This window comes from Gorilla gorilla, chromosome 19, assembly GCF_029281585.2.
Source record: "Gorilla gorilla gorilla isolate KB3781 chromosome 19, NHGRI_mGorGor1-v2.1_pri, whole genome shotgun sequence".
In the NCBI taxonomy this organism is placed as follows: domain Eukaryota; kingdom Metazoa; phylum Chordata; class Mammalia; order Primates; family Hominidae; genus Gorilla; species Gorilla gorilla.
Window position 1 is genome coordinate 7,693,468 of NC_073243.2, and position 144,179 is coordinate 7,837,646.

Genomic DNA, 144,179 nt, shown 5'->3' on the forward strand with positions numbered 1-144,179 from the left:
ATGGAAATATCTACACCGCTATGTGTATGAACATGGAAATATCTACACCGCTATCTGTATGAACCTGGAAATATCTACACCGCTATGTGTATGAACATGCAAATATCTACACAACTATCTGTATATCAATGGAAATATCCCCACTGATATCTCTATCAACATGGAAATAACTACACAGCTATCTGTAAAAACATGGGAATATCTACACCGCCACCTGTATGAACATGGAAATATCTACACTGCCATCTGTACGAACATGGAAATATCTACACCGCCATCTGTATGAACGTGTGAATGTCTACACCGCCATCTCTATGAACATGGAAATATCTACACCGCCATCTGTATGAACATGGAAATATCTTCACCGCCATCTCTATGAACATGGAAATATATACACCGCCATCGGTATGAACATGGAAATATCTAAACCGCCCTCTATATAAACATGGAAATATCTACACCACCATCTCTATAAACATGTAAATATCTACACCAGCATCTGTATGGACATGGAAATATCTACACCGCTAACTGTATGAACATGGAAATATCTACACCGCTATCTGTATGAACATGGAAATATCTACACCGTTATCTGTATGAACATGGAAATATCTACACCGCAATCTGTATGAACATGGAAATATCTACACCTCTATCTGTATGAACATGGAAATATCTACACCGCTATCTGTATGAACATGCAAATATCTACACAGCTATATGTATATCAATGGAAATATCTACATTGCTATCTCTATAAACATTGAAATAACTGCACTGCTATCTGTATAAACATGGAAATATCTACACCGCCACCTGTACGAACATGGAAATATCTACACTGCCATCCGTACGAACATGGAAATATCTACACCGCCATCTGTATGAACATGTAAATATCTACACAGCTATCTGTATATCAATGGAAATATCTACACTGCTATCTCTATAAACATGGAAATAACTACACTGCTATCTGTATGAACATGGAAATATCTACACCACCACCTGTATGAACATGGAAATATCTACACTGCCATCCGTACGAACATGGAAATTTCTACACCGCCATCTGTATGAACATGTAAATATCTACACCGCCATCTGTATGAACATGGAAATATCTACACCGCTAACTGTATGAACATGGAAATATCTACACCGCTATCTGTATGAACATGGAAATATCTACACCGCTATTTGTAAAACATGGAAATATCTACACCGCTATCTGTATGAACATGGAAATATCTACACCGCTATCTGTATGAACATGGAAATATCTACACCGTTATCTGTATGAACATGCAAATATCTACACAGCTATCTGCATATCAATGGAAATATCTGCACCGCTATCTCTATAAACATGGAAATATCTACATTGCTATCTGTATAAACATGGAAATAGCTACACCGCCATCTCTATGAACATGGAAATATCCACACCGCCATCTGTATGAACATAGAAATATCCACACCGCCATTTGTATGAACATGGAAATATCTACACCGCCATCTGTATGAACATGGAAATATCTACACCATTAACAGTATGAACATGGAAATATCTACACCGCTATCTGTATGAACATGCAAATATCTACACAGCTATCTGTATATCAATGTAAATATCTACACTGTTATCTCTATTAACATGGAAATAACTACACTGCTATCTGTATAAACATGGAAATATCTACATCGCCATCTCTATGAACATGGAAATATCTACACCGCCATTTGTATGAACATGGAAATATCTACATCGCCATCTCTATGAACATGGAAATATCTACACCGCCATCTGTACGAACATGGACATATCTACACCGCCATCTGTATTAAGATGGAAATATCTACACCGCTATCTGTATAAACATGGAAATATCTGCCCAACTATCTGTATAAACATGGAAATATCCTCACTGCTATCTGTATAAACATGGAAATATCTCCACCGCCATCTGGGTAAACATGAAAATATCTACACCGCCATCTCTAAAAACATGGAAATATCTACACTGCCATCTGTATGAACATGGAAATATCTACACCGCCATCTCTATAAACGTGGAAATATCTACAACACTATCTGTATGAACTTGGAATTATCTACACTGCTATCTGTATAAAATTGAAATTATCTACACCACTATCTCTATAAACATGGAAATATCTTCACCGCTATCTGTATAAACATGGAAATATCTACAACGCCGTCTCTATAAACTTGGAAATAACTACACCACTATCTCTATAAACATGGAAATTTCTAGACCACCATCTCTATAAACATGGAAATATCTACACCACCATCTGTATAAACATGGAAATATCTATACCGCTATCTGCATAAACATGGAAATATCTACACCGTCATCTCTTTGAACATGGAAATATCTACACCGCCATCTGTACGAACATGGAAATATCTACAATGCCATCTGTATGAACACGTAAATATCTACACCGCCATCTGTATGAACATGGAAATATCGTCACCGCTAACTGTATGAACATGGAAATATCTACACCGCTATCTGTATGAACATGGAAAAATCTACACCGTTATCTGTATGAACATGGAAATATCTACACCGCAATCTGTATGAACATGGAAATATCTACACCTCTATCTGTATGAACATGGAAATATCTACACCGCTATCTGTATGAACATGCTAATATCTACACAGCTATATGTATATCAATGGAAATATCTACACTGCTATCTCTATAAACATGGAAATAACTACACCGCCACCTGTATGAACATGGAAATATCTACACTGTCATCCGTACGAACATGGAAATATCTACACCGCCATCTGTATGAACATGTAAATATCTACACTGCCATCTGTATGAACATGGAAATATCTACACCGCTAACTGTATGAACATGGAAATATCTAAACTGCTATCTGTATGAACATGGAAATATCTACACCGCTATCTGTAAAACATGGAAATATCTACACCGCTATCTGTATGAACATGGAAATATCTACACCGCTATCTGTATGAACATGGAAATATCTACACCGCTATCTGTATGAACATGCAAATACCTACACAGCTATCTGTATATCAATGGAAATATCTACAGCGCTATCTCTATAAACATGGAAATATCTACATTGCTATCTGTATAAACATGGAAATATCAACACTGCCATCTCTATGAACATGGAAATAACTACACCGCCATTTGTATGAACACGGAAATATCTACACCGCCATCTGTATGAACATAGAAATATCTACACCGCCATTTGTATGAACATGGAAATATCTACACCGCCATGTGTATGAACATGGAAATATCTACACAGCCATCTTTATGAACATGGAAATATCTTCACCGCCATCTGTATGAACACGGATATATCTACACCGTCATCTGGATGAACGTGGAAATATCTACACCGCCATCTGCATGAACAAGGAAATATCTACACAGCTATCTGCATATACATGGAAATATCCACACAGATTTCTCTTTAAATATGGAAATAAGTACAGCGCTATCTGTATAAACTTCGAAATATCTACACCGCCATCTGTATGAACATGGAAATATCTACACCGCCATCTGTACGATCATAGACATATCTACACCGCCATCTGTATTAAGATGGAAATATCTACACCGCTATCTGTATAAACATGGAAATCTCTGCCTAACTATCTGTATAAACATGGAAATATCCGCACCGCTATCTGTATAAACATGGAAATATCTACACCGCTATCTGCATAAACATGGAAATATCCACACCGCTATCTGTGTAAACATGGAAATGTCTACACCGCTATCTGTGTAAACATGGAAATATCTACACCGCCATCTGTGTAAACATGAAAATATCTACACCGCCATCTCTAAAAACATGGAAATATCTACACCGCCATCTGTATGAACATGGAAATATCTACACCACCATCTCTATAAACGTGGAAATATCTACACCGCTATCTGTATGAACTTGGAAATATCTACACTGCTATCAGTATAAAATTGAAATTATCTACACAACTATCTCTATAAACATGGAAATATCTACACTGCTATCTGTATAAACATGGAAATATCTACACCGCTATCTGTATAAACATGGAAATACCTTCACCGCTATCTGTATAAACATGGAAATATCTACAACGCTGTCTCTATAAACTAGGAAATAACTACACCACTATCTCTATAAACATGGAAATATCTAGACCGCCATCTCTATAAACATGGAAATATCTACACCGCTATCTGTATGAACATGGAAATATCTACACCGCTATCTGTAAAACATGGAAATATCTACACCGCTATCTGTATGAACATGGAAATATCTACACCGCAATCTGTATGAACATGGAAATATCTACACCTCTATCTGTATGAACATGGAAATATCTACACCGCTATCTGTATGAACATGCAAATATCTACACAGCTATATGTATATCAATGGAAATATCTACATTGCTATCTCTATAAACATTGAAATAACTGCACTGCTATCTGTATAAACATGGAAATATCTACACCGCCACATGTACGAACATGGAAATATCTACACTGCCATCCGTACGAACATGGAAATATCTACACCGCCATCTGTATGAACATGTAAATATCTACACAGCTATCTGTATATCAATGGAAATATCTACACTGCTATCTCTATAAACATGGAAATAACTACACAGCTATCTGTATGAACATGGAAATATCTACACCGCCACCTGTATGAACATGGAAATATCTACACTGCCATCCGTACGAACATGGAAATATCTACACCGCCATCTGTATGAACATGTAAATATCTACACCGCCATCTGTATGAACATGGAAATATCTACACCGCTACCTGTATGAACATGGAAATATCTACACCGCTATCTGTATGAACATGGAAATATCTACACCGCTATCTGTAAAACATGGAAATATCTACACCGCTATCTGTATGAACATGGAAATATCTACACCGCTATCTGTATGAACATGGAAAAATCTACACCGTTATCTGTATGAACATGGAAATATCTACACCGCCATCTGTATGAACATGGAAATATCTACACCGCTATCTGTATGAACATGGAAATATCTACACCGCTATCTGTACGAACATGGAAATATCTACACCGCTATCTGTATGAACATGCTAATATCTACACAGCTATATGTATATCAATGGAAATATCTACACTGCTATCTCTATAAACATGGAAATAACTACACCGCCACCTGTATGAACATGGAAATATCTACACTGTCATCCGTACGAACATGGAAATATCTACACTGCCATCTGTATGAACATGTAAATATCTACACTGCCATCTGTATGAACATGGAAATATCTACACCGCTAACTGTATGAACATGGAAATATCTAAACTGCTATCTGTATGAACATGGAAATATCTACACCGCTATCTGTAAAACACGGAAATATCTACACCGCTATCTGTATGAACATGGAAATATCTACACCGCTATCTGTATGACCATGGAAATATCTACACCGCTATCTGTATGAACATGCAAATACCTACACAGCTATCTGTATATCAATGGAAATATCTACAGCGCTATCTCTATAAACATGGAAATATCTACATTGCTATCTGTATAAACATGGAAATATCAACACCGCCACCTCTATGAACATGGAAATAACTACACCGCCATTTGTATGAACACGGAAATATCTACACCGCCATCTGTATGAACATAGAAATATCTACACCGCCATTTGTATGAACATGGAAATATCTACACCGCCATCTGTATGAACATGGAAATATCTTCACCGCCATCTGTATGAACATGGATATATCTACACCGGCATCTGGATGAACATGGAAATATCTACACCGCTATCTACATGAACATGGAAATATCTACACCGCTAACTGTATGAACATGGAAATATCTACACCGCTATCTGTGTGAACATGGAAATATCTACACCGCTATCTGTATGAACATGGAAATATCTACACCGTTATCTGTATGAACATGGAAATATCTACACCGCTATGTGTATGAACATGGAAATATCTACACCGCTATCAGTATTAACATGGAAATATCTACACCGCTATCTGCAGGAACATGCAAATATCTACACAGCTATCTGTATATCAATGGAAATATCTACACTGCTATCTCTATAAACATGGAAATAACTACACTGCTATCTGTATAAACATGGAAATATCTACACCGCCATCTCTATGAACATGGAAATATCTACACCGCCAATTGTATGAACATGGAAATATCTACACCGCCATCTCTATGAACATGGAAATATCTACACCGCCATGTGTATGAACATGGAAATATCTAAACAGCCATCTTTATGAACATGGAAATATCTTCACCGCCATCTGTATGAACACGGATATATCTACACCGTCATCTGGATGAACGTGGAAATACCTACACCGCCATCTGCATGAACAAGGAAATATCTACACAGCTATCTGCATATACATGGAAATATCCACACAGATTTCTCTTTAAATATGGAAATAAGTACAGCGCTATCTGTATAAACTTCGAAATATCTACACCGCCATCTGTATGAACATGGAAATATCTACACCGCCATCTGTACGATCATAGACATATCTACACCGCCATCTGTATTAAGATGGAAATATCTACACCGCTATCTGTATAAACATGGAAATCTCTGCCTAACTATCTGTATAAACATGGAAATATCCGCACCGCTATCGGTATAAACATGGAAATATCTACACCGCTATCTGCATAAACATGGAAATATCCACACCGCTATCTGTGTAAACATGGAAATGTCTACACCGCTATCTGTGTAAACAAGGAAATATCTACACCGCCATCTGTGTAAACATGTAAATATCTACACCGCCATCTCTAAAAACATGGAAATATCTACACCGCCATCTGTATGAACATGTAAATATCTACACCGCCATCCCTATGAACATGGAAATATCTACACCGCTATCTGTATGAACATGGAAGTATCTACACCGCTATCTGTATATCAATGGAAATATCTACACCGTTATCTGTATGAACATGCAAATATCTACACAGCTATCTGTATATCAATGGAAATATCTACACCGCTATCTCTATAAACATGGAAATATCTACATTGCTATCTGTATAAACATGGAAATATCTACACCGCCATCTCTATGAACATGGAAATATCTACACCGCCATTTGTATGAACACGGAAATACCTACACCGCCATCTGTATGAACATAGAAATATCTACACCGCCATTTGTATGAACATGGAAATATCTACACTGCCATCTGTATGAACATGGAAATATCTTCACCGCCATCTGTATGAACATGGATATATCTACACCGGCATCTGGATGAACATGGAAATATCTACACCGCTAACTGTATGAACATGGAAATATCTACACCGCAATCTGTGTGAACATGGAAATATCTACAACGCTATCTGTATGAACATGGAAATATCTACAACGTTATCTGTATGAACATGGAAATATCTACACCGCTATGTGTATGAACATGGAAATATCTACACCGCTATCTGTATGAACCTGGAAATATCTACACCGCTATGTGTATGAACATGCAAATATCTACACAACTATCTGTATATCAATGGAAATATCCACACTGATATCTCAATCAACATGGAAATAACTACACAGCTATTTGTAAAAACATGGGAATATCTACACCGCCACCTGTATGAACATGGAAATATCTACACTGCCATCTGTACGAACATGGAAATATCTACACCGCCATCTGTATGAACATGTAAATATCTACACAGCTATCTGTATATCAATGGAAATATCTACACTGCTATCTCTATAAACATGGAAATATCTACACTGCTATCTGTATGAACATGGAAATATCTACACCGCCACCTGTATGAACATGGAAATATCTACACTGCCATCCGTACGAACATGGAAATATCTACACCGCCATCTGTATGAACATGTAAATATCTACACCACCATCTGTATGAACATGGAAATATCTACACCGCTAACTGTATGAACATGGAAATATCTACACCGCTATCTGTATGAACATGGAAATATCTACACCGCTATCTGTAAAACATGGAAATATCTACACCGCTATCTGTATGAACATGGAAATATCTACACCGCTATCTGTATGAACATGGAAATATCTACACCGTTATCTGTATGAACATTCAAATATCTACACAGCTATCTGCATATCAATGGAAATATCTGCACCGCTATCTCTATAAACATGGAAATATCTACATTGCTATCTGTATAAACATGGAAATAGCTACACCGCCATCTCTATGAACATGGAAATATCTACACCGCCATCTGTATGAACATAGAAATATCCACACCGCCATTTGTATGAACATGGAAATATCTACACCGCCATCTGTATGAACATGGAAATATCTACACCATTAACAGTATGAACATGGAAATATCTACACCGCTATCTGTATGAACATGCAAATATCTACACAGCTATCTGTATATCAATGTAAATATCTACACTGCTATCTCTATTAACATGGAAATAACTACACTGCTATCTGTATAAACATGGAAATATCTACATCGCCATCTCTATGAACATGGAAATATCTACACCGCCATTTGTATGAACATGGAAATATCTACATCACCATCTCTATGAACATGGAAATATCTACACCGCCATCTGTACGAACATGGACATATCTACACCGCCATCTGTATTAAGATGGAAATATCTACACCGCTATCTGTATAAACATGGAAATATCTGCCCAACTATCTGTATAAACATGGAAATATCCTCACTGCTATCTGTATAAACATGGAAATATCTCCACCGCCATCTGGGTAAACATGAAAATATCTACACCGCCATCTCTAAAAACATGGAAATATCTACACCGCCATCTGTATGAACATGGAAATATCTACACCGCCATCTCTATAAACGTGGAAATATCTACAACGCTATCTGTATGAACTTGGAATTATCTACACTGCTATCTGTATAAAATTGAAATTATCTACACCACTATCTCTATAAACATGGAAATATCTTCACCGCTATCTGTATAAACATGGAAATATCTACAACGCCGTCTCTATAAACTTGGAAATAACTACACCACTATCTCTATAAACATGGAAATTTCTAGACCACCATCTCTATAAACATGGAAATATCTACACCACCATCTGTATAAACATGGAAATATCTATACCGCTATCTGCATAAACATGGAAATATCTACACCGTCATCTCTTTGAACATGGAAATATCTACACCGCCATCTGTACGAACATGGAAATATCTACAATGCCATCTGTATGAACACGTAAATATCTACACCGCCATCTGTATGAACATGGAAATATCGTCACCGCTAACTGTATGAACATGGAAATATCTACACCGCTATCTGTATGAACATGGAAAAATCTACACCGTTATCTGTATGAACATGGAAATATCTACACCGCAATCTGTATGAACATGGAAATATCTACACCTCTATCTGTATGAACATGGAAATATCTACACCGCTATCTGTATGAACATGCTAATATCTACACAGCTATATGTATATCAATGGAAATATCTACACTGCTATCTCTATAAACATGGAAATAACTACACCGCCACCTGTATGAACATGGAAATATCTACACTGTCATCCGTACGAACATGGAAATATCTACACCGCCATCTGTATGAACATGTAAATATCTACACTGCCATCTGTATGAACATGGAAATATCTACACCGCTAACTGTATGAACATGGAAATATCTAAACTGCTATCTGTATGAACATGGAAATATCTACACCGCTATCTGTAAAACATGGAAATATCTACACCGCTATCTGTATGAACATGGAAATATCTACACCGCTATCTGTATGAACATGGAAATACCTACACCGCTATCTGTATGAACATGCAAATACCTACACAGCTATCTGTATATCAATGGAAATATCTACAGCGCTATCTCTATAAACATGGAAATATCTACATTGCTATCTGTATAAACATGGAAATATCAACACCGCCATCTCTATGAACATGGAAATAACTACACCGCCATTTGTATGAACACGGAAATATCTACACCGCCATCTGTATGAACATAGAAATATCTACACCGCCATTTGTATGAACATGGAAATATCTACACCGCCATGTGTATGAACATGGAAATATCTACACAGCCATCTTTATGAACATGGAAATATCTTCACCGCCATCTGTATGAACACGGATATATCTACACCGTCATCTGGATGAACGTGGAAATATCTACACCGCCATCTGCATGAACAAGGAAATATCTACACAGCTATCTGCATATACATGGAAATATCCACACAGATTTCTCTTTAAATATGGAAATAAGTACAGCGCTATCTGTATAAACTTCGAAATATCTACACCGCCATCTGTATGAACATGGAAATATCTACACCGCCATCTGTACGATCATAGACATATCTACACCGCCATCTGTATTAAGATGGAAATATCTACACCGCTATCTGTATAAACATGGAAATCTCTGCCTAACTATCTGTATAAACATGGAAATATCCGCACCGCTATCTGTATAAACATGGAAATATCTACACCGCTATCTGCATAAACATGGAAATATCCACACCGCTATCTGTGTAAACATGGAAATGTCTACACCGCTATCTGTGTAAACATGGAAATATCTACACCGCCATCTGTGTAAACATGAAAATATCTACACCACCATCTCTAAAAACATGGAAATATCTACACCGCCATCTGTATGAACATGTAAATATCTACACCGCCATCCCTATGAACATGGAAATATCTACACCGCTATCTGTATGAACATGGAAATATCTACACCGCTATCTGTATGAACATGGAAATATCTACACCGCTATCTGTAAAACATGGAAATATCTACACCGCTATCTGTATGAACATGGAAATATCTATACCGCTATCTGTATATCAATGGAAATATCTACACCGCTATCTCTATAAACATGGAAATATCTACATTGCTATCTGTATAAACATGGAAATATCTACACCGCCATCTCTATGAACATGGAAATATCTACACCGCCATTTGTATGAACACGGAAATACCTACACCGCCATCTGTATGAACATAGAAATATCTACACCGCCATTTGTATGAACATGGAAATATCTACACTGCCATCTGTATGAACATGGAAATATCTTCACCGCCATCTGTATGAACATGGATATATCTACACCGGCATCTGGATGAACATGGAAATATCTACACCGCTAACTGTATGAACATGGAAATATCTACACCGCAATCTGTGTGAACATGGAAATATCTACAACGCTATCTGTATGAACATGGAAATATCTACAACGTTATCTGTATGAACATGGAAATATCTACACCGCTATGTGTATGAACATGGAAATATCTACACCGCTATCTGTATGAACCTGGAAATATCTACACCGCTATGTGTATGAAGATGCAAATATCTACACAACTATCTGTATATCAATGGAAATATCCCCACTGATATCTCTATCAACATGGAAATAACTACACAGCTATCTGTAAAAACATGGGAATATCTACACCGCCACCTGTATGAACATGGAAATATCTACACTGCCATCTGTACGAACATGGAAATATCTACACCGCCATCTGTATGAACGTGTGAATGTCTACACCGCCATCTCTATGAACATGGAAATATCTACACCGCCATCTGTATGATTATGGAAATATCTTCACCGCCATCTCTATGAACATGGAAATATATACACCGCCATCAGTATGAACATGGAAATATCTAAACCGCCCTCTATATAAACATGGAAATATCTACACCACCATCTCTATAAACATGTAAATATCTACACCAGCATCTGTATGGACATGGAAATATCTACACCGCTAACTGTATGAACATAGAAATATCTACACCGCTAACTGTATGAACATGGAAATATCTACACCGTTATCTGTATGAACATGGAAATATCTACACCGCAATCTGTATGAACATGGAAATATCTACACCTCTATCTGTATGAACATGGAAATATCTACACAGCTATCTGTATGAACATGCAAATATCTACACAGCTATATGTATATCAATGGAAATATCTACATTGCTATCTCTATAAACATTGAAGTAACTGCACTGCTATCTGTATAAACATGGAAATATCTACACCGCCACCTGTACGAACATGGAAATATCTACACTGCCATCCGTACAAACATGGAAATATCTACACCGCCATCTGTATGAACATGTAAATATCTACACAGCTATCTGTATATCAATGGAAATATCTACACTGCTATCTCTATAAACATGGAAATAACTACACTGTTATCTGTATGAACATGGAAATATCTACACCGCCACCTGTATGAACATGGAAATATCTACACTGCCATCCGTACGAACATGGAAATATCTACACCGCCATCTGTATGAACATGTAAATATCTACACCGCCATCTGTATGAACATGGAAATATCTACACCGCTAACTGTATGAACATGGAAATTTCTACACCGCTATCTGTATGAACATGGAAATATCTACACCGCTATCTGTAAAACATGGAAATATCTACACCGCTATCTGTATGAACATGGAAATATCTACACCGCTATCTGTATGAACATGGAAATATCTACACCGTTATCTGTATGGACATGCAAATATCTACACAGCTATCTGCATATCAATGGAAATATCTGCACCGCTATCTCTATAAACATGGAAATATCTACATTGCTATCTGTATAAACATGGAAATAGCTACACCGCCATCTCTATGAACATGGAAATATCTACACCGCCATCTGTATGAACATAGAAATATCCACACCGCCATTTGTATGAACATGGAAATATCTACACCGCCATCTGTATGAACATGGAAATATCTACACCATTAACAGTATGAACATGGAAATATCTACACAGCTATCTGTATGAACATGCAAATATCTACACAGCTATCTGTATATCAATGTAAATATCTACACTGCTATCTCTATTAACATGGAAATAACTACACTGCTATCTGTATAAACATGGAAATATCTACATCGCCATCTCTATGAACATGGAAATATCTACACCGCCATTTGTATGAACATGGAAATATCTACATCGCCATCTCTATGAACATGGAAATATCTACACCGCCATCTGTACGAACATGGACATATCTACACCGCCATCTGTATTAAGATGGAAATATCTACACCGCTATCTGTATAAACATGGAAATATCTGCCCAACTATCTGTATAAACATGGAAATATCCTCACTGCTATCTGTATAAACATGGAAATATCTCCACCGCCATCTGGGTAAACATGAAAATATCTACACCGCCATCTCTAAAAACATGGAAATATCTACACTGCCATCTGTATGAACATGGAAATATCTACACCGCCATCTCTATAAACGTGGAAATATCTACAACGCTATCTGTATGAACTTGGAATTATCTACACTGCTATCTGTATAAAATTGAAATTATCTACACCACTATCTCTATAAACATGGAAATATCTTCACCGCTATCTGTATAAACATGGAAATATCTACAACGCCGTCTCTATAAACTTGGAAATAACTACACCACTATCTCTATAAACATGGAAATTTCTAGACCACCATCTCTATAAACATGGAAATATCTACACCACCATCTGTATAAACATGGAAATATCTATACCGCTATCTGCATAAACATGGAAATATCTACACCGTCATCTCTTTGAACATGGAAATATCTACACCGCCATCTGTACGAACATGGAAATATCTACAATGCCATCTGTATGAACACGTAAATATCTACACCGCCATCTGTATGAACATGGAAATATCGTCACCGCTAACTGTATGAACATGGAAATATCTACACCGCTATCTGTATGAACATGGAAAAATCTACACCGTTATCTGTATGAACATGGAAATATCTACACCGCAATCTGTATGAACATGGAAATATCTACACCTCTATCTGTATGAACATGGAAATATCTACACCGCTATCTGTATGAACATGCTAATATCTACACAGCTATATGTATATCAATGGAAATATCTACACTGCTATCTCTATAAACATGGAAATAACTACACCGCCACCTGTATGAACATGGAAATATCTACACTGTCATCCGTACGAACATGGAAATATCTACACCGCCATCTGTATGAACATGTAAATATCTACACTGCCATCTGTATGAACATGGAAATATCTACACCGCTAACTGTATGAACATGGAAATATCTAAACTGCTATCTGTATGAACATGGAAATATCTACACCGCTATCTGTAAAACATGGAAATATCTACACCGCTATCTGTATGAACATGGAAATATCTACACCGCTATCTGTATGAACATGGAAATATCTACACCGCTATCTGTATGAACATGCAAATACCTACACAGCTATCTGTATATCAATGGAAATATCTACAGCGCTATCTCTATAAACATGGAAATATCTACATTGCTATCTGTATAAACATGGAAATATCAACACCGCCATCTCTATGAACATGGAAATAACTACACCGCCATTTGTATGAACACGGAAATATCTACACCGCCATCTGTATGAACATAGAAATATCTACACCGCCATTTGTATGAACATGGAAATATCTACACCGCCATGTGTATGAACATGGAAATATCTACACAGCCATCTTTATGAACATGGAAATATCTTCACCGCCATCTGTATGAACACGGATATATCTACACCGTCATCTGGATGAACGTGGAAATATCTACACCGCCATCTGCATGAACAAGGAAATATCTACACAGCTATCTGCATATACATGGAAATATCCACACAGATTTCTCTTTAAATATGGAAATAAGTACAGCGCTATCTGTATAAACTTCGAAATATCTACACCGCCATCTGTATGAACATGGAAATATCTACACCGCCATCTGTACGATCATAGACATATCTACACCGCCATCTGTATTAAGATGGAAATATCTACACCGCTATCTGTATAAACATGGAAATCTCTGCCTAACTATCTGTATAAACATGGAAATATCCGCACCGCTTTCTGTATAAACATGGAAATATCTACACCGCTATCTGCATAAACATGGAAATATCCACACCGCTATCTGTGTAAACATGGAAATGTCTACACCGCTATCTGTGTAAACATGGAAATATCTACACCGCCATCTGTGTAAACATGAAAATATCTACACCGCCATCTCTAAAAACATGGAAATATCTACACCGCCATCTGTATGAACATGTAAATATCTACACCGCCATCCCTATGAACATGGAAATATCTACACCGCTATCTGTATGAACATGGAAATATCTACACCGCCATCTGTATGAACATGGAAATATCTACACCGCTATCTGTAAATCATGGAAATATCTTCACCGCAATCTGTATGAACATGGAAATATCTATACCGCTATCTGTATGAACATGGAAATATCTACACCGCTATCTGTAAAACATGGAAATATCTACACCGCTATCTGTATGAACATGGAAATATCTACACCGCTATCTGTATGAACATGGAAATATCTACACCGTTATCTGTATGAACATGCAAATATCTACACAGCTATCTGCATATCAATGGAAATATCTGCACCGCTATCTCTATAAACATGGAAATATCTACATTGCTATCTGTATAAACATGGAAATAGCTACACCGCAATCTCTATGAACATGGAAATATCTACACCGCCATCTGTATGAACATAGAAATATCCACAACGCCATTTGTATGAACATGGAAATATCTACACCGCCATCTGTATGAACATGGAAATATCTACACCATTAACAGTATGAACATGGAAATATCTACACCGCTATCTGTATGAACATGCAAATATCTACACAGCTATCTGTATATCAATGTAAATATCTACACTGCTATCTCTATTAACATGGAAATAACTAAACTGCTATCTGTATAAACATGGAAATATCTACATCGCCATCTCTATGAACATGGAAATATCTACACCGCCATTTGTATGAACATGGAAATATCTACATCGCCATCTCTATGAACATGGAAATATCTACACCGCCATCTGTACGAACATGGACATATCTACACCGCCATCTGTATTAAGATGGAAATATCTACACCGCTATCTGTATAAACATGGAAATATCTGCCCAACTATCTGTATAAACATGGAAATATCCTCACTGCTATCTGTATAAACATGGAAATATCTCCACCGCCATCTGGGTAAACATGAAAATATCTACACCGCCATCTCTAAAAACATGGAAATATCTACACCGCCATCTGTATGAACATGGAAATATCTACACCGCCAGCTCTATAAACGTGGAAATATCTACAACGCTATCTGTATGAACTTGGAATTATCTACACTGCTATCTGTATAAAATTGAAATTATCTACACCACTATCTCTATAAACATGGAAATATCTTCACCGCTATCTGTATAAACATGGAAATATCTACAACGCCGTCTCTATAAACTTGGAAATTACTACACCACTATCTCTATAAACATGGAAATTTCTAGACTACCATCTCTATAAACATGGAAATATCTACACCACCATCTGTATAAACATGGAAATATCTATACCGCTATCTGCATAAACATGGAAATATCTACACCGTCATCTCTTTGAACATGGAAATATCTACACCGCCATCTGTACGAACATGGAAATATCTACAATGCCATCTGTATGAACACGTAAATATCTACACCGCCATCTGTATGAACATGGAAATATTGTCACCGCTAACTGTATGAACATGGAAATATCTACACCGCTATCTGTATGAACATGGAAAAATCTACACCGTTATCTGTATGAACATGGAAATATCTACACGGCAATCTGTATGAACATGGAAATATCTACACCTCTATCTGTATGAACATGGAAATATCTACACCGCTATCTGTATGAACATGCTAATATCTACACAGCTATATGTATATCAATGGAAATATCTACACTGCTATCTCTATAAACATGGAAATAACTACACCGCCACCTGTATGAACATGGAAATATCTACACTGTCATCCGTACGAACATGGAAATAACTACACCGCCATCTGTATGAACATGTAAATATCTACACTGCCATCTGTATGAACATGGAAATATCTACACCGCTAACTGTATGAACATGGAAATATCTAAACTGCTATCTGTATGAACATGGAAATATCTACACCGCTATCTGTAAAACATGGAAATATCTACACCGCTATCTGTATGAACATGGAAATATCTACACCGCTATCTGTATGAACATGGAAATATCTACACCGCTATCTGTATGAACATGCAAATACCTACACAGCTATCTGTATATCAATGGAAATATCTACAGCGCTATCTCTATAAACATGGAAATATCTACATTGCTATCTGTATAAACATGGAAATATCAACACCGCCATCTCTATGAACATGGAAATAACTACACCGCCATTTGTATGAACACGGAAATATCTACACCGCCATCTGTATGAACATAGAAATATCTACACCGCCATTTGTATGAACATGGAAATATCTACACCGCCATGTGTATGAACATGGAAATATCTACACAGCCATCTTTATGAACATGGAAATATCTTCACCCCCATCTGTATGAACACGGATATATCTACACCGTCATCTGGATGAACGTGGAAATATCTACACCGCCATCTGCATGAACAAGGAAATATCTACACAGCTATCTGCATATACATGGAAATATCCACACAGATTTCTCTTTAAATATGGAAATAAGTACAGCGCTATCTGTATAAACTTCGAAATATCTACACCGCCATCTGTATGAACATGGAAATATCTACACCGCCATCTGTACGATCATAGACATATCTACACCGCCATCTGTATTAAGATGGAAATATCTACACCGCTATCTGTATAAACATGGAAATCTCTGCCTAACTATCTGTATAAACATGGAAATATCCGCACCGCTATCTGTATAAACATGGAAATATCTACACCGCTATCTGCATAAACATGGAAATATCCACACCGCCATCTGTGTAAACATGGAAATGTCTACACCGCTATCTGTGTAAACATGGAAATATCTACACCGCCATCTGTGTAAACATGAAAATATCTACACCACCATCTCTAAAAACATGGAAATATCTACACCGCCATCTGTATGAACATGTAAATATCTACACCGCCATCCCTATGAACATGGAAATATCTACACCGCTATCTGTATGAACATGGAAATATCTACACCGCTATCTGTATGAACATGGAAATATCTACACCGCTATCTGTAAAACATGGAAATATCTACACCGCTATCTGTATGAACATGGAAATATCTATACCGCTATCTGTATGAACATGGAAATATCTACACCGCTATCTGTATGAACATGCAAATATCTACACAGCTATCTGTATATCAATGGAAATATCTACACCGCTATCTCTATAAACATGGAAATATCTACATTGCTATCTGTATAAACATGGAAATATCTACACCGCCATCTCTATGAACATGGAAATATCTACACCGCCATTTGTATGAACACGGAAATACCTACACCGCCATCTGTATGAACATAGAAATATCTACACCGCCATTTGTATGAACATGGAAATATCTACACTGCCATCTGTATGAACATGGAAATATCTTCACCGCCATCTGTATGAACATGGATATATCTACACCGGCATCTGGAGGAACATGGAAATATCTACACCGCTAACTGTATGAACATGCAAATATCTACACCGCAATCTGTGTGAACATGGAAATATCTACAACGCTATCTGTATGAACATGGAAATATCTACAACGTTATCTGTATGAACATGGAAATATCTACACCGCTATGTGTATGAACATGGAAATATCTACACCGCTATCTGTATGAACCTGGAAATATCTACACCGCTATGTGTATGAAGATGCAAATATCTACACAACTATCTGTATATCAATGGAAATATCCCCACTGATATCTCTATCAACATGGAAATAACTACACAGCTATCTGTAAAAACATGGGAATATCTACACCGCCACCTGTATGAACATGGAAATATCTACACTGCCATCTGTACGAACTTGGAAATATCTACACCGCCATCTGTATGAACGTGTGAATGTCTACACCGCCATCTCTATGAACATGGAAATATCTACACCGCCATCTGTATGATTATGGAAATATCTTCACCGCCATCTCTATGAACATGGAAATATATACACCGCCATCGGTATGAACATGGAAATATCTAAACCGCCCTCTATATAAACATGGAAATATCTACACCACCATCTCTATAAACATGTAAATATCTACACCAGCATCTGTATGGACATGGAAATATCTACACCGCTAACTGTATGAACATGGAAATATCTACACCGCTATCTGTATGAACATGGAAATATCTACACCGTTATCTGTATGAACATGGAAATATCTACACCGCAATCTGTATGAACATGGAAATATCTACACCTCTATCTGTATGAACATGGAAATATCTACACCGCTATCTGTATGAACATGCAAATATCTACACAGCTATATGTATATCAATGGAAATATCTACATTGCTATCTCTATAAACATTGAAATAACTGCACTGCTATCTGTATAAACATGGAAATATCTACACCGCCACCTGTACGAACATGGAAATATCTACACTGCCATCCGTACGAACATGGAAATATCTACACCGCCATCTGTATGAACATGTAAATATCTACACAGCTATCTGTATATCAATGGAAATATCTACACTGCTATCTCTATAAACATGGAAATAACTACACTGTTATCTGTATGAACATGGAAATATCTACACCGCCACCTGTATGAACATGGAAATATCTACACTGCCATCCGTACGAACATGGAAATATCTACACCGCCATCTGTATGAACATGTAAATATCTACACCGCCATCTGTATGAACATGGAAATATCTACACCGCTAACTGTATGAACATGGAAATATCTACACCGCTATCTGTATGAACATGGAAATATCTACACCGCTATCTGTAAAACATGGAAATATCTACACCGCTATCTGTATGAACATGGAAATATCTACACCGCTATCTGTATGAACATGGAAATATGTACACCGTTATCTGTATGGACATGCAAATATCTTCACAGCTATCTGCATATAAATGGAAATATCTGCACCGCTATCTCTATAAACATGGAAATATCTACATTGCTATCTGTATAAACATGGAAATAGCTACACCGCCAACTCTATGAACATGGAAATATCTACACCGCCATCTGTATGAACATAGAAATATCCACACCGCCATTTGTATGAACATGGAAATATCTACACCGCCATCTGTATGAACATGGAAATATCTACACCATTAACAGTATGAACATGGAAATATCTACACCGCTATCTGTATGAACATGCAAATATCTACACAGCTATCTGTATATCAATGTAAATATCTACACTGCTATCTCTATTAACATGGAAATAACTACACTGCTATCTGTATAAACATGGAAATATCTACATCGCCATCTCTATGAACATGGAAATATCTACACCGCCATTTGTATGAACATGGAAATATCTACATCGCCATCTCTATGAACATGGAAATATCTACACCGCCATCTGTACGAACATGGACATATCTACACCGCCATCTGTATTAAGATGGAAATATCTACACCGCTATCTGTATAAACATGGAAATATCTGCCCAACTATCTGTATAAACATGGAAATATCCTCACTGCTATCTGTATAAACATGGAAATATCTCCACCGCCATCTGTGTAAACATGAAAATATCTACACCGCCATCTCTAAAAACATGGAAATATCTACACCGCCATCTGTATGAACATGGAAATATCTACACCGCTATCTGTATGAACATGCTAATATCTACACAGCTATATGTATATCAATGGAAATATCTACACTGCTATCTCTATAAACATGGAAATAACTACACCGCCACCTGTATGAACATGGAAATATCTACACTGTCATCCGTACGAACATGGAAATATCTACACCGCCATCTGTATGAACATGTAAATATCTACACTGCCATCTGTATGAACATGGAAATATCTACACCGCTAACTGTATGAACATGGAAATATCTAAACTGCTATCTGTATGAACATGGAAATATCTACACCGCTATCTGTAAAACATGGAAATATCTACACCGCTATCTGTATGAACATGGAAATATCTACACCGCTATCTGTATGAACATGGAAATATCTACACCGCTATCTGTATGAACATGCAAATACCTACACAGCTATCTGTATATCAATGGAAATATCTACAGCGCTATCTCTATAAACATGGAAATATCTACATTGCTATCTGTATAAACATGGAAATATCAACACCGCCATCTCTATGAACATGGAAATAACTACACCGCCATTTGTATGAACACGGAAATATCTACACCGCCATCTGTATGAACATAGAAATATCTACACCGCCATTTGTATGAACATGGAAATATCTACACCGCCATGTGTATGAACATGGAAATATCTACACAGCCATCTTTATGAACATGGAAATATCTTCACCGCCATCTGTATGAACACGGATATATCTACACCGTCATCTGGATGAACGTGGAAATATCTACACCGCCATCTGCATGAACAAGGAAATATCTACACAGCTATCTGCATATACATGGAAATATCCACACAGATTTCTCTTTAAATATGGAAATAAGTACAGCGCTATCTGTATAAACTTCGAAATACCTACACCGCCATCTGTATGAACATGGAAATATCTACACCGCCATCTGTACGATCATAGACATATCTACACCGCCATCTGTATTAAGATGGAAATATCTACACCGCTATCTGTATAAACATGGAAATCTCTGCCTAACTATCTGTATAAACATGGAAATATCCGCACCGCTATCTGTATAAACATGGAAATATCTACATCGCTATCTGCATAAACATGGAAATATCCACACCGCTATCTGTGTAAACATGGAAATGTCTACACCGCTATCTGTGTAAACATGGAAATATCTACACCGCCATCTGTGTAAACATGAAAATATCTACACCGCCATCTCTAAAAACATGGAAATATCTACACCGCCATCTGTATGAACATGTAAATATCTACACCGCCATCCCTATGAACATGGAAATATCTACACCGCTATCTGTATGAACATGGAAATATCTACACCGCTATCTGTATGAACATGGAAATATCTACACCGCTATCTGTAAAACATGGAAATATCTACACCGCTATCTGTATGAACATGGAAATATCTCTACCGCTATCTGTATGAACATGGAAATATCTACACCGCTATCTGTATGAACATGCAAATATCTACACAGCTATCTGTATATCAATGGAAATATCTACACCGCTATCTCTATAAACATGGAAATATCTACATTGCTATCTGTATAAACATGGAAATATCTACACCGCCATCTCTATGAACATGGAAATATCTACACCGCCATTTGTATGAACACGGAAATACCTACACCGCCATCTGTATGAACATAGAAATATCTACACCGCCATTTGTATGAACATGGAAATATCTACACTGCCATCTGTATGAACATGGAAATATCTTCACCGCCATCTGTGTGAACATGGATATATCTACACCGGCATCTGGATGAACATGGAAATATCTACACCGCTAACTGTATGAACATGGAAATATCTACACCGCAATCTGTGTGAACATGGAAATATCTACAACGCTATCTGTATGAACATGGAAATATCTACAACGTTATCTGTATGAACATGGAAATATCTACACCGCTATGTGTATGAACATGGAAATATCTACACCGCTATCTGTATGAACCTGGAAATATCTACACCGCTATGTGTATGAAGATGCAAATATCTACACAACTATCTGTATATCAATGGAAATATCCCCACTGATATCTCTATCAACATGGAAATAACTACACAGCTATCTGTAAAAACATGGGAATATCTACACCGCCACCTGTATGAACATGGAAATATCTACACTGCCATCTGTACGAACATGGAAATATCTACACCGCCATCTGTATGAACGTGTGAATGTCTACACCGCCATCTCTATGAACATGGAAATATCTACACCGCCATCTGTATGATTATGGAAATATCTTCACCGCCATCTCTATGAACATGGAAATATATACACCGCCATCGGTATGAACATGGAAATATCTAAACCGCCCTCTATATAAACATGGAAATATCTACACCACCATCTCTATAAACATGTAAATATCTACACCAGCATCTGTATGGACATGGAAATATCTACACCGCTAACTGTATGAACATGGAAATATCTACACCGCTATCTGTATTAACATGGAAATATCTACACCGTTATCTGTATGAACATGGAAATATCTACACCGCAATCTGTATGAACATGGAAATATCTACACCTCTATCTGTATGAACATGGAAATATCTACACCGCTATCTGTATGAACATGCAAATATCTACACAGCTATATGTATATCAATGGAAATATCTACATTGCTATCTCTATAAACATTGAAATAACTGCACTGCTATCTGTATAAACATGGAAATATCTACACCGCCACCTGTACGAACATGGAAATATCTACACTGCCATCCGTACGAACATGGAAATATCTACACCGCCATCTGTATGAACATGTAAATATCTACACAGCTATCTGTATATCAATGGAAATATCTACACTGCTATCTCTATAAACATGGAAATAACTACACTGTTATCTGTATGAACATGGAAATATCTACACCGCCACCTGTATGAACATGGAAATATCTACACTGCCATCCGTACGAACATGGGAATATCTACACCGCCATCTGTATGAACATGTAAATATCTACACCGCCATCTGTATGAACATGGAAATATCTACACCGCTAACTGTATGAACATGGAAATATCTACACCGCTATCTGTATGAACATGGAAATATCTACACCGCTATCTGTAAAACATGGAAATATCTACACCGCTATCTGTATGAACATGGAAATATCTACACCGCTATCTGTATGAACATGGAAATATCTACACCGTTATCTGTATGAACATGCAAATATCTACACAGCTATCTGCATATCAATGGAAATATCTGCACCGCTATCTCTATAAACATGGAAATATCTACATTGCTATCTGTATAAACATGGAAATAGCTACACCGCCATCTCTATGAACATGGAAATATCTACACCGCCATCTGTATGAACATAGAAATATCCACACCGCCATTTGTATGAACATGGAAATATCTACACCGCCATCTGTATGAACATGGAAATATCTACACCATTAACAGTATGAACATGGAAATATCTACACCGCTATCTGTATGAACATGCAAATATCTACACAGCTATCTGTATATCAATGTAAATATCTACACTGCTATCTCTATTAACATGGAAATAACTACACTGCTATCTGTATAAACATGGAAATATCTACATCGCCATCTCTATGAACATGGAAATATCTACACCGCCATTTGTATGAACATGGAAATATCTACATCGCCATCTCTATGAACATGGAAATATCTACACCGCCATCTGTACGAACATGGACATATCTACACCGCCATCTGTATTAAGATGGAAATATCTACACCGCTATCTGTATAAACATGGAAATATCTGCCCAACTATCTGTATAAACATGGAAATATCCTCACTGCTATCTGTATAAACATGGAAATATCTCCACCGCCATCTGGGTAAACATGAAAATATCTACACCGCCATCTCTAAAAACATGGAAATATCTACACCGCCATCTGTATGAACATGGAAATATCTACACCGCCATCTCTATAAACGTGGAAATATCTACAACGCTATCTGTATGAACTTGGAATTATCTACACTGCTATCTGTATAAAATTGAAATTATCTACACCACTATCTCTATAAACATGGAAATATCTTCACCGCTATCTGTATAAACATGGAAATATCTACAACGCCGTCTCTATAAACTTGGAAATAACTACACCACTATCTCTATAAACATGGAAATTTCTAGACCACCATCTCTATAAACATGGAAATATCTACACCACCATCTGTATAAACATGGAAATATCTATACCGCTATCTGCATAAACATGGAAATATCTACACCGTCATCTCTTTGAACATGGAAATATCTACACCGCCATCTGTACGAACATGGAAATATCTACAATGCCATCTGTATGAACACGTAAATATCTACACCGCCATCTGTATGAACATGGAAATATCGTCACCGCTAACTGTATGAACATGGAAATATCTACACCGCTATCTGTATGAACATGGAAAAATCTACACCGCAATCTGTATGAACATGGAAATATCTACACCTCTATCTGTATGAACATGGAAATATCTACACCGCTATCTGTATGAACATGCTAATATCTACACAGCTATATGTATATCACTGGAAATATCTACATTGCTATCTCTATAAACATTGAAATAACTGCACTGCTATCTGTATAAACATGGAAATATCTACACCGCCACCTGTACGAACATGGAAATATCTACACTGCCATCCGTACGAACATGGAAATATCTACACCGCCATCTGTATGAACATGTAAATATCTACACAGCTATCTGTATATCAATGGAAATACCTACACTGCTATCTCTATAAACATGGAAATAACTACACTGCTATCTTTATGAACATGGAAATATCTACACCGCCACCTGTATGAACATGGAAATATCTACACTGCCATCCGTACGAACATGGAAATATCTACACCGCCATCTGTATGAACATGTAAATATCTACACCGCCATCTGTATGAACATGGAAATATCTACACCGCTAACTGTATGAACATGGAAATATCTACACCGCTATCTGTATGAACATGGAAATATCTACACCGCTATCTGTAAAACATGGAAATATCTACACCGCTATCTGTATGAACATGGAAATATTTACACCGCTATCTGTATGAACATGGAAATATCTACACCGTTATCTGTATGAACATGCAAATATCTACACAGCTATCTGCATATCAATGGAAATATCTGCACCGCTATCTCTATAAACATGGAAATATCTACATTGCTACCTGTATAAACATGGAAATAGCTACACCGCCATCTCTATGAACATGGAAATATCTACACCGCCATCTGTATGAACATAGAAATATCCACACCTCCATTTGTATGAACATGGAAATATCTACACCGCCATCTGTATGAACATGGAAATATCTACACCATTAACAGTATGAACATGGAAATATCTACACCGCTATCTGTATGAACATGCAAATATCTACACAGCTATCTGTATATCAATGTAAGTATCTACACTGTTATCTCTATTAACATGGAAATAACTACACTGCTATCTGTATAAACATGGAAATATCTACACCACCATCTGTATAAACATGGAAATATCTATACCGCTATCTGCATAAACATGGAAATATCCACACCGTCATCTCTTTGAACATGGAAATATCTACACCGCCATCTGTACGAACATGGAAATATCTACAATGCCATCTGTATGAACACGTAAATATCTACACCGCCATCTGTATGAACATGGAAATATCGTCACCGCTAACTGTATGAACATGGAAATATCTACACCGCTATCTGTATGAACATGGAAAAATCTACACCGTTATCTGTATGAACATGGAAATATCTACACCGCAATCTGTATGAACATGGAAATATCTACACCTCTATCTGTATGAACATGGAAATATCTACACCGCTATCTGTATGAACATGCTAATATCTACACAGCTATATGTATATCAATGGAAATATCTACACTGCTATCTCTATAAACATGGAAATAACTACACCGCCACCTGTATGAACATGGAAATATCTACACTGTCATCCGTACGAACATGGAAATATCTACACCGCCATCTGTATGAACATGTAAATATCTACACTGCCATCTGTATGAACATGGAAATATCTACACCGCTAACTGTATGAACATGGAAATATCTAAACTGCTATCTGTAAAACATGGAAATATCTACACCGCTATCTGTATGAACATGCAAATACCTACACAGCTATCTGTATATCAATGGAAATATCTACAGCGCTATCTCTATAAACATGGAAATATCTACATTGCTATCTGTATAAACATGGAAATATCAACACCGCCATCTCTATGAACATGGAAATAACTACACCGCCATTTGTATGAACACGGAAATATCTACACCGCCATCTGTATGAACATAGAAATATCTACACCGACATTTGTATGAACATGGAAATATCTACACCGCCATCTGTATGAACATGGAAATATCTTCACCGCCATCTGTATGAACATGGATATATCTACACCGGCATCTGGATGAACATGGAAATATCTACACCGCTATCTACATGAACATGGATATATCTACACCGCTAACTATATGAACATGGAAATATCTACACCGCTATCTGTGTGAACATGGAAATATCTACACCGCTATCTGTATGAACATGGAAATATCTACACCGTTATCTCTATGAACATGGAAATATCTACACCGCTATGTGTATGAACATGGAAATATCTACACCGCTATCGGTATTAACATGGAAATATATACACCGCTATCTGCAGGAACATGCAAATATCTACACAGCTATCTGTATATCAATGGAAATATCTACACTGCTATCTCTATAAACATGGAAATAACTACACTGCTATCTGTATAAACATGGAAATATCTACACCACCATCTCTATGAACATGGAAATATCTACACCGCCAATTGTATGAACATGGAAATATCTACACCGCCATCTCTATGAACATGGAAATATCTACACCGCCATGTGTATGAACATGGAAATATCTACACAGCCATCTTTATGAACATGGAAATATCTTCACCGCCATCTGTATGAACACGGATATATCTACACCGTCATCTGGATGAACGTGGAAATATCTACACCGCCATCTGCATGAACAAGGAAATATCTACACAGCTATCTGCATATACATGGAAATATCCACACAGATTTCTCTTTAAATATGGAAATAAGTACAGCGCTATCTGTATAAACTTTGAAATATCTACACCGCCATCTGTATGAACATGGAAATATCTACACCGCCATCTGTACGATCATAGACATATCTACACCGCCATCTGTATTAAGATGGAAATATCTACACCGCTATCTGTATAAACATGGAAATCTCTGCCTAACTATCTGTATAAACATGGAAATATCCGCACCGCTATCTGTATAAACATGGAAATATCTACACCGCTATCTGCATAAACATGGAAATATCCACACCGCTATCTGTGTAAACATGGAAATGTCTACACCGCCATCTGTGTAAACATGGAAATATCTACACCGCCATCTGTGTAAACATGAAAATATCTACACCGCCATCTCTAAAAACATGGAAATATCTACACCGCCATCTGTATGAACATGTAAATATCTACACCGCCATCCCTATGAACATGGAAATATCTACACCGCTATCTGTATGAACATGGAAATATCTACACCGCTATCTGTATGAACATGGAAATATCTACACCGCTATCTGTATAAACATGGAAATATCTACACCGCTAACTGTATGAACATGGAAATATCTATACCGCTATCTGTATGAACATGGAAATATCTACACCGCTATCTGTATGAACATGCAAATATCTACACAGCTATCTGTATATCAATGGAAATATCTACACCGCTATCTCTATAAACATGGAAATATCTACATTGCTATCTGTATAAACATGGAAATATCTACACCGCCATCTCTATGAACATGGAAATATCTACACCGCCATTTGTATGAACACGGAAATACCTACACCGCCATCTGTATGAACATAGAAATATCTACACCGCCATTTGTATGAACATGGAAATATCTACACTGCCATCTGTATGAACATGGAAATAACTTCACCGCCATCTGTATGAACATGGATATATCTACACCGGCATCTGGATGAACATGGAAATATCTACACCGCTAACTGTATGAACATGGAAATATCTACACCGTAATCTGTGTGAACATGGAAATATCTACAACGATATCTGTATGAACATGGAAATATCTACAACGTTATCTGTATGAACATGGAAATATCTACACCGCTATGTGTATGAACATGGAAATATCTACACCGCTATCTGTATGAACCTGGAAATATCTACACCGCTATGTGTATGAACATGCAAATATCTACACAACTATCTGTATATCAATGGAAATATCCCCACTGATATCTCTATCAACATGGAAATAACTACACAGCTATCTGTAAAAACATGGGAATATCTACACCACCACCTGTATGAACATGGAAATATCTACACTGCCATCTGTACGAACATGGAAATATCTACACCGCCATCTGTATGAACGTGTGAATGTCTACACCGCCATTTCTATGAACATGGAAATATCTACACCTCCATCTGTATGAACATGGAAATATCTTCACCGCCATCTCTATGAACATGGATATATATACACCGCCATCGGTATGAACATGGAAATATCTAAACCGCCCTCTATATAAACATGGAAATATCTACACCACCATCTCTATAAACATGTAAATATCTACACCAGCATCTGTATGGACATGGAAATATCTACACCGCTAACTGTATGAACATGGAAATATCTAAACTGCTATCTGTATGAACATGGAAATATCTACACCGCTATCTGTAAAACATGGAAATATCTACACCGCTATCTGTATGAACATGGAAATATCTACACCGCTATCTGTATGAACATGGAAATATCTACACCGCTATCTGTATGACCATGCAAATACCTACACAGCTATCTGTATATCAATGGAAATATCTACAGCGCTATCTCTATAAACATGGAAATATCTACATTGCTATCTGTATAAACATGGAAATATCAACACCGCCATCTCTATGAACATGGAAATAACTACACCTCCATTTGTATGAACACGGAAATATCTACACCGCCATCTGTATGAACATAGAAATATCTACACCGCCATTTGTAAGAAGATGGAAATATCTGCACCGCCATCTGTATGAACATGGAAATATCTTCACCGCCATCTGTATGAACATGGATATATCTACACCGGCATCTGGATGAACATGGAAATATCTACACCGCTATCTACATGAACATGGAAATATCTACACCGCTAACTGTATGAACATGGAAATATCTACACCGCTATCTGTGTGAACATGGAAATATCTACACCGCTATCTGTATGAACATGGAAATATCTACACCGTTATCTGTATGAACATGGAAATATCTACACCGCTATGTGTATGAACATGGAAATATCTACACCGCTATCAGTATTAACATGGAAATATCTACACCGCTATCTGCAGGAACATGCAAATATCTACACAGCTATCTGTATATCAATGGAAATATCTACACTGCTATCTCTATAAACATGGAAATAACTACACTGCTATCTGTATAAACATGGAAATATCTACACCGCCATCTCTATGAACATGGAAATATCTACACCGCCAATTGTATGAACATGTAAATATCTACACCGCCATCTCTATGAACATGGAAATATCTACACCGCCATGTGTATGAACATGGAAATATCTACACAGCCATCTTTATGAACATGGAAATATCTTCACCGCCATCTGTATGAACACGGATATATCTACACCGTCATCTGGATGAACGTGGAAATATCTACACCGCCATCTGCATGAACAAGGAAATATCTACACAGCTATCTGCATATACATGGAAATATCCACACAGATTTCTCTTTAAATATGGAAATAAGTACAGCGCTATCTGTATAAACTTCGAAATATCTACACCGCCATCTGTATGAACATGGAAATATCTACACCGCCATCTGTACGATCATAGACATATCTACACCGCCATCTGTATTAAGATGGAAATATCTACACCGCTATCTGTATAAACATGGAAATCTCTGCCTAACTATCTGTATAAACATGGAAATATCCGCACCGCTATCTGTATAAACATGGAAATATCTACACCGCTATCTGCATAAACATGGAAATATCCACACCGCTATCTGTGTAAACATGGAAATGTCTACACCGCTATCTGTGTAAACATGGAAATATCTACACAGCCATCTGTGTAAACATGAAAATATCTACACCGCCATCTCTAAAAACATGGAAATATCTACACCGCCATCTGTATGAACATGTAAATATCTACACCGCCATCCCTATGAACATGGAAATATCTACACCGCTATCTGTATGAACATGGAAATATCTACACCGCTATCTGTATGAACATGGAAATATCTACACCGCTATCTGTAAAACATGGAAATATCTACACCGCTATCTGTATGAATATGGAAATATCTATACCGATATCTGTATGAACATGAAAATATCTACACCGCTATCTGTATGAACATGCAAATATCTACACAGCTATCTGTATATCAATGGAAATATCTACACCGCCATCTCTATGAACATGGAATTATATACACCGCCATCGGTATGAACATGGAAATATCTAAACCGCCCTCTATATAAACATGGAAATATCCACACCACCATCTCTATAAACATGTAAATATCTACACCAGCATCTGTATGGACATGGAAATATCTACACCGCTAACTGTATGAACATGGAAATATCTAAACTGCTATCTGTATGAACATGGAAATATCTACACCGCTATCTGTAAAACATGGAAATATCTACACCGCTATCTGTATGAACATGGAAATATCTACACCGCTATCTGTATGAACATGGAAATATCTACACCGCTATCTGTATGAACATGCAAATACCTACACAGCTATCTGTATATCAATGGAAATATCTACAGCGCTATCTCTATAAACATGGAAATATCTACATTGCTATCTGTATAAACATGGAAATATCAACACCGCCATCTCTATGAACATGGAAATAACTACACCTCCATTTGTATGAACACGGAAATATCTACACCGCCATCTGTATGAACATAGAAATATCTACACCGCCATTTGTATGAACATGGAAATATCTACACCGCCATCTGTATGAACATGGAAATATCTTCACCGCCATCTGTATGAACATGGATATATCTACACCGGCATCTGGATGAACATGGAAATATCTACACCGCTATCTACATGAACATGGAAATATCTACACCGCTAACTGTATGAACATGGAAATATCTACACCGCTATCTGTGTGAACATGGAAATATCTACACCGCTATCTGTATGAACATGGAAATATCTACACCGTTATCTGTATGAACATGGAAATATCTACACCGCTATGTGTATGAACATGGAAATATCTACACCGCTATCAGTATTAACATGGAAATATCTACACCGCTATCTGCAGGAACATGCAAATATCTACACAGCTATCTGTATATCAATGGAAATATCTACACTGCTATCTCTATAAACATGGAAATAACTACACTGCTATCTGTATAAACATGGAAATATCTACACCGCCATCTCTATGAACATGGAAATATCTACACCGCCAATTGTATGAACATGGAAATATCTACACCGCCATCTCTATGAACATGGAAATATCTACACCGCCATGTGTATGAACATGGAAATATCTACACAGCCATCTTTATGAACATGGAAATATCTTCACCGCCATCTGTATGAACACGGATATATCTACACCGTCATCTGGATGAACGAGGAAATATCTACACCACCATCTGCATGAACAAGGAAATATCTACACAGCTATCTGCATATACATGGAAATATCCACACAGATTTCTCTTTAAATATGGAAATAAGTACAGCGCTATCTGTATAAACTTCGAAATATCTACACCGCCATCTGTATGAACATGGAAATATCTACACCGCCATCTGTACGATCATAGACATATCTACACCGCCATCTGTATTAAGATGGAAATATCTACACCGCTATCTGTATAAACATGGAAATCTCTGCCTAACTATCTGTATAAACATGGAAATATCCGCACCGCTATCTGTATAAACATGGAAATATCTACACCGCTATCTGCATAAACATGGAAATATCCACACCGCTATCTGTGTAAACATGGAAATGTCTACACCGCTATCTGTGTAAACATGGAAATATCTACACAGCCATCTGTGTAAACATGAAAATATCTACACCGCCATCTCTAAAAACATGGAAATATCTACACCGCCATCTGTATGAACATGTAAATATCTACAAGGCCATCCCTATGAACATGGAAATATCTACACCGCTATCTGTATGAACATGGAAATATCTACACCGCTATCTGTATGAACATGGAAATATCTACACCGCTATCTGTAAAACATGGAAATATCTACACCGCTATCTGTATGAATATGGAAATATCTATACCGATATCTGTATGAACATGAAAATATCTACACCGCTATCTGTATGAACATGCAAATATCTACACAGCTATCTGTATATCAATGGAAATATCTACACCGCTATCTCTATAAACATGGAAATATCTACATTGCTATCTGTATAAACATGGAAATATCTACACCGCCATCTCTATGAACATGGAAATATCTACACCGCCATTTGTATGAACACGGAAATACCTACACCGCCATCTGTATGAACATGGATATATCTACACCGGCATCTGGATGAACATGGAAATATCTACACCGCTAACTGTATGAACATGGAAATATCTACACCGCAATCTGTGTGAACATGGAAATATCTACAACGCTATCTGTATGAACATGGAAATATCTACAACGTTATCTGTATGAACATGGAAATATCTACACCGCTATGTGTATGAACATGGAAATATCTACACAGCTATCTGTATGAACCTGGAAATATCTACACCGCTATGTGTATGAACATGCAAATATCTACACAACTATCTGTATATCAATGGAAATATCCCCACTGATATCTCTATCAACATGGAAATAACTACACAGCTATCTGTAAAAACATGGGAATATCTACACCGCCACCTGTATGAACATGGAAATATCTACACTGCCATCTGTACGAACATGGAAATATCTACACCGCCATCTGTATGAACGTGTGAATGTCTACACCGCCATCTCTATGAACATGGAAATATCTACACCGCCATCTGTATGAACATGGAAATATCTTCACCGCCATCTCTATGAACATGGAAATATATACACCGCCATCGGTATGAACATGGAAATATCTAAACCGCCCTCTATATAAACATGGAAATATCTACACCACCATCTCTATAAACATGTAAATATCTACACCAGCATCTGTATGGACATGGAAATATCTACACCGCTAACTGTATGAACATGGAAATATCTACACCGCTATCTGTATGAACATGGAAATATCTACACCGTTATCTGTATGAACATGGAAATATCTACACCGCTATCTGTATGAACATGCAAATATCTACACAGCTATATGTATATCAATGGAAATATCTACATTGCTATCTCTATAAACATTGAAATAACTGCACTGCTATCTGTATAAACATGGAAATATCTACACCGCCACCTGTACGAACATGGAAATATCTACACTGCCATCCGTACGAACATGGAAATATCTACACCGCCATCTGTATGAACATGTAAATATCTACACAGCTATCTGTATATCAATGGAAATATCTACACTGCTATCTCTATAAACATGGAAATAATTACACTGCTATCTGTATGAACATGGAAATATCTACACCACCACCTGTATGAACATGGAAATATCTACACTGCCATCCGTACGAACATGGAAATATCTACACCGCCATCTGTATGAACATGTAAATATCTACACCGCCATCTGTATGAATATGGAAATATCTACACCGCTAACTGTATGAACATGGAAATATCTACACCGCTATCTGTATGAACATGGAAATATCTACACCGCTATCTGTAAAACATGGAAATATCTACACCGCTATCTGTATGAACATGGAAATATCTACACCGCTATCTGTATGAACATGGAAATATCTACACCGTTATCTGTATGAACATGCAAATATCTACACAGCTATCTGCATATCAATGGAAATATCTGCACCGCTATCTCTATAAACATGGAAATATCTACATTGCTATCTGTATAAACATGGAAATAGCTACACCGCCATCTCTATGAACATGGAAATATCCACACCGCCATCTGTATGAACATAGAAATATCCACACCGCCATTTGTATGAACATGGAAATATCTACACCGCCATCTGTATGAACATGGAAATATCTACACCATTAACAGTATGAACATGGAAATATCTACATCGCTATCTGTATGAACATGCAAATATCTACACAGCTATCTGTATATCAATGTAAATATCTACACTGCTATCACTATTAACATGGAAATAACTACACTGCTATCTGTATAAACATGGAAATATCTACATCGCCAACTCTATGAACATGGAAATATCTACACCGCCATTTGTATGAACATGGAAATATCTACATCGCCATCTCTATGAACATGGAAATATCTACACCGCCATCTGTACGAACATGGACATATCTACACCGCCATCTGTATTAAGATGGAAATATCTACACCGCTATCTGTATAAACATGGAAATATCTGCCCAACTATCTGTATAAACATGGAAATATCCTCACTGCTATCTGTATAAACATGGAAATATCTCCACCGCCATCTGGGTAAACATGAAAATATCTACACCGCCATCTCTAAAAACATGGAAATATCTACACTGCCATCTGTATGAACATGGAAATATCTACACCGCCATCTCTATAAACGTGGAAATATCTACAACGCTATCTGTATGAACTTGGAATTATCTACACTGCTATCTGAATAAAATTGAAATTATCTACACCACTATCTCTATAAACATGGAAATATCTTCACCGCTATCTGTATAAACATGGAAATATCTACAACGCCGTCTCTATAAACTTGGAAATAACTACACCACTATCTCTATAAACATGGAAATTTCTAGACCACCATCTCTATAAACATGGAAATATCTACACCACCATCTGTATAAACATGGAAATATCTATACCGCTATCTGCATAAACATGGAAATATCTACACCGTCATCTCTTTGAACATGGAAATATCTACACCGCCATCTGTACGAACATGGAAATATCTACAATGCCATCTGTATGAACACGTAAATATCTACACCGCCATCTGTATGAACATGGAAATATCGTCACCGCTAACTGTATGAACATGGAAATATCTACACCGCTATCTGTATGAACATGGAAAAATCTACACCGTTATCTGTATGAACATGGAAATATCTACACCGCAATCTGTATGAACATGGAAATATCTACACCTCTATCTGTATGAACATGGAAATATCTACACCGCTATCTGTATGAACATGCTAATATCTACACAGCTATATGTATATCAATGGAAATATCTACACTGCTATCTCTATAAACATGGAAATAACTACACCGCCACCTGTATGAACATGGAAATATCTACACTGTCATCCGTACGAACATGGAAATATCTACACCGCCATCTGTATGAACATGTAAATATCTACACTGCCATCTGTATGAACATGGAAATATCTACACCGCTAACTGTATGAACATGGAAATATCTAAACTGATATCTGTATGAACATGGAAATATCTACACCGCTATCTGTAAAACATGGAAATATCTACACCGCTATCTGTATGAACATGGAAATATCTACACCGCTATCTGTATGAACATGGAAATATCTACACCGCTATCTGTATGAACATGCAAATATCTACACAGCTATCTGTATATCAATGGAAATATCTACAGCGCTATCTCTATAAACATGGAAATATCTACATTGCTATCTGTATAAACATGGAAATATCAACACCGCCATCTCTATGAACATGGAAATAACTACACCGCCATTTGTATGAACACGGAAATATCTACACCGCCATCTGTATTAACATAGAAATATCTACACCGCCATTTGTATGAACATGGAAATATCTACACCGCCATGTGTATGAACATGGAAATATCTACACAGCCATCTTTATGAACATGGAAATATCTTCACCGCCATCTGTATGAACACGGATATATCTACACCGTCATCTGGATGAACGTGGAAATATCTACACCGCCATCTGCATGAACAAGGAAATATCTACACAGCTATCTGCATATACATGGAAATATCCACACAGATTTCTCTTTAAATATGGAAATAAGTACAGCGCTATCTGTATAAACTTCGAAATATATACACCGCCATCTGTATGAACATGGAAATATCTACACCGCCATCTGTACGATCATAGACATATCTACACCGCCATCTGTATTAAGATGGAAATATCTACACCGCTATCTGTATAAACATGGAAATCTCTGCCTAACTATCTGTATAAACATGGAAATATCCGCACCGCTATCTGTATAAACATGGAAATATCTACACCGCTATCTGCATAAACATGGAAATATCCACACCGCTATCTGTGTAAACATGGAAATGTCTACACCGCTATCTGTGTAAACATGGAAATATCTAAACCGCCATCTGTGTAAACATGAAAATATCTACACCGCCATCTCTAAAAACATGGAAATATCTACACCGCCATCTGTATGAACATGGAAATATCTACACCACCATCTCTATAAACGTGGAAATATCTACACCGCTATCTGTATGAACTTGGAAATATCTACACTGCTATCAGTATAAAATTGAAATTATCTACACAACTATCTCTATAAACATGGAAATATCTACACTGCTATCTGTATAAACATGGAAATATCTGCACCGCTATCTGTATAAACATGGAAATACCTTCACCGCTATCTGTATAAACATGGAAATATCTACAACGCTGTCTCTATAAACTAGGAAATAACTACACCACTATCTCTATAAACATGGAAATATCTAGACCGCCATCTCTATAAACATGGAAATATCTACACCGCTATCTGTATGAACATGGAAATATCTACACCGCTATCTGTAAAACATGGAAATATCTACACCGCTATCTGTATGAACATGGAAATATCTACACCGCAATCTGTATGAACATGGAAATATCTACACCTCTATCTGTATGAACATGGAAATATCTACACCGCTATCTGTATGAACATGCAAATATCTACACAGCTATATGTATATCAATGGAAATATCTACATTGCTATCTCTATAAACATTGAAATAACTGCACTGCTATCTGTATAAACATGGAAATATCTACACCGCCACCTGTACGAACATGGAAATATCTACACTGCCATCCGTACGAACATGGAAATATCTACACCGCCATCTGTATGAACATGTAAATATCTACACAGCTATCTGTATATCAATGGAAATATCTACACTGCTATCTCTATAAACATGGAAATAACTACACTGCTATCTGTATGAACATGGAAATATCTACACCGCCACCTGTATGAACATGGAAATATCTACACTGCCATCCGTACGAACATGGAAATATCTACACCGCCATCTGTATGAACATGTAAATATCTACACCGCCATCTGTATGAACATGGAAATATCTACACCGCTAACTGTATGAACATGGAAATATCTACACCGCTATCTGTATGAACATGGAAATATCTACACCGCTATCTGTAAAACATGGAAATATCTACACCGCTATCTGTATGAACATGGAAATATCTACACCGCTATCTGTATGAACATGGAAAAATCTACAACGTTATCTGTATGAACATGGAAATATCTACACCGCCATCTGTATGAACATGGAAATATCTACACCGCTAACTGTATGAACATGGAAATATCTACACCGCTATCTGTATGAACATGGAAATATCTACACCGCTATCTGTAAAACATGGAAATATCTACACCGCTATCTGTATGAACATGGAAATATCTACACCGCTATCTGTATGAACATGGAAAAATCTACAACGTTATCTGTATGAACATGGAAATATCTACACCGCCATCTGTATGAACATAGAAATATCTACACCGCTATCTGTATGAACATGGAAATATCTACACCGCTATCTGTACGAACATGGAAATATCTACACCGCTATCTGTATGAACATGCTAATATCTACACAGCTATATGTATATCAATGGAAATATCTACACTGCTATCTCTATAAACATGGAAATAACTACACCGCCACCTGTATGAACATGGAAATATCTACACTGTCATCCGTACGAACATGGAAATATCTACACCGCCATCTGTATGAACATGTAAATATCTACACTGCCATCTGTATGAACATGGAAATATCTACACCGCTAACTGTATGAACATGGAAATATCTAAACTGCTATCTGTATGAACATGGAAATATCTACACCGCTATCTGTAAAACATGGAAATATCTACACCGCTATCTGTATGAACATGGAAATATCTACACCGCTATCTGTATGAACATGGAAATATCTACACCGCTATCTGTATGAACATGCAAATACCTACACAGCTATCTGTATATCAATGGAAATATCTACAGCGCTATCTCTATAAACATGGAAATATCTACATTGCTATCTGTATAAACATGGAAATATCAACACCGCCATCTCTATGAACATGGAAATAACTACACCGCCATTTGTATGAACACGGAAATATCTACACCGCCATCTGTATGAACATAGAAATATCTACACCGCCATTTGTATGAACATGGAAATATCTACACCGCCATCTGTATGAACATGGAAATATCTTCACCGCCATCTGTATGAACATGGATATATCTACACCGGCATCTGGATGAACATGGAAATATCTACACCGCTATCTACATGAACATGGAAATATCTACACCGCCATCTGTATGAACATAGAAATATCCACACCGCCATTTGTATGAACATGGAAATATCTACACCGCCATCTGTATGAACATGGAAATATCTACACCATTAACAGTATGAACATGGAAATATCTACACCGCTATCTGTATGAACATGCAAATATCTACACAGCTATCTGTATATCAATGTAAATATCTACACTGCTATCTCTATTAACATGGAAATAACTACACTGCTATCTGTATAAACATGGAAATATCTACATCGCCATCTCTATGAACATGGAAATATCTACACCGCCATTTGTATGAACATGGAAATATCTACATCGCCATCTCTATGAACATGGAAATATCTACACCGCCATCTGTACGAACATGGACATATCTACACCGCCATCTGTATTAAGATGGAAATATCTACACCGCTATCTGTATAAACATGGAAATATCTGCCCAACTATCTGTATAAACATGGAAATATCCTCACTGCTATCTGTATAAACATGGAAATATCTCCACCGCCATCTGGGTAAACATGAAAATATCTACACCGCCATCTCTAAAAACATGGAAATATCTACACCGCCATCTGTATGAACATGGAAATATCTACACCGCCATCTCTATAAACGTGGAAATATCTACAACGCTATCTGTATGAACTTGGAATTATCTACACTGCTATCTGTATAAAATTGAAATTATCTACACCACTATCTCTATAAACATGGAAATATCTTCACCGCTATCTGTATAAACATGGAAATATCTACAACGCCGTCTCTATAAACTTGGAAATAACTACACCACTATCTCTATAAACATGGAAATTTCTAGACCACCATCTCTATAAACATGGAAATATCTACACCACCATCTGTATAAACATGGAAATATCTATACCGCTATCTGCATAAACATGGAAATATCTACACCGTCATCTCTTTGAACATGGAAATATCTACACCGCCATCTGTACGAACATGGAAATATCTACAATGCCATCTGTATGAACACGTAAATATCTACACCGCTATCTGTGTGAACATGGAAATATCTACACCGCTATCTGTATGAACATGGAAATATCTACACCGTTATCTGTATGAACATGGAAATATCTACACCGCTATGTGTATGAACATGGAAATATCTACACCGCTATCAGTATTAACATGGAAATATCTACACCGCTATCTGCAGGAACATGCAAATATCTACACAGCTATCTGTATATCAATGGAAATATCTACACTGCTATCTCTATAAACATGGAAATAACTACACTGGTATCTGTATAAACATGGAAATATCTACACCGCCATCTCTATGAACATGGAAATATCTACACCGCCAATTGTATGAACATGGAAATATCTACACCGCCATCTCTATGAACATGGAAATATCTACACTGCCATGTGTATGAACATGGAAATATCTACACAGCCATCTTTATGAACATGGAAATATCTTCACCGCCATCTGTATGAACACGGATATATCTACACCGTCATCTGGATGAACGTGGAAATATCTACACCGCCATCTGTACGATCATAGACATATCTACACCGCCATCTGTATTAAGATGGAAATATCTACACCGCTATCTGTATAAACATGGAAATCTCTGCCTAACTATCTGTATAAACATGGAAATATCCGCACCGCTATCTGTATAAACATGGAAATATCTACACCGCTATTTGCATAAACATGGAAATATCCACACCGCTATCTGTGTAAACATGGAAATGTCTACACCGCTATCTGTGTAAACATGGAAATATCTACACCGCCATCTGTGTAAACATGTAAATATCTACACCGCCATCTCTAAAAACATGGAAATATCTACACCGCCATCTGTATGAACATGTAAATATCTACACCGCCATCCCTATGAACATGGAAATATCTACACCGCTATCTGTATGAACATGGAAGTATCTACACCGCTATCTGTATGAACATGGAAATATCTACACCGCTATCTGTATGAACATGCAAATATCTACACAGCTATCTGTATATCAATGGAAATATCTACACCGCTATCTCTATAAACATGGAAATATCTACATTGCTATCTGTATAAACATGGAAATATCTACACCGCCATCTCTATGAACATGGAAATATCTACACCGCCATTTGTATGAACACGGAAATACCTACACCGCCATCTGTATGAACATAGAAATATCTACACCGCCATTTGTATGAACATGGAAATATCTACACTGCCATCTGTATGAACATGGAAATATCTTCACCGCCATCTGTATGAACATGGATATATCTACACCGGCATCTGGATGAACATGGAAATATCTACACCGCTAACTGTATGAACATGGAAATATCTACACCGCAATCTGTGTGAACATGGAAATATCTACAACGCTATCTGTATGAACATGGAAATATCTACAACGTTATCTGTATGAACATGGAAATATCTACACCGCTATGTGTATGAACATGGAAATATCTACACCGCTATCTGTATGAACCTGGAAATATCTACACCGCTATGTGTATGAACATGCAAATATCTACACAACTATCTGTATATCAATGGAAATATACACACTGATATCTCTATCAACATGGAAATAAGTACACAGCTATCTGTAAAAACATGGGAATATCTACACCGCCACCTGTATGAACATGGAAATATCTACACTGCCATCTGTACGAACATGGAAATATCTACACCGCCATCTGTATGAACATGTAAATATCTACACAGCTATCTGTATATCAATGGAAATATCTACACTGCTATCTCTATAAACATGGAAATAACTACACTGCTATCTGTATGAACATGGAAATATCTACACCGCCACCTGTATGAACATGGAAATATCTACACTGCCATCCGTACGAACATGGAAATATCTACACCGCCATCTGTATGAACATGTAAATATCTACACCGCCATCTGTATGAACATGGAAATATCTACACCGCTAACTGTATGAACATGGAAATATCTACACCGCTATCTGTATGAACATGGAAATATCTACACCGCTATCTGTAAAACATGGAAATATCTATACCGCTATCTGTATGAACATGGAAATATCTACACCGCTATCTGTATGAACATGGAAATATCTACACCGTTATCTGTATGAACATTCAAATATCTACACAGCTATCTGCATATCAATGGAAATATCTGCACCGCTATCTCTATAAACATGGAAATATCTACATTGCTATCTGTATAAACATGGAAATAGCTACACCGCCATCTCTATGAACATGGAAATATCTACACCGCCATCTGTATGAACATAGAAATATCCACACCGCCATTTGTATGAACATGGAAATATCTACACCGCCATCTTTATGAACATGGAAATATCTACACCATTAACAGTATGAACATGGAAATATCTACACCGCTATCTGTATGAACATGCAAATATCTACACAGCTATCTGTATATCAATGTAAATATCTACACTGCTATCTCTATTAACATGGAAATAACTACACTGCTATCTGTATAAACATGGAAATATCTACATCGCCATCTCTATGAACATGGAAATATCTACACCGCCATTTGTATGAACATGGAAATATCTACATCGCCATCTCTATGAACATGGAAATATCTACACCGCCATCTGTACGAACATGGACATATCTACACCGCCATCTGTATTAAGATGGAAATATCTACACCGCTATCTGTATAAACATGGAAATATCTGCCCAACTATCTGTATAAACATGGAAATATCCTCACTGCTATCTGTATAAACATGGAAATATCTCCACCGCCATCTGGGTAAACATGAAAATATCTACACCGCCATCTCTAAAAACATGGAAATATCTACACCGCCATCTGTATGAACATGGAAATATCTACACCGCCATCTCTATAAACGTGGAAATATCTACAACGCTATCTGTATGAACTTGGAATTATCTACACTGCTATCTGTATAAAATTGAAATTATCTACACCACTATCTCTATAAACATGGAAATATCTTCACCGCTATCTGTATAAACATGGAAATATCTACAACGCCGTCTCTATAAACTTGGAAATAACTACACCACTATCTCTATAAACATGGAAATTTCTAGACCACCATCTCTATAAACATGGAAATATCTACACCACCATCTGTATAAACATGGAAATATCTATACCGCTATCTGCATAAACATGGAAATATCTACACCGTCATCTCTTTGAACATGGAAATATCTACACCGCCATCTGTACGAACATGGAAATATCTACAATGCCATCTGTATGAACACGTAAATATCTACACCGCCATCTGTATGAACATGGAAATATCGTCACCGCTAACTGTATGAACATGGAAATATCTACACCGCTATCTGTATGAACATGGAAAAATCTACACCGTTATCTGTATGAACATGGAAATATCTACACCGCAATCTGTATGAACATGGAAATATCTACACCTCTATCTGTATGAACATGGAAATATCTACACCGCTATCTGTATGAACATGCTAATATCTACACAGCTATATGTATATCAATGGAAATATCTACACTGCTATCTCTATAAACATGGAAATAACTACACCGCCACCTCTATGAACATGGAAATATCTACACTGTCATCCGTACGAACATGGAAATATCTACACCGCCATCTGTATGAACATGTAAATATCTACACTGCCATCTGTATGAACATGGAAATATCTACACCGCTAACTGTATGAACATGGAAATATCTAAACTGCTATCTGTATGAACATGGAAATATCTACACCGCTATCTGTAAAACATGGAAATATCTACACCGCTATCTGTATGAACATGGAAATATCTACACCGCTATCTGTATGAACATGGAAATATCTACACCGCTATCTGTATGAACATGCAAATACCTACACAGCTATCTGTATATCAATGGAAATATCTACAGCACTATCTCTATAAACATGGAAATATCTACATTGCTATCTGTATAAACATGGAAATATCAACACCGCCATCTCTATGAACATGGAAATAACTACACCGCCATTTGTATGAACACGGAAATATCTACACCGCCATCTGTATGAACATAGAAATATCTACACCGCCATTTGTATGAACATGGAAATATCTACACCGCCATGTGTATGAACATGGAAATATCTACACAGCCATCTTTATGAACATGGAAATATCTTCACCGCCATCTGTATGAACACGGATATATCTACACCGTCATCTGGATGAACGTGGAAATATCTACACCGCCATCTGCATGAACAAGGAAATATCTACACAGCTATCTGCATATACATGGAAATATCCACACAGATTTCTCTTTAAATATGGAAATAAGTACAGCACTATCTGTATAAACTTCGAAATATCTACACCGCCATCTGTATGAACATGGAAATATCTACACCGCCATGTGTACGATCATAGACATATCTACACCGCCATCTGTATTAAGATGGAAATATCTACACCGCTATCTGTATAAACATGGAAATCTCTGCCTAACTATCTGTATAAACATGGAAATATCCGCACCACTTTCTGTATAAACATGGAAATATCTACACCGCTATCTGCATAGACATGGAAATATCCACACCGCTATCTGTGTAAACATGGAAATGTCTACACCGCTATCTGTGTAAACATGGAAATATCTACACCGCTATCTGTATGAACATGCAAATATCTACACAGCTATCTGTATATCAATGTAAATATCTACACTGCTATCTCTATTAACATGGAAATAACTACACTGCTATCTGTATAAACATGGAAATATCTACATCGCCATCTCTATGAACATGGAAATATCTACACCGCCATTTGTATGAACATGGAAATATCTACATCGCCATCTCTATGAACATGGAAATATCTACACCGCCATCTGTACGAACATGGACATATCTACACCGCCATCTGTATTAAGATGGAAATATCTACACCGCTATCTGTATAAACATGGAAATATCTGCCCAACTATCTGTATAAACATGGAAATATCCTCACTGCTATCTGTATAAACATGGAAATATCTCCACCGCCATCTGGGTAAACATGAAAATATCTACACCGCCATCTCTAAAAACATGGAAATATCTACACCGCCATCTGTATGAACATGGAAATATCTACACCGCCATCTCTATAAACGTGGAAATATCTACAACGCTATCTGTATGAACTTGGAATTATCTACACTGCTATCTGTATAAAATTGAAATTATCTACACCACTATCTCTATAAACATGGAAATATCTTCACCGCTATCTGTATAAACATGGAAATATCTACAACGCAGTCTCTATAAACTTGGAAATAACTACACCACTATCTCTATAAACATGGAAATTTCTAGACCACCATCTCTATAAACATGGAAATATCTACACCACCATCTGTATAAACATGGAAATATCTATACCGCTATCTGCATAAACATGGAAATATCTACACCGTCATCTCTTTGAACATGGAAATATCTACACCGCCATCTGTACGAACATGGAAATATCTACAATGCCATCTGTATGAACACGTAAATATCTACACCGCCATCTGTATGAACATGGAAATATTGTCACCGCTAACTGTATAAACATGGAAATATCTACACCGCTATCTGTATGAACATGGAAAAATCTACACCGTTATCTGTATGAACATGGAAATATCTACACCGCAATCTGTATGAACAGGGAAATATCTACACCTCTATCTGTATGAACATGGAAATATCTACACCGCTATCTGTATGAACATGCTAATATCTACACAGCTATATGTATATCAATGGAAATATCTACACTGCTATCTCTATAAACATGGAAATAACTACACCGCCACCTGTATGAACATGGAAATATCTACACTGTCATCCGTACGAACATGGAAATATCTACACCGCCATCTGTATGAACATGTAAATATCTACACTGCCATCTGTATGAACATGGAAATATCTACACCGCTAACTGTATGAACATGGAAATATCTAAACTGCTATCTGTATGAACATGGAAATATCTACACCGCTATCTGTAAAACATGGAAATATCTACACCGCTATCTGTATGAACATGGAAATATCTACACCGCTATCTGTATGAACATGGAAATATCTACACCGCTATCTGTATGAACATGCAAATACCTACACAGCTATCTGTATATCAATGGAAATATCTACAGCGCTATCTCTATAAACATGGAAATATCTACATTGCTATCTGTATAAACATGGAAATATCAACACCGCCATCTCTATGAACATGGAAATAACTACACCGCCATTTGTATGAACACGGAAATATCTACACCGCCATCTGTATGAACATAGAAATATCTACACCGCCATTTGTATGAACATGGAAATATCTACACCGCCATGTGTATGAACATGGAAATATCTACACAGCCATCTTTATGAACATGGAAATATCTTCACCGCCATCTGTATGAACACGGATATATCTACAGCGTCATCTGGATGAACGTGGAAATATCTACACCGCCATCTGCATGAACAAGGAAATATCTACACAGCTATCTGCATATACATGGAAATATCCACACAGATTTCTCTTTAAATATGGAAATAAGTACAGCGCTATCTGTATAAACTTCGAAATATCTACACCGCCATCTGTATGAACATGGAAATATCTACACCGCCATCTGTACGATCATAGACATATCTACACCGCCATCTGTATTAAGATGGAAATATCTACACCGCTATCTGTATAAACATGGAAATCTCTGCCTAACTATCTGTATAAACATGGAAATATCCGCACCGCTATCTGTATAAACATGGAAATATCTACACCGCTATCTGCATAAACATGGAAATATCCACACCGCTATCTGTGTAAACATGGAAATGTCTACACCGCTATCTGTGTAAACATGGAAATATCTACACCGCCATCTGTGTAAACATGAAAATATCTACACCGCCATCTCTAAAAACATGGAAATATCTACACCGCCATCTGTATGAACATGGAAATATCTACACCGCTATCTGTATGAACATGGAAATTTCTTCGCCATCTGTATGAACATGGAAATATCTACACCGCTAAATACATGAACATGGAAATGTCTACACCGCTATTGGTATGAACATGGAAATATCTACACCGCTATCTGTATGAACATGGAAATATCTACACCGCTATCTGTATGAACATGGAAATATCTACACCGCTATCTGTATGAACATGGAAATAACTACACCGCCATCTGTATGAACATGTAAATATCTACACCGCCATCTGTATGAACATGGAAATATCTACACCGCTAACTGTATGAACATGGAAATATCTACACCGCTATCTGTATGAACATGGAAATATCTACACCGCTATCTGTATGAACATGGAAATATCTACACCGCTATCTGTATGAACATGGAAATACCTACACCGCTATCTGTATGAACATGGAAATATCTACACTGATATCTCTATGAACATGCAAATATCTACACAGCTATCTGTATATCAATGGAAATATCTACACTACTATCTCTATAAACATGGAAATAACTACACTGCTATCTCTATAAATATGGAAACATCAACACCGCCATCTCTATGAACTTGGAAATATCTACACCGCCATTTTTATGAACATGGAAATATCTACACCGCCAACTCTATGAACATGGAAATATATACACCGCCATTTGTATGAACATGGAAATATCTACACGACCATCTGTATGAACATGGAAATATCTTCACCGCCATCTGTATGAACATGGATATATCTACACCGCCATCTGTATGAACATGGACATATCTACACCTCCATCTGTTTTAAGAAGGAAATATCTACACCGATATCTGTATAAACATGGAAACACCTGCACGACTATCTGTATAAACATGGAAATAACCGCACCGCTATCTGTATAAACATGGAAATATCTACACCGCTATCTGCATAAACATGGAAATATCCACACCGCTATCTGTGTAAACATAGAAATGCCTACACCGCTATCTGTGTAAACATGGAAATATCTACAATGCCGTCTGTTTAAGCATGAAAATATCTACACCACCATCTCTATAAACATGGAAATATCTACACCGCCACCTGTATGAACATGGAAATATCTACACCGCCATCTCTATAAACGTGGAAATATCTACACTGCTATCTGTATTAACTACGAAATATCTACACTGCTATCTGTATAAAATTGGAATTATCTACCCCACTGTGTCTATAAACATGGAAATATCTACCCTGCTATCTGTATAAACATGGAACTATCTGCCCAACTACCTGTATAAACATGGAAATATCCACACCGCTATCTGTATAAACATGGAAATATCTACACCGCTATCTGCATAAACATGGTAATATCCACACCGCTATCTGTGTAAACATGGAAATGTCTACACCGCTATCTGTGTAAACATGGAAATACCTAACCCGCTATCTGTATGAACATGGAAATATGCACACCGCTATCTGTATGAACATGCAAATATCTACACAGCTATCTGTATAAAATTGAAATTATGTACACCACTATCTCTATAAACATGGAAATAACTACACTGCCCTCTGTATAAACATGGAAATATCTACACCGCCATCTCTATGAACATGGAAATATCTAAACCGCTATCTGTATGAACATGGAAATATCTACACTGCCATCTGTATGAACATGGTAATATCTACACCACCATTTGTATGAACATGGAAATATCTACACCGCCATCTGTATGAACATGGATATATCTTCACCTCCATCTGTAGGAAAATGGATATACCTACACCGGCATCTGGATGAACATGGAAATATCTACACCGCTATCTGCATGAACATGGAAATATCTATGCAGTTATCTGCATATACATGGAAATATCTACACAGATTTCTCTATAAATATGGAAATAACTACAGCGCTATCTCTATAAACTTCAAAATATCTACACCGCCATTTGTATGAACATGGAAATATCTACACCGCCATCTGTACGAACATGGACATATCTACACCGCCATCTGTATTAAGATGGAAATATGTACACCGCAATCTGTATAAACATGGAAATATCTGCCCATCAGTATAAACATTTAAATATCCGCACCGCTATCTGTATAAACGTGGAAATATCTACACCGCTATCTGCATAAACATGGAAATATCCACACCTCTATCTGTGTAAACAGGGAAATGTCTACACCGCTATCTGTGTAAACATGGAAATATCTACACCGCCATCTGTGTAAACATGAAAATATCTACACCGCCATCTCTATAAACATGGAAGTATCTACACCGCCATCTGTATGAACATGAAAATATCTACACCGCCATCTCTATAAACGTGGAAATATCTACACCGCTATCTGTATGAACTTGGAAATATCTACACTGGTATCTGTATAAAATTGGAATTATCTACACCACTATCTCTATAAACATGGAAATATCTACACCGCTATCTGTATAAACATGGAAATATCTACACCGCTATCTGTATAAACATGGAAATATCTTCACCGCTATCTGTACAAACATGGAAATATCTACAACGCTGTGTCTATAAGCTTGGAAATAACTACACCACTATCTCTATAAACATGGAAATATCTAGACCGCCATCTCTATAAACATGGAAATACCTACACCACCATCTGAATAAACATGGAAATATCTATACCGCTATCTGCATAAACATGGAAATATGTACACCGCCATCTCTATGAACATGGAAATATCTACACCGCCATCTGTACGAACATGGAAATATCTACACCGCCATCTGTATGAACATGTAAATATCTACACCGCCATCTGTATGAACATGGAAATATCTACTCCACTAACTGTATCAACATGGAAATATCTACACCGCTATCTGTTTGAACATGGAAATATCTACACCGTTAACTGTATGAACACGGAAATACCTACACCGCTATTGGTATGAACATGGAAATATCTACACCACTATCTGTATGAACATGGAAATATCTACACCACTATCTGTATGAACATGGAAATATCTACACCGCCATCTGTATGAACATGGAAATATCTACACCACTATGTGTATGAACATGCAAATAACTACACAGCTATCTGTATATCAATGGAAATATCTACACTGCTATCTCTATAAACATGGAAATAACTACACCGCTATCTGTATAAACAGGGAAATATCTACACCGCCATCTCTATGAACATGGAAATATCTACACCGCCATTTGTATGAACATGGAAATATCTACACCGCCATCTGTATGAACATGGAAATATCTACACCGCCATTTGTATGAACATGGAAATATCTACACCGCCATCTGTATGAACATGGAAATATCTACACCGCTATCTGCATGAACATGGAAATATCTACTCAGCTATCTACATATACATGGAAATATCTACACAGATTTCTCTATAAATATGAAAATATCTACATCGCTATCTGTATAAACATGGAAATATCTACACAGCCACCTGTATGAACTTGGAAATATCTACACTGCCATCCGTACGAACATGGAAATATCTACACCGCCATCTGTATGAACATGTAAATATCTACACCGCCATCTGTATGAACACGGAAATACCTACAACGCTATCTGTATGAACATGGAAATATCTACACCGCTATCTGTATGAACATGCAAATATCTACTAACTAACTGTATAAAATTGAAATTATCTGCACCACTATCTCTATATACATGGAAATATCTACACTGTTATCTGTATAAAAATGGAAATATCTACACCGCTATCTGTATAAACATGGAAATATCTTCACCGCTATCTGTATAAACATGGAAATATCTACAACGCTGTCTCCATAAACTTGGAAATAACTACACCACTATCTCTATAAACATGGAAATATCTAGATCGCCATCTCTATAAACATGGAAATACATACACCACCATCTGTATAAACATGGAAATATCTATACCGCTATCTGCATAAACATGGAAATATCTACACCGCCATCTCTGTGAACATGGAAATAGCTACACCGCCATCAGTACGAGCATGGAAATATCTACACCGCCATCTGTATGAACATGCAAATATCTACACCGCCATCTGTATGAACATGGAAATATCTACACCGCTAACTGTATGAACATGGAAATATCTACACCGCTATCTGTATGAACATGGAAATATCTACACCGTTATGTGTATCAACATGGAAATATCTACACCGCTATCTGTAAGAACATGGAAATATCTACACCGCTATCAGTATGAACATGCACATATCTACACAGATATCTGTATATCAATGGAAATATCTACCCTGCTATCTCTATAAACATGGAAATAACTACACTGCTATCTGTATAAACATGGAAATATCTACACCGCCACCTGTATGAACATGGAAATATCTACACTGCCATCCGTACGAACATGGAAATATCTACACTGCCATCTGTATGAACATGTAATTATCTACACCGCCATCTGTATGAACATGGAAATATCTACACCGCTAACTGTATGAACATGGAAATATCTACACCGCTATCTGTATGAACATGGAAATATCTACACGGCTATCTGTATGAACATGGAAATATCTACACCGCTATCTGTATGAACATGGAAATATCTACACCGCTATCTGTATGAACATGGAAATATCTACACCGCTATCTGTATGAACTTGCAAATATCTACACAGCTATATGTATATCAATGGAAATATCTACACTGCTATCTCTATAAACATGGAAATAACTACACTGCTATCTGTATAAACATGGAAATATCTACACCGCCATCTCTATGAACATGGAAATGTCTACACCGCCATTTGTTTGAATATGGAAATATCTACACCGCCATCTGTATGAACATGGAAATATCTTCACCGCCATCTGTATGAACATGGATATGTATACACCGGTATCTGGATGAACATGGAAATATCTACACAGCTATCTGCATGAACATGGAAATATCTAAACAGCTATCTGAATATACATGGAAATATCTACACAGATTTCTCTATAAATATGGAAATAATTACAGCGCTGTCTCTATAAACTTCGAAATATCTAAACCGCCATCTGTATGAACATGGAAATATCTACACCGGCATCTGTACAAACAAGGACATATCTACACCGCCATCTGTATTAAGATGGATATATCTACACCGCTATCTGTATAAACATGGAAATATCTGCCCAACTATCTGTATAAACATGGAAATATCCGCACCGCTATCTGTATAAACATGGAAATATCCGCACAGCTATCTGTATAAACATGGAAATATCTACACTGCTATCTGCATAAACATGGAAATATCCACACCGCTATCTGTGTAAACATGGAAATGCCTACACCGCTATCTGTGTAAACATGGAAATATCTACACCCCCATCTGTGTAAACATGAAAATATCTACACCGCCATCCCCATAAACATGGAAATATCCACACCACCATCTGTATAAACATGGAAATATCTATACCGCTGTCTGCATAAACATGGAAATATCTACACCGCGATCTCCATGAACATGGAAATATCTACACCGCCATCTGTACGAACTTGGAAATATCTACACCGCCATCTGTATGAACATGTAAATATCTACACCGCCATCTTTATGAACATGGAAATATCTACACGGCTAAATGCATTAACATGGAAATATCTACACCGCTATCTGTATGAACATGGAAATATCTACACCGTTATCTGTATGAACATGGAAATATCTACACCGCTATCTGTATGAACATGGAAATATCTACACCGCTATCTGTATGAACATGGAAATATCTACACCGCTATCTGTATGAACATGCAAATATCTACACAGCTATCTGTATATCAGTGGAAATATCTACCTTGCTATCTCTATAAACATGGAAATATCTACACTGCTATCTGTATGAACATGGAAATATCTACACCGCTATCTGTATGAACATGGAAATATCTACACCGCTATCTGTATATCAATGGAAATATCTACAATGCTATCTCTATAAACATGGAAATAACTACACTGCTATCTGTATAAACATGGAAATATCTTCACTGCCATCTCTATGAACATGGAAATATCTACACCGCCATCTGTATGAACATGGAAATATCTTCACTGCCATCTGTATGAACATGGATATATCTACACCGGCATGTAGATGAACATGGAAGTATCTACACCGCTGTCTGCATGAACATGGAAATATCTACACAGCTTTCTGCATATACATGGAAATATCTACAGAGATTTCTCTATAAATATGGAAATAACTACAGCGCTATCTCTGTAAACTTCGAAATATCTACACCGCCATCTGTATGAACATGGAAATATCTACACCGCCATCTGTACAAACATGGACATATCTACAAATCCTTGTTTATAAAGATGGAAATATCTACACCGCTATCTGTATAAACATGGAAATATCCGCCCAACTATCTGTATAAACATGGAAATATCCACACCGCTATCTGCATAAACATGGAAATATCCAAACCGCTATCTGTGTAAACATGGAAATGTCTACACCGCTATATGTGTAAACGTGGAAATATCTACACCGCTATCTGTATGAACTTGGAAATATCTACACTGCTCTCTGTATAAAACTGAAATTATCTACACCACTATCTCTATAAACATGGAAATATCTACACTGCTATCTGTATATACATGGAAATATGTACACCGCTATCTGTATAAACATGGAAATATCTTCACCGCTATCTGTATAAACATGGAAATATCTACAATGCTGTCTCAATAAACTTGGAAATAACTACAACACTGACTCTGTAAACATTGAAATATCTAGACCGCCATCTCAATAAACATGGAAATATCTACACCACCATCTGTATAAACATGGAAATATCTATACGGCTATCTACATAAACATGGAAATATCTACACCGCCTTCTCTATGAACATGGAAATATCTACACCGCCATCTGTATGAAATTGGAAATATCTATACCGCCATCTGTATGAACATGTAAATATCTACACCGCCATCTGTATGAACATGGAAATATCTACACCGCTAACTGTATGAACATGGAAATATCTACACCGCTATCTGTATGAACATGGAAATATCTACAAAGTTATCTGTATGAACATGGAAATACCTACACCGCTCACTGTATGAACATGGAAATATCTACACCGCTATCTGTACAAACATGGAAATATCTACAACGCTATCTGTATGAATATGCAAATATCTACACAGCTATCTGTATATCAATGCAAATATCTACACTGCTATCTCTATAAACATGGAAATAACTACACTGCTATCTGTATAAACATGGAAATATGTACACCGCCACCTGTATGAACATGGAAATATCCACACTGCCATCCGTAAGAACATGGAAATATCTACACCGCCATCTCTATGTACATGTAAATATCTATACCGCCATTTGTATGAACATGGAAATATCTACACTGCCAACTCTATAAACGTGGAAATATCTACACCGCTATCGGTATGAACTTGGAAATATCTACACTGCTATCTGTAAAAAATTGAAATTATCTACACCCCTATCTCTATAAACATGGATATATCTACACTGTTATCTGTATAAACATGGAAATATCTACACCGCTATCTGTATAAACATGGAAATATCTTCACCGCTATCTGTATAAACATGGAAATATCTACAATGCTGTCTCTATAAACTTGGAAATAACTACACCATTATCTCTATAAACATGGAAATATCTAGACTGCCATCTCTATAAACATGGAAATACCAACAGCACCATCTGTATAAACATGGGATTATCTATACCGCTATCTGCATAAACATGGAAATATCTCCACCGCCATCTCTATGAACATGGAAATATCTACACCGCCATCTGTATCAACATGGAAATATCTACACCGCCATCTCTACGAACATGGAAATATCTACTCCGCTAACTGTATGAACATGGAAATATCTACACCGCTATCTGTATGAACATGGAAATATCTACACCGTCATCTGTATAAATATGGAAATACCTACACCGCTGTCTGTATGAACATGGAAATATCTACACCCCTATCTGTATGAACATGGAAATATCTACACCGTTATCTGTATAAACGTGGAAATACCTACACCGCTATCTGTATGAACATGCACATATCTACACAGCTATCTGTATATCAATGGAAATATCTACCCTGCTATCTCTATAAACATGGAAATAACTACACTGCTATCTGTATAAACATGGAAATATCTACACCGCCACCTGTATGAACATGGAAATATCTACACTGCCATCCGTACGAACATGGAAATATCTACACTGCCATCTGTATGAACATGTAATTATCTACACCGCCATCTGTATGAACATGGAAATATCTACACCGCTAACTGTATGAACATGGAAATATCTACACCGCTATCTCTATGAACATGGAAATATCTACACCGCTATCTGTATGAACATGGAAATATCTACACCGCTATCTGTATGAACATGGAAATATCTACACCGCTATCTGTATGAACATGGAAATATCTACACCGCTATCTGTATGAACTTGCAAATATCTACACAGCTATATGTATATCAATGGAAATATCTACACCGCCATCTCTATGACCATGGAAATATCTACACCGCCATTTGTATGAACATGGAAATATCTACACCGCCATCTGTATGAACATGGAAATATCTTCACCGCCATCTGTATTAACATGGATATATCTACACCGGCATCTGGATGAACATGGAAATATCTACACCGCTATCTTCATGAACATGGAAATATCTACACAGCTATCTGCATATACATGGAAATATCTACACAGATTTCTCTATAAATATGGAAATAACTACAACGCTATCTCTATAAAGTTCGAAATATCTACACCGCCATCTGTTTGAACATGGAAATATCTACAACGCCGTCTGTACGAACATGGGCATATCTACACCGCCATCTGTATTAAGATGGAAATATCTACACCGCTAACTGTATAAACATGGAGATATCTGCCCATCTGTATAAACTTGGAAATATCCGCACAGCTATCTGTATAAACATGGAAATATCTACACTGCTATCTGCATAAACATGGAAATATCCACACCTCTATCTGTGAAAACATGGAAATGTCTACACCGCTATCTGTGTAAAGATGGAAATATCTACACCGCCATCTGTGTAAACATAAAAATATCTACACCGCCATCTCTATAAACTTGGAAATATCTACACCGCTATCGGTATGAACTTGGAAATATCTACACTGCTATCTGTAAAAAATTGAAATTATCTACACACCTATCTCTATAAACATGGAAATATCTACACTCTTATCTGTATAAACATGGAAATATCTACACCGCTATCTGTATAAACATGGAAATATCTTCACCGCTGTCTGTATAAACATGGAAATATCTACAATGCTGTCTCTATAAACTTGGAAATAACTAGACCATTATCTCCATAAACATGGAAATATCTAGACCGCCATCTCTATAAACATGGAAATACCTACAGCACCGTCTGTATAAACATGGGAATATCTGTACCACTACCTGCATAAACATGGAAATATCTCCACTGCCATCTCTATGAACATGGAAATATCTACACCGCCATCTGTACGAACATGGAAATATCTACACCGCCATCTGTATGAACATGTAAATACCTTCACCGCCATCTGTATGAACATGGAAATATCTACACGGTTATCTGTATGAACATGGAAATATCTACACCGCTATCTGTATGAACATGGAAATATCTACACCGCTATCTATACGAACATAGAAATATCTACACCGCTATCTGTATGAACATGGAAATATCTACACAGCTATCTGTATATCAATGGAAATATCTACACTGCTATCTCTATAAACATGGAAATAACTACACTGCTATCTGTATGAACATGGAAATATCTACACCGCCATCTGTATGAACATGTAAATATCTACACCGCCATCTGTATGAACATGGAAATATCTACAACGATAACTGTATGGACATGGAAATAACTACTCCACTAACTGTATGAACATGGAAATATCTACACCGCTATCTGCATGAAAATGGAAATATCTACACCGCTATCTGTATGAACATGGAAATATCTACACCGCTATCTGTATGAACACGGAAATATCTACACCGCTATCTGTATGAACATGCAAATATCTACACAGCTATCTGTATATCAATGGAAATATCTACACGGCTATCTCTATAAACATGGAAATAACTACACTGCTATCTGTATAAACATGGAAATATCTACACCGCCATCTCTATGAACATGGAAATATCTACACCGCCGTTTGTATGACCGTGGAAATATCTACACCGCCATCTCTATGAACATGGAAATATCTACACCGCCATTTGTATGAACATGGATATATCTACACCGCCATCTGTATGAACATGGAAATACCTTCACCGCCATCTGTATGAACATGGATATATGTACACCGGCATCTGGATGAACATGGAAATATCTTCACCGCTATCTGCATGAACATGGAAATATCTACACAGCTATCTGAATATACATGGAAATAGCTACACAGATTTCTCTATAAATATGGAAATAACTACAGCGTTATCTCTATAAACTTCGAAATATCTACACCGCCATCTGTATGAACAAGGAAATATCTACACCGCCATCTGTACGAGCATGGACATGTCTACACCACCGTCTGTATTAAGATGGAAATATCTACACCGCTATCTGTATAAACATGGAAATATCTGCACCACTATCTGTATAAACATGGAAATAACCGCACCGCTATCTGTATGAAGATGGAAATGTCTACACCGCTATCTGCATAAACACAGAAATATCCACACCGCTATCTGTGTAAACATGGAAATGTCTACACCGCTATCTGTGTAAACATGGAAATATCTACACCGAGATCTGTGTAAACATGAAAATATCTACACCGCCATCTCTGTAAACATGGAAATATCTACACCGCCATCTGTATGAACATGGAAATATCTACACCGCCATCTTTATAAACGTGGAAATATCTACACTGCTATCTGTATGAACTTGGAAATATTTACACTGCTATCTGTATAAAATTGAAATTATCTACACCACTATCTCTATAAACATGGAAATATCTAGACTGCCATCTCTATAAACATGGAAATATCTACACCACCATGTGTATAAAAATGGAAATATCTATACCGCTATCTGCATAAACATGGAAATATCTACACCGCCATCTCTATGAACATGGAAATATCTACACCGCCATCTGAAAGAACATGGAAATATTTACACCGCCATCTGTATGAACATGTGAATATCTAAACCGCCATCTGTATGAACATGGAAATATCTACACCGCTAACTGTATGAACATGGAAATACCTACACCGCTATCTGTATGAACATGGAAATATCTACACCGCTATCTGTATGAACATGGAATTATCTACACCGCAATCTGTATGAACATGCAAATATCTACACAGCTATCTATATATCAATGGAAATATCTACACTGCTATCTCTGTAAACATGGAAATAACTACACTACTATCTGTATAATCATGGAAATATCTACACCGCCACCTGTATGAACATGGAAATACCTACACTGCCATCCGTACGAACATGGAAATATCTGCACCGCCATCTGTATGAACATGGAAATATCTACACCGCCATCTGTATGAACATGGAAATATCTACACCGCTAACTGTATGAACTTGGAAATATCTACACTGCTATCTGTATAAAATTGGAATTATCTACAACACTATCTCTATAAACATGGAAATATCTACACCGCTATCTGTATAAACATGGAAATATCCACACCGCTATCTGTATAAACATGGAAATATCTTCACCGCTATCTGTATAAACATGGAAATATCTACAACGCTGTCTCTATAAACTTGGAAATAACTACACCACTATCTCTATAAACATGGAAATATCTAGACCGCCATCTCTTTAAACATGGAAATATCTACACCACCATCTGTATAAACATGGAAATATCTATACCGCTATCTGCATAAACATGGAAATTTCTACACCGCCATCTCTATGAACATGGAAATATCTACACCGCCATCTGTACGAACATGGAAATATCTACACCACCATCTGTATGAACATGTAAATATCTACACCACCATCTCTATGAACATGGAAATATCTACACCGCTAACTGTATGAACATGGAAATATCTGTACCGCTATCTGTATTAACATGGAAATATCTACACCGCTATCTGTATGAACATGGAAATATCTTCACCGCTATCTGTATGAACATGGAAATATCTACACCGCTATCTGTATGAACATGGAAATATCTACACTGCTATCTGTATGAACATGGAAATATCTACACCGCTATCTGTATGAACATGGAAATATCTACACCGCATTCTGTATGAACATGGAAATATCTACACCGCTATCTGTATGAACATGCAAATATCTACACAGCTATCTGTATATCAGTGGAAAAATCTACAATGCTATCTCTATGAACATGGAAATAACTACACTGCTATCTGTATAAACATGAAAATATCTACACCGCCATCTCTATGAACATGGAAATATCTACACCGTCATTTGTATGAACATGGAAATATCTACACCGCCATCTCTATGAACATGGAAATATCTACACCGCCATTTGTATGAACATGGAAATATTTTCTCCGCCATCTGTATGAACATGGATATATCTTCACCGCCATCTGTATGAACATGGTTATATCTACAACGGCATCTGGATGGACATGAAATATCTACAGCGCTATCTGCATGAACATTGAAATATCTACACAGCTATCTGCATATATATGGAAATATCTACACAGATTTCTCTATAAATGTGGAAATAACTACAGCGCTATCTCAATAAACTTCAAAATATCTACACCGCCATCTGTATGAACATGGAAATATCTACACCGCCATCTGTACGAACATGGACATATATACACCGCCATCTGTATTAAGATGGAAATATCTACACCGCTATCTGTATAAACATGGAAATATCTGCCCATCTGTATAAACAAGGAAAAATCCGCACCGCTATCTGTATAAACATGGAAATATCTACACCGCTCTCTGCATAAACATGGAAATATCCACACCGCTATCTGTGTAAACATGGAAAGGTCTACACCGCTATCTGTGTAAACATGGCAATATCTACACCGCCATCTGTGTAAACATGAAAATATCTACACCGCCATCTCTATAAACAGGGAAATATCTACACTGCTATCTGTATAAACATGGAAATATCTACACCGCTATCTGTATAAACATGGAAATATCTTCACCGCTATCTGAATAAACATGGAAATATCTACACCGCTATCTGTATAAACATGGAAATATCTTCACCGCCATCTGTATAAACATGGAAATATCTAAAACGCTGTCTCTGTAAACTTGGAAATAACTACACCACTATATCTTCAAACATGGATATACCTAGACCGCCATCTCTATTAACATGGAAATATCTACACCACCGTCTGTATAAACATGGAAATATCTATAACGCTATCTGCATAAACATGGAAATATCTACACCGCCATCTCTATGAACATGAAAATATCTACACCGACATCTGTACGAACATGGAAATATCTACACCGCCATCTGTATGAACATGTAAATATCTACACGGCCATCTGTATGAACATGGAAATATCTACACCGCTAACTGTATGAACATGGAAACATCTACACCGCTATCTGTATGAACATGGAAATTTCTACTCTGCATCACTGTATGAACTTGGAAATATCTACACAACTGTCTGTATGAACATGTAAATATCTACACGGCCATCTGTATGAACATGGAAATATCTACACCGCTATCTGTACGAAAATGGAAATATCTACACCGCTATCTGTATGAACATGCAAATATCTACACAGCTATCTGTATATCAATGGGAATATCTACACTGGTATCTCTATAAACATGGAAGTAACTACACTGCTATCTGTATAAACATGGACATATCTACACCGCCACGTGTATGAACATGGAAATATCTACACTGCCATCCGTACGAACATGGAAATATCTACAACGCCATCTGTATGAACATGGAAATATCTACACCGCTATCTGTATGAACATGCAAATATCTACAGAGCTATCTGTATATCAATGGAAATATCTACCATGCTATCTCTATAAACATGGAAATAACTACACTGCTATCCGTATAAACATGGAAATATCTACACCGCCATCTCTATGAACATGGAAATATCTACACCGACATTTGTATGAACATGGAAATATCTACACCGCCTTCTCTATGAACATGGAAATATCTACACCGCCATTTGTATGAACATGGAAATATCTACACCGCCGTCTGTATGAACATGGAAATATCTTCACCGCCATCTGTATGAACATGGATATATCTACACCGACATCTGGATGAACATGGAAATATCTACACCGCTTTCTGCATGAACATGGAAATATCTACACAGCTATCTGCATATACATGAAAATAACTATACAGATTTCTCTATAAATATGGAAATAACTACAGCGCTATCTCTATAAACTTCGAAATATCTACACCGCCATCTGAATGAACATGGAAATATCTACACCGCCATCTGTACGAACATGGACATATCTACACCGCCATCTGTATTAAGATGGAAATATCTACACCGCTATCTGTATAAACATGGAAATATCTGCCCATCTGTATAAACATGGAAATATCCGCACCGCTATCTGTATAAACATGGAAATATCTACACCGCTATCTGCATAAACATGGAAATAAACACACCGCTATCTTTGTAAACATGGAAATGTCTACACCGCTATCTGTGTAAACATGGAAATACCTACACCGCCATGTGTGTAAACATGAAAATATCTACACCGCCATCTCTATAAACATGGAAATATCTACACCGCCATTTGTATGAACATGGAAATATCTACAACGCCATCTCTATAAACGTGGAAATATCTACACCGCTATCTGTATGAATTTGGAAATATCTACAATGCTATCAGTATAAATTTGGAATTATCTACACCACTATCTCTATAAACATGGGAATATCTACACTGCTATCTGTATAAACATGGAAATATCTACACCGCTATCTGTATAAACATGGAAATATCTTCACCGCTATCTGAATAAACATGGAAATATCTACAACGCTATCTGTATAAACATGGAAATATCTTCACCGCTATCTGTATAAACATGGAAATATCTACAACGATGTCTCTATAAACTTGGAAATAACTACACCACTATCTCTACAAACATGGAAATATCTAGACCGCCATCTCTATAAACATGGAAATATCTACACCACCATCTGTATAAACATGGAAATATCTATACTGCTATCTGCATAAACATGGAAATACCTACACCGCCATCTCTATGAACATGAAAATATCTACACTGACATCTGTACGAACATGGAAATAACTACACCGCCATCTGTATGAACATGTAAATATCTACACGGCCATCTGTATCAACATGGAAATATCTACACCGCTAACTGTATGAACATGGAAATATCTACACCGCTATCTGTATGAATATGGAAATATCTACACTGCTATCTGTTTGAACATGGAAATATCTACACCGCTATCTGTATGAACATGGAAATATCTACACCGCTATCTGTATGAACATGGAAATATCTACACCGCTATCTCTTTAAACATGGAAATATCTACACCGCTATCTGTATAAACATGGAAATATCTTCACCGCTATCTGCATAAACATGGAAATATCTACAACGCTGTCCCTATAAACTTGGAAATAGCTACACCACTATCTCTATAAACGTGGAAATATCTAGACCGCCATCTATATAAATATGGAAATATCTACACCACCATCTGTATAAACATGGAAATATCTATACCGCTATCTGCATAAACATGCAAATATCTACACCGCCATCTCTATGAACATGGAAATATCTACACCGCCATCTGTACGAACATGGAAATATCTACACAGCCATCTGTATGAACATGTAAATATCTACACCACCATCTGTATGAACATGGAAATATCTACACCGCTAACTGTATGAACATGGAAATATCTACACCGCTATCTCTTTAAACATGGAAATATCTACACCGCTATCTGTTTGAACATGGAAATATCTACACCGCTATCTGTATGAACATGCAAATATCTACACAGCTATCTGTATATCAGTGGAAATATTTACTATGCTATCTCTATAAACATGGAAATAACTACACTGCTACCTGTATAAACATGGAAATATCTATACCGCCATCTCTATGAACATGGAAATATCTACACCGCCATTTGTATGAACATAGAAATATCTACACCACCATCTGTATGAACATGGAAATATCTTCACCGCCATCTGTATGAACATGGATATATCTACACCGGCATCTGGATGAACATGGAAATATCTACACCGCTATCTGCATGAACATGGAAATATCTACACTGTTATCTGCGAATACATGGAAATATCTACACAGATTTCTCTATAAATATGGAAATAACTACAGCGCTATCTCTATAAACTTCAAAATATCTACACCACCATCTGTATTAACAGGGAAATATGTATAACGCCATCTGTACGAACATGGACAAACCTACACCACCATCTGTATTAAGATGGAAATATCTACACCGCTATCTCTATAAACATGGAAATATCTGCCCATCTATCTGTATAAACATGGAAATATCCGCACCGCTATCTGTATAAACATGGAAATATCTACACCGCTATCTACATAAACATGGAAATATCCACACCACTATCTGTGTAAACATGGAAATGTCTACACCGCTATCTGTGTGAACATGGAAATATCTACACCGTTATCTGTATGAACATGCAAATATCTACACAGCTATCTGTATATCAATGGGAATATCTACACTGCTATCTCTATAAACATGGAAATAACTACACTGCTATCTGTATAAACATGGAAATATCTACAATGCTGTCTCTATAAACTTGGAAATAACTACACCATTATCTCTATAAACATGGAAATATCTAGACCGCCATCTCTATAAACATGGAAATACCTACAGCACCATCTGTATAAACATGGGAATATCTATACCACAACCTGCATAAACATGGAAATATCTCCACTGCCATCTCTATGAACATGGAAATATCTACACCGCCATCTGTACGAACATGGAAATATCTACACTGCCATCTGTATGAACATGTAAATACCTTCACCGCCATCTGTATGAACATGGAAATATCTACACCGCTAACTGTATGAACATGGAAATATCTACACCGCTATCTGTATGAACATGGAAATATCTACACAGTTATCTGTATGAACATGGAAATATCTACACCGCTATCTGTATGAACATGGAAATATCTACACCGCTATCTATACGAACATAGAAATATCTACACCGCTATCTGTATGAACATGGAAATATCTACACAGCTATCTGTATATCAATGGAAATATCTACACTGCTATCTCTATAAACATGGAAATAACTACACTGCTATCTGTATAAACATGGAAATATCTACACCGCCACCTGTATGAACATGGAAATATCTACACTGCTATCCGTACGAACATGTAAATATCTACACCGCCATCTGTATGAACATGGAAATATCTACACCGCTAACTGTATGAACATGGAAATATCTACACCGTTATCTGTATGAACCTGGAAATACCTACACCGCTATCTGTATGAACATGGAAATATCTACACCGCTATCTGTATGAACATGCAAATATCTACACAGCTATCTGTATATCAATGGAAACATCTACAATGCTATCTCTATAAACATGGAAATAAGTACACTGCTATCTGTATATACATGCAAATATGTACAACGGCACCAGTATGAACATGGAAATATCTACACTGCCATGCGTACGAACATGGAAATATCTACACCGCCATCTGTATGAACATGTAAATATCTACACCGCCATCTGTATGAACATGGAAATATCTACAACGATAACTGTATGGACATGGAAATATCAACTCCACTAACTGTATGAACATGGAAATATCTACACCGCTATCTGCATGAAAATGGAAATATCTACACCGCTATCTGTATGAACATGGAAATATCTACACCGCTATCTGTATGAACACGGAAATATCTACACCGCTATCTGTATGAACATGCAAATATCTACATAGCTATCTGTATATCAATGGAAATATCTACACGACTATCTCTATAAACATGGAAATAACTACACTGCTATCTGTATAAACATGGAAATATCTACACCGCCATCTCTATGAACATGGAAATATCTACACCGCCATTTGTATGACCGTGGAAATATCTACACCGCCATCTCTATGAACATGGAAATATCTACACCGCCATTTGTATGAACATGGAAATATCTACACCGCAATCTGTATGAACATGGAAATACCTTCACCGCCATCTGTATGAACATGGATATATGTACACCGGCATCTGGATGAACATTGAAATATCTTCACCGCTATCTGCATGAACATGGAAATATCTACACAGCTATGTGAATATACATGGAAATAGCTACACAGATTTCTCTATAAATATGGAAATAACTACAGCGTTATCTCTATTAACTTCGAAATATCTACACCGCCATCTGTATGAACATGGAAATATCTACACCGCCATCTGTACGAGCATGGACATATCTACACCACCGTCTGTATTAAGATGGAAATATCTACACCGCTATCTGTATAAACATGGAAATATCTGCACCACTATCTGATTAAACATGGAAATAACCGCACCGCTATCTGTATGAAGATGGAAATATCTACACCGCTATCTGCATAAACACGGAAATATCCACACCGCTATCTGTGTAAACATGGAAATGTCTACACCGCTATCTGTGTAAACATGGAAATATCTACACCGCAATCTGTGTAAACATGAGAATATCTACACCGCCATCTCTGTAAACATGGAAATATCTACACCGCCATCTGTATGAACATGGAAATATCTACACCGCCATCTCTATAAACGTGGAAATATCTACACTGCTATCTGTATGAACTTGGAAATACCTACACTGCTATCTGTATAAAATTGAAATTATCTACACCACTATCTCTATAAACATGGAAATATCTAGACTGCCATCTCTATAAACATGGAAATATCTACACCACCATATACATAAAAATGGAAATATCTATACCGCTATCTGCATAAACATGGAAATATCTACACCGCCATCTCTATGAACATGGAAATATCTACACCGCCATCTGAAAGAACATGGAAATATTTACACCGCCATCTGTATGAACATGTGAATATCTAAACCGCCATCTGTATGAACATAGAAATATCTACACCGCTAACTGTATGAACATGTAAATACCTACACCGCTATCTGTATGAACATGGAAATATCTACACCTATATCTGTATGAACATGTAAATAACTACACTGCTCTCTGTATGAACATGGAAATATCTACACCGCTATCTGTATGAACATGGAATTATCTACACCGTTATCTGTATGAACATGCAAATATCTACACAGCTATCTGTATATCAATGGAAATATCTACACTGCTATCTCTGCAAACATGGAAATATCTACACTGCTATCTGTATAATCATGGAAATATCTACACCGCCACCTGTATGAACATGGAAATACCTACACTGCCGTCCGTACGAACATGGAAATATCTGCACCGCCATCTGTATGAACATGGAAATATCTACACCGCCATCTGTATGAACATGGAAATATCTACACCGATAACTGTATGAACTTGGAAATATCTACACTGCTATCTGTATAAAATTGGAATTATCTACAACACTATCTCTATAAACATGGAAATATCTACACCGCTATCTGTATAAACATGGAAATATCCACACCGCTATCTGTATAAACATGGAAATATCTACAACGCTGTCTCTATAAACTTGGAAATAACCACCACTATCTCTATAAACATGGAAATATCTAGACCGCCATCTCTTTAAACATGGAAATATCTACACCACCATCTGTATAAACATGGAAATATCTATACCGCTATCTGCATAAACATGGAAATATCTACACCGCCATCTCTATGAACATGGAAATATCTACACCGCCATCTGTACGAACATGGAAATATCTACAACGCCATCTGTATGAACATGTAAATATCTACACCGCCATCTCTATGAACATGGAAATATCTACACCGCTAACTGTATGAACATGGAAATATCTGCACCGCTATCTGTATGAACATGGAAATATCTTCACCGCTATCTGTATGAACATGGAAATATCTACCCCGCTATCTGTATGAACATGGAAATATCTACACCGCTATCTGTATGAACATGGAAATATCTACACCGCTATCTGTATGAACATGGAAATATCTACACCGCAATCTGTATGAACATGGAAATATCTACACCGCTATCTGTATGAACATGCAAATATCTACACAGCTATCTGTATATCAGTGGAAATATCTACAATGCTATCTCTATGAACATGGAAATAACTACACTGCTATCTGTATAAACATGAAAATATCTACACCGCCATCTCTATGAACATGGAAATATCTACACCGCCATTTGTATGAACATGGAAATATCTACACCGCCATCTCTATGAACATGGAAATATCTACACCGCCATTTGTATGAACATGGAAATATTTCCTCTGCCATCTGTATGAACATGGATATATCTTCACCGCCATCTGTATGAACATGGTTATATCTACACCGGCATCTGGATGAACATGGAAATATCTACAGCGCTATCTGCATGAACATTGAAATATCTACACAGCTATCTGCATATATATGGAAATATCTACACAGATTTCTCTATAAATGTGGAAATAACTACAGCGCTATCTCAATAAACTTCAAAATATCTACACCGCCATCTGTATGAAAATGGAAATATCTACACCGCCATCTGTACGAACATGGACATATCTACACCGCCATCTGTATTAAGATGGAAATATTTATACCGCTACCTGTATAAACATGGAAATATCTGCCCATCTGTATAAACAAGGAAATATCCGCACCGCTATCTGTATAAACATGGAAATATCTACACCGCTATCTGCATAAACATGGAAATATCCACACCGCTATCTGTGTAAACATGGAAATGTCTACACCGCTATCTGTGTAAACACGGAAATATCTACACCTCCATCTGTGAAAACATGAAAATATCTACACCGAAATCTCTATAAACATGGAAATATCCACACCGCCATCTGTATGAACATGGAAATATCTACACCGCCATCTCCATAAACGTGGAAATATCTACACCGCTATCTGTATGAATTTGGAAATATCTACAATGCTATCAGTATAAAACTGGAATTATCTACACGACTATCTCTATAAACATGGAAATATCTACACTGCTATCTGTATAAACATGGAAATATCTACACCGCTATCTGTATAAACATGGAAATATCTTCACCGCTATCTGAATAAACATGGAAATATCTACACCGCTATCTGTATAAACATGGAAATATCTTCACCGCTATCTGTATAAACATGGAAATATCTAAAACGCTGTCTCTGTAAACTTGGAAATAACTACACCACTATCTCTACAAACATGGAAATATCTAGACCGCCATCTCTATAAACATGGAAATATCTACACCACCGTCTGTATAAACATGGAAATATCTATACCGCTATCTGCATAAACATGGAAATATCTACACCGCCATCTCTATGAACATGAAAATATCTACACCGACATCTGTACGAACATGGAAATATCTACACCGCCATCTGTATGAACATGTAAATATCTACACGGCCATCTGTATGAACATGGAAATATCTACACTGCTAACTGTATGAACATTTAAATATCTACACCGCTATCTGTATGAACATGGAAATTTCTACTCGGCTAACTGTATGAACTTGGAAACATCTACACCGCTATCTGTATGAACATGGAAATATCTACACCGCTATCTGTACGAACATGGAAATATCTACACCGCTATCTGTATGAACACGCAAATATCTACACAGCTATCTGTATATCAATGGGAATATCTACACTGCTATCTCTATAAACATGGAAATAACTACACTGCTATCTGTATAAAGATGGAAATATCTACAATGCTGTCTCTATAAACTTGGAAATAACTATACCATTATCTCTATAAACATGGAAATATCTAGACCGCCATCTCTATAAACATGGAAATACCTACAGCACCATCTGTATAAACATGGGAATATCTATGCCACTACATGCATAAACATGGAAATATGTCCACTGCCATCTCTATGAACATGGAAATATCTACACCGCCATCTGTACGAACATGGAAATATCTACACCGCCATCTGTATGAACATGTAAATACCTTCACCGCCATCTGTATGAACATGGAAATATCTACACCGCTAACTGTATGAACATGGAAATATCTACACCGCTATCTGTTTGAACATGGAAATATCTACACGGTTATCTGTATGAACATGGAAATATCTACACCGCTATCTGTATGAACATGGAAATATCTACACCGCTATCTATACGAACATAGAAATATCTACACCGCTATCTGTATGAACACGGAAATATCTACACAGCTATCTGTATATCAAGGGAAATATCTACACAGCTGTATCTATAAACATGGAAATAACTACACTGCTATCTGTATAAACATGGAAATATCTACACCGCCACCTGTATGAACATGGAAATATCTACACTGCTATCCGTACGAACATGTAAATATCTACACCGCCATCTGTATGAACATGGAAATATATACACCGCTAACTGCATGAACATGGAAATAACTACACCGTTATCTGTATGAACCTGGAAATACCTACACCGCTATCTGTATGAACATGGAAATATCTACACCGCTATCTGTATGAACATGCAAATATCTACACAGCTATCTGTATATCAATGGAAACATCTACAATGCTATCTCTAAACATGGAAATAAGTACACTGCTATCTGTATAAACATGGAAATATGTACACCGGCACCTGTATTAACATGAAAATATCTACACTGCCATGCGTACGAACATGGAAATATCTACACCGCCATCTGTATGAACATATAAATATCTACACCGCCATCTGTATGAACATGGAAATATCTACAACGATAACTGTATGGACATGGAAATATCTACTCCACTAACTGTATGAACATGGAAATATCTACACCGCTATCTGCATGAAAATGGAAATATCTACACCGCTATCTGTATGAACATGGAAATATCTACACCGCTATCTGTATGAACACGGAAATATCTACACCGCTATCTGTATGAACATGCAAATATCTACACAGCTATCTGTATATCAATGGAAATATCTACACGGCTATCTCTATAAACATGGAAATAACTACACTGCTATCTGTATAAACATGGAAATATCTACACCGCCATCTCTATGAACATGGAAATATCTACACCGCCATTTGTATGACCGTGGAAATATCTACACCGCCATCTCTATGAACATGGAAATATCTACACCGCCATTTGTATGAACATGGAAATATCTACACCGCCATCTGTATGAACATGGAAATAACTTCACCGCCATCTGTATGAACATGGATATATGTACATCGGCATCTGGATGAACATGGAAATATCTTCACCGCTATCTGCATGAACATGGAAATATCTACACAGCTATCTGAATATACATGGAAATAGCTACACAGATTTCTCTATAAATATGGAAATAACTACAGCGTTATCTCTATTAACTTCGAAATATCTACACCGCCATCTGTATGAACATGGAAATATCTGCACCGCCATCTGTACGAGCATGGACATATCTACACCACCGTCTGTATTAAGATGGAAATATCTACACCGCTATCTGTATAAACATGGAAATATCTGCACCACTATCTGTATAAACATGGAAATAACCGCACCGCTATCTGTATGAAGATGGAAATATCTACACCGCTATCTGCATAAACACGGAAATATCCACACCGCTATCTGTGTAAACATGGAAATGTCTACACCGCTATCTGTATAAAAATGGAAATATCTACACCGCGATCTGTGTAAACATGAAAATATCTACACCGCCATCTCTGTAAACATGGAAATATCTACACCGCCATCTGTATGAACATGGAAATATCTACACCGCCATCTCTATAAATGTGGAAATATCTACACTGCTATCTGTATGAACTTGGAAATATCTACACTGCTATCTGTATAAAATTGAAATTATCTACACCACTATCTCTATAAACATGGAAATATCTAGACTGCCATCTCTATAAACATGGAAATATCTACACCACCATGTGTATAAAAATGGAAATATCTATACCGCTATCTGTATAAACATGGAAATATCTACACCGCCATCTCTATGAACATGGAAATATCTACACCGCCATCTGAAAGAACATGGAAATATTTACACCGCCATCTGTATGAACATGTGAATATCTAAACTGCCATCTGTTTGAACATGGAAATATCTACACCGCTAACTGTATGAACATGGAAATACCTACACCGCTATCTGTATGAACATGGAAATATATACACCTATATCTGTATGAACATGTAAATAGCTATACTGCTCTCTGTATGAACATGGAAATATCGACACCGCTATCTGTATGAAAATGGAATCATCTACACCGCTATCTGTATGAACATGCAAATATCTACACAGCTATCTGTATATCAATGGAAATATCTACACTGCTATCTCTGTAAACATAGGAAATAACTACACCGCTATCTGTATAATCATGGAAATATCTACCCCGCCACCTGTATGAACATGGAAATACCTACACTGCCATCCGTACGAACATGGAAATATCTGCACCGCCATCTGAACATGGAAATATCTACACCGCCATCTTTATGAACATGGAAACATCTACACCGCTAACTGTATGAACTTGGAAATATCTACACTGCTATCTGTATAAAATTGGAATTATCTACAACACTATCTCCATAAACATGGAAATATCTACACCGCTATCTGTATAAACATGGAAATATCCACACCGCTATCTGTATAAACATGGAAATATCTTCACCGCTATCTGTATAAACATGGAAATATCTACAACGCTGTCTCTATAAACTTGGAAATAACTACACCACTATCTCTATAAACATGGAAATATCTAGACCGCCATCTCGTTAAACATGGAAATATCTACACCACCATCTGTATAAACATGGAAATATCTATACCGCCATCTCTAAGAACATGGAAATATCTACACCGCCATCTGTACGAACATGGAAATATCTACAACGCCATCTGTATGAACATGTAAATATCTACACCACCATCTCTATGAACATGGAAATATCTACACCGCTAACTGTATGAACACGGAAATATCTGCACCGCTATCTGTATTAACATGGAAATATCTACACCGCTATCTGTATGAACATGGAAATATCTACACCGCTATCTGTATGAACATGGAAATATCTTCACTGCTATCTGTATAAACATGGAAATATCTACACCGCTATCTGTATAAACATGGAAATATCTTCACCGCTATCTGAATAAACATGGAAATATCTACACCGCTATCTGTATAAACATGGAAATATCTTCACCGCTATCTGTATAAACATGGAAATATCTAAAACGCTGTCTCTGTAAACTTGGAAATAACTACACCACTATCTCTACAAACATGGAAATATCTAGACCGCCATCTCTATAAACATGGAAATATCTACACCACCGTCTGTATAAACATGGAAATATCTATACCGCTATCTGCATAAACATGGAAATATCTACACCGCCATCTCTATGAACATGAAAATATCTACACCGACATCTGTACGAACATGGAAATATCTACACCGCCATCTGTATGAACATGTAAATATCTACACGGCCATCTGTATGAACATGGAAATATCTACACTGCTAACTGTATGAACATTTAAATATCTACACCTCTATCTGTATGAACATGGAAATTTCTACTCGGCTAACTGTATGAACTTGGAAACATCTACACCGCTATCTGTATGAACATGGAAATATCTACACCGCTATCTGTACGAACATGGAAATATCTACACCGCTATCTGTATGAACACGCAAATATCTACACAGCTATCTGTATATCAATGGGAATATCTACACTGCTATCTCTATAAACATGGAAATAACTACACTGCTATCTGTATAAACATGGAAATATCTACAATGCTGTCTCTATAAACTTGGAAATAACTACACCATTATCTCCATAAACATGGAAATATCTAGACCACCATCTCTATAAACATGGAAATACCTACAGCACCATCTGTATAAACATGGGAATATCTATGCCACTACCAGCATAAACATGGAAATATGTCCACTGCCATCTCTATGAACATGGAAATATCTACACCGCCATCTGTACGAACATGGAAATATCTACACCGCCATCTGTATGAACATGTAAATACCTTCACCGCCATCTGTATGAACATGGAAATATCTACACCGCTAACTGTATGAACATGGAAATATCTACACCGCTATCTGTATGAACATGGAAATATCTACACGGTTATCTGTATGAACATGGAAATATCTACACCGCTATCTGTATGAACATGGAAATATCTACACCGCTATCTATACGAACATAGAAATATCTACACCGCTATCTGTATGAACACGGAAATATCTACACAGCTATCTGTATATCAAGGGAAATATCTACACAGCTGTATCTATAAACATGGAAATAACTACACTGCTATCTGTATAAACATGGAAATATCTACACCGCCACCTGTATGAACATGGAAATATCTACACTGCTATCCGTACGAACATGTAAATATCTACACCGCCATCTGTATGAACATGGAAATATCTACACCGCTAACTGTATGAACATGGAAATATCTACACCGTTATCTGTATGAACCTGGAAATACCTACACCGCTATCTGTATGAACATGGAAATATCTACACCGCTATCTGTATGAACATGCAAATATCTACACAGCTATCTGTATATCAATGGAAACATCTACAATGCTATCTCTAAACATGGAAATAAGTACACTGCTATCTGTATAAACATGGAAATATGTACACCGGCACCTGTATTAACATGAAAATATCTACACTGCCATGCGTACGAACATGGAAATATCTACACCGCCATCTGTATGAACATATAAATATCTACACCGCCATCTGTATGAACATGGAAATATCTACAACGATAACTGTATGGACATGGAAATATCTACTCCACTAACTGTATGAACATGGAAATATCTACACCGCTATCTGCATGAAAATGGAAATATCTACACCGCTATCTGTATGAACATGGAAATATCTACACCGCTATCTGTATGAACACGGAAATATCTACACCGCTATCTGTATGAACATGCAAATATCTACACAGCTATCTGTATATCAATGGAAATATCTACACGGCTATCTCTATAAACATGGAAATAACTACACTGCTATCTGTATAAACATGGAAATATCTACACCGCCATCTCTATGAACATGGAAATATCTACACCGCCATTTGTATGACCGTGGAAATATCTACACCGCCATCTCTATGAACATGGAAATATCTACACCGCCATTTGTATGAACATGGAAATATCTACACCGCCATCTGTATGAACATGGAAATAACTTCACCGCCATCTGTATGAACATGGATATATGTACATCGGCATCTGGATGAACATGGAAATATCTTCACCGCTATCTGCATGAACATGGAAATATCTACACAGCTATCTGAATATACATGGAAATAGCTACACAGATTTCTCTATAAATATGGAAATAACTACAGCGTTATCTCTATTAACTTCGAAATATCTACACCGCCATCTGTATGAACATGGAAATATCTGCACCGCCATCTGTACGAGCATGGACATATCTACACCACCGTCTGTATTAAGATGGAAATATCTACACCGCTATCTGTATAAACATGGAAATATCTGCACCACTATCTGTATAAACATGGAAATAACCGCACCGCTATCTGTATGAAGATGGAAATATCTACACCGCTATCTGCATAAACACGGAAATATCCTCACCGCTATCTGTGTAAACATGGAAATGTCTACACCGCTATCTGTGTAAACATGGAAATATCTACACCGCGATCTGTGTAAACATGAAAATATCTACACCGCCATCTCTGTAAACATGGAAATATCTACACCGCCATCTGTGTGAACATGGAAATATCTACACCGCCATCTCTATAAATGTGGAAATATCTACACTGCTATCTGTATGAACTTGGAAATATCTACACTGCTATCTGTATAAAATTGAAATTATCTACACCACTATCTCTATAAACATTGAAATATCTAGACTGCCATCTCTATAAACATGGAAATATCTACACCACCATGTGTATAAAAATGGAAATATCTATACCGCTATCTGTATAAACATGGAAATATCTACACCGCCATCTCTATGAACATGGAAATATCTACACCGCCATCTGAATGAACATGGAAATATTTACACCGCCATCTGTATGAATATGTGAATATCTAAACCGCCATCTGTTTGAACATGGAAATATCTACACCGCTAACTGTATGAACATGGAAATACCTACACCGCTATCTGTATGAACATGGAAATATCTACACCTATATCTGTATGAACATGTAAATATCTATACTGCTCTCTGTATGAACATGGAAATATCTACACCGCTATCTGTATGAACATGGAATCATCTACACCGCTATCTGTATGAACATGCAAATATCTACACAGCTATCTGTATATCAATGGAAATATCTACACTGCTATCTCTGTAAACATGGAAATAACTACACCGCTATCTGTATAATCATGGAAATATTTACCCCGCCACCTGTATGAACATGGAAATACCTACACTGCCATCCGTACGAACATGGAAATATCTGCACCGCCATCTGTATGAACATGGAAATATCTACACCGCCATCTTTATGAACATGGAAATATCTACACCGCTAACTGTATGAACTTGGAAATATCTACACTGCTATCTGTATAAAATTGGAATTATCTACAACACTATCTCCATAAACATGGAAATATCTACACCGCTATCTGTATAAACATGGAAATATGCACACCGCTATCTGTATAAACATGGAAATATCTTCACCACTATCTGTATAAACATGGAAATATCTACAACGCTGTCTCTATAAACTTGGAAATAACTACACCACTATCTCTATAAACATGGAAATATCTAGACCGCCATCTCTTTAAACATGGAAATATCTACACCACCATCTGTATAAACATGGAAATATCTATACCGCCATCTCTATGAACATGGAAATATCTACACCGCCATCTGTACGAACATGGAAATATCTACAACGCCATCTGTATGAACATGTAAATATCTACACCACCATCTCTATGAACATGGAAATATCTACACCGCTAACTGTATGAACACGGAAATATCTGCACCGCTATCTGTATTAACATGGAAATATCTACACCACTATCTGTATGAACATGGAAATATCTTCACCGCTATCTGTATGAACATGGAAATATCTACTCCGCTATCTGTATGAACATGGAAATATCTACACCGCTATCTGCATGAACATGGAAATATCTACACCGCTATCTGTATGAACATGGAAATATCTACACCACTATCTGTATGAACATGGAAATATCTACACCGCTATCTGTATGAACATGCAAATATCTACACAGCTATCTGTATATCAGTGGAAATATCTACAATGCTATCTCTATGAACATGGAAATAACTACACTGCTATCTGTATAAACATGAAAATATCTACACCGCCATCTCTATGAACATGGAAATATCTACACCGCCATTTGTATGAACATGGAAATATCTACACCGCCATCTCTATGAACATGGAAATATCTACACCGCCATTTGTATGAACATGGAAATATTTTCTCCGCCATCTGTATGAACATGGATATATCTTCACCGCCATCTGTATGAACATGGTTATATCTACACCGGCATCTGGATGAACATGGAAATATCTACACCGCTTTCTGCATGAACATGGAAATATCTACACAGCTATCTGCATATATACGGAAATATCTACACAGATTTCTCTATAAATGTGGAAATAACTACAGCGCTATCTCAATAAACTTCAAAATATCTACACCGCCATCTGTATGAACATGGAAATATCTACACTGCCATCTGTACGAACATGGACATATCTACACCGCCATCTGTATTAAGATGGAAATATCTACACCGCTATCTGTATAAACATGGAAATATCTGCCCATCTGTATAAACAAGGAAATATCCGCACCGCTATCTGTATAAACATGGAAATATCTACACCGCTCTCTGCATAAACATGGAAATATCCACACCGCTATCTGTGTAAACATGGAAATATCTACACCGCCATCTGTGTAAACATGAAAATATCTACACCGCCATCTCTATAAACATGGAAATATCTACACTGCTATCTAAATAAACATGGAAATATCTACACCGCTATCTGTATAAACATGGAAATATCTTCACCGCTATCTGAATAAACATGGAAATATCTACACCGCTATCTGTATAAACATGGAAATATCTTCACCGCCATCGGTATAAACATGGAAATATCTAAAACGCTGTCTCTCTAAACTTGGAAATAACTACACCACTATATCTACAAACATGGATATATCTAGACCGCCATCTCTATAAACATGGAAATATCTACACCACCGTCTGTATAAACATGGAAATATCTATAACGCTATCTGCATAAACATGGAAATATCTACACCGCCATCTCTATGAACATGAAAATATCTTCACCGACATCTGTACGAACATGGAAATATCTACACCGCCATCTGTATGAACATGTAAATATCTACACGGCCATCTGTATGAACATGGAAATATCTACACCGCTAACTGTATGAACATGGAAATATCTACACCGCTATCTGTATGAACATGGAAATTTCTACTCCGCTCACTGTATGAACTTGGAAATATCTACACCGCTGTCTGTATGAACATGTAAATATCTACACGGCCATCTGTATGAACATGGAAATATCTACACCGCTATCTGTACGAAAATGGAAATATCTACACCGCTATCTGTATGAACATGCAAATATCTACACAGCTATCTGTATATCAATGGGAATATCTACACTGGTATCTCTATAAACATGGAAATAACTACACTGCTATCTGTATAAACATGGACATATCTACACCGCCACGTGTATGAACATGGAAATATCTACACTGCCATCCGTACGAACATGGAAATATCTACAACGCCATCTGTATGAACATGGAAATATCTACACCGCTATCTGTATGAACATGCAAATATCTACACCGATAACTGTATGAACTTGGAAATATCTACACTGCTATCTGTATAAAATTGGAATTATCTACAACACTATCTCTATAAACATGGAAATATCTACACCGCTATCTGTATAAACATGGAAATATCCACACCGCTATCTGTATAAACATGGAAATATCTTCACCGCTATCTGTATAAACATGGAAATACCTAAAACGCCGTCTCTATAAACTTGGAAGTAACCACCACTATCTCTTTAAACATGGAAATATCTACACCACCATCTGTATAAACATGGAAATATCTATACCGCTATCTGCATAAACATGGAAATATCTACACCGCCATCTCTATGAACATGGAAATATCTACACCGCTATCTGTATGAACATGCAAATATCTACACAGCTATCTGTATATCAATGGAAATATCTACAATGCTATCTCTATAAACATGGAAATAACTACACTGCTATCCGTATAAACATGGAAATATCTACACCGCCATCTCTATGAACATGGAAATATCTACACCGCCATTTGTATGAACATGGAAATATCTACTCCGCCATCTCTATGAACATGGAAATATCTACACCGCCATGTGTATGAACATGGAAATATCTACACCGCCATCTGTATGAACATGGAAATATCTTCACCGCCATCTGTATGAACATGGATATATCTACACCGACATCTGGATGAACATGGAAATTTCTACACCGCTTTCTGCATGAACATGGAAATATCTACACAGCTATCTGCATATACATGGAAATATCTATACAGATTTCTCTATAAATATGGAAATAACTACAGCGCTATCTCTATAAACTTCGAAATATCTACACCGCCATCTGAATGAACATGGAAATATCTACACCGCCATCTGTATCAACATGGACATATCTACACCGCCATCTGTATTAAGATGGAAATATCTACACCGCTATCTGTATAAACATGGAAATATCTGCCCATCTTTATAAACATGGAAATATCCGCACCGCTATCTGTATAAACACGGAAATATCTACACCGCTATCTGCATAAACATGGAAATATCCACACCGCTATCTGTGTAAACATGGAAATGTCTACACCGCTATCTGTGTAAACATGGAAATACCTACACCGCCATGTGTGTAAACATGAAAATATCTACACCGCCATCTCTATAAACATGGACATATCTACACCGCCATTTGTATGAACATGGAAATATCTACAACGCCATCTCTATAAACGTGGAAATATCTACACCGCTATCTGTATGAATTTGGAAATATCTACAATGCTATCAGTATAAAATTGGAATTATCTACACCACTATCTCTATAAACATGGGAATATCTACACTGCTATCTGCATAAACATGGAAATACCTACACCGCCATATCTATGAACATGAAAATATCTACACCGACATCTGTACAAACATGGAAATATCTACACCGCCATCTGTATGAACATGTAAATATCTACACGGCCATCTGTATGAACATGGAATTATCTACACCGCTAACTGTATGAACATGGAAATATCTACACCGCTATCTGTATGAATATGGAAATATCTACACCGCTATCTGTATGAACATGGAAATATCTACACCGCTATCTGTATGAACATGGAAATATCTACACCGCTATCTGTATGAACATGGAAATATCTACACCGCTATCTCTTTAAACATGGAAATATCTACACCGCTATGTGTATAAACATGGAAATATCTTCACCGCTATCTGCACAAACATGGAAATATCTACAACACTGTCCCTATAAACTTGGAAATAACTACACCACTATCTCTATAAACATGGAAATATCTAGACCGCCATCTCTATAAATATGGAAATATCTACACCACCATCTGTATAAACATGGAAATATCTATACCGCTATCTGCATAAACATGCAAATATCTACACCGCCATCTATATGAACATGGAAATATCCACACCGCCATCTGTACGAACATGGAAATATCTACACAGCCATCTGTATGAACATGTAAATATCTACACCACCATCTGTATGAACATGGAAATATCTACACCGCTAACTGTATGAACATGGAAATATCTACACCGCTATCTCTTTAAACATGGAAATATCTACACCGCTATCTGTTTGAACATGGAAATATCTACACCGCTATCTCTTTAAACATGGAAATATCTACACCGCTATCTGTTTGAACATGGAAATATCTACACCGCTATCTGTATGAACATGCAAATATCTACACAGCTATCTGTATATCAGTGGAAATATTTACTATGCTATCTCTATAAACATGGAAATAACTACACTGCTACCTGTATAAACATGGAAATATCTACACCGCCATCTCTATGAACATGGAAATATCTACACCACCATTTGTATGAACATAGAAATATCTACACCACCATCTGTATGAACATGGAAATATCTTCACCGCCATCTGTATGAACATGGATATATCTACACCGGCATCTGGATGAACATGGAAATATCTACACCGCTATCTGCATGAACATGGAAATATCTACACTGTTATCTGCGTATACATGGAAATATCTACACAGATTTCTCTATAAATATGGAAATAACTACAGCGCTATCTCTATAAACTTCAAAATATCTACACCACCATCTGTATTAACAGGGAAATATGTACAACGCCATCTGTACGAACATGGACATACCTACACCACCATCTGTATTAAGATGGAAATATCTACACCGCTATCTGTATAAACATGGAAATATCTGCCCAACTATCTGTATAAACATGGAAATATCCGCACTGCTATCTGTATAAACATGGAAATATCTACACCGCTATCTGCATAAACATGGAAATATCCACACCGCTATCTGTGTAAACATGGAAATGTCTACACCGCTATCAGTGTAAACACGGAAATATCTACACCTCCATCTGTGAAAACATGAAAATATCTACACCGAAATCTCTATAAACATGGAAATATCCACACCGCCATCTGTATGAACATGGAAATATCTACACCGCCATCTCCATAAACATGGAAATATCTACACCGCTATCTGTATGAATTTGGAAATATCTACAATGCTATCAGTATAAAACTGGAATTATCTACACGACTATCTCTATAAACATGGAAATATCTACACTGCAATCTGTATAAACATGGAAATATCTACACCACTATCTGTATAAACATGGAAATATCTTCACCGCTATATGAATAAACATGGAAATATCTACACCGCTATCTGTATAAACATGGAAATATCTTCACCGCTATGTGTATAAACATGGAAATATCTAAAACGCTGTATCTGTAAACTTGGAAATAACTACACCACTTTCTCTACAAACATGGAGATATCTAGACCGCCATCTCTATAAACATGGAAATGTCTACACCACCGTCTGTATAAACATGGAAATATCTATACCGCTATCTGCATAAACATGGAAATATCTACACCGCCATCTCTATGAACATGAAAATATCTACACCGACATCTGTACGAACATGGAAATATCTACACCGCCATCTGTATGAACATGTAAATATCTACACGGCCATCTGTATGAACATGGAAATATCTACACTGCTAACTGTATGAACATTTAAATATCTACACCGCTATCTGTATGAACATGGAAATTTCTACTCCGCTAACTGTATGAACTTGGAAACATCTACACCGCTATCTGTATGAACATGGAAATATCTACACCGCTATCTGTAAGAACATGGAAATATCTACACCACTATCTGTATGAACATGCAAATATCTACACAGCTATCTGTATATCAATGGGAATATCTACACTGCTATCTCTATAAACATGGAAATAACTACACTGCTATCTGTATAAACATGGAAATATCTACACCGAAACCTGTATGAACATGGAAATGTCTACACTGCCATCCGTACGAACATGGAAACATCTACACCGCCATCTGTATGAACATGGAAATATCTACACCGCTATCTGTATGAACATGCAAATATCTACAGAGCTATCTGTATATCAATGGAAATATCTACACTGCTATCTCTATAAACATGGAAATAACTACACTGCTATCTGTATAAACATGGATATATCTACACCGCCATCTCTATGAACATGGAAATATCTACACCACCATTTGTATGCACATGGAAATATCTACACCGCCATCTCTATGAACATGGAAATATCTTCACCGCCATCTGTATGAACATGGATATATCTACACCGACATCTGGATGAACATGGAAATATCTACACCGCTTTCTGCATGAACATGGAAATATCTACACAGCTATCTGCATATACATGGAAATATCTACACAGATTTCTCTATAAATATGGAAATAATTACAGCGCTATCTCTATAAACTTCGAAATATCTACACCGCCATCTGTATGAACATGGAAATATCTACACCGCCATCTGTACGAACATGGACATATCTACACCGCCATCTGTATTAAGATGGAAATATCTACACCGCTATCTGTATAAATATGGAAATATCTGCCCATCTGTATAAACATGGAAATATCCGCACTGCTATCTGTATAAACATGGAAATATCTACACCGCTATCTGCATAAACATGGAAATATCCACACCGCTATCTGTGTAAACATGGAAATGTCTGCACCGCTATCTGTGTAAACATGGAAATATCTACACCGCCATCTGTGTAAGCATGAAAATAACTACAACGCCATCTCTATAAACATGGAAATAACTACACCGCCATTTGTATGAACATGGAAATATCTACACCGCCATCTCTATAAACGTGGAAGTATCTACACTGCTATCTGTATGAATTTGGAAATATCTACAATGCTATCAGTATAAAATTGGAATTATCTACACCACTATCTCTGTAAACATGGAAATATCTACACTGCTATCTGTATAAACATGGAAATATCTACACCGCTGTCAGTATAAACATGGAAATATCTTCACCGCTATCTGAATAATCTTGGAAATATCTACACCGCTCTCTGTATAAACATGGAAATATCTTCATCGCTATCTGTATAAACATGGAAATACCTACAACGCTGTCTCTATAAACTTGGAAATAACTACACCACTATCTCTACAAACATGGAAATATCTAGACCGCCATCTATATAAACATGTAAATATCTACACCACATCTGTATAACCCCGGAAATATCTATACCGCTATCTGCATAAACATGGAAATATCTACACCGCCATCTATATGAACATGAAAATATCTACACCGACATCTGTACGAACATGGAAATATCTACACCGCCATCTGTATGAACATGTAGATATCTACACGGCCATCTGTATGAACATGGAAATATCTACACCGCTAACTATATCGACATGGAAATATCTACACCGCTATCTGTATGAACATGGAAATATCTACTCCGCTAACTGTATGAACTTTGAAATATCTACACCGCTATCTGTACGAACATGGAAATATCTACACCGCTATCTGTATGAACATGCAAATATCTACACAGCTATCTGTATACCAATGGGAATATCTACACTGCTATCTCTATAAACATGGAAATAACTACACTGCTATCTGTATAAACATGGAAATATCTACACCGCCACCTGTATGAACATGGAAATATCTACACTGCCATCTGAATGAACATGGAAATATCTACTCAGCTATTGGTATGATCATGGAAATATCTACACTGCTATCTGTATGAACATGGAAATATCTACACCGCTATCTGTATAAACATGGAAATATCTTCACCGCTATCTGAATAAACATGGAAATATCTACACCGCTATCTGTATAAACATGGAAATAACCTCACCGCTATCTGTATAAACATGGAAATATCTACACCGCTATCTGCATAAACATGGAAATATCCACACCGCTATCTGTGTAAACATGGAAATATCTACACAGATTTCTGTATAAACATGGAAATAACTACAGCGCTATCCTTATAAACTTCGAAATATCTACACCGCCATCTGTATGAACATGGAAATAGCTACACCGCCATCTGTACGAACATGGACATACCTACACCGACATCTGTATTAAGATGGAAATATCTACACCGCTATCTGTATAAACATGGAAATATCTGCCCAACTATCTGTATAAACATGGAAATATCCGCACCGCTATCGGTATAAACATGGAAATATCTACACCGCTATCTGCATAAACATGGAAATATCCACACCGGTATCTGTGTAAACATGGAAATGTCTACACCGCTATCTGTGTAAACATGGAAATATCTACACCGCTATCTGTGTAAACATGAAAATATCTACACCGCCATCTCTATAAAAATGGAAATATCTACACCGCTATCTGTATGAACAAGGAAATATCTACACCACTATCTGTATGAACATGGAAATATCTACACCGCTAACTGTATGAACTTGCAAATGTCTACACAGCTATCTGTATGAACATGGAAATAACTACACCGCTATCTGTATAAACATGGAAATACCTACACTGCCATCTCTGTGAACATGGAAATATCTACACCGCCAATTGTATGAACATGGAAATATCTACACCGCCATCTCTATGAACAAGGAAATATCTTCACTGACATCTGCAGGAACATGGAAATACCTTCACCGCCATCTGTATGAACATGTATATATCTACAACGGCATCTGGATGAACATGGAAATATCTTCACCTCTATCTGTATAAACATGGAAATATCTGCCCAACTATCTGTATAAACGTGGAAATATCTACACCGCTATCTGTATAAACATGGAAATATCTTCACCGCTATCTGTATAAACATGGAAATATCTACAACGCTGTCTCTGTAAACTTGGAAATAACTACACCACTATCTCTATAAACATGGAAATATCTAGACCGCCATCTCTATAAACATGGAAATATCAACACCACCATCTGTATAAACATGGAAATATCTATACCGCTATCTGCATAAACATGGACATATCTACACTGCCATTTCTATGAACATGGAAATATCTACACCGCCATCTGTACGAACATGGAAATATCTACACCGCCATCTGTATGAACATGTAAATATTTACACCGCCATCTGTATGAACATGGAAATATCTACACCGCTATCTGTATGAACATGGAAATATCTACACCGATATCAGTATGAATATGGAAATATCTACACCGCTATCTGTATGAACATGCAAATATCTACACCGCTATCTGTATGAACATGCAAATATCTACACAGCTATCTGTATATTAATGGAAGTATCTACACTGCTATCTCTATAAACATGGAAATAACTACACAGCTATCTGTAAAAACATGGAAATATCTACACCGCCACCGGTATGAACATGGAAATATCTACACTGCCATCCATACGAACATGGAAATATCTACACCGCCATCTGTATGAATATGGAATTATCTACACCGCCATCTGTATGAACATGTAAATATCTACACCGCCATCTGTATGAAGATGGAAATATCTACACCGCTAACTGTATGAACATGGAAATATCTACACCGCTACCAGCATGAACGTGGAAATATCTACACCGCTATCTGTATGAACATGCAAATATCCACACAGCTATCTGTATAACAATGGAAATATCTACACTACTATCTCTATAAACATGGAAATAACTACATTGCTATCTGTATAAACATAGAAATATCTACACCGCCATCTCTATGAACATGGAAATATCGACACCACCGTTTGTATGAACATGGAAATATCTACACCGCCATCTCTATGAACATGGAAATATCTACACCGCCATGTGTATGAACATGGAAATATCTACACCGCCATCTGTATGAACATGGAAATATCTTCACCGCCATCTGTATGAACATGGATATATCTACACCGACATCTGGATGAACATGGAAATATCTACACCGCTTTCTGCATGAACATGGAAATATCTACACAGCTATCTGCATATACATGGAAATATCTATACCGCAATCTGTACGAACATGGAAATATCTACACCGCTATCTGTATGAACATGCAAATATCTACAAAGCTATCAGTATATCAATGGAAATATCTACATTCCTATCTCTATAAACATGTGAATAACTACACTGCTATCTGTATAAACATGGAAATATCTACCCCGCCACCTGCATGAACATGGAAATATCTACTTTGCCATCGGTACGAACATGGAAATATCTACACCGCTATCTGTATGAACATGGAAATATCTACACCGCCATCTGTATGAACATTGAAATATCTACACCGCTAACTGTATGAACATGGAAATATCCACACCGCTATTGGTATGAACATGGAAATATCTACACGGTTATCTGTATGAACATGGAAATATCTATACCGCTATCTGTATGATCATGGAAATATCTACACCGCTATCTGTATGAAGATGGAAATATCTACACCGCTATCTGTATGAACATGCAAATATCTACCCAGCTATCTGTATATAATTGAAATTATCTACACCGCTATCTCTATAAACGTGGAAACAACTACACTGCTATCTGTATAAACATGGAAATATCTACAACGCCATCTCTATGAACATGGAAATATCTACACCGCCATCTCTATGAACATGGAAAAATCTACACCGCCATCTCTATGAACATGGAAATATCTACACCACCATCTCTATGAACATGGAAATATCTACACCGCCATCTCTATGAACATGGAAATATCTACACCGCCATCTCTATGAACATGGAAATATCTACACCGACATCTGTATGAACATGGATATATCTACACCGGTATCTGGATGACCACGGAACTATCTACACCGCTATCTGCATGAACATGGAAATATCTACACAGCTGTCTGCATATGCATGGAAATATCTACACAGATTTCTCTATAAATATGGAAATAACTACAGCGCTGTCTCTATAAACATCGAAATATCTACACCGCCATCTGTATGAACATGTAAATATCTACACCGCCATCTGTATGAACAAGGAAATATCTACACCGCAAACTGTATGAACATGGAAATATCTACACCGCTATCTGTATGAACATGGAAATATCTACAACGCTAACTGTATGAACATGCAAATATCTACACTGTTATCTGTATGAACATGGAAATACCTACACCGCTATCTGTATGAACATGGAAATATCTACACCGCTATCTGTATGAACATGGAAATATCTACACCGCTATCAGTATCAACATGGAAATACCTACACGGCTAACTGTATGAACATGCAAATATCTTCACAGCTATCTGTATATCAATGGAAATATCTACACTGCTATCTCTATAAACATGGAAATAACTACAATGCTATCTGTATAAACATGGAAATATCTACAGTGCCATCTCTATGAACATGGAAATATCTACACCACCATTTGTATTAACACGGAAATATCTACACTGCTATCTCTATAAACATGAAAATAACTACACTGCTATCTGTATAAACATGGAAATATCTACACCGCCATCTCTATGAACATGGAAGTACCTACACCGCCATTTGTATGAACATGGAAATATCTACACCGCCATCTCTATGAACATGGAAATACCTACACTGCCATGTGTATGAACATGGAAATATCTACACCGCCATCTGTAAGAACATGGAAATATCTTCACCGACTTCTGTTTCAACATGGATATATCTAAACCGGCATCTGGATGAACATGGAAATATCTACAAAGCTAATCTGCATGAACATGGAAATATGTACACAGCTATCTGCATATACATGGAAATATCTACACAGATATCTCTATAAATATGGAAATAACTACAGCGCTATCTCTATAAACTTCGAAATACCTACACTGCCACCTGTATGAACCTGGAAATATCTACACCGCCATCTGTACGAACATAGACATATCTACACCGCCATCTGTATTAAGATGGAAATATCTACACCGCTATCTGTATAAGCATGGAAATATCTGCACCACTATCTGTATAAACATGGAAATAACCGCACCGCTATCTGTATAAACATGGAAATATCTACACCGCTATCAGCATAAACATGGAAATATCCACACCGCTATCTGTGTAAACATGGAAATGTCTACAAAGCTATCTGTGTAAACATGAAAATATCTACACCGCCATCTCTATAAGCATGGAAATATCTACACCGCCATATGTATGAACATGGAAATATGCACACCGCCATCTCTATAAACGTGGAAATATCTAAACCGCTATCTGTATGAACTTAGAGATATCTACACTGATATCTGTATAAAATTGGAATTATCTACACCGCTATCTGTATGAACATGGAAATATCTACATGGCTATCTGTATGAACATGGAAATAACTACACCGCTCTCTGTATGAACATTGAAATATCTACACCGCTATCTGTATGAACATCGAAATATCTACACCGCTATCTGTATGAACATGGAAATATCTACACCGCTATCTGTACAAACATGGAAATATCTACACCGCTATCTGTATGAACATGCAAATATCTACACAGCTATCAGTATATCAATGGAAATATCTACACTGCTATCTCTATAAACATGTGAATAACTACACTGCTGTCTGTATAAACATGGAAATATCTACCCCGCCACCTGTATGAACATGGAAATATCTACAATGCCATCGGTACAAACATGGAAATATCTACACCGCTATCTGTATGAACATGGAAATATCTACACCGCCATCTGTATGAACATTGAAATATCTACACCGCTAACTGTATGAACATGGATATATCCACACCGCTATTGGTATGAACATGGAAATATCTACACCGTTATCTGTATGAACATGGAAATATCTACACCGCTATCTGTATGAACATGGAAATATCTACACCGCTATCTGTATGAAGATGGAAATATCTACACCGCTATCTGTATGAACATGCAAATATCTACCCAGCTATCTGTATATAATTGAAATTATCTACACCGCTATCTCTATAAACGTGGAAATAACTACACTGCTATCTGTATAAACATGGAAATATCTACAACGCCATCTCTATGAACATGGAAATATCTACACCGCCATCTCTATGAACATGGAAATATCTACACCGCCATCTCTATGAACATGGAAATATCTACACCACCATCTCTATGAACATGGAAATATCTACACCGCCATCTCTATGAACATGGAAATATCTACACTGCCATCTCTATGAACATGGAAATATCTACACCGACATCTGTATGAACATGGATATATCTACACCGGCATCTGGATGAACATGGAACTAGCTACACCGCTATCTGCATGAACATGGAAATATCTACACAGCTGTCTGCATATGCATGGAAATATCTACACAGATTTCTCTATAAATATGGAAATAACTACAGCGCTGTCTCTATAAACATCGAAATATCTACACCGCCATCTGTATGAACATGTAAATATCTACACTGCCATCTGTATGAACATGGAAATATCTACACCGCAACCTGTAAGAACATAGAAATATCTACACCGCTATCTGTATGAACATGGAAATATCTACACCGCTATCTGTATGAACATGGAAATATCTACACCGCTATCTGTATGAACATGGAAATATCTACACCGCCCTCTGTATGAACGTGGAAATATCTACACTGCTATCTGTATGAACATGCAAATATCTACACAGCTATCTGTATATCAATGGAAATATCTACACTGCTATCTCTATAAACATGGAAATATCTACACCGCCATCCCTATGAACATGGCAATATCTACAACGCCATCTATATGAGCATGGATATATCTACACCGGCATCTGGATGAACATGGAAATATCTACAGAGCTATCAGCATGAACATGGAAATATCTACACAGCTATCTGCATATACCTGGAAATATCTACACAGATTTCTCTATAAATATGGAAATAACTACAGCGCTATCTCTATAAACTTCGAAATATCTACACCGCCATCTGTATGAACATGGAAATATCTACACCGCCATCTGTACGAACATGGCCATATCTACACCGCCATCTGTATAAAGATGGAAATATCTACACCGCTATCTGTGTAAACATGGAAATACCTGCCCAACTATCTGTATAAACATGGAAATATCCGCACCGCTATCTGTATAAACATGGAAATATCTACACCGCTATCTGCATAAACATGGAAATATCCACACCGCTATCTGTGTAAACATGGAAATGTCTACACCGCTATCTGTGTAAACATGGAAATACCTACACCGCCATCTGTGTAAACATGGAAATATCTACACCTCCATCTCTGTAAACATGGAAATATCTACACCGCCATCTCTATGAACATGGAAATATCTACACCGCCATCTCTATGAACATGGAAATATCTACACCGCCATCTCTATGAACATGGAAATATCTACACCGCCATCTCTATGAACATGGAAATATCTACACCGACATCTGTATGAACATGGATATATCTACACCGGCATCTGGATGAACATGGAACTAGCTACACCGCTATCTGCATGAACATGGAAATATCTACACAGCTGTCTGCATATGCATGGAAATATCTACACAGATTTCTCTATAAATATGGAAATAACTACAGCGCTGTCTCTATAAACATCGAAACATCTACACCGCCATCTGTATGAACATGTAAATATCTACACTGCCATCTGTATGAACATGGAAATATCTACACCGCAACCTGTAAGAACATGGAAATATCTACACCGCTATCTGTATGAACATGGAAATATCTACACCGCTATCTGTATGAACATGGAAATATCTACACCGCTATCTGTATGAACATGGAAATATCTACACCGCCCTCTGTATGAACGTGGAAATATCTACACTGCTATCTGTATGAACATGCAAATATCTACACAGCTATCTGTATATCAATGGAAATATCTACACTGCTATCTCTATAAACATGGAAATATCTACACTGCTATCTGTGTAAACATGGAAATATCTACACCGCCATCCCTATGAACATGGCAATATCTACAACGCCATCTATATGAGCATGGATATATCTACACCGGCATCTGGATGAACATGGAAATATCTACAGAGCTATCAGCATGAACATGGAAATATCTACACAGCTATCTGCATATACCTGGAAATATCTACACAGATTTCTCTATAAATATGGAAATAACTACAGCGCTATCTCTATAAACTTCGAAATATCTACACCGCCATCTGTATGAACATGGAAATATCTACACCGCCATCTGTACGAACATGGACATATCTACACCGCCATCTGTATTAAGATGGAAATATCTACACCGCTATCTGTGTAAACATGGAAATACCTGCCCAACTATCTGTATAAACATGGAAATATCCGCACCACTATCTGTATAAACATGGAAATATCTACACCGCTATCTGCATAAACTTGGAAATATCCACACCGCTATCTGTGTAAACATGGAAATGTCTACACCGCTATCTGTGTAAACATGGAAATACCTACACCGCCATCAGTGTAAACATGGAAATATCTACTCCTCCATCTCTATAAACATGGAAATATCTACAGCGCCGTCTGTATGAACATGGAAATATCTACACCACCATCTCTATAAACGTGGAAATATCTACACCGCTATCTGTATGATCTTGGAAATATCTACACTGCTATCTGTATAAAATTGAAATTATCTACACCACTATCACTATAAACATGGAAATATCTACACTGTTATCAGTATAAACATGAAAATGTCTACACCGCTATCTGTATAAACATGGAAATATCTTCACCGCCATCTGCATGAACATGGAAATATCTACAACGCTGTCTCTATAAACTTGGAAATAACTACACCACTATCTCTATCAACACGGAAATATCTAGACCGCCATCTCTATAAACATGGAAATATCTACACCACCATCTCTATAAACATGGAAATATCTATACCGCTATCTGCATATACATGGAAATATCTACACCGCCATCTCTATGAACATGGAAATATCTACACCGCCATCTGTACGAACATGGAAATATCTACACCGCCATCTGCATGAACATGTAAAAATGTACACCGCCATCTGTAAGAACATGGAAATATCTACAACGCTAACTGTATGAACATGGAAATATCTACACCGCTATCTGTATGAATATGGAAATATCTACACCGTTATCTGTATGAACATGGAAATATCTACACCGCTATCTGTATGAACATGCAAATATCTACACCGCTATCTGTACGAACATGGAAATATCTACACCGCTATCTGTATGAACATGCAAATATCTACACAGCTATCTATATATCAATGGAAATATCAACACTGCTATCTCTACAAACATGGAAATAACTACACTGCTATCTGTATAAACATGGAAATATCTACACTGCCACCTGTACGAACATGGAAATAACTACACTGCCATCCGTACGAACATGGAAATATCTACACCGCCATCTGTATGAACATGTAAATATCTACACCGCCATCTGTATGGACATGGAAATATCTACAACGCTAACTGTATGGACTTGGAAATATCTACACCGCTATTGGTATGAACATGGAAATATCTACACCGCTATCTGCATGAACATGGAAATCTCTACACCGTTATCTGTATGAACATGGAAATATCTACATCGCTATCTGTATGAACATGGAAATATCTACACCGCTATCTGTATGAACATGCAAATATCTACACAGCTATCTGTATAAAATTAAAATTATCTACACCACTATCTCCATAAACATGGAAATAACTACACTGCTATCTGTATAAACATGGAAATATCTACACCGCCACCTGTATGAACATGGAAATATCTACCCTGCAATCCCTACGAACAAGGAAATATCAACAACGCCATCTGAATGAACATGTAAATATCTACACCGCCATCTGTATGAACATGGAAATATCTACACCGCTATCTCTATGAACATGGAAATATCTACACCGCTATCTGTATGAAAAAGGAAATATCTACACCGCTATCTGTATGAACATGGAAATATCTACACCGCTATCTGTATGAACATGGAAAAATCTACACAGCTATCTGTATGAACATGGAAATATCTACACCGCTATCTGTATGAACATGCAAATATCTACAAAGCTATCTGTATATCAATGGAAATATCTACACTGCTATCTCTATAAACATGGAAATAACTACACTGATATCTGTAAAAACATGGAAATATCTACACCGCCATCTCTATGAACATGGAAATATCTGCACATCCATGTGTATGAACATGGAAATATCTACACCGCCATCTCTATGAACATGGAAATATCTACACCGCCATTTGTATGAACATGGAAATATCTACACCGCCATCTGTATGAACATGGAAATATCTTCACCGCCATCTGTATGAACATGGATATATGTACACCGGCATCTGGATGAACATGGAAATAACTACACCGCTATCTGCATGAACATGGAAATATCTACACAGCTATCTGAATATACATGGAAAGATCTACACAGATTTCTCTATAAATATGGAAATAACTACAGCGCTATCTCTATAAACTTCGAAATATCTACACAGCCATCTGTATGAACATGGACATAACTACACCGCCATCTGTATTAAGATGGAAATATCTCCACCGCTATATGTATAAACATGGAAATATCTGCCCATCTATCTGTATAAACATGGAAATATCCGCACCGCTATCTGTATAAGCATGGAAATATCTACACTGCTATCTGCATAAACATGGAAAAATACACACCGCTATCTGTGTAAACATGGATATGTCTACACCGCTATCTGTGTAAACATGGAAATATCTACACCGCCATCTGTGTAAACATGGAAATATCTACACCGCCATCTCTATAAACATGGAAATATCTCCACCGCCGTCTGTATGAACATGGAAATATCTATACCGCCATCTCTATAAACGTGGAAATATCTACACCGCTATCTGTATGAACTTGGAAATATCTACACCTCTATCTGTATAAAATTGAAATTATCTACACCACTATCTGTATAAACATGGAAATATCTACACTGTTATCTGTATAAACATGAAAATATCTACACCGCTATATGCATAAACATGGAAATAACTTCACCGCTATCTGTATAAACATGGAAATATCTTCAACGCTGTCTCTATAAACTTGGAAATAACTACACCACTATCTCAATAAACATGGAAATATCTAGACCGCCATCTCTATAAACATCGAAATATCTACACAACCATCTATATAAACATGTAAATATCTATACCGCTATCTGCATAAACATGGAAATATGTACACCGCCATCTCTATGAACATGGAAATATCTACACGGCCATCTGTACGAACATGGAAATATCTACACGGCCATCTGTATGAACATGTAAATATCTACACCGCCATCTGTATGAACATGGAAATATCTACACCGCTAACTGTATGAACACGGAAATATCTACACCGCTATCTGTATGAACATGGAAATATCTACACAGCTATCTGTATATCAATGGAAATATCTACACTGCTATCTCTATAAACATGGAAATAACTACACTGCTATCTGTATAAACATGGAAATATCTACACCGCCATCTCTATGAACATGGAAATATCTACACCGCCATCTCTATGAACATGGAAATATCTACACCGCCATCTCTATGAACATGGAAATATCTACACCGCCATCTCTTTGAACATAGAAATATCCACACTGCCATTTGTATGAACAGGGAAATATCTACACCGCCATCTGTATGAAGATGGAAATATCTTCACCGCCATCTGTATGAGCATTGATATATCTACACCGGCATCTGGATGAACATGGAAATATCTTCACCGCTATCTGCATGAACATGGAAATATCTACACAGCTATCTGCATATACATGGAAATATCTACACAGATTTCTCTATAAATATGGAAATAACTACAGCGCTATCACTATAAACTTCGAAATATCTACACCGCCATCTGTATGAACAGGGAAATATCTACACCGCCATCTGTACGAACATGGACATATCTACACCGCCATCTGTACAAACATGGACTTATCTACAAAGCCATCTGTATTAAGATGGAAATATCTACACCGCTATCTGTATAAACATGGAAATATCTGCCCAACTATCTGTATAAACATGGAAATATCCGCACCGCTATCTGTGTAAACATGGAAATGTCTACAACGCTATCTGTGTAAACATGGAAATATCTACACCGCCATCTGTGTAAACATGGAAATATCTACACCGCCATCTCTATAAAAATGGAAATATCTACACCGCCATATGTATGAACATGGAAATATCTACTCTGCCATCTCTATAAACGTGGAAATATCTACACAGCTATCTGTATGAACTTGGAAATATCTACACCGCTATCTGTATAAAATTGAAATTATTTACACCACTGTCTCTATTAACATGGAAATATCTACACTGTTATCTGTATAAACATGGAAATATCTACACTGCTATCTGTATAAACATGGAAATACCTTCACCGCTATCTGTATAAACATGGAAATATCTACAACGCTGTCTCTATAAACTTGGAAATAAGTACACCAATATCTCTATAAACATGGAAATATCTAGACTGCCATCTCTATAAACATGGAAATATCTACACCACCATCTGTATAAACATGGAAATATCTATACCGCTATCTGCATAAACATGGAAATATCTACACCGCCATCTCTATGAACATGGAAATATCTACACCGCCATCTGTACGAACATGGACATATCTACACCGCCATCTGTATTAAGATGGAAATATCTACACCGCTATCGGTGTAAACATGGAAATACCTGCCCAACTATCTGTATAAACATGGAAATATCCGCACCACTATCTGTATAAACATGGAAATATCTACACCGCTATCTGCATAAACTTGGAAATATCCACACCGCTATCTGTGTAAACATGGAAATGTCTACACCGCTATCTGTGTAAACATGGAAATACCTACACCGCCATCAGTGTAAACATGGAAATATCTACTCCTCCATCTCTATAAACATGGAAATATCTACAGCGCCGTCTGTATGAACATGGAAATATCTACAACACCATCTCTATAAACGTGGAAATATCTACACCGCTATCTGTATGAACTTGGAAATATCTACACTGCTATCTGTATAAAATTGAAATTATCTACACCACTATCACTATAAACATGGAAATATCTACACTGTTATCAGTATAAACATGAAAATGTCTACACCGCTATCTGTATAAACATGGAAATATCTTCACCGCCATCTGCATGAACATGGAAATATCTACAACGCTGTCTCTATAAACTTGGAAATAACTACACCACTATCTCTATCAACATGGAAATATCTAGACCGCCATCTCTATAAACATGGAGATATCTACACCACCATCTCTATAAACATGGAAATATCTATACCGCTATCTGCATATACATGGAAATATCTACACCGCCATCTCTATGAACATGGAAATATCTACACCGCCATCTGTACGAACATGGAAATATCTACACCGCCATCTGCATGAACATGTAAATATGTACACCGCCATCTGTAAGAACATGGAAATATCTACAACGCTAACTGTATGAACATGGAAATATCTACACCGCTATCTGTATGAATATGGAAATATCTACACCGTTATCTGTATGAACATGGAAATATCTACACCACTATCTGTATGAACATGCAAATATCTACACCGCTATCTGTACGAACATGGAAATATCTACACCGCTATCTGTATGAACATGCAAATATCTACACAGCTATCTATATATCAATGGAAATATCAACACTGCTATCTCTACAAACATGGAAATAACTACACTGCTATCTGTATAAACATGGAAATATCTACACTGCCACCTGTACGAACATGGAAATAACTACACTGCCATCCGTACGAACATGGAAATATCTACACCGCCATCTGTATGAACATGTAAATATCTACACCGCCATCTGTATGGACATGGAAATATCTACAACGCTAACTGTATGGACTTGGAAATATCTACACCGTTATTGGTATGAACATGGAAATATCTACACCGCTATCTGCATGAACATGGAAATCTCTACACCGCTATCTGTATGAACATGGAAATATCTACATCGCTATCTGTATGAACATGGAAATATCTACACCGCTATCTGTATGAACATGCAAATATCTACACAGCTATCTGTATAAAATTAAAATTATCTACACCACTATCTCCATAAACATGGAAATAACTACACTGCTATCTGTATAAACATGGAAATATCTACACCGCCACCTGTATGAACATGGAAATATCTACCCTGCAATCCCTACGAACAAGGAAATATCAACAACGCCATCTGAATGAACATGTAAATATCTACACCGCCATCTGTATGAACATGGAAATATCTACACCGCTATCTCTATGAACATGGAAATATCTACACCGCTATCTGTATGAACATGGAAATATCTACAAAGCTATCTGTATATCAATGGAAATATCTACACCGCTATCTCTATAAACATGGAAATATCTACACTGCTATCTGCATAAACATGGAAAAATACACACCGCTATCTGTGTAAACATGGATATGTCTACACCGCTATCTGTATAAACATGGAAATATCTGCCCATCTATCTGTATAAACATGGAAATATCCGCACCGCTATCTGTATAAGCATGGAAATATCTACACTGCTATCTGCATAAACATGGAAAAATACACACCGCTATCTGTGTAAACATGGATATGTCTACACCGCTATCTGTGTAAACATGGAAATATCTACACCGCCATCTGTGTAAACATGGAAATATCTACACCGCCATCTCTATAAACATGGAAATATCTACACCGCCGTCTGTATGAACATGGAAATATCTATACCGCCATCTCTATAAACGTGGAAATATCTACACCGCTATCTGTATGAACTTGGAAATATCTACACCTCTATCTGTATAAAATTGAAATTATCTACACCACTATCTGTATAAACATGGAAATATCTACACTGTTATCTGTATAAACATGAAAATATCTACACCGCTATCTGCATAAACATGGAAATAACTTCACCGCTATCTGTATAAACATGGAAATATCTTCAACGCTGTCTCTATAAACTTGGAAATAACTACACCACTATCTCAATAAACATGGAAATATCTAGACCGCCATCTCTATAAACATCGAAATATCTACACAACCATCTATATAAACATGTAAATATCTATACCGCTATCTGCATAAACATGGAAATATGTACACCGCCATCTCTATGAACATGGAAATATCTACACGGCCATCTGTACGAACATGGAAATATCTACACGGCCATCTGTATGAACATGTAAATATCTACACCACCATCTGTATGAACATGGAAATATCTACACCCCTAACTGTATGAACACGGAAATATCTACACCGCTATCTGTATGAACATGGAAATATCTACACAGCTATCTGTATATCAATGGAAATATCTACACTGCTATCTCTATAAACATGGAAATAACTACACTGCTATCTGTATAAACATGGAAATATCTACACCGCCATCTCTATGAACATGGAAATATCTACACCGCCATCTCTATGAACATGGAAATATCTACACCGCCATCTCTATGAACATGGAAATATCTACACCGCCATCTCTTTGAACATAGAAATATCCACACTGCCATTTGTATGAACAGGGAAATATCTACACCGCCATCTGTATGAAGATGGAAATATCTTCACCGCCATCTGTATGAGCATTGATATATCTACACCGGCATCTGGATGAACATGGAAATATCTTCACCGCTATCTGCATGAACATGGAAATATCTACACAGCTATCTGCATATACATGGAAATATCTACACAGATTTCTCTATAAATATGGAAATAACTACAGCGCTATCACTATAAACTTCGAAATATCTACACCGCCATCTGTATGAACAGGGAAATATCTACACCGCCATCTGTACGAACATGGACATATCTACACCGCCATCTGTACAAACATGGACTTATCTACAAAGCCATCTGTATTAAGATGGAAATATCTACACCGCTATCTGTATAAACATGGAAATATCTGCCCAACTATCTGTATAAACATGGAAATATCCGCACCGCTATCTGTGTAAACATGGAAATGTCTACAACGCTATCTGTGTAAACATGGAAATATCTACACCGCCATCTGTGTAAACATGGAAATATCTACACCGCCATCTCTATAAAAATGGAAATATCTACACCGCCATATGTATGAACATGGAAATATCTACTCTGCCATCTCTATAAACGTGGAAATATCTACACAGCTATCTGTATGAACTTGGAAATATCTACACCGCTATCTGTATAAAATTGAAATTATTTACACCACTATCTCTATTAACATGGAAATATCTACACTGTTATCTGTATAAACATGGAAATATCTACACTGCTATCTGTATAAACATGGAAATACCTTCACCGCTATCTGTATAAACATGGAAATATCTACAACGCTGTCTCTATAAACTTGGAAATAAGTACACCAATATCTCTATAAACATGGAAATATCTAGACCGCCATCTCTATAAACATGGAAATATCTACACCACCATCTGTATAAACATGGAAATATCTATACCGCTATCTGCATAAACATGGAAATATCTACACCGCCATCTCTATGAACATGGAAATATCTACACCGCCATCTGTACGAACATGGAAATATCTACACCGCCATCTGTATGAACATGTAAATATCTACACCACCATCTGTATGAACATGGAAATATCTACACTGCTAACTGTAAGAACATGGAAATATCTACAACGCTATCTGTATGAACACGGAAATATCTACACCGCTATCTGCACGAACATGGAAATATCTACACCGTTATCTGTATGCACATGCAAATATCAACACAGCTATCTGTATATCAATGGAAATATCTACACTGCTATCTCTATAAAAATGGAAATAACTACACTGCTATCTGTATAAACATGGAAATATCTACACTGCCACCTGCATGAACATGGAAATATCTACACTGCCATTCGTATGAACATGGAAATATCTACACTGCAATCTGTATGAACATGTAAATATCTACACTGCCATCTGTATGAACATGGAAATATCTACACCGCTAACTGTATGAACATGGAAATATCTACACAGCTATCTGTATGAACATGGAAATATCTACACCGCTATCTGTTTGAACATGGAAATAACTACACCGCTATCTGTATGAACATGGAAATATCTACACCGCTATCTGTATGAACATGGAAATACCTACACCGCTATCTGTCTGAAGATGCAAATATCTACAGAGCTATCTGTATATCAATGGAAATACCTACACCGCTATCTCTATAACCATGGAAAAACTACATTGCTATCTGTATAAACATGGAAATATCTACACCCCCATCTCTACGAACATGGAAATATCTACACCGCCATTTGTATGAACACGGAAATAACGACACCGCCATCTCTATGAAGAGGGAAATACCTACACCACCATTTGTATGAACATGGAAATATCTACACCGCCATCTGTATGAACATGGAAATATCTACACCGTTATCTGTATGAACATCGAAATATCTACACCGCCATCTGTATGAACATGGAAATATCTACACCGCTATCTGTACGAACATGGAAATATCTACACCGCTATCTATATGAACATGCAAATATCTACACAGCTATCTGTAAATCAATGGAAATATCTACACAGCTATCTCTATAAACATGGAAATAACTACACTGCTATCTGTATAAACATGGAAATATCTACACCGCCACCTGTACGAACATGGAAATATCTACAATGCCATCCGTACGAACATGGAAATATCTACACCGCCATCTGTATGAACATGTAAATATCTACACCGCCCTCTGTATGAACATGGAAATATCTACACCGCTAACTGTATGAACATGGAAATATCTACACCGCTATCTGTATGAACATGGAAATATCTACACCGCCCTCTGTATGAACGTGGAAATATCTACACTGCTATCTGTATGAACATGCAAATATCTACACAGCTATCTGTATATCAATGGAAATATCTACACTGCTATCTCTATAAACATGGAAATATCTACACCGCCATCCCTATGAACATGGCAATATCTACAACGCCATCTATATGAGCATGGATATATCTACACCGGCATCTGGATGAACATGGAAATATCTACAGAGCTATCAGCATGAACATGGAAATATCTACACAGCTATCTGCATATACCTGGAAATATCTACACAGATTTCTCTATAAATATGGAAATAACTACAGCGCTATCTCTATAAACTTCGAAATATCTACACCGCCATCTGTATGAACATGGAAATATCTACACCGCCATCTGTACGAACATGGACATATCTACACCGCCATCTGTATTAAGATGGAAATATCTACACCGCTATCTGTGTAAACATGGAAATACCTGCCCAACTATCTGTATAAACATGGAAATATCCGCACCGCTATCTGTATAAACATGGAAATATCTACACCGCTACCTGCATAAACATGGAAATATCCACACCGCTATCTGTGTAAACATGGAAATGTCTACACCGCTATCTGTGTAAACATGGAAATACCTACACCGCCATCTGTGTAAACATGGAAATATCTACACCTCCATCTCTGTAAACATGGAAATATCTACACCGCCATCTCTATGAACATGGAAATATCTACACCGCCATCTCTATGAACATGGAAATATCAACACCGCCATCTCTAAACATGGAAATATCTACACCGCCATCTCTATGAACATGGAAATATCTACACCGACATCTGTATGAACATGGATATATCTACACCGGCATCTGGATGAACATGGAACTAGCTACACCGCTATCTGCATGAACATGGAAATATCTACACAGCTGTCTGCATATGCATGGAAATATCTACACAGATTTCTCTATAAATATGGAAATAACTACAGCGCTGTCTCTATAAACATCGAAACATCTACACCGCCATCTGTATGAACATGTAAATATCTACACTGCCATCTGTATGAACATGGAAATATCTACACCGCAACCTGTAAGAACATGGAAATATCTACACCGCTATCTGTATGAACATGGAAATATCTACACCGCTATCTGTATGAACATGGAAATATCTACACCGCTATCTGTATGAACATGGAAATATCTACACCGCCCTCTGTATGAACGTGGAAATATCTACACTGCTATCTGTATGAACATGCAAATATCTACACAGCTATCTGTATATCAATGGAAATATCTACACTGCTATCTCTATAAACATGGAAATATCTACACTGCTATCTGTGTAAACATGGAAATATCTACACCGCCATCCCTATGAACATGGCAATATCTACAACGCCATCTATATGAGCATGGATATATCTACACCGGCATCTGGATGAACATGGAAATATCTACAGAGCTATCAGCATGAACATGGAAATATCTACACAGCTATCTGCATATACCTGGAAATATCTACACAGATTTCTCTATAAATATGGAAATAACTACAGCGCTATCTCTATAAACTTCGAAATATCTACACCGCCATCTGTATGAACATGGAAATATCTACACCGCCATCTGTACGAACATGGACATATCTACACCGCCATCTGTATTAAGATGGAAATATCTACTCCGCTATCTGTGTAAACATGGAAATACATGCCCAACTATCTGTATAAACATGGAAATATCCGCACCGCTATCTGTATAAACATGGAAATATCTACACCGCTATCTGCATAAACATGGAAATATCCACACCGCTATCTGTGTAAACATGGAAATGTCTACACCGCTATCTGTGTAAACATGGAAATACCTACACCGCCATCAGTGTAAACATGGAAATATCTACTCCTCCATCTCTATAAACATGGAAATATCTACAGCGCCGTCTGTATGAACATGGAAATATCTACACCACCATCTCTATAAACGTGGAAATATCTACACCGCTATCTGTATGAACTTGGAAATATCTACACTGCTATCTGTATAAAATTGAAATTATCTACACCACTATCACTATAAACATGGAAATATCTACACTGTTATCAGTATAAACATGAAAATGTCTACACCGCTATCTGTATAAACATGGAAATATCTTCACCGCCATCTGCATGAACATGGAAATATCTACAACGCTGTCTCTATAAACTTGGAAATAACTACACCACTATCTCTATCAACATGGAAATATCTAGACCGCCATCTCTATAAACATGGAAATATCTACACCACCATCTCTATAAACATGGAAATATCTATACCGCTATCTGCATATACATGGAAATATCTACACCGCCATCTCTATGAACATGGAAATATCTACACCGCCATCTGTACGAACATGGAAATATCTACACCGCCATCTGCATGAACATGTAAATATGTACACCGCCATCTGTAAGAACATGGAAATATCTACAACGCTAACTGTATGAACATGGAAATATCTACACCGCTATATGTATGAATATGGAAATATCTACACCGTTATCTGTATGAACATGGAAATATCTACACCGCTATCTGTATGAACATGCAAATATCTACACCGCTATCTGTACGAACATGGAAATATCTACACCGCTATCTGTATGAACATGCAAATATCTACACAGCTATCTATATATCAATGGAAATATCAACACTGCTATCTCTACAAACATGGAAATAACTACACTGCTATCTGTATAAACATGGAAATATCTACACTGCCACCTGTACGAACATGGAAATAACTACACTGCCATCCGTACGAACATGGAAATATCTACACCGCCATCTGTATGAACATGTAAATATCTACACCGCCATCTGTATGGACATGGAAATATCTACAACGCTAACTGTATGGACTTGGAAATATCTACACCGCTATTGGTATGAACATGGAAATATCTACACCGCTATCTGCATGAACATGGAAATCTCTACACCGCTATCTGTATGAACATGGAAATATCTACATCGCTATCTGTATGAACATGGAAATATCTACACCGCTATCTGTATGAACATGCAAATATCTACACAGCTATCTGTATAAAATTAAAATTATCTACACCACTATCTCCATAAACATGGAAATAACTACACTGCTATCTGTATAAACATGGAAATATCTACACCGCCACCTGTATGAACATGGAAATATCTACCCTGCAATCCCTAGGAACAAGGAAATATCAACAACGCCATCTGAATGAACATGTAAATATCTACACCGCCATCTGTATGAACATGGAAATATCTACACCACTATCTCTATGAACATGGAAATATCTACACCGCTATCTGTATGAACATGGAAATATCTACACCGCTATCTGTATGAACATGCAAATATCTACAAAGCTATCTGTATATCAATGGAAATATCTACACTGCTATCTCTATAAACATGGAAATAACTACACTGATATCTGTAAAAACATGGAAATATCTACACCGCCATCTCTATGAACATGGAAATATCTGCACATCCATGTGTATGAACATGGAAATATCTACACCGCCATCTCTATGAACATGGAAATATCTACACCGCCATTTGTATGAACATGGAAATATCTACACCGCCATCTGTATGAACATGGAAATATCTTCACCGCCATCTGTATGAACATGGATATATGTACACCGGCATCTGGATGAACATGGAAATAACTACACCGCTATCTGCATGAACATGGAAATATCTACACAGCTATCTGAATATACATGGAAAGATCTACACAGATTTCTCTATAAATATGGAAATAACTACAGCGCTATCTCTATAAACTTCGAAATATCTACACAGCCATCTGTATGAACATGGACATATCTACACCGCCATCTGTATTAAGATGGAAATATCTACACCGCTATATGTATAAACATGGAAATATCTGCCCATCTATCTGTATAAACATGGAAATATCCGCACCGCTATCTGTATAAGCATGGAAATATCTACACTGCTATCTGCATAAACATGGAAAAATACACACTGCTATCTGTGTAAACATGGATATGTCTACACCGCTATCTGTGTAAACATGGAAATATCTACACCGCCATCTGTGTAAACATGGAAATATCTACACCGCCATCTCTATAAACATGGAAATATCTACACCGCCGTCTGTATGAACATGGAAATATCTATACCGCCATCTCTATAAACGTGGAAATATCTACACCGCTATCTGTATGAACTTGGAAATATCTACCCTGCAATCCCTAGGAACAAGGAAATATCAACAACGCCATCTGAATGAACATGTAAATATCTACACCGCCATCTGTATGAACATGGAAATATCTACACCACTATCTCTATGAACATGGAAATATCTACACCGCTATCTGTATGAACATGGAAATATCTACACCGCTATCTGTATGAACATGCAAATATCTACAAAGCTATCTGTATATCAATGGAAATATCTACACTGCTATCTCTATAAACATGGAAATAACTACACTGATATCTGTAAAAACATGGAAATATCTACACCGCCATCTCTATGAACATGGAAATATCTGCACATCCATGTGTATGAACATGGAAATATCTACACCGCCATCTCTATGAACATGGAAATATCTACACCGCCATTTGTATGAACATGGAAATATCTACACCGCCATCTGTATGAACATGGAAATATCTTCACCGCCATCTGTATGAACATGGATATATGTACACCGGCATCTGGATGAACATGGAAATAACTACACCGCTATCTGCATGAACATGGAAATATCTACACAGCTATCTGAATATACATGGAAAGATCTACACAGATTTCTCTATAAATATGGAAATAACTACAGCGCTATCTCTATAAACTTCGAAATATCTACACAGCCATCTGTATGAACATGGACATATCTACACCGCCATCTGTATTAAGATGGAAATATCTACACCGCTATATGTATAAACATGGAAATATCTGCCCATCTATCTGTATAAACATGGAAATATCCGCACCGCTATCTGTATAAGCATGGAAATATCTACACTGCTATCTGCATAAACATGGAAAAATACACACTGCTATCTGTGTAAACATGGATATGTCTACACCGCTATCTGTGTAAACATGGAAATATCTACACCGCCATCTGTGTAAACATGGAAATATCTACACCGCCATCTCTATAAACATGGAAATATCTACACCGCCGTCTGTATGAACATGGAAATATCTATACCGCCATCTCTATAAACGTGGAAATATCTACACCGCTATCTGTATGAACTTGGAAATATCTACACCTCTATCTGTATAAAATTGAAATTATCTACACCACTATCTGTATAAACATGGAAATATCTACACTGTTATCTGTATAAACATGAAAATATCTACACCGCTATCTGCATAAACATGGAAATAACTTCACCGCTATCTGTATAAACATGGAAATATCTTCAACGCTGTCTCTATAAACTTGGAAATAACTACACCACTATCTCAATAAACATGGAAATATCTAGACCGCCATCTCTATAAACATCGAAATATCTACACAACCATCTATATAAACATGTAAATATCTATACCGCTATCTGCATAAACATGGAAATATGTACACCGCCATCTCTATGAACATGGAAATATCTACACGGCCATCTGTACGAACATGGAAATATCTACACGGCCATCTGTATGAACATGTAAATATCTACACCGCCATCTGTATGAACATGGAAATATCTACACCGCTAACTGTATGAACACGGAAATATCTACACCGCTATCTGTATGAACATGGAAATATCTACACCGCCATCTCTATGAACATGGAAATATCTACACCGCCATCTCTTTGAGCATAGAAATATCCACACTGCCATTTGTATGAACAGGGAAATATCTACACCGCCATCTGTATGAAGATGGAAATATCTTCACCGCCATCTGTATGAGCATTGATATATCTACACCGGCATCTGGATGAACATGGAAATATCTTCACCGCTATCTGCATGAACATGGAAATATCTACACAGCTATCTGCATATACATGGAAATATCTACACAGATTTCTCTATAAATATGGAAATAACTACAGCGCTATCACTATAAACTTCGAAATATCTACACCGCCATCTGTATGAACAGGGAAATATCTACACCGCCATCTGTACGAACATGGACATATCTACACCACCATCTGTACAAACATGGACTTATCTACAAAGCCATCTGTATTAAGATGGAAATATCTACACCGCTATCTGTATAAACATGGAAATATCTGCCCAACTATCTGTATAAACATGGAAATATCCGCACCGCTATCTGTGTAAACATGGAAATGTCTACACCGCTATCTGTGTAAACATTGAAATATCTACACCGCCATCTGTGTAAACATGGAAATATCTACACCGCCATCTCTATAAAAATGGAAATATCTACACCGCCATATGTATGAACATGGAAATATCTACTCTGCCATCTCTATAAACGTGGAAATATCTACACAGCTATCTGTATGAACTTGGAAATATCTACACCGCTATCTGTATAAAATTGAAATTATTTACACCACTATCTCTATTAACATGGAAATATCTACACTGTTATCTGTATAAACATGGAAATATCTACACTGCTATCTGTATAAACATGGAAATACCTTCACCGCTATCTGTATAAACATGGAAATATCTACAACGCTGTCTCTATAAACTTGGAAATAAGTACACCAATATCTCTATAAACATGGAAATATCTACACCGCCATCTCTATAAACATGGAAATATCTACACCACCATCTGTATAAACATGGAAATATCTATACCGCTATCTGCATAAACATGGAAATATCTACACCGCCATCTCTATGAACATGGAAATATCTACACCGCCATCTGTACGAACATGGAAATATCTACACCGCCATCTGTATGAACATGTAAATATCTACACCACCATCTGTATGAACATGGAAATATCTACACTGCTAACTGTAAGAACATGGAAATATCTACAACGCTATCTGTATGAACACGGAAATATCTGCACCGCTATCTGCACGAACATGGAAATATCTACACCGTTATCTGTATGCACATGCAAATATCTACACAGCTATCTGTATATCAATGGAAATATCTACACTGCTATCTCTATAAAAATGGAAATAACTACACTGCTATCTGTATAAACATGGAAATATCTACACTGCCACCTGCATGAACATGGAAATATCTACACTGCCATTCGTATGAACATGGAAATATCTACACTGCAATCTGTATGAACATGTAAATATCTACAATGCCATCTGTATGAACATGGAAATATCTACACCGCTAACTGTATGAACATGGAAATATCTACACAGCTATCTGTATGAACATGGAAATATCTACACCGCTATCTGTTTGAACATGGAAATAACTACACCGCTATCTGTATGAACATGGAAATATCTACACCGCTATCTGTATGAACTTGGAAATACCTACACCGCTATCTGTCTGAAGATGCAAATATCTACAGAGCTATCTGTATATCAATGGAAATACCTACACCGCTATCTCTATAACCATGGAAAAACTACATTGCTATCTGTATAAACATGGAAATATCTACACCCCCATCTCTACGAACATGGAAATATCTACACCGCCATTTGAATGAACACGGAAATAACGACACCGCCATCTCTATGAAGAGGGAAATACCTACACCACCATTCGTATGAACATGGAAATATCTACACCGCCATCTGTATGAACATGGAAATATCTACACCGTTATCTGTATGAACATCGAAATATCTACACCGCCATCTGTATGAACATGGAAATATCTACACCGCTATCTGTACGAACATGGAAATATCTACACCGCTATCTGTATGAAGATGCAAATATCTACAGAGCTATCTGTATATCAACGGAAATATCTACACCGCTATCTCTATAAACATGGAAATAACTACACTGCTATCTGTATAAACATGGAAATATCTACACCCCCATCTCTATGAACATGGAAATATCTACACCGCCATCTGTATGAACTTGGAAATATCTACCACGAAATCTGTATGAACATGGAAATATCTACACCACCATCTGTATGATCATGGAAATATGTACACATACATCTGTATGAACATGCAAATATCTTCACCGCCATCTGTATGAACATGGAAATACCTACACCGCCGTCTGTAGGAACATGGAAATATCTACACCGCCATCTCTATAAACATGGAAATATCTACACTGCCATCTGTATAAACATGGAAATATCTACACCGCTATCTGTATATACATGGAAATACCTGCACCGCTATCTGTTTAAACATGGAAATATCTATACCGCTATCTCTATAAACATGGAAATATCTACACCACTATCTGTATAAACATGGAAATGTCCACACCGCTATCTGTATAGACATGGAAATATCTACACCGCTAACTGTATAAACATTGAAATAGCTACACCGCTATCGGTATTAACATCTGTATTTGCTCTTAATTTATACCCAAGGCTGGGATGTTTCATATGAAAAAAGACCAAGTACATAATTAGTCTATATTTGGTCTGGCAATTGATCTCTGCAATAATGAAACCTCAAAGACAATCAAGTCTGGAATCTAAGCTACATATTAAATAGCTTGGTTTTTAGGTAGCACGTTGCTGTGTATGCTGGCTTCATAGAACATGCAAGTAGCAATGGCCATTTTTTAATATTCATTAGCCATGAAGTTCTCCTAATTTTGAATCACATAGAAATAGAAATCTAATCTCACTAGATTTTTTTTTTTTGAAACAGTGTCTGGCTTCGTTGCCCAGGCTGAAGAGCAGGGCATGATCTTGGCTCACACCTCTGCCTCTCGGACTCAAGCCATCCACCCACCTCAGACTTGGGGTAGCTGGGACCACAGGCATGTGCCACCATATCCAGCTAATATTTTTATTTTTGTACAAATGGGGTTTGTCATCTTTCCCAGGCAGGCCTCAAACTCCAAGACTCAAGAAATCCACCTGCCTTGAATTCCCAAAGTACTGGGTTTGCAGGTGACAGCCATTACGCCCAGCAACTAAACTTCTAAAAATCAATTTTACATAAAATTATCTAAGCGTGCAAGGAAAGATAAGAAGCCTAAGGAACCAGTGAGTTGAAGAATAAATGCAGTTTAAATCATACATGTAAACAACATGATGTGATGTGGTAGGAATCATCTAAAATGCTTTAAAGCATGAGTAAAAAGTCTTTTCTTAGAAAACTGGATCTTAGTTTAGGATATCTTTAGATAAGAGTATGAAAAGTCATATCACATTGATAAGTGAAGTGCTTCCTTTGGCTAATTTTAGGGATAGGACATTTACTTTCATATAATTCATAGGAATCTTAGACTTAAAAATAAAATTTCCCTTCTCAAATCCTTACTTTCATACATTTTTTGCATTTCTTTCACTTTTGTGTTAATGGCCTATGTCTCAACATATTCTATTAAGCCTTCTGGAAACACATACTTTGTTTCCAGCCTCTTCAGAGAACCATCACTCCACTTCCTAGGCTTCTGAAGAAGCAGACCCAAGCTTATAGTTATTACATATTTCTAAATCTAGGTGACCAAGAAAAATTGATACTTTTCCCATCATACCTTTAAGTTAATAATCAGGTGTATGCTGAGAGGTAAAGACCCAAGAGTGTTGGTTGTCTAATTGTGCAGCTGTATAAACAAATCTTAATGCTTGAAAATATTCAAATGTTATTCTCACGTTGATTGTTCGTAATTATGTGTAACAACATGAAAAGAAAAAAAATCAAAGAATTACGTCTGAGGATAATACACAATCTCTAAGGGTAAGAAGAGCAACAAAAATTCTGCTTCAATTACCACTGAAATAATATATTTATCCTGTAAAATCTATGGTGGCTGGTTGTAAAAATTAGGCATTAGCAAACTGATAAAGACTTTTTAATGAAAACATTATGAAACATAGTTTTTAAAAAGTTAAATACACCCACACCAGTTTTTCACATTCTTTGGCCTGCTTTAATGCTGCCATTAAATAATTGATTTAGTTGTGACATAGATCCTATGTTCCATTGAGTCTACCATTCATAAAGGTGCAATGTAAGGTAACAAAAGTATAAATTGTGTGTGTGAGGGGGAGAAGTCAAGAGTATTTTTATGTGACAGATGTTAAGTTGTTATCAGTGTAAAATAGTCTGTTACAAATACAGGACTCTGTATGTTAGTTTCACTTACCAGACAGAAATAAATTACAGCAGATACACACACACACACCAAAAAAGGGAAAAGAAACAAAGCTTAGCACCACAGAAAACCACCAAACTAGAGAGATAAACAATAAGAAAGGAAGAAGTGAACAAGTAATCTAAAAAACAACTAATGAAATGGTAGAAGGAAGTCCTAATTTATCAATAATAAACTTCAATAGAAGTGGATTAAACTCTACTTAAAAGATATAAAGTGGATGAATGGATTCAGATAGCAAAACCCACCTATGTGCTGCCTACATGATACTTACCTCACTATTAAAGACAAATAGACTGAAAGTGAAGAGATGGAAAAATATATTTTATGCAAACAAATGAAAAGCAAGCAGGAGTAGCCACAGTCATGTCATATTTTAAAAGGCTTTAAATAAAAAAACTATATAAAAAAAGAATGTCACTGTATAATGAAATGATAAAAGGTCCAATTCAATAAGAGGACGTAACATATATGTTACTTAGGTGTAACTATATATGTACCCAACACCAGAACAACCAGATAGGTAAAGCAAATATTAGATTTAAAGGTAGAGATAGACTGCAATACAATATTAGTAGGAAATTTCAACACTCCACTTTAAAAATGGACAGATTATATGAAGAGAAAATCAACCAAAAAATGACAGACTCAAACTATACCATAGACCAAATGGACCTAGCAGGTAAAGAAGATCTCACCTGATATGGTTTGGCTGTATATCCCCACCGAAATCTCATCTTGATTATAGCTCCCATAATTCATACATGTTGTGGGAGGGAACCAGTGGGAGATAATTGAATCATGGGGGCGGTTTCCCCCATACTGTTCTTGTGGTAGTGAATACGTCTAACAAGATCTGATGGTTTTATAAGGGGGAACCCTTTCACTTGGTTCTCAATTCTATTTTGTTTGCTACCATGTAAGATGTGCCTTTCGCCTTCCATCATGATTGGGAGACCTCCCCAGCCACGTGGAACTATGAGTCCACTAAACCTCTTTTTCTCTGTAAATTACCCAGTCTCGGGTATGTCTTTATCAGCAGTATGAAAACAGACTAATACATCATCCAGCAGCTGCAGAATACAAATTATTCTCAACTGTACACCAAACATTCTCTAGGACCAATCATACATTATGACACATAATAAGTCTTAACAAACTTAAGAAGACAGATATCATATGAAGTATCTTTTCTGATTACAGTGATATAAAGCCAGAAATCAACAACAGGAAAGCCCTTGGAAATTTTATAAAAACATGGAAATTAAATAGCATGCACCCAAGAAATCAATAGGTCTCATTAAGACATTAATAGGAAAATTTCAAAAGTCGCTGAGACAAGTAAGAATGAAAATCCAACATACCCAAACCTATGGAACGTAGCAAAAGCAGTTCTAAGAGGGAAATTTATAGCAATAAAAGCCTACACCAAAAATGAAGAAAGATTTTCAAATCACAAAGCAAAATTATACACTTCAAGTAACTAGAACATCAAAAACAAACTAAACCCAAAATTGGTAGAAGGAAGGAAATAATAAAGCTCACAGCAGATATAAAGGAAACAGACACTAAAAAATATTTCAAAAGATAAATAAGACAAAGTGTAAAGGTAAAACTGACAAACCTTTAGCTAAACTAAGACAAAAGGAGAGAAAATTCAAATAAATAAAAGATGAAAAAGGAGACATTACAACTGATACACCACAGAAATATAAGGGATTGTAAGACATTACTCATAACTATATGCCAACAAATTTGATAATGTAGAATAAAATGAATAAATTTCTGCACACATACAACTACCAAGATTAAATTGTGAGGAAATATAACATCTGAACACATCAATAATGAGTTTGGAAATTGAATCAATAATAAAACATCTTCCATCAAAACAACAACAACAACAACCAACACCCAGGACCTGATGTCTTCACTGCTGAATTCTACCAAACAGTTAAAGAATGACTACCAATTCTCCACAAACTTTTCCACAAAAGTAATGAGGAAGGAATACTTCCATACTCATCTTATGAGGCTCGCAATATCCTGATTCTAAAACCAGACAAAGACACGCACAAAATGAAAATAACAGGCCAATATTCCTGAAGAACATAGATACAAAAATTCTCAACAAGATACAAGTGAACTGACTTCGACAGCACACTAAAAAGACTATTCACTATAATCAAGTGGGATTCATCCCAGGGATGAAAGGATGGCTTAACATGCACAAATCAGTAAATATGATACACCACCACAATAGAAAGAAAAACAAAAACCATGTGATCATTTCAACAGATGCAAAAAGAACACTTGACAAAAGTCAACATTCCTTTATGATAAAAACTGTCAAGAAAGTAGGTATAGGAGTGTACCTCAACGCAGTAAAGGCCATATGTGACAAACCCACAGCTAACATCTTATTTATGGTGAATAGTTAAATGCTTTTCCTCTATGATATGGAGGAAGACAAGGATGTCAACTTCTACCACTTCTATTTAGCATAGTACTGGAGGTCAGAGCCAGAGCAATTAGACAAAAGAAATAAATAAGAGGGATCCAAACTGGAAAGAAGGAAGTCAGATTGTTTCTGTTTGTAGAAAATGTGATCTCACATACATATGTATACATCTATATATATGATCATATAGATATATATGATCTCTCTCTCTTTAGGGTTCTTTCTATATATACTTATATAGAGTGAGAACCCTAAAGACTTGACCAAAAACTACTAGAAATCATAAATAAATTCAGTAAAGTTGTAGTATACAAAATCAACACAGAAAATTCAGTGGTGTTTCTATACACTAATAGTGAACTATCTGAAAAAGTCATCAAGAAAGGAATTCCATTTACAATAGCTACCAAGAAATCTGCAGATAAATTTAATCAAGGTCGTGAAAGATCTCTTCAATGAAAACTATAACACACTGATGGAAAAATTTACGATACACAAAAAATGGACACTATATACTCATGGAATGGAAGAATTGATACTATTGAAATGACCATACTAACAAAATGTCCTACAGATTCAATGCAATCCCTACCAAAATAACAATGAAATTCTTCACAGAAATAGAAAAAAATACCCTAAAATTTGTATGAAAAAAGAAAAGACCCCAAATAACCAAAGCAATCCTGTGCAAAAATAACAAAGCTGGAGGCACCACACTACCTGACTTCAAAATATACTACAAAGCCATAGTAAGCAAAACAGCATGGCACTGCCATAAAGCAAACACATAGACCAATGGAAGAGAATATACAGCTCAGAAATAAATTCTCATACCTAAAGTCAACTGATTTTCAAAAAAGGAGTCAAGAGCACACACAGGGGTAAAGACAGTGTCTTCATTAAATGGTACTGAGAAGATTGGATATCTATATGTGGGATAATGAAATCAGACCCCTATCTTTTACCTTATACAAAAATCAACTCAAATGCGATTAAAGACCTAAAGGTAAGATTGAAAACTATGAAAAACTACTAGAAGATAACATGTGGGAAATTCTCTATAACTTTGGGTTGTACAAGGATTTTTTAAATGAGACGTCAAAAGCACAGGCAACAAAAGCAAAAATAGATAAATGGGGTTTCATCAAACTAAAATGCTTTTGCACAGCAAAGGAAACTTAACAGAGTGAAAAAACAACTTACAGAATGGGATACAATATTTGCAAACTATACATCTGCTAAGGAGTTAATGCCCAGATTATATAAGAAACTTAAACAACTCAACAGCAAAAACATAAATAACTTATTTAAAAATGGGCAAAACTGGGAGGCTGAGGCAGGTGGATTGCCTGAGGTCAGGAGTTTGAGACCAGCCTGACCAATATGGTGAAATCATTTCTCTACTAAAAATACAAAAATTTAGCCAAACATGATGGCGTGTGCCTGTAACCCCGGCTACTCAGCAGGCTGAGGCAGGGGAATTGCTTGAACCAGGGAGATGGAGGTTGCCGTGAGCCCCGATTGCACCACTGTACTCCAGCTTGGGCAACAGAGCAAGACTCCTTATCAAAAAAAAAAAAAAAAGGACAAAATAAACTAAAAGACATGCCACAAGAGAAAATATAGAAATGGTCAAGACGAATATATAATAAAATCATGTTCAACATCACTAACCATCAGGGAAATGCAAATCAAAACCACAATGAGATACCAGTTCACCCATTAGAATGGCTATTACCAAAAAGGTAAAAGATAACAAGAGTTGGCAAGGAAGTGGAGAAAAGGGAACACTTACACACTGTTGATGGGGTTGTAAACTAGTACAACCATTAAGCAAAACTTTATGGAAATTCGCTAAAAAATAAAAAAAAACAAAAAAACAATCATTCGATCACATAACACAGCAATCCCACTACTGGGTATACATCCATAGGAAATGAAATCATTGTGTTTGAAAAATATCTGCACTCTTATGTTTACTGTAGCACTATTTCTAATAATAAGATATGGAATCAATCCATGTGTCTAAAAACAAACAAGTGAATTATATATATACAATATATATTATGTATATTATATACAATATATATTATGTATATTATATATAATATATATTATGTATATTATATATAATATATATTATGTATATTATATATAGAATATATATTATGTATATTATATATAGAATATATATGTACATAATATATATTATATATATTATATACATAATATATATTCTATATATAATATATACTATGTATATTATATATAATATATATTATGTATATTATATAATATATATGATGTATATTATATATAATATATATTATGTATATTATATATAATATATATTATGTATATTATATATAATATATATTATGTATATTATATATAATATATATTATGTATAATATACATAATATGTTATGTATATTATATACATAATATATATTATGTATATAATATACATTATATATTACGTATATTATATATAATATATAACGTATAATATATATACATACATATATAATACATATATACATATATATTATACATAACGTATATTATGTATAATATACATAACGTATATTATGTATATTATATATATTACGTATAATATATATTATTATATGTATAATTACATATAATTATAATTATAATTTTATGTGTAATTATAATTATACATAAAATTAATTATATATATATATGTATATCGACACACACACAATGAACTACTATTCAGCCATAAAAAAAGAATGAAATTCTGCCAGTTGCAACAACATGGATGACCCTGCAGGATACAATGTTAACTGAAATAAGCCAGACACAGAAAGCAAATACCGCATGATCTCTCTCATATGTGAAATCTTAAAAAAAAAAGTTAATAGAGAAGTAGAGTAGAATAGTGGTTACCAAACAGCGAGGAAGAAGTGGGGAGGGCAAAATGGAGATAGATTGGTTAACAGTTATGAAATCACAATTATATAGGAAGAATACGTTGAAGTGTTCTTTGCAAAGCAGGGTGACTATAGTTAAAAGTAAAATATTGTATATTACAAAGTATCTAGAAGAAAGGATTTTGAAATTTCTTATTAAAAAGAAATGATGAATGCATGAGGTAATTAATACACTAAGTATCCTTATTGGATCATTAGACAACATACATATTCATTGAAACATCAAATTGTATCCTATAAATCTATATAATTACAATGTGAAAATTTTTTAAAAATAAATTAATGAATTAAATAACAATTTTAAAATGTTCTCAATCACCCACGCAAAGTTTAGGAGCTTTGTTCTTGACTCAGCCTTAAGACTGAAAACTAATGTGTTAGAAATATTTGTAGATCCTCTCAATTTTGAAAGAATCCTAGCTAAACTACTGAAATATAAAATATATTCTATGTAATATGCTCTTAGGTATATTCTTAGGTGAACTCTGCTTTTAGATGAAGCTTATAAAAAGGAAAAACGTTTCTGAAATAAAATTTTAAAGTATTTGGAAAATTACAGCTTAATCTATTAAAGACAAATTTTCTATACAGTAAGCTTTTTATGTGCTTTTGAAATGGGATATACAATTATTTTCCCTGATGTGAAACAAAATATAGAAAGTTGGCATTTTATCTAAGAAGTTAACTTAGGAAGAAAGAGTGAGAGGCAGAGGAATGAGGGAAGAAAGGAAGGCTGATGATGGGATACCTTATCAAGTTGCCTAATGCTGTATTGGAACCTAATAGGCCTTCTAAGGAGTTTTATTACATAATGCAAGACTCCTCAATCTGGGAGGAGGAAAGGGCTTTATTTTTGAGTGGTCACAGGTTGCCCCATGGGCATAAACTCTACCAAGCTTCTAGGTTACACCTACATGAGCATCCCACCTGCTTAAGTGAGAGCAGCCACAAACTGTGGGCCATTCCAGGTAAGTGTCATATCACACCTGCACCAACTAGTCAAAGCCTGGGTCAAAGCCTGTGCAGAACTGATTGCTACAGCAGAGGCTAAAATAAGAAATGGGGCTAAGAGAATGAAAAGCAGTGCCCATATGTATCCTAAAACAGGTTGAAGATATCTTTAGGAAGGAACAGATAATTTTTTTTATTCATACAATAACAGATGCATATGAACTCCTCGAGTAGTCACCCATTCCTGTCAGCCCTTGGGCTTCATAACTAAATCATTCTTCCTTTGTAATCCAGTCCCACATTTTCAGCTATCTCTCTATGTTTATTATCTTAAATATTTCTTTGCTCTATACTCTTCCCCTAGTCTTCAACCAATTTCTTTCTTTATTGTCCCAACCCACAGACTGTTATTTCCACTTCGATGTCCCATAGAAGCTTCAAGGGTTTGAAATACCTAAAAAACAACTCATCTTTCTCCCTAAAACTCCCTCTCCTTCTCCCACTTCAAAATTTCAACTAATGGCTCCCCCTGTTATTCCCACCAGAATCCTGAATGATCCGTTTCTCCTCATTCACTCCATACATGTAAATCTCATTAACGTTACTTTCTAGATATTTCATGAATCCTTTCCATTCATTCTGTACTAGAAAGTGTTCCCAGTTTAGACCCTGGTGGTTGGTGGCCTGTTACCTAGGCGCTCTCTCTCTCTCTCTCTCTCTCTGTGGGTGTGGGTGTGGGTGTGTGTGTCCTGAGAATTTATTTACTTCTGGTTTTTGTTTGTTTTTTGGTATCCAGAATCTACAGGGAACTTAAATCAATTAGAAAAAAAAATAACCCAATTAAAAAATGAGCAAAGGACATGAACAAACACTTCTCAAAAGAACACATACAAATGGCCAACAAATACACGAAAAAAAAATGCTTAGAATCACTAATCATCAGAAAAATGCAAATCAAAACACAATGAGATACCATTTCATACCGGTTGCAATGGCTATTATTAAAAAGTCAAAATACAACAGATGCCAGCAGGGCTGTAGGCAAGAGGAAGTGTCTGTATATTTTTAGCTATAGCCCTACTTCAAACGTGTCCCCCTTACAGCCAAAAGAGCGGCCTATCTAAAGGACTGTTCTGATCAGCTCACTTACCTGACTGAAACCTTCAGTGACTCCCATGGCCTGCAGGTCAATGCACTAATTCATGACTATAACATCTGAGATATCCTTGATCTGGCTACTGGTCTAGCCCTCTCTGACTCACGCTTTATAAACCATGCATTCTGGAACTTTTTAGTTGTTTCCCACATCAGCATGCTACTTCCCATCCATGTAGATTTGCAGAGACCTCCTCATCTTTTTAATTTCCAGTTCCCACTCTCAACATGGGCCATCTCCTACCCACACTTCAAAACCTAAGCAAAACAACACCTTCCGTGACACCTCCATGCTGAGTCAGATGCCATCCCCTTTGTATTGTAGTTCTTTGCTTGTGTGCCTTTGTCTCACTTTGTTCTCTTTAAAATAAACTCCATGAGGACAATGATCACCTGCTATTTGTGTTAATATCTGCACCAAGTGGCATAGTGTCTGGAGTATAGTAGGATCTATTTTCAAGGAACAAAAGATTATATCTATACCAATAGACATGAATTAGCGCTTTTTTTTTAAAGATAAGCTCCCTTTGAACTAAGTCAATGTTTACAAGAAGAGTTATACTAAAAGGTTCACTTTTGCTGCTTACGTTTCATTTATTTCAGGCAATTAATTCATTGTTATTGGTAAATCGATACTTTTTGTTGATACTGAAAAGAGAGAAATAAACTAATGACTATCTCTGTTAGAGTAGATTTGTTCATATCTATCAGTAAAATGTTAATTATCTGAAAGTCAATAATAAAACATAAACTGTGATCTTAAATGTTTTTTAGGGGCTCAAAAATAATTAGAATTCATGTCAGCATATAAAAAAAGATCAGAGTATTTTTAAGATATGATAAAATTTTATTTTAGTTTCTTAGGGATTTTTGTGACCTTATAGAGTTCAACTAATTATAATTTTAAAAATAGGATTGATAGAGTTTTAGAATTAGAAACAATTTATAGATTATTTTATTTTTCTTTTGAGGAACCAGGTCATCAGAAGATCAAGGAACACCTATAATGTCACTAGATCCTAATTTAATTTAAATTTTAGAATCCAGGTATTCTAACTCCTGTCTTGATACTATTTCTACTTCATTATGTTGCTTCCCAGGGCTTTAAAAAATAAAAGCTGGGAAATTACATTTGCTTTGCATATACAGCACCAATTATCAAATTCAGCATAAAAGCATAACATGTATACATCAAAAAGAAAACATAAAAACTTCATATTAAAAGCATCTCAAAACAATTGAATATAATAGGAAAACCTTATACAAATGCAACACTCCCCCATTAATAAAAAGAAACCAATTGGAGAAAAAAGAAATTCAATATAAACATGTTGGAATATAACCTAATTCATTTTAATCCAATGCTTCAAATTGAAAAAATTAGCACTAGTGTTATTTTCCTTTATCATTACAATCTTGCTTTTCATTACATTATGCTATGTTTTGTATTAAACATAAAATCAATTTTTCACCTTAACACATGCTAGAAATACAGAGTCACCATGCTGGAAATCAGTAGAAAATGTCTTTGTTTCTACTTTTTTTTCTTTGAAAAAGCTTTGGGAAAAAAAATCATTTACAATGTTTAATTTTAATAACTTAAAGAATGTAATTGATTTTTGTTTGTTTTTGACATGGAGTTTCACTCTTGTCACTCAGGCTGGAGTACAATGGCATGATCTCGGCTCACTGTAACCTCCACCTCCCAGGTTCAAATGATTCTCCTGTCTCAGCCTCCCGAGTAGCTGGGATGACAGGCACTCGCCACCACACCTGGCTAATTTTTGTATTTTTAGTAGAGATGGGGTTTCATCATGTTGGCCAGGCTGGTCTCAAACTCCTGACCTCAGGCGATCCGCCCCCCTTGGCCTCCCAAAGAGCTGGGACTACAGGCGTGAGCCACCGCGCCCAGCCAATTGAATAGTTTTTAACTCAGAGGATAAATGCTTGAGGGGATGGAAAGCCCATTCCTCATGATGTGATTATTTCACACTGCATGCCTGTATCAAAACATCTCATGTACCCCACAAATATATAAACCTCCTATGTACCCACAAAAATTTTATAAAATAATGAAAATATTTTAAAACTAAAAAAAATTGTTTTTTAATTAAGCAACTTTATTTAAATAAAATCATTCTTCCTCATCCTCAGTCCTGGGATCTACCAGAAAGAATTAGCAACATCTTAAAGATGACAAAGTGTTAAAGATAAGCTGCTATTAAGTAAAAGTGTGAAGTGTGGAGGGGACAAGCTGGATGCCTGAACCATTTTGTTCTATCTTTAGGACAGTGAAAGAGCAAGAAGCAGGGATGGGGTGGGGGACACATATTCTGTTGAGCATTGTCACCACTATATTCACTGAAATTCATCTGCATGCTTGTATGTATACTTTTGATTCGCCTGATACACTGAAAATTATATGAAATTGTTCTCTATTCTTTAGATAATTATAATCGAAGTGCTAATATGAAGCTTAGAATTTATATGAAATATTTATGCCCACAACAAGACATTTCAGCTATTTCCTAGACAATAATCTCACTTCACCCTGCACAAAACAGGCACATGATCATGTCACTCTGACCTGGTTTGAGTCCAAGGAGGCTTTTGTTTTTAAAATAATTTAGGTTAGTAGTTAAAATATGAACTTTGGGCCAGGAGTGGTGGCTCATGCCTATAATCCCAGCACTTCGGGAGGCTGAGGCGTGCGGATGACTTGAAGTCAGGAGTTGGAGACTGGCCTGGCCAACATGCTGAAACCCCATTTCTACTAAAAAAAAAAAAATACAAAAATTAGCTGGGTGTGGGGGCGGGCACCTATAATCCGAGCTACTTGGGAGACTGAGGGGGAGAATTGCTTGAGCCTGGGAAGTGGAGGTTGCAGTGAGCAGAGATAATACCACTACACTCCAAAACAAACAACAAACAAAAAAATTCTAGAGTCACACTGAAAATCTTAACAACCTGCTTCTACTACTCATTTTTTAAATTTTTATTTTGACCTGATTTTAGATGGATAGTAAAATGCACAAATAACACAAAGTGCCCCCTATGTCCCTCACCCTACTTCCCCTACTACTAACATTTTCAGAGCCATCCTTATTTTCTCTATAAAAGAGCAGAATTCTCCTTTTAGAGATTTGGAAAGATTATTAAAAGATAAGTTACAAAATACAGTACCTGACACGTATAAAATATTAAATAAATATTAGCCATGCTTAATTATTTTGTTTTAAGTCTATATGAGTCAAGTTTTAGTAGAAATATGGGCTAGAAAAAAAAAAACAGAAAGCGGGACTCTGTGATCCGACTTGGGCTTATAGAACAGACTGTACTAGTTTGTTCTCATGCTGCTAATAAAGTCCTACCCAAGACCGAGTAATTTATAAAGGAAAGAGGTTTAATGAACTCACAATTCCACATGGCTGGGGAGGCCTCACAGTCACAGCAGAAGGCAAAAAAGAAGGAAAGGCACATCTTAAATGGTAGCAGAGAAGAAAGCTTGTGTAGGGAAACTCCCATTTTAAAAGCATCAGATCTGGTGAGACTTATTCGCTACCAGGAGAACAGTAGGGGGAACCCGCCCCTATGATTCAATTACCTCCACCTGACTCCATCCTTGACATGCGGGGATAATTACAATCAAGGTGAGATTCGGCCGGAGACACAGCCAAATCATATCAATGACTAATGAGAGTTATGTCCAGAACCTAATGAAAACCTGTCTGAGGCCACATTCCCTGTAAAGCAGATTTGAGATAGAGATTTGTGTAGAGAACATTTAACTGGGTAAAATCCTAGGAACCAACAACTGTGGCGAAAAAGCTGAATTGGATAAAGGGAGTTGAGATGTGAGGCAGTCACAACAAATACCTCAGCTAATCTCAAGGGGGAGCTGAGAAGCTGGGGTGACCCTTCAGAGTTGCCCTAAATTGAGGCAGGAGTATGGAGTTTTAATACCTTTCACTGGCCATTCTTCAGATACGAGTTGTCCCCAAGGATGGACATCAGCTTGACAAGTTATTAATTAGATCTCCTGAGAATAAATTCTAGAGAGAATCAGCTGAGAGGCATGATTTAGCAAATGAGAACCAAGTGAAAGGCGAAAGGGGTTTCCCCTTATAAAACCATCAGATCTCATGAGACTTATTCACTACCACTAGAACAGTGTGGGGAAAACTGCCCCCATGATCCACTTACCTCTCACTGGGTCCCTCCCACAACATGTGAATTATGGGAGCTACAGTGCAAGATGAGATTTCGGTGCAGACACAGCCAAACCATATCAGACAGTAATAACTTTCAATTAAATATAGCTAGACGTTCTGTCAATGGGTCACAGCAGTCTAGAGAATACATTGAAAAACTCTGGGAACAGCAGATATAGAGGTCAGATCTAGAGATTTTGAACAAAGTTTAGTGCTACAATGCATTGGTGACCACAGACAAAAGGTGTCTGTTGTTGTTATAGTTTGTTTCTGTCTTGTTTTTCATCATGGGAGGACAAAAAGAAAAAATGGGGGCAATGGTGAAGGAGAAATGAAGAAGACCTGCTTTTCTATGGGTGGAAGCGACTAAACGAGAGAATAAATTTGGATTACACAACAAATGCAAATCAAGTTAGAAGCATGAAAGGCATGATTAAGGCCATGGTTCTAATAGATATCAGCCAGCGGAACCAGGATCATGCCACATCAAGAGAGGCTGCAGAGCCATTGCCTTCTCTCCTGTCAATGCTAAATTAATGAAATGGAACTCACAGAAGCACTATGTAATCAAATATTGGTGGGACACAAGCAAATTCTGAAAAAGTTTCATTGATCAATGATAATATCTTTTGGTGTAAATATCTCCTCAAAACATTTCAGGAAAAAAAATAAAGCTATAATTTTCCTTTAGAAATATTTAACTTTGTTATACTAGTTTACTTATTTTTTACCTAATACATTCTGATATATTGTTATGTAGGTTAAAGATGCTCGATTCATGCCACTGTGGAAACCACACATAGTTTAGGCAATAATGCAAATTCTTTTCAAATTCTTTTATCAGTGTATTCACTTTATTTTTATTTCTAACACAATTCAAAATTACAGGATGCCATCAAAGTGATGCTACAAAACCCCACTAAAATTTTTTCAATTCTTCAAATCACACACTTACACACACACACACACACACACACACACACACACACCACATGCATTCCCCGTACAGGCCTTTTTTGTGGGGGGCCTGAGTAAATAATTGCATTTTATTTTCAATTTTTCATTTTGAAATAATTAAAGACTTACCAAAAATGTTGCAAAACTACGTGCCTTTTTGAAGTAAAGTCTTGAAAAAGTTGTTTGGTATATCCTTTATAGTAAAAAAAGAAAACACGTGTATATTCTGTTGATTAAAGGCATGCTGAGATTGTTAGACATGTGATTTCATCAGAGACTCCAATATAGAGCACAGCTGTAACGACATCCTAAGAGTGTTCTAACTGAAATGTGTTGGAAGAAGGTTCTAATTTTTCTCAACCCTTCTCAAGTTGGCACTCAGCAGATTTCCACTCTATAAAAATAACTCCTGCTCTGCAACTAATGTTCACAGATAAGCTCCAAACATATTTACAGCTCCATTTAAGTATAATGTACACACAGTAAAATTCACCCTTTTCAATGTGCAATTTAATGGGTTATGGCAGATGAATATCATCATTTGACCACAATCGTGATCAAGATACAGAAAATCTGCATCATCACAAAATGTTTTCTTTTGCTGTTTTGCATTTGATCTTTTCTCCATTCCTGAACACAGGCAACCACTAATCTGCTTCTGTTTCTACAGTTTGCATTTCCTAGAGTATCCTATTAGTGGAATGATACATTGGTGTCTTTCATGTCTAGCTTCTTTCACTGAGCATAATGCTTTTGATATTCATTTATATTGCTGTTGTATCAGTTTGCTCCTTTTTATTGTTGAGTGGTACTCCATCTACAACTGGTTTATCCATTTACAAGTTGATGGACACATCTGCTATGAACTTCAAGGATGAGGCTTGGTACGGATATGTTTTTATTTATTTTGAGTCGCAGTGGAATTATTTGGTTATATGATCAGTACTAAGTTTAACATTAAAAGAAACTGCCAAACTGCTTTCCAAAATGTCTGTACCATTTTGAAGTCCCACTAGCCAGGTGTGAATAGCAATTCTTCACATCATGTGGTATGGTCAGTTCTGCTCATGTCAGCCACTCCAGTGGGTGTACAGTGGTACCTCAATGTGGTTTTAACTTGCATTTCCCTGATGACGAGTAATGTTAAGTATCTTTTCATTTGTGTATTGGACATCATCTCTTTTTAAATTAAAATATCTGTACAAATATTTGGTCCATTTAGGTCAAAATATTATGTTAAATGAGTTATTTGTGTTTTGTTATTTAGTTTTTTAGTTATGTGTACATTCTAGATGAAAGTTCTTTATCAGACATATTTAAAATTATTCTGTCCCAATCTGTGGTTTGCCTTTTCATTTTTTGATGCTATGTTTTAAATTGCAAAAGTCTTAATTTCATGAAGTCCAACTTACTATTTTTTTCCATTTTCATCCATCCTTTTCTTATCTAAAAAATTTTTAGCTATAGTAAGATTATTAAAAATTTTTCCTATTCAGTAAGCTTTATACTTTTTATATTTACATTATGTATAAAATACATGTTGAGTTAACTTGAGGATATGGTGTGAGGTAATTCTGAAGTTCATATTCTCCATTTAATATCCAATTTTATTAGTACCATCTTTATAAAGACATTGATTTCCTTATTGAATTATTTTGGCAACTTTGGCCATGTAAGGCTGGATATATTTCTAAATTATTTATTCTGTTTCACTGATATATATGTCTTCTTCATGCCAGTAAGTTTACTGTACTGGTTAGTGTAGCTTTACAATATGTCTTGAAATTTGGAAAGTTTTCCAACTTTATTCTTCTTTCTAAAACATGCTCTGGCTATTCTAGGACTTCCATATTTAAAAAAAAAAATTAGAATCAGCTTTGTAATTTCTCCAAAAAGGCCTATAGGTTTGATTGGGATTGTGCCAAATCTGGAGATCAGTTTCAGAAGAATTATCATCTAATAAGTATGACATGTATATTTACCAATGAACTTGATACATATTTCTACCTATTCAATCTCTCGTATTAGTGATTTAGAAATTTTGGATCAGCATACCTTTTATTAAATTTATTCTGAATTATTTTATTATTTTTGAGGCTATTATAAGTTAAATTGCTTACATAATTTTATTTTCTAATTGGTGTTGATTGTGTATAGAAACACAATTGATTTTATTTATTGATCTTTCATCCTACAACTTTGTTAAATTCACTTCATACCTCTAGCACACTTCTGCAGATGCCTAAGGATTTTCTGTGTATATGTTTACATCATGTGAGAATAGTATTTTTCTTTCTTCCCAACTTGGGTGTCACTTATTTCTTATTTTCTTTTCTTTTCTCTTTATTTCTTTCTTCTTTCTGTCCATTCCTCCTTCCTTCCCTTCTTTCTTTCTCCCTGTTTTAGAATCAGTTTTGTAATTTATCCAAAAGGACCTATAAGGTTTCATGGGAATTCCACTGAATCTAGAGATCAATTTCAGGAGAATTATCATCTCATAAGTATTAAATATTTATCAATGAACTTGGTATATATTTCCACTTATTTAATATTGAATGCAATACTTTAAAGAACTAGGGAGAGAGGACATCATTGCATTTTTCATAATCTTATGTAGAAAGTATTAAGGCTTTCACCATTTTAAGTAAGATGTTTGCTATAGATTTTCTGTAAACACATAATCAGTTTGAAAATGTACTTTTCTATCCTCAGTTTGCTGGGAGTATTTAATTTAAAAAATGTGTTACATTTTGTAAATTCCTTTTTTGCATCTATTGAGAGTGTCACGTGATTTTTCTTTTTTCTGTCAGCATGGTAGATTTTCAGTTGTTGAAACCAACTTGAGATAAGCCCCACTTGGTTAAAACACATTATCATTTTTAAATATTCCTAGACTCACTTTGCTAATATTGTATTAAGAATGTTGCATCTTAGTTCATAATGGTTATCAGTCTGTCATTTTTGAGTTGTGATATCTGTATTTGTTTCTGATATCGAGAGAATCCACGTAAAACATCTACTTCTGTCATCAGTAATAATCTGACCAGGGATAACACCAACAGTTAGAGAGGAACCTGTCATTACCTGTGGCAGCAGAGATATCAGAGATTCCAAAAAGAAAAGCAAGGTTAAAATTTCAAATATAATCACATGAAATATCAGAAAGCCAGGGGATAGAAATATAGGAGAGCAAAATCTTAGAGGTCAAAACAAGTAGTTAAGTACTGCACATGATAATAAAAAGTAAAGTCTTTTCCTAAGGCAGAGCCTGGCTGCTGCCTAGCTTCTTTGACAATTCTTGGTAGGCTTTCATGGCTTTATAAGGGCTTATACTTTAGGTAAAGTTATAGTCAGGGAAACGGTGGGTGTAGGTTGGCTCTGTAGAAATGAAGCATTACAGGAGCACTGCAGTTAGAAAGAAACTGATACTGATGATACTTCGGTCACACTAATAATACATGCTAATGATAATCATAGCAATCATGGTAATGACAGAAAAAATATATATATAATATTAACATGCTTCTATTTGCACATATACATATGTGAATAGAAACATTGATTTAAAGACATGAAAGTATAGAAATAGCCTACACCTGATAAAGATATGCTCATACACAATAACAAACATCAGTATAAACAGAGATTTTGATGTATCACAGAATTCTCCAATAGATCACAATTTTGACACTATGGGAAGTGTCATTTTCAGAACTTTTCTTTATCTCCATTATCTCCATTCTCTATTTCCAACATTCCTGGAGACTGAACTCAAGGATCAGTAAATATTCTCAACCTTAACCATAGCAGACTTCATTCATCCCATATATGCTTGTTATTTTTCCCCATTGACAGAAGGCATTGTACCATGAAATATACAACATATCTCTGACACACCTGACGGAAACAAACAATGGGGAAAGATTGACTATTTAATCAATGGTGATGGGAAAACTGGCTAGCCATATGAAGAAAGCTGAAACTGGACCCCTTCCTTACACCTTATAAAATAATTAACTCAAGATGGATTAAAGACTTAAACATAAGATCTAAAACCATAAAAACTCTAGAAGAAAACCTAGCCAATACCATTCAGAACATAGGCATAGGCAAAGACTTCATGACTAAAACACCAAAAGCAGTGGCAACAAAAGCCAAAATTGAGAAACGGGATCTAATTAAACTAAAGATAGCTTCTGCACAGCAAAAGACACTATCATCGAAGTGAACACACAACCTACAGAGTGGGAGAAAATTTTTGCAATCTATCCATCTAACAAAGGGCTAATATACAGAATCTACAAGGAACTTAAACAAATTTACAAGAAAAAAACAACCCCATCAAAAAGTGGGAAAAGGATATGAACAGACACTTCTCAAAAGAAGACATTTATGCGGCCAATAAACACATGAAAAAAAGCTCATCATAGGCTGGGCGTGGTGGCTCACGCCTGTAATCCCATCACTTTGGGAGGCCAAGGCGAGTGGATCACAAGGTCGGGAGTTTGAGACTTGCCTGGCCACTACGGTGAAACTCTGTCTCTACCAAAACACACACAAAAAACTTTAGCCAGGCGTGGTGGTATATATCTGTAATCCCAGCTACTCAAGAGGCTAAGGCAGGAGAATTGCTTGAACCCATTAGGTGGAGGTTGCAGTGAGCCGAAATTGTGCCACTGCACTCCACCCTGGGTGACAGAGTGAGGCTGTCTCGAAGAAAAAAAAAAAAAAAAGCTCATCACCCCTGGTCCAATGAGATACCATCTCGCGCCAGTTAGAATGGCAATCATTAAAAAGTCAGGAAACAACAGGTGCTAGAGAGGATGTGGAGAAATAGGAATGCTTTTACACTGTTGGTGGGAGTGTAAATTAGTTCAACCATTGTGGAAGACAGTGTAGCAATTCCTCAAGGATCCAGAAGTAGAAATACCATTTGACCTAACAGTCTCATTACTAGGTACACATCCAAAGGATTATAAATCATTCTACTACAAAGACACATTCACACATATGTTTATTGCAGCACTATTCACAATAGCAAAGACTAGGAACCAACCCAAATGCCCATCAATGATAGACTGGATAAAGAATATGTGGCACATATACACCATGGAATACTATGCAGCTATAAAAAAGGATGGATTAATGTCTTTTGCAGAGACATGGATGAAGCTGGAAACCATCATTCTCAGCAAACTATCACAAGAACAGAAAACCAAACACCACATGTTCTCACTCATAAGTGGGAGTTGAACAATGAGAACACATAGACACACGGAGGGGAACATCACACACTGGGGCCTGTCAGTGGGTAGGAAGGAAAGAGGAGGGATAGCATTAGGAGAAATACTTAATGTAGATGACGGGTTGATGGTTGCAGCAAACCACGACAGCACATGTATACCTATTTCACAAAACTGCAAGTTCTGCATATGTATCCCAGAACTTAAAGTGTATGTATGTGTGTATATATATACACACAAATGTAAATGTAAATGTAAATAAATTGAAAATGGTAAAAATAGAAATATGTTTCGTACACAAATAGTGACATAATAAAGCAAGATAGAATGTACGTTTGAGTTAAAAAAAAATGCTTAGAAGACAACTTGAATTCCATTCCAAGGAACTAGTTTTCAAAAGTTTACAACCAGATTTCAGTTTGGCAAAAGGCAACAATGCTGTTTTGAAAATAATTTCTGAAAAGAGCTTCCCCAGCAGTTCCAAATGGCAGTCCTGATACAAGGAAGTAGGAGCAATTTTGTTACCACCAGGAACATTGAATTTATTTTCAGACCTTGAAATTCTGGGAGGCCCTCGAATAATAATCAACTACAATATTTTACTTTACATAGAAATATTGTTTTAATGTTAATATAAAAGCTTGTATATGAACTAAAATTGTCAATCTGCCACTTTTAAGAAAGAAGAATCCATTATGTCCCTAATCTATAGTGAGTTGATATGTTCCATAAGCAGTTCTGGAAGGAGGCTACACTTAGAGCATAAATTGGTATAGATCGCTTTGCTCTCACAGATAGCGACACAATATTTTCTGCTGAATGGGAAAAAGTTTGAAGGCATAAATCAAGATAAAGCAACCATCTGACAAAGAATTACAAAGAGGCCCCATACCTTTTTCTTAGTGAACGCCATGTGACACATTGATTTTCCACTGAAGATAAAAGCCAAAATCATGTGTCATCAATAGAAAGCAAGCAAAACTATTTGGTTCAATATGTTATGGTACTTAACAAAAAAAAACTTGCAGAGAAAAGACAAATCTAAAATGTTGCACATGATTCAAACAAGTCTGGATCAGAAGAGACATTTCAGAGGTCACCGCTAGAGAGTCAAGGATACATTAGAGAGAAATAAACTCCTGCTTTTTTGTTTATCTACTTACATACACAGATACTGTCTGATGAAGATGATTGATATCAGGTATGGTATTTGATGGTATAGTCATTTACAAAATAATTCATCCCTTATGATCTAATGCAATTTTCTTCATATTACACGTGTATATTTAAATACTTCCTTGTGAAGTGGCGGCTAGCCAGGCTGCTGTTAGCATATCCAGTACATTACTGCAAATTCCAAAATGGCAAATCCCACAGTTGAAATTTCAACCTCTCTAGCGTCCCTCGGCTGGAGTGCATAATCACGGCAAAAATCTGCAACATCAGAGGTGGCCGCCACAGACACAAAGTCTATGTTTCTCATTCCATTCTACCAAATCTAGTCAGCAGTCTGGGTGAGGGGGCTTGGCAGTATCTATGAGCAGAAAGCATTCAAATGGCTGGTATATGTGCTTCCGGGGAAACTAAGGGAAAAAAAGAGAGAGAGAGGGAGGGAGGGAACAAGAAAGAAGAAGGAAACTCAAGGAGAGAGGAAGGGAAGGAGGCTGGCAAGAAGGGATGGGGGGAGCAAGGGAAGGAGGAATAAAGGAAGGAAGTTACACCAAGTTTCAAAACTGGCCACGGACTGAGAAGGATTAAGAGACAAACGGAATTGAAAGCACTTATGTTCATACCCGGTATTTTTCTTACCCATTCTTGCAAATTAGTAATTTAAAAATTTTCATTTCCACAAATCCACGTGTTTTCTTGTTCCTCTCTCTCCGCTCTTTTTCCTTCTTTCCTTCCTGCCTTTCTTCTTTCTTTTCAACATAGGTTATATAAATGAGTGAGAGCTATCACTAGTCTACATTAATCATCAGGATTTTCCTGTATATTTCCAATTAAGATGACCCATAATAATATTCCACTGTAATTTTGGAGGGTCCAAAATACTAGATGGCATTTAGTGTTTTGGAAATCATGACAAGTCTAACAGGACTTTAAAAAACCTATCAAGACATCTGATGTGTTTTCTTGCCCATACACTCTTTAATGAGGTCTGCTTGACCCTTTCTTCTTCCCTTCTCTAGTCATGGGTTCTTCACACTGAAAACTAAGCTTTGCATCAGTGTTGGACGAACAGGTGACATAATAAACTGCAGTTACATTTTAAATTCAGCTCAAGATGGTAGATGAGAAATCTAAGATTGTGAAGTGAGATTTAGCATGCTGTTCAGTATGCAACAAATCTGAGTGTTGCTACCACAGGATTCATACCAACAGGCTCCTTCCAAAACCTTTCAATGCAAATTCTAGCAAATGCACACTTGGAAGAAAAATGTTCCATGAAGTTGTATATGTAAATTTATACTTTCAGCATTTATGTATATAATTTCAGGGGAAGTGGGATCAACTTAACATTATTAAACATAGTCCAATGATATTTACAACATAACTTCAGAAACATTTTATTACTAGAAGTATTTTAAAAAGGATGTACCATTCAGGATTTAAGACACACCCCACAAATGAAAAACAAATTACATTATAAACAACATTTAAAAAAAATTATGCCATCTCTTTCACTACAAAATCCTCCTGGGGGAAAAATATCTTTTCCTTCATTATTAAAGGGTGTTATCAGAGCACAGTGGAATTCTTTCAGATTTAGTCAGAAGGTTCTCTGGAGTTGAGAGATCTATTGCAGAATATTTTCTTTGAAAGTCCATGTCCTTTCCCCAGGCCTACATCATATATAAATAAACATTTCAGAAAAGGGGCCATGTTAGGAAAAAGTGGGTTGAAGATTGTAAGACCTGGTTCCTGGGTGCCAAATAATTCACAAGTTGGAATAAGCTGGGTTTTTGTAACACTTCTCTATGACTGCCATTGATACTGAACTATGCCAAGGAACTAAGTCCTACCAAGGAAAAGCAGGAGGAAAACAGGTGTAAGAAAACATTTGCTGTCAGTGTGTCCAGAGATAGCATGAGTCAACAGCGGCTCCTCATGAAGCCATCGATTCGTAACACTGGAGTATCTAGAATGCATCTGGGTCGAATTATTAAAAAGAAAGTTCTTCTCAAGCTAGTTGTAATGGTAGCTAATTTAAAAAATTAATGTTCTGCGATTCTGATAAAAATCTATGTGGTGAACCAACAATAAAGGCGGCTGAAGATATTGGTATGAAATAGTTATTTTTCCTTGTATACCTGGACGTTCATGTAAGAAATTATACTTTTGGAAGGTCTGTCATATTCTCAGTGTATAAGAGTGGAATCATTTTTAGAAGTTATTGTCAGAATTTTGCTTTAATAGTGCAATAAAGTGTGCATTCTCTCTCTCTCATTTTCATTCAACAGCCTCTACAAATTGAGCCTGGCTCAAAGGTCTTTCCCTCTTGGAATATGACTCCTCCCCTGTCCCTCTACATAGGCTATTCTATAACAAATTATTTGGCTGTCTTGATTTTTTCAGAGACCTCATGCTAGTAGTAGAGAGCCAGGAGAAAGTGAGATGTCCTATATAAAAGGCCTGCTAGAAAAAGAAATCAGCACTGAGTTCTAAGGATACTGAACAACTTTTTAAAAAACAAGCAAGCCATATTAAACACATTAGTTACAACCAAATTAGATAAAACAATGAAAATTATCCAAGAAGAAAAAGTACATCACCTGTCTAGGTTTAAAATTGCTTAAGGCTGCCATCCAAGGACCATCTATGATAACAAATACAGTAGTCTGTATTGACACAAAGTTTTAGTGATAGACGTAATTACATTCTTCTGCTGGTGGTGTTCTAGAATAAATGGAATATCTGCTGATCAAATCTGAATGCATCCCATAATATTAGCATGTAGGATCCCAGATCTGCAGGCACTATCTCTTTCTCAGATCTACACTTTGAATATTATGTTAGTTAAAATGAGAAGTATGTTAGAAAATGTCTTTTAGAAAAGAAATATTGGCTGAGTATGGTGGCTCATGCCTGTAATCCCAACACTCTGGGAGGCCAAGGTGAGAAGATCTCTTGAGCTCAAGAATTTGAGACCAGCTTGGGCAACATATCTATAAAAAATTTTAAAAATTAGCCAGTGTGGTGGTGCACACCTATAGGCACAGCTACTTCAGAGGCTGAATCAAGAGGATCACTGGAGCTTGGGAGTTTGAGGTTGCAGTGAACTATGAACATGGCACTGAACTCCAGTCTGGGCAACAGAGTGAGAACTTGTCTTCAAAAAAATAAAAAAGAAGAAAAAAATAGGAAACATTGTGTTCACATATGCTATGGTACTCTTTCTTATATAAACTATTTCTTTGCAGTATTCTAGAGGATTTAAGACAAATTTACCATTTAATAATTTCATATGGTATATTATTGCATTAGTATAGTATGTTATTATATAATTAGTATAAGTGACCAGTGCTGCAACAACCACATTCCAAAAAGTATTGTGATCCTCCAAAATTACAATGTCTAAATGACATTATTCTCCTTCATGAGACCATTATACCTTAATTTTTCAGCACCATGAAAATCTACAAACGCCCTCTAAACTATATTTAGAAAACGTGGGAAAAAAATAGATACAGTTTCAGAAGATACATATATTTTGAAAATTAGCCTTTTTGGAATAAATTATTCTTTATGACATATAAATAAACACATTTTTCAGACTGGCGGGGTAACATTTGCATCAGTCAAAATAATTAGATTACTAAAACCTGTAATCTTATTAGAAAAATGGTTTATTCAGAGAATCATTGGAATTATTAGCCTTCAAGCTGCTATATATTGAATCTGATCAAAATAATTAAGATAATATTATTTCATTTTTCAGTATAATATCTCCTTAGTATTTGTGTTTCTTATTTAATATGTGATTATATTTACTTCTGTGAATAATATGGATGAAGATCATTACAGTGTCAAGATCACTGGGTTCAGAACACAGAAACCTCAAGTCTATTCTTTTTTCTTAAATACCTGTAAGACTTTAAAGAAGACAGAGTTTCTGGACTCTAATTTCTCTATCTGTAGAATAAATGGGTTAGACCAAATAACTCCCTTCTGCTTATAAATTTTCTAATTATATGACTGAGCTTACACCTGGAAAACAGTCTATCTCCTGTATAAATTAATGATAGAAATGAAAACCACCATGTTTCATGAAATTAACCACATAAATATTAACATCAACTGCTCAGAAGGACTTAAGTGCAAGTATCACAGGAATTCTGAAGCACAGAGAACTAAATATAAGAAATGTAACACTTCGTATTTTCAAAGAAGATTTTAATAATATATGTAAACACAGTAGCCTGTTCATAAGAAAAAAGAAAAGTGACGTCTTAGCATATTCAGGGTTCAACCAAAACTACTACTGGAATGTAAATCAAAGTAATATTCACCTAACTGTCATAATTGGCATGAATAATTTTAAGTAAAACACTTTTGATATTAAATGTGAACAATAAGCCAAAACAGAGAAAATTAATAAATTGATCATTTATTGAAACTGAAATAAAAATATATAATTATTGAAGCCTCTTATATACATAAACCAATCATTGCTTAAATGAGCTGACATACTAGCTCCATAGTTTTATGTCACTAAGGAACTCTTTTGAACACAATAAAGAAACCAGAATTGAGCACAAAGAATGATGAACTGGGAAGTTCATGGCTTTCTATCTACTAATTAGGAGTACAATCATTCAGTCAAACAGCCACTCAACAAACATTTAGCATACAGCTTCTGGATACCAGGTACTGGTGTAGGTGCTAGAGCAACAAGGAAATATTCCCTGCATTCAGTGAGCTCACAGGCAAGTAAACAAGTAAGTATAAAGACTGCATGACTGATTGGGAGTGGTGGCTCATGCCTGTAATCCCAGCACTTTGGGAGGCCAACGTGGGCAGATCACGAGGTCAAGAGATCGAGACCATCTTGGCCAACATAGTGAAACCCCGTCTCTACTAAAAATACAAAAATTAGCTGGGCACGGTGGTGCATGGCTTTAGTTACTTGGGAGGCTGAGGCAAGAGAATCAATTGAACCTGGAAGGTAAAGGTTGCAGTGAGCTGAGATCACACCACTGCACTCCAGCCTGGTGACAGAGTGAGACTCTGTCTCAAAAAAAAAAAAAAAAAAAAAGACTCCATGATAAATGTGTATCTACAAAAGGGCACAAAGGAATGAGTAGCTAATCCCCAAAGCCATATGGAGCAGTCAGTATAAGCTTCAGGAAAAGAAACTGAAGTAAAAAACTAACCTGAATCTGAAAAAAATGAGTAGGTATTTTCCAAGCATGTTTCAGGGGAAAAGTTGCAGGATGCAGAAGTCCTCCCAAGTACAAAAAGAGAATGAACTCTGGACAACTGGCAATTTATGGCACACAGGAATCAGTAAATGTAGGGATGAGAGGCACACAGAAACGTGGGCAAAAACAGGAATTTTGACTTTATTCCATAAATCATGGAAAGCCACCAATGGGTTTTAAGTAATAAAATACTAAGACCGGGTTTGCATTTTAGAAAGATCAATTTGATTTCAGTGAGGAGGTCCAAAAATGAGAGCAGCAAGGCCAGATAGAAGGTCCTACTGCAACTAGCTATGGTTAGAGATGCAGACCAAAACTAAGGTGAAATCATTTAGAAGAAAGAACGTGGATATAAGAGCCATTGGTTTGGCCTCTCCACATCATTTTTTTTAATTTTATTTTCATTTATTTATTTATTTTTTTTTTGAGACAGAGTCTCGCTCTGTCACCAAGGCTGGAGTGCAGTGGCGTGATCTTGGCTCACTGCAAGTTCTGCCTCCCGGGTTCACACTATTCTCCTGCCTCAGCCTCCCGAGTAGCTGGGACTACAGGCACGCGCCACCACGGCCAGCTAATTTTTTCTATTTTTTAGTAGAGATGGGGTTTCACCGTGTTAGCCAGGATGGTCTCGAGCTCCTGACCTCGTGATCCACCCACCTCGGCCTCCCAATGTGCTGGGATTACAGGCTTGAGCCAGCATGCCCAGCTGGCCTCTCCACATCTTTACTGTTATACTGATAACATGGGGATGAAAATAAATATTATTTGTATTTAAACTATTATTGTTATGTGAAAATTAAACCAATAACATACTATGATAACATCTGAGGTTCAAGAAATATTAAGTCTTGAAAATAGGAAAGATGAAAGGAAGGAAACAGGGAGTGGGGAGGAAAGTAGGAGAAAGGAGAGAATATAGGAATGAGAGAGGAGGAAAATAATAAGAAAGAAGTAGAAAGCTAGGTACGGTGGATCATGACTGTAATCCCAGCGCTTTGGGAGGCCGAGTCAGGCAGATCACAAGGTCAGGAGTTCAAGACCAGCCTGGCCAATATGGTGAAACCTTGTCTCCACTAAAAATACAAAAATTAGCTGGGTGTGGTGGCAGGCACCTATAGTCCCAGCTACTCGGGAGGCTGAGGCAGGAGAATCACTTGACCCTGGGAGGCAGAGGTTGCAGTGAGCTGAGATCACACCACTGCACTCCAGCCTGGGTGACAGAGAAAGATGCTGTCTCAAGAAAAAAAAAAAAAAAAAAAGAAAGAAGTAGAAAAAGATATAGTATTTCTTAATCAGCAGAAGCTACTCTTATTTTTCAATACTCTACCTTTCTAATGTGTCACTGACAAGGAAAGGTCTTGAATAATTGACTGAAGTCAGAATAGGTAAGGCACTCTACCTGTGGATACGTGAGAGGCCTTAAAAAGTTCATGGAAAATGTATATTATGAAAAAAACTATGCAAAGGTTTCAATATTGGCAGCAAAATAAACTCATACTAATTTATTATAGCATGTTTGAACAGGATCTAGTTTGAGACAGTAAGAAGGAGTAGACATTAGTTTGAAAAGAGCCCCTAGCAGAGCAATGTAAATTCTGCTAAAATTGAAGCAAGAACAAACATTAGATTATGATGAAGCTTGAGTGAAAGAATGGTGAAATCACTGATGCTTTACAAGAAGCTTGAGGGGACAATGCACCAAAGAAATCAGTAGTTCACAAGCGGACAGCTTTTTTAAAGAAGAAACGAGATGATGTGGAAGATGAAGTCCACAGGGACAGATCATCCATATCAATTTGCAAGGAAAAAAATTAATCTTGTTTGTGCCCTAATTGAAGAGGACTGATAATCAACAGCACAAACAATAGCCAACATCGTAGACATCTTAATTGGTTCAGCTTACACAGTTCTGACTAAAAAATTAAAGTTGAACCAACTTTCCACTGCATGGGTGCCAAAAGTGTTGTGCTCAGATCAGCTGCAGACAAGAGGAGAGCTCTCAATGGAAATTTTAAAGAACTAGGGTCAAGATCCTGAAGGATTTCTTTGAAGAATTGTAACAGAAGATAAAACATGGCTTTCCCAGTATGATCCTGAGGGCAAAACACAATCAAAGCAACGGCTACGAAAGGTGGAAGTGGTCCAGTCAAAGCAAAAGGGGATCACTCAAGAGCAAAGGTCACGGCAACAGTTTTTTGGGGACATTCCAGGCATTTTGCTTGTTGACTTTGTGGAAGGTCAAAGAACAATAATATCTGCATATCATGAGAGTGTTTTGAATAAGTTAGCCAAAGTTTTAGGGCAAAATACCTGGGAAAGCTTTAGCAGACAGTCCTCTAACACCACAATGTTTCTGCTCATTCCTGTCATCGAGCAAAGGCAATTTTGTGAGAGTCTCAATGGGAAATTGTCAGGCATCCACCTTACAGCTCTGATTTGGCTCCTTCTGACTTCTTTTTGTTTCCCAATCTCAACAAATGAGGAAAGGACACCCATTTTTCTTAAGTTAATAATGTATAAGAGACTGCATTGACATTGTTAAGTTCCCAGGACCATCAGTTCTTTAGGGATGAAAACCGAAGATCACATTTTCAATGTTTATCTTTTAACTTCATTTTTCCACAAACTTTTTGAAGTTTCTCCATACAAATGTCTCCATACAAATGAGCACTTGCAAAATAAGCAGAGAGTCTCATTCAATGGACAGAAAGTTCTGTGCCATCTAAAAATTATCTTAAGCAAGTTCAATGTGTAGCAACATACTGTATTGATAAATATCAGTTAGGTTGACTTCTGCAATGACCATGATGGAGTAACAAGAACTAGACTTTCTCTCCCTCCTGAAACAACCAAAAAAATGGCCAAAATGTATGCCACAAAAGTTTGCAAGACCCTGTAAAGTCAGTCTCAAACAAGGTGAGCCTATCAACTGCCCTAATTTATGCCTGGAGAAAGTTTTCCAGCCCACTACTCCAGGAGAAGAGCCCAAGAGGAGCCCATTGTTCTCCCTGAGCTGAGGGGACAGAGCTGAGAGTCCACAGAAACCATGTTGACATGAGCTCTCAGGACAAGGTTTCCGAGAAGAAGGGGCTGCACAGAAAGAGAACTCCAGAGCTCTGCAAAGGGTCCCCCTAAAGTACATAGCTAAGTAATTGTTAGGACAGGCCTAGAGAAAAGTACCTACGGTTGGGGAAACAACACACAGATAAGATGAAAAGTAACAGTACACATGCTCACCAAGGTCCAGTAATAGTGCTTATTTTATCAGCCAACCCAGAAACACCTCAAGATTCCCAGGGATACCCAGAAGGATCTTGCCTCACTAGTTGGGAGTGATTAGCTCTAAAATGAGAACTGGTCTGATCCCACCTAATGAATTTTTAAAGCAAGACCAAAAAGAGTCAAACTCTTTCCAACTAAACTTAAATACATACCAATACAAAGATCAAGAATATTTATATATACTTCCAGCACTCAATAAGATAAAAGTCACCGTATCTGACATCCAGACAGAGTTTAGCAGAGATGCAACAGTAACAACAAAAGACAGAAGAACGTGGCTCATAATAAGGAGAAAAATCTCTGAGTCAGAACTGATCCAGAGTAAATCAAGGTGCCAGAGTTATCAGTTAAGAACATTAAAATGCTTATTGAAACAGTATTCTATATGTTCTAAAATAGAGACATGCAAGATACACTAAAGGAGGCTGGGCGCAGTGGCTCACGCCTGTAATCTCAGCTTTTTGCGAGGCCGAGGCAGGTGGATCACGAAGTCAGGAGTTCAGGGCCAGCCTGACCAATATGGTGAAATCCCATCTCTACTAAAAATACAAAAATTAGCGGGGCATAGTAGCATGCGGCTGTAGTCCCAGCTACATGGTAGGCTGATAGCACATTAGTCATTAAAGAAGAAAAGATAGACACCTCTCAAAATAAAATATAGAGAGAAAATAAATTTTTAAAAAACATGAACAGAGCAATAGTAGACAGTAAATTTCAAGTAACTGAATTTACGTGTAATCTCAGTTCCCAAAGGAGAGGAGAGGGAAGATGTGAAAACATTTGGGACTTTGAGTCAGGCAAAGCTTTCTTTGATAAGACCCCACAGCATGATTTATATAATAATATATTGATAAGAAGAACTCATCAAATTTAAAAAAACGAATCTGCTCTTCAAAAGAATCTATTAAGAGACTGAAAAGACAAGCTGCAGGCTGGGAGAAAATATTTGCAATTCATATATCTGATAAAAGGCTTGCATCAAAAATATATTTTAAAAGCTCAAAATTTAATAATGAAAAACAAACAACCCCATTTAAAACTTGGGTGAAAGACTGGAACAGACATTTCAAAGTAGACATTTGTTTGGTAAATAAGCACATATGCTCAACATAATTAATGCTTAGGGCAATGCAAATTAAAACCAAAATGAGACGCCACTATCTATTTTTAAATAGCTAAGATTAGCGTGACTGATAATAGCCAAGCACTGGCTTGGATGTGGAGAAGCTGAAACTCTCATACACTGCTGATGGGAATAAAAAAAAGTGTAACCTTTGAAAAACAGTTTAAGAGTCCCTTAAAAAGTTAAACATACTTCTGCGGTAAGACTCAGCCATTGCACTCCTGGGTATTTACCCAAGAGAGATAAAAGTAGGTGTTCATATAATGATATCAACACAAATGTTCATAGCACATGTATTCATAATAGCCCAAACTAGAAACAGTCTAAATATCAATCAATACATTAATGAATTAACTTGCTTTATCCGAATTAATTATGGATACATACTATAACATGAATGAATCTCAAAATAATTATACTAAGTGAAACAAGGCAGACTCTAGAGGTAAAACATGCAGAGAAAAAAACATAAAATGTCAGACAAAAAAGTGCATAGTGTAAAATTGTATTTATATACATTTTTTGACTGTATAAATTACTGTCCAGTGACAGAAAGCAGTTTGGTGGTTTTTAAGGGCCAGGAATGAGGGGCCAGAGAAATGTATTATAAAGAGGCATCAGGAAACTGGAGGTGAAGTATATTTCCATCACCTCGATTGTGTGCTGATGGTTTCTAAACTTTCAATATTTTTAGTTTATTATATGTTATACAAAATAAAGCTTGTAATAAAAATCAAAAGATTGAGCCATCCTTATTTTCTCTATAAAAGAGCAGAATTCTTCTTTTAGAGATTTGGAAAGATTATTAAAAGATAAGTTACAAAATACAGTACCTGACACGTATAAAATATTAAATAAATATTAGCCATGCTTAATTATTTTGTTTTAAGTCTATATGAGTCAAGTTTTAGTAGAAATATGGGCTAGAAAAAAAAAAAGAAAGCGGGATTCTGTGATCCGACTTGGGCTTATAGAACAGACTGTACTAGTTTGTTCTCATGCTGCTAATAAAGTCCTACCCAAGACCGGGTAATTTATAAAGGAAAGAGGTTTAATGAACTCACAATTCCACATGGCTGGGGAGGCCTCACAGTCACGGCAGAAGGCAAAAAAGAAGCAAAGGCACATCTTAAATGGTAGCAGAGAAGAAAGCTTGTGTAGGAAAACTCCCATTTTAAAAGCATCAGATCTGGTGAGACTTATTCGCTACCAGGAGAACAGTAGGGGGAACCCGCCCCTATGATTCAATTATCTCCACCTGACTCCATCCTTGACATGCGGGGATAATTACAATCGAGGTGAGATTCGGCCGGAGACACAGCCGAATCATATCAATGACTAATGAGAGTTATGTCCAGAACCTAATGAAAACCTGTCTGAGGCCACATTCCCTGTAAAGCAGATTTGAGATAGAGATTTGTGTAGAGAACATTTAACTGGGTAAAATCCTAGGAACCAACAACTGTGGCGAAAAAGCTGAATTGGATAAAGGGAGTTGAGATGTGAGGCAGTCACAACAAATATCTCAGCTAATCTCAAGGGGGAGCTGAGAAGCTGGGGCGACCCTTCAGAGTTGCCCTAAATTGAGGCAGGAGTATGGAGTTTTAATACCTTTCACTGACCATTCTTCAGATACGAGTTGTCCCCAAGGATGGACATCAGCTTGACAAGTTATTAATTAGATCTCCTGAGAATAAATTCTAGAGAGAATCAGCTGAGAGGCATGAATTGCCAACACTCCCAATAGCTGGGCAAACTTCAGTTTTGAGGGAGGATTTGGGTCACACACAAAAGTCTCCACAACCAATTATTCATGGGAAATTCTATGTAGGCAGAGCTATTTCATGGCCAGTTGATCAAAACTACATAATCTATTTGGTTAAGCAAAAGAAATTAAAAAGATAAAATAAAATCTATATATTAACACTCAAAAGTTTTTAATGCATTTGCCTTGCATTTCTTGTGTTTTGCCTTCCATTTCAAATGTTTTGCCTTGCATTTGTTTATTTGCTTTTAAGAACCTTTAGAGAACAATAATTACCAATATAATATGGAGTAGCACAGCATAGACGAGGGAAGCTAACTCTCTCCCTTTTCCCAGAACCTGGAACAGCTAAAGATCCTAAGCATTGTCAGCTTTGGTAT